The sequence below is a fragment of the Lemur catta genome, chromosome 8 (assembly GCF_020740605.2).
Source record: "Lemur catta isolate mLemCat1 chromosome 8, mLemCat1.pri, whole genome shotgun sequence".
In the NCBI taxonomy this organism is placed as follows: domain Eukaryota; kingdom Metazoa; phylum Chordata; class Mammalia; order Primates; family Lemuridae; genus Lemur; species Lemur catta.
This window is the reverse complement of record NC_059135.1, coordinates 42,059,602-42,181,497: the sequence shown is the minus strand read 5'-3', so window position 1 is coordinate 42,181,497 and position 121,896 is coordinate 42,059,602. Positions and strand designations below refer to the sequence as shown.

At 36.4% G+C, this 121,896-nt stretch overlaps 3 protein-coding genes across 3 annotated transcripts; 1 reads left to right on the top strand and 2 right to left on the bottom strand.

Annotated features, from left to right (window-relative positions):
• The first annotated feature begins 3,960 nt into the window (after positions 1 to 3,960).
• On the top strand, positions 3,961 to 65,563 carry FAM171B (family with sequence similarity 171 member B). The gene is made up of 8 exons (XM_045559990.1): positions 3,961 to 4,199; positions 41,075 to 41,308; positions 44,529 to 44,621; positions 47,917 to 48,075; positions 54,939 to 55,109; positions 57,241 to 57,357; positions 62,900 to 63,023; positions 63,292 to 65,563. The coding sequence occupies exons 1-8, from the start codon at positions 3,983 to 3,985 to the stop codon at positions 64,634 to 64,636; spliced, it is 2,460 nt and encodes an 819-aa protein (XP_045415946.1). The 5' UTR covers positions 3,961 to 3,982; the 3' UTR covers positions 64,637 to 65,563.
• Positions 42,957 to 43,958, bottom strand: LOC123643768 (60S ribosomal protein L15-like). Its single transcript, XM_045559503.1, has 2 exons — positions 43,935 to 43,958; positions 42,957 to 43,597 (listed from the first exon to the last, which is right to left on the bottom strand). Exons 1-2 carry the CDS (start codon positions 43,956 to 43,958, stop codon positions 43,004 to 43,006), a joined length of 618 nt encoding a protein of 205 aa, XP_045415459.1. The 3' UTR covers positions 42,957 to 43,003.
• A 22,477-nt stretch (positions 65,564 to 88,040) lies between the features above and the next one.
• On the bottom strand, positions 88,041 to 107,092 carry ZSWIM2 (zinc finger SWIM-type containing 2). The gene is made up of 9 exons (XM_045559334.1): positions 106,843 to 107,092; positions 105,418 to 105,494; positions 104,020 to 104,060; positions 98,221 to 98,431; positions 96,569 to 96,820; positions 92,973 to 93,057; positions 92,138 to 92,250; positions 89,943 to 90,096; positions 88,041 to 89,014 (listed from the first exon to the last, which is right to left on the bottom strand). The coding sequence occupies exons 1-9, from the start codon at positions 107,005 to 107,007 to the stop codon at positions 88,202 to 88,204; spliced, it is 1,911 nt and encodes a 636-aa protein (XP_045415290.1). The 5' UTR covers positions 107,008 to 107,092; the 3' UTR covers positions 88,041 to 88,201.
• Between the last annotated feature and the right edge of the window lie 14,804 nt (positions 107,093 to 121,896).

Sequence of the window (121,896 nt, the reverse complement as noted above, 5' to 3'; positions counted from 1 at the left end):
GGACATCACATGGCTTGTGAGTGGTAGATACCAGAGCAGTCTCATCCTGGGGCCCTCTACCCCTAACCAACAGCTCTACCTCTTAAAATTGATTTATTGATTTAATGAACCAAGTGATCAATCAATCAGTGTCAGGCATTGTGGTAGGAGCTGTGAACATAATGGTTCTGGCCCTTGTGGGGATACTAGTGAGGATATAGGCAAGTAATGCCCATTTTAAATAATAGGGTTATAGGTGAAATATGGGGTGACTTGAAAGCTCATAGCAGGAGCACCTAATCAAAGATAAGAGTGTCAGGGTATGTATCTAGGGGGAAGTAATATCTAAGACAAACTCTTTAGGTTCTACGGGAGCTTTCCAGCTAAATGGGTGGAAATCGTATGTAAAGGTCTAGGGGCAACTCAAAAAAGTCTATTTGAAAGAACTTAATAGAAGAATCCTTGTTTCTCTCTCTCTCTCTCTCTCTGTGTGTGTATGTGTGTGTGTGTGTGTGTGTGTGTGTGTCTGTATGAGCAGCCTGGGTAGTCGGGACAGACTGTAAAGGGCTTTGTAAATCATGTTAGGAATTTTAGACTTTATGCTAAGAGCAATGGGTAGGTACTGGTCTTAGGCAGAGAAGAATTATATATGTAAAGTATTGTACTTTGCTTTCTGATGGCTCTTACAGTATTTTTGTAAAAATGAAGAATATCTAACATTAATTATTATATTGTATTACATTGGAGATAAACATTATCATGGATTATGAACCTGAAAATAACTTGCTGGACTAATTGATAATTTTTATTATTTTGGAAAACACACATTGAAATTTAAGGGATATGTAATATGCAGGATTCATTTTCCTGAAGGTCCACCTGTGTTTACCCCCACCAGCTGGTTTACACATGTGCCAAAAGTCAGTTATATTTGTTCAGAAATTTAGGTTTTTTGGCCAGTTCTATGTAATATAAGGAATGGATGAAATATGAGTTTGAAAGTATATTTTTCCTATGAAAACTAAGTTTAGTATTAAGTATATGAGAAAATTGTAAAAGTTTGGGGAAAAATTGAACATGGAAAGACCTGGCACTCAAATTACTTGGCAAGAGTCTTTGAGAACTTCCACTTAAACTAAAACTGCAAATCATAGGGGTGTATTATAATTGTGGTTTATGACTTCAAGCCCTAGGATGTGGTTAAATACTGAAAGAAAAATTCTTGGCCCTACACCAAAAGATTGGTGAATGAATACATATTTCAAAAATGTGTAGAAAATAAGTGGCTTAAGATATACTTAAGATATATTGATTTTTATGTCTCTTGACCAACTCTTTTGATGCCCCAACAACTTGCCCCAATTGCATCAGATAATATGGCTTTTGTATATTACAGAAATTAAGCATAAACTATAGGAGTAATGGAGCATTGAAAAACCTTTTAAAAGCTCTTGTTTGATAAAACTTTTTATTTCTTTAAACAGTCCATAGTATTGAAAGATTTGAGGTTCACCCTCTACTGGGGGCCGTGATTCAGTGGCTTTGCCTTCAGAAGATCTGCTTCTAACATATTAAAAATGACTTGGCTACCTCAAAGCAGGATGACAGAAATCCTGGCAGCATTCCTTTCCTTCTGATCAACCAGTCAGGTCTTTGGAGCCATTTCCAGGTCCTCCCTTCTTCTCTCCAGGAGCAGAGGTAACTTGGAAGAGACTGCAACAAAAACAGCTTGAGGAGACTAATGGAAACTTGCTGCGTTCAGCTTGGAGCGCCCTCCCCCCAATGGCTCCTGCTCACACAGGCGAGACAAAGCCCTGACAGAACGTTTAGAGCGCTCACTTTGACATATGTTTTCCAAAAAATTATGCTGTGCACATAGCTTACTTTTGTTTAAAAATCACTATAAAAGCAATAGAAACTCATGGTAGAAGTGTCAGTGCAGAAAGATTAAGTTGCATACTGTTAGTGTAGCCTTGGGCAAGACACAAAGCCTCTGTGATCTTCAGGGTTTCCATTTGCTAAATAGGCTGACAGCTAGTTTGTAGAGCTGCTCTGGGGATAAAATGAGATAACGTATGCAAAATGCCTATTACTATTATTTATGGTTATATAGGCACTATTTTCATATCCTTGATCAAAGAATAATTTTCCACTACTGAGAAGTTTGTTGTTTTCTAGCAAGTTGAAAATATTGGGAGGTGAGAATGGTGAGGGTAGAAAGGGACAGGGTCCAATCAGCCAAATCAGTGGAATGAACTTTAATGGTAAACAGGGTGATGTCACAGTCAGGTGACATTTATATTACACTATGAGATGTCCCACAGGTACTTCAAATACAAAGAGACTACAACTGAATATGCCGAGGCCCATCGCTCCAGACCAGTTAACCTTGTTAAGGTCATAAGCAGCCACCCAAGATCGTGGATCTGGTAACTTGGGTGTTACACTTGACACATCTCCCACCACTGCACCGCCAATTAACTATTAAATACGTCTGTTGATTCTAGTCCTAAATACTGAATCTCCCACTCCTTTCCTCTCTTTTTCAGAAGGCCTTCAGAATGCCTTCATGGGTTTTTGCAAACACCTCTGAACTGGCTTCTTCTCTTCCAGTCTTTCCTGCTCTAATCCATCTTCCAAATTGATAGCAAAGTGGTTCTTCTAATATGCACCACTGGTAGCAAGTCTCTTTCCTGGTTAATTTCTTTCATTGTCATTTACAGTGTAAATTTCAGTTTCCTTATACTGCATCCAAGGTTATTATAGGAGTTAACAAATGCAAAGTGCTTAAACAATGCCCAGCACGCAGTAAGTATAACAGAAATGTTTGCTATTACTATTATTTTTCTAGTGACTTGGTCTCCACTCTTTTTTTCACTCTAAAACAGTCACTCCATTAGAATCATTGCTCACACATTTCCAAGCACACTTTGTTGTTATACACCTCTGGGCTTTACACACCTCTGGGCTTTACACACACACACACACACACACACACACACACACAGAGTTCCACTTTTGTGACTACCTGATTTCTCCTATTTATGTTTGGAACTTACTCTTCTTTACATCCTATCTCCCCCAGTGTTTCATGGCCCCTCCATACACAAGATAGTTAATTTTTTCCAATTCTGTGCAACAACTGGACGTTATAATGATGTTCCAGTTGCAACCACCACACTGGATTATAATGTTTATATGTTCCCCTCCTCCAACAGGTGGTGGGGAACCTTGGAACCCTTGGAATGCAGGGATTATGTTTTACTTTTTCCAAGCACCTGACTAAATGCTGCCACGTGGTAGGCACCTAGTAATTAGTAAGGTATTTTTCGAACAGATGAAAAGTATAGGCTATAATTAGACAAAATGTAATTAAGAATATTTTATGATACAGAAGGAAATTCCCACTTGGGCAGAAAAAGGAAGTTTAGTTAAAATCTAGAAAGCTGCAGTTTTTCCAGCTAAGCAATGAAGGATGTGATGCAGCAAAGACTATTTCGTTAAGAGACCCTGGCTTTTTGATCTGGTGGTGCCACGTTAAGTGTTGTAGGTAATTAATGAGGGTAATTAATATGCCACCTGCTCTCCTACTTAGGGGTCAGGTGGTGGGAATTTTATTCCACTTTCTGCAAATCTGCCCCGTGCCTTGGTAGGGACTGGAGGGTGTGAAGGTCCACCGGCGCCCAGAAAGCCTCCCCTTGCTTGTTTACCCAACGCAGCGACCCCAGCAGCCGCGTCCTTTCGGAGACGCCGGGCCGCGGGTGACAAGCGACAGCGAGGCGCGGGGCGGCGGGCACCCGGCTCGCCCCCCCCCGCGCGTCACGTGTGCGAGGATGCAGACTCCCCCCGCCTCTCCTCCTCCGCCCCCTGCGCCTCCCGGCCCTCCTCCCCCTCCTCCCGGGAGGGTGTGCTCGGCAGACGGCGCGAGGGGGAGCGAGCGAGCGGGCGCGGCCGGGAGCCCGCAGCCCCGCAATATGCCGCCGCGGCCCGCGGGCTCTCGGCCATGGCGAGGCTCTGCCGGCGCGTCCCTTGCACCCTGCTCCTCGGCCTGGCCGCCGTGCTCCTGAGGGCGCGGCTGGTCCCTGCGGCCGCCAGAGCCGAACTGAGCCGCTCCGACCTAAGCCTCATCCAACAGCAGCAGCAGCAGCAGAAGCAGCGGGAGGAGGCTGAGGAGGAAAGGCCGGAGGTGCCCGGGGCATCCTCCACCTCGGCTGCTCCAGGTAGGTCCCGGCTGCCCGGCCCTGCCTCTCGTTCTCGGCGGGCGGTCGCGTATGGCCTCGCCGGCCTCGTCGCCCCTTCCCTAGCCATCTCCATCCTCATCCCTGGCCCTCCCGATCTCCCCAGGCTGCCTGCCCAGCCTTTGGTCCCTTGCTCTGGTGCCGGGAATCTGCCCTTTGGTAATGAGCTTTCTGGGAAGCCTGGAGCGCTGCAGTGGGTTGGAGAGGGGTCGGGGGCGCTGGCGGTGGGTGACTGCCTGGATTGATGATCTTCTTTTTTTTTAGCCTTCCCTTCTTCCTGAATTCTTCCCTCCGCCCTGGGAACGACTGTACACACACACACACACACACACACACTCCTCAAATCCTATCCTTTTCTCTCCTAGAGACCGAGAAATCTTGCCATAGACACCCACACACCCCTTTTCACCATTTCTCCTCGCCTGCTGCATTTAAATTTAGCCATGGAGAAAGAAATCTTGATTTATTATTTCTCGCTCTCCTTACCCCAGGAAGGGTTTAAGGGTTCATCTTAAAGAATGCTTTCATTACAATAAGACCAAGCAAAACAAAATGAAATAGTTTGTAATTGAAGGAAAGGGAAAAAGATAGGGGGACGGCAGATAAGAAAGATAAAGTCTGCGGTGATTTTAGTATAGCAAAAGCCTGTCCCCAGAGAGGGAAATCTTACTTGTTAGTAAGAACTTAAATGAGGCAGATTCTTGACGCCATTCAGTGAGAGTGAAGAAACACGGCTGTAGTGTATGCGGATCTAACAGTTCCCCAGTTCCTCTCTGGTCTCCCCCTTCTCCCCATTATAGCACCATCAGTAAGCAAAGAGCTGGATTATCCATCTAAGTAGCCTCTCCCTACCCCCCAACCCAGATCCCTTCCTGGGTGTAGATGCTGTCTGCTCTTTGGAAAGAAAAAATGCCATTAATTTTCTGGCATGTGGGCTTAGGTTTTGGGAAACCAAAGTGAATTATAACGTTTGTTTTTTAAAAAAAATTCTGCCTGGTAACATTATACAAGATGCTGAAAATGAGATTTAAAGAGTGGAATCATCGTCTTATTTTGTATTGCTTGCTCATCATTGAAGAGCAGTACTCAGGCATGCCAGCTGCGATTCATGACACAGCCAGCATGATTTAATTTATCAGAGTGCTCTGAGCATAGGATGAAATCACCAAAGTGTGCAGGAAAGCATGTTTCTGACACCCTCTTAAACCAATTAATAACACTGAAGTGTGGCTAAAAGTCCTGAAAGGTTTGCAGTGTGTGGTGGTTTTCCTACCTAGCTTTTAATAACAGAAAGTGATCACAACATGGTTTGGGAGAGGTAGCTGTTACACATGCTATTCACTAAACTTAAGGAAATTGAAGATAGGAGACTGAGTGTCTTCATTACAAGAGAGATTTCACAAATTACTAAACAGAAGTTTGGGAGAGTGTTGATGGGTTTTATGGTTTGCAATATATTTTTTATTTTATTTTTCAGGAATTTTAAATGGATTTTAACTACTGTGATATATATGTATGTTGTGATGAGAGTTATGAATAATTACAATAATAATAGAAACCTTTTGTATATGGCATGCAAATTAAAATATTTGTTTTTGGATAATTGTGAGGGAATATTTTAAAAAGGATGATTGTTTGGGAAACTAGCAGTTTTTGTCTTATTTATCTATTAGATTAATTGAGGTTAAGGAACCGCTATGCAGTAGATCAAACTAGAGCCTAAAAAGTAACATATGAGGACTCTTCTTCCTCAAAAACTCTAACCCCCACCCAAGCCAGTGGCAAACAAGAGAGTGATTCAGTTGCCTGCTGGTTGAGTTATTGGAATATCAAGTCTTATAACAAAACAAAGCCTATAAACAAATGAAGTTAAAATACTCCTCTGAATTAATTGTGATCTCTGTATTGAACTGGACTTCCTGTTTCACCTTTCCCCCGCTGTGATCTATTCTTCTCACACAGCTGGTGATCTTCTTAAAAACATTAAATAAGATAATTTCTGCCCCCAGTTCTCCAATGGCTTCCCATCTCTCTCGCTAGATGCCCCAGATCTTGAAAATGGCCTACGGAGGTCTCGATCCTTTTATCCCCTCTCCCATCTCCTGCAGCCTGGCTCTCTGTTGCTTCAGTTTGCAAGGGGGCTCTGCTGCCCGGCCTTCGCACTTGCCATTTTCTCTGTCTGGACTTCTGGAACCTCAGGTTCTTCAGGTTTGCTCAAATGTTACTGTAACTGAGAGGCTTTTCCTTACCAAGTATATTAAATAGTAATTTGCACACCCTTTTGCCCTTACCGTGATTCATTCTCCTCCATGGCACTTATTATCCTCAGCCCTTCTTATAAGCCTGTTTCCCCTTGTTAGAAAGTAAGCTCTTTGAAGGCATGGACTTCATTTTGTTCAGTGCTATATTTCTAGTACTTAGAAGAGCACCTGGTACCCATAAATAGTCAACTGCTTGTTGGATGGATGAATGAATGAATATGCTGGCATCAAGGATCATTTTCACTTTCTGAGTGTTTGCTATTCTCCACTGGAGAAATTCTCCATTGGAATTTAGCAGAAGATGTATAAAAATAAAGGAATGTTATGTAGGAAGATTTGTAAGTAAAGGTTATATATAATGTATGTAAATTTTGGTTCTTAAATTTTTAGCTGATTTCAGTGTTTTTCTTACGCTGACTGTTGAAAACTGATTGATGACAGTATTTGAGCCCACTTATTAGGTTCTGTCTAGAAGATTCTTTACCTAGATGCGTTTATCCTCTTATGACCTAGGAGGGTATTAACATATTATACCTTAAATAGCTGTAATTGAGCCTAGGTTCATTCTTTGTCCATTTTTGGTTCTTCTGATTCTTTGGACAAGTCATAGAACTTTTCTCAGGCAAAATTAAGAAAACTAATACAACACATTCAGTGACTAGTACGTGACTAAGTGTTATCAGTCCGCAGTAGAGAAATTGACCATTGACCTTGGTTGATATTCTCTGGATTTATTATTCTTAAAATTTATGTCTCTTTGTATTGCTGACAAACAAGAAAATGAGGTTAAAAAAATGTAAAATTTTTTAAAAATCGTGATTAAAAGTATATTTCCATTTTCTCAGTAAGTTGCAAAAACATCTTCAGAGAATAGTGAGAATAGAGAAAAGCTAAGGTTGAAATCTATCAAATCAGTTGTTTTCTCCAGTGTATGCAGCACCTCTGATTTCAGCGCCAATGTTTGCTACAAATAAATATTTGAGGGACCAGAGAATTAATTTGGGGGCTGGTGGTGGCTGAGACAACTGTATCATCATATTCACTCTGATGTCCCATTGATGGGAGGTATGCTGGGGGTGGGGGCGAGGGGAGCTGGGAAAAATAATGAGCTCCATTTTAAATTCTCCATGCATAGTAGAGACACAGGGGGTCTCCATGGATCTTTAGAAATGCCTTTTGCATAACAGAAAGCTTCCTGAGAGGTATATTATCATGGTATAAAAATTTTTGATTGTACATTTCAGTGATAAATATTTTTAAACTTTTTATTTTGTGAAATGTCAGATATATAGGAAGTAAACAGGAGAGTGTAATAAAAGCCTATACCAGTCACCCAGTTTTAACAGTGGTCCAAATCCTGCCATTGTTTCACCCATACCTCTACTCATTTCCACTACTTGGCATTTTTTTAATAGTTCTTTTTTTGAGGTAAAATGTACATACTTGGAAATGTACATACCTTAACTGAACTGTACTGTTTTGACAAATGGATGGATATATCCATGTAAACATTGCGCTGTTCAAGATATAGAATATTTATGACACCCTAAAAAGCTCCCTCACACGCCCTTCCCAGGCAGTCCCTGCCCCTTACCTAAAGGCACCTGCTGTTCTGATTGTTTTCATCATAGGTTGATTTCACATTTTCTAGAGCTTCACAAAATGGAATCCTATAGCATGTGTCCAGCTTATTTAGCTTAGGGTAATTTCCATTGATTTCATTCATGTCGTAGCACATTTAGTAGTTTATTCCTTTTTATTGCTGAGTAGTATTCTGTTATGAATTACCACGGATCAATTTATTGCTGCTTCTGTGGATGGGTATTTGTTTTTTTCCCAGTTTTAGGTAGTATGAATGAAGCTGCTATGTTCTTATACAAATCTTTGTGTGGACATGTTTTCATATCTCTTGGCTAAATGGCTATCAGTGGAATAGCTGGGCCAACAGATATACTTTTGAAGTGTAAAAAATATTTTTCTACATATTCTATGTAGGTGGAACCTACCTAATTTAATAAAATGATTAACTAAAAAATAATGAAAGTTTGATATAGAGTATTACTATATACTTGTTCTTAAAATAACTTGATCTAAACTTTGTTAAAAATTTTTATTGTGTTTATTAAATGTTTTGATATACATAGTGAAATAGTTGTTGTAGTCAAATAAATTAGCATATCCATCCTCTTGCATAGTTACTTTTTTTTTGGTGGTAAGAGCACCAAAAAATCTACTCTCTTAGCAAATTTCCAGTATACAATGCAATATTATAACTATAGTCCTTATGTTGTACCTTAAATCTCTAGACTTACTCATTCTACATGTCCACAGTATTGTACCTTTGCCCTACATCTCACCATTTATTTCTCCCACCCCTGTTTTATTCCCTATTTAAATCTCCCATCCATGAAAGCATTTATTTACTCTTTTTCTGTTCAAGGAATTTGAAAATCAGTAGAAAAAATGGGATTAGAAATTGTTCTATCTAAAAGTACTCATGTTTTAAAGGCCATATTCCCAGATGGGGTAATCATGATTTCTTTCCAGGATTTTAATAACCAAAAGAAATTATTTCTTGGTGTTGATTACAGGTTGAAAAACACATGTCATTGTGTTGATTTTGAGTCCAGTTTGTTTTAGTGGTGGTTTTGCAGTATTCTTAATGTGACTGAACAGAAACTGTACCAAATATTTTTTTGAAACAAAACTCTTCCCCCAACTATATAAATATTGAACTTGATCTCTTTCAATGTTCTGTCTGACTAGGTTAGCTGCAGTATTGTTGTCATTCATTTACTTGGCTTAGTGTAATGTTTCTTAATTTCCTTTTGTCCAAATTGCTTTAGCTCGGAAGTAGATACAATATTTTCCATCTGCTATTGGTAAAAATTGTGCTTTGGAGTACTTACCTGGAAAATTCTAAAACCATGAAAGCTATGTGTTATAATGAAATACAGTCATGCATCACTTAACAACAGGGACACATTCTGAGAAATGCATCATTAGGTAATTTTGTTGTTGTGTGAACATTGTAGAGCATACTTAGACAAAACTAGATGGTATAGCCTACTGCATACCTAGGCTACATGGTAGAGCCTATTGCTCCTAGGCTACAAACCTGTACAGCATGTTACTGTTGTGTAGGTAACTGTCACAGAATAGTAAGTGTTTATGTATCTAAACATAGAAAAGGTACAGTAGAAATACAGCATTATAATCTTATGGGACCAGTGTCTTGAGTATGTCTGTCCACTGAAATGTTGTAAGTGGTGCACGATGGTATATGCTTAAGAAAACAGCTTCTGTTTGTTCTGAAGATTCTGTTTGGAGATGTCTCTTTAGCCTTTTGCGTCAGCACAATACACATGTCCAGGACATACCAGATTCTGTGCCTTTTAAATTTTTTTCTTTTATGACTGTTCACGTCCTAATGACTAGGCTGTATTCTTAAATACTTGTTGATAATGTCTGTGAATATAAAGGCCAGTTCATTTGGGCCTAAAATGAGTGAGTGATTCGTAGTGCCATTTCATGTAGGGCAGTGGGTGTCAAAGAAATGGTAATCACATTCCATCATTACTAACGTGTCAAATACGCCTCAGTGACCCAGTGAACCAAGACTGTAAAATGCCTCAGTGACGTATTACAACTCTTGAAACCTTAGTTAATAATGCCAGAGTTCACTGTATTAAGGTTCTATGTCTTGCACAGAAGTTAAGATCTAAAATTAATTTATTTATATATGAATGAGATTTCGATTTCTATTTAGTGTGCTTTTTTTCCTTCGAGCAGATTTCTATATCATAACAAGTTAGGGAATAATGTAAAATTTAAATATTCACTAGTATTATCAGTTAGTGTACTTAGTTCATTTTTGTTCCTGTTCAGTAAAGAAATACTATTTATAAATGGTGTATTTTAAAAAATTTTATTTATTTTGTTTCCTTTTTAACAATCACGAAAACATCTGATGTATTTTTAATTCACATGTTAGCTCTGCTGAAATTTAGAACACCTACTTGGCCAATAGCAATTCTTATCTGTGAACCCAAATGCTAGCTGAGCTTTAGGTGACCTGTTGACCAGTTGGAAGCTGATGGAATGTCCAGCCCCAACTCAAGGCTCATGGTGTCAGGTCCCTGACTTATATCTGGAGGAAGTGTTATAGAGACATTATAGAATTCCATACATATCCTTTGGCTTTCATAAAATAAAATAAAAACAGTGTTCCTGGTTTTATTCCCAACTACGTACTTCTCTGCTTTTTCATAACAGGAATGTGACACAGACAGAAACAGGATGGGTAAATAGATGATTTGTTTTTCCTGATGGATTAACTATAACTAGGAGTTAAGTAGAGATTGCAGATGTCCTGGACTTGTGATTCACTGGATTTTGTGACCATTCCACCCTTGCCTGCTCCCATATATTTTGGGAAAGGATAGAAATGAAGATGTCAAAATATGGCTCAATATAGTTATGTTGCTTCAAAACTTTAAACAAGCTGTTAACGTTTTTTTGAGTTTGCATGGGTAGAGTTTGTTATAAATGTCTGAGTAACTGAGACAAGATTACCAAACAAATACCCATTTACTGTAAGAGTGAAATAGAGGAAGACAAGACAACATTTTTTGTCTAAGGGGAAAATGCTACTAAGAATAATGAGCATAGTAGAATTTATTTAACTGTTTAAATAAGATGAACCATACCTAGGTTGATGATAAGGGTGTGTCAAGACAGGAATTCTGATTAATTCAATGACATCTGAAGTTAAAAAAATCCATTTACTTGTTTATATTTAGATGAACTAGTACCTGTAAAATATTTGCATTTAAAGACAATTTCTCTTCATAAAATAGGTACTTCCTAAGGTATATTTTACAATATATTTGTGCTTTTCTAGAGGTTTTAGCAAAAAAGCTATGATTTAATACCCAAATTTCAGTTTCTTTATATTAATCAGAATTTGACTCTCATTATAATCTTTTGAAAAAATTATTTTTATAGTATTTGTGAAACAACTAATCTGATCTTCTGCTATTTACAATGAAGCAATATCTAATATTGATTAAAATTATAATAACTTTTTAAAAAAAAGTGATCATAGGTTTTACTAGGCTCTATACTTCATAATAAGCCTTCTTGGAATCATAGGCTCTTGGAACAAGAATGAGATAGGAATGACCTTCTCTTAAATGCTTTTGCTCTGGCAATGTGTGAAAAGTATATGACAGGAGCTAGAACATATCCTTAAATTGTGGTACTGCCCGGCAGTTGAAAGTCTGATAAAACTGTTAGTTTAGGATGATTTGATGACTTCCTTCATAGCAAATACGAAGAGTGAACTTGTTCATAATTTAAAACTTTCACTGCCAACTGATTCAAGTTTGTGAATCAGAGGAGTCAAAAGAATGTACATTTTAAAATTGCTTCTGTGCCATAGTATTTCAAATAGGAAAGAAGTCTGTGAACCAATAAAGCTTGGCAAATGTAGGGCATAAAGATGTTCAAAGTGCAGTCTTGGGAGGTTCAAGAGAAGAGAGAGGGAGGAGTCAGGTAAGTCAATAGTCCATGGAGGAGGAAAGTGCTCACAAGTAGTGAATCTTCCTTCCCCCTATATGTGTGACTCACTGTCCCTTACACCTTCTAATGCAGAGTTCTAGGAAGCCCACAGAAAGGTGTAGGGGGCTCATGAGAACCCTGAAATTAATTACACAGTCTGCAATTATCTAGTGTTCAATGTGTTTGAGATTTTCAAAGGCATCCCTGACCCCCAAAAGGTTAAGAAAACCTGCCTGGTTAATTAAGCATTTGTTAGTGGACTCAGTAAGAAAACAAAGGTAACATTCAGACTCAGTTAACATTTAGATTCAAATAACATTTTTGTGTTTTCTTAACATGTGAGGTTTTTTGTTATTGTGGAACTGTGATGGGTAAAATTAGTAAGTGTGACAGCAGTATAACCAATCCTGCCTGAAGGCTTTAACCCTGAAAAGAAGTGATTGCTTAGGATGCACGTACCTTGGTCAATTCTTTCAGCCTTTGGTTTCTCCATTCTGTTGGTAGAATGGCCACAAAAATGTAATAAATATCTTTTGATAATCACATGATTTTGAATTGTTTCATATCCAGGTTTCATTACATAACAAACTGGCAGGATACCTTACACCTGGAAAAACCCTCTGTGCAGAATTCTTTGGCAGTCAACCCAGAAACTCTTTGTGTCTTGGCTCTTGGCTCGTCCACTGAAGGATAGGATCACTGAGATTAAGTTAATAATCTTAATATGGGCTCTGATGACTTTTCTAGTCATCTAATCCCTCAAGGCCTGATTATAAACCTCAATCAATTTTGGCAGATGGAGGCCTACCCTGGTTGTTAGCAATTCCCAAATAAAGCGTTTATAAAAACCTCAGTCTTTTCCCACTGCTGAGATAAGTATTATATTAATGTTTGGTCTTTAAACAGTTTTGGGGTCAAAATAGTAATTTCAGCCTACAGTGATTTAAATCTGTGATTTAACTTGCTATTTTTATCACCAACGCTGTGCCAGGCTTTTGGAATTAATATTAATATCATCTCTAAAATTGACGAAGTCCATATTTTTCTTACTTTTTTGATTCACACCTCTCCTGGTTTCACTAATATCTAACTACATTGGAAAAGCTAGATGCCATGAAGAATGAATAGCAGAGCGAAGGATTTCTTGGAGGACTAGCTCTATTTTGCAGAATTTTTCTTTCACTTGGAAATCCAAACGGAAAAATTTGTATTTCAGCACATTCTGATGTTCCAAAGATAAATAATAGCAAGTGTTGAGACTTGGAAAGCTACAGCTTCAGAGAACAGCATAGGGCACAGACATGAAGGTAAAAAAGATATAGCCAGGTGTAGTGGCTTATGCATGTAATTTCAGCTACTCTGGAGACTGAGGCAAGAGTATCACTTGAGACCAGGAGTTTGAGACCAGCCTGGGCAATATAGCAAGACCCTGTCTCTAAAAAAAAAAAGAAAGAAAAAAGACATAGGCACTCCTGATAAATCCAAGTATTGTTGTGGCCATTGTACTTCCTGTATGTAAAGGCTGGCCCAAAGATCAGGACTGTATGCAGGGACTGTGTGTGGGACTCATCATGGATCCAGTACCTTAGAGGTAAGTTTGACAAGGGCGGGTGAAAATATGTAGACCCAATTTACTCCCTTTTCTTTCCTATCAATATTTTTTTAATCCAAAATGCAGTATAAAGTCTATAACTCTTGAATAATTTTTATCTAATAATTATATTGAAAAATTGTACTTAAATATTAATTTACAACCATAAAATGTTTGACACTGTAATATATGGTCATTGAAATATCTTTATGTTCTAAAACGTGAAAGTTGAAAAAATTAGTTTATTTCTCTGTTTAACATTCTCTGACTCTCTTCTTAGTCTCCCCTCTTATGAGCTGCTCTCATTTATTCTAGTTGCTTTTTTTTTTTTTTTTTTTGAGACAGGGTCTTGCTCTGCTGCCCAGGCTAGAGTGCCGTGGCATCATAGCTCACTGCAACTTCCAACACCTGGGCTTAAGTGATCCTCCTGCCTCAGCCTACAGGTGTGTGCCACCACACCCAGCTAAGTTTTCTACTTTTTTAGAGATAGGGGTCTCACTTTGCTGCTCAGGCTAATCTTGAACTGCTGGCCTCAAGTGATTCTCCCACCTCGGCCTCCCAAAGTGCTGGGATTACTGGCATGAGCCACTGTACCTGGCTGCATTCCAGTTTCTTTAAATACCATCTCTATGCTAAGACTCCCTGAGCTTGCTCCTGAATGTATCCACCTATTATCTTGACATTTTTATGTAGCTATATCACAGGGTATCTCACTTTAATCATCCATATCTAAAACTGGACTGTTGATTTCCTACCACACCATCTAGAATAAATGTTTTATTCCTTATTGTTATTATTATAAAAGCTAATAAAGTGCTCCAATGAGAGTCATGGGTACTGTGCTGGCTGCCTGCCCTGCCTTCATCCAATCAGTCACCAAACCCCATTTAGGAGTCTGCCTCCTGAATATCTCTCATCTGTTAATTTTTCTCCATCTTCACTGCCTCTGCCCTAGCTCAGGTCACTCGTACGCTCTAGTTCATGAGAGCACATTAACTGGCCTCCTTGTGTCCGTTCTCAATGCTCTAAAAATCTATACTCCCCAGAGAAACCACAAGAGTCATCCTGCCACCCTCCCGTAGTGATTATTTTTAAGTACAAATCTGATTAGCCTTCCAATTACATTGAGAACCAAGTCAGAAGTCTTAACATGACCTGAAGGCTTTGTATAAGTTACCACTCCGGCCTCAGCTCCAACTTCCGTCCCACTTCATCAGTGAGCTCCCTTCTCCATATCTCCAGAGTGACAGGTTTTGTGCCGCGGGGCCTTGACACAGGCGGTTTCTCTGCCTGCAACACTGGCCCCATCTAACACACACTCCCTTACACGTACCCCTGCACCCCCCATTCACCTGGTTAATTGCACTGAAACTTCAGATATTAGCTTCAATGCCTCTTTTTTAAAAAAAGGTTTTCTTTGACTTTTTAGGCTGAGCTAGGTTCCTCTGTCGTGCACTCTCAGAAGCTCCTCGTACTTGCAAGGTCTGTAATTAATCTGTGGCTGGGCACCTGTTCTATATTTCTATGTTTTTTTTTTCTCTAGATTGGAAGCCAGATCAGGCCAGGTACAATAATTGCTTTGCTTGGGACTCTCTCCCCATATAAATATTTATGGAATGAACAAATGAATGCCTTAGTATAGATAAATATTTGGGTAATTGAATATCTTCTTTCATCTCCATGCTTGAGCTGGTTTTTCAAGACAGTGTATATATGAAAAAGGTCTTATATATAGGAAAAAGCTGTAGAACTTTAAGAGTGAAGTGGCCAAAGTATACAGGTTTTGGGTCAAAAGCAATGTCTGCTTTGAAAAAAAAAATACACAGGAAGAGAAATTGGTATTTACTCAAGTTCAACACAGCATATGCTAATTTATATATGAGCTGGTGATAACATAGGATTCCTATAGGGACTGATTTCTCTAATTTTTTCCTTTTTAAACAAAAGTCATTGAGTCTCTATTATTTGCCAGGTTCCATGCATGGTCCCAAATATATAGAAATAAAATACATTGTCATTGCTTGCAGAGAATACCCATTAGGGACATAGATAAAGAGACCACAAATAATAATAGAGTGTGATAAGTATATTAGAAGGATGTATAGGATACTGTGGAAAACAGGTTTGAGGGAAAATAATTTGGCCTGAGTTTCCTAGAAGAAAACACACTTAAAGTGAGTTTCAAAATTATTTTGAAAGGCAGGAAAAGGAAGTAATAATTTATTTTTTACTTTTGATTTAGATCTACTTTTTCTACTTCTTTCTGAAATAATAATTTATTAGTTTGACATGATTAATAATAATTCTCCCTTTTATCTTTAGTATTCTCTAGAATTCTTTTTATTTCTTACTTTTATGGCTTGTCATTCCATGTTAGAAAAGAAAAAAAAATGTAGCTTCTTCCAATAGTGTCCACATTTCTTGAAGAAAACAGACTGATAATGCATTCTTCTTTCTTAAATAAGAGAATTGAATTCAGAATTCAAAAGTAAGCCCCATTTCTATTAAGTTATTGAGATCTCGTATGAGCCAGCAATTGGTACTTTTTGTCTTTACATTGATATATGGTTGAAGTACTTTCCCCACCATGAAAACAGTGAGGGTGTTACCACCTTGACCAAATTGTGCTGTTTTCATATCGGTCCTCAACATGAACATAACACAGACCGGTTGTGTCTTAATGTCTCCTGTAACCTCTCTCTTTCCCATCTGTGGCAGCCTGCTGGCCATTTCCCCAGTCTGTCACGGAAGCAGCTTCTCTTCTTTCCCTGTCAATGACCTCCAGTTTCGTTTTTACATCCCACCCCAAGGCAGTGAATGATTTAAAATATATTCTGTTAATTATTATGGTTGTAATATCTGAATGGAGGACTTTTAAAAAATATAATTACACATTATCAGTTGCCTGGTGTTCTGTTAAAATTACAAAGTTCATGAAAACTAATACATGTTAGGAATTTTATGCATTCATGAAGTTTTCTCCTTTCAGGTTAGCCTATAGAGGTACTCAGAGCAGGAGGCCACTTAACTGGAAATTAACAAAGCAGAAGAAAGGGTATCCTGTTTACTTCATACATTGATATATTTTTGAGGATACAATCAAAGTTTGCTCTTACCGTATAAAGCACTCCGTCATGCAGTTTCTGCATTTTTTTAAATCCCTGAAATTCTGTAAATCTTCTAGGCTGGGGGAACTGAGACACTGAAACAGGTGGCTGAACAGGGGAAGCATATGGGCTGACTGTGCTGTTCTCCCTCGGGCACGAGCCCAGTGTTCTCAGTACTGTGTGGTATGTTGTTTTTTGGGGTTTTCAGAGACTGAGGGGGAGATTATACCACATATACCACCATTCAGAGTGTGAATTCAGTGCATTAATATGGAAGAGACAATGTATAAGTCTATTCAATGAAAGACACTGTCTTAACCCAACAGATCTGCCTACCCTTTCGATCTTATCTATTGAATATTTCCATCATTTCTCTAGTCATCCAAACTGGAGGGCCTGAAATCTTGATCGATTGTATCTGATCGTGGTGGTTTTAGTGTCTGTTTCTGTGGGTTTATTTTTATGGCCGCTTTCCCTGTCCAGGCCCCAAGACCGTCGGTTTGGATCATTGCAGTAATCTCCTGCTTTATTCCCTCAAACTCAAACCGTACCCTTGCTGCATGCATCTTCCTGAAACACTGCTTTCTCTCCTAAGCTTTCATTATATTGTCATTAGAATTTGAAATCTCTTTCAGACTTCTGTCTCCTACTGTTTATAATGAATACTTTGTATTAATGATATACTGAAAAATTGAAATTGAGTAATGAATATCTATGTACCTTCACCAAGATAAAACAGTTGCTAAAATTTTGTCATATTTGCTTTCTCTGTTACTATCTTTCTAGACACATCTCACACACACACACACACACACACACACACACAAAATATTGTAAAACTAACTGAAACTTAGTTGTATACATTCTGAATTTTCATCCCTAAAAGCTTCAGCATGGCTCTTTTAAGATCTGGGTAACTTTCAATGGCCAAGTAATACTTTTTTAAAGTGGCAAAACAATTATTAAAAACTTTTAAATGATCTATATAAAATATCAGTAAAGAAGAAGTATAGAACTTCAAGTAATGAATAAATCTTATAGAGTGTGGCAAATTCTTGAGAAGGTTTACTTTGATAGGCTTGTTGCATTTGTACAAATAACATTTATATATCGACTAGTCTTATTTATATAAGATTATGTGTTTTTTTTGGTTTTGGTTTTTTGAGATAGGGTCCCGTTCTTTTGCTTGGGATTGTATGCAGTGGCATCACCATAGCTCACTGCCCCCTCAAACTCCTGGGCTCAAGCGATCTTCTTGCCTCAACCTCCTGAGTAGCTGGGACTACAAGCACATGCCACCATGCCCAGCTAATTTATTTTTTATTTTTTGTAAAAACGGGGTCTCGCTATTGCCCAGGCTGGTCTTGAACTCCTAGCCTCAAGCGATCCTCTCACCTCAGCCTCCCAAAGAGCTAGGATTGCAGGAGTGAGCTACCAAGTCCAGCCAAGACTGTATGTCTAATGAATGTGGCATTTTAGTTACTCTCAGTGAGTCTTTTGATTTATTAATATTTTTGTTCTTTAGTCGTTTCCTACCAATCTAGGATCATTTCCCATTGGCCAACTGTGCCTTTACCTATAACTTTTATGGTGAATGTATACAGAATTGGGTGTCTGGTACCTCTTCTCCCCTTTCTCTGATTATTATACCCTCATCCATCCATACTTGATGGTGGAAATGGTAAAGATATGAAAGCTGGGAGTTGTCATCAGTGTGTCATCTCCATGATCCCCACAATGTGGAGAAAGCCAGCCAGGCTGTGAACAGAAAGGAAGAAGCCAGTACACAGAAATGGAGTTCTTGCTTCCAGTCATTCCTGAGATCCGGTGGGATAATTGCCATCCCCTGGCTGGCTTGTACAACATTTCTTTGTATTCCATGGCTTGATAACCTCTGTTGTTGCCTCAGCAAATTCTGGTTGGATTTCTATAACTTTCCACCAAAAAGTCTTAACCAGCTTTATAGGTTATTTCTTATACTAAGTCCTAACTCCAAGCAAATTTTAAATCTGCTGATACTTTTCCATCTCATTGATCCTACCCTACCTCTTTCATATCCCAAACTCCAGCAGAAACCTACTTAGCTCTTCTTTCTCCACGAAGTTTTTCCAGTCCGTGATTATCTTTCTCTTGCTCGATCACTTATAATCTTTATTTGGTGATTCAGTACTTGATAATATGTTGTTTTAAATTGGTCTAATTGTTTCTGGTGTGTTTATTTCCCTTTTGAACTTCTGAATTCCTTCAGGGCATAGATATATTTATTTACCCATTTTATGTCTCAGAATGCCTAGTACTCAATAAAAACACGTTGATTCATAATATGTTATGATTATATATAAACATGTTATATATAATATGTTTTATATATATGATATATATAAAAGGAAATATCTAAGGAATTAAGTACCTTTTCTTATTTATGTATTTACTTCCAAAATGTTCAGACTAATTTAAACAGCATTTGCTTATTATTATATTCCTTATTTTGCTACTTTTGTTGTAGTTTTAAAGTATAATATAGTATTTAATTATCTAAGTGCATCACTATGTGACATAATCTCTCATCACAACTTTTTCTTTGTACCCATAGCATGTCCCAAAATATGTTTCAGTGGGATTAATTGGTAGTTGCCCGTCTCCTTGGTAGAATAAGACCCATGAACAGTAGCTCTTTGGTCTTCTGCTATATCTTCATGCCAGACACATACTAGGTATATCTCTCCAAAATTCTTTTTAATTAAAAAATGTTTATTCTCAGATTTGTGAGTTTGGAGCAAATGCTGATGGTTTAACATGAATTGGAAGATGAAGAATTGAATAATACTATAAGAGGCTTTGAGATTGAGGACTGTCAGTCAATCATGATATTAATATACCAAAGTACAATTCGTAAACCTGGACTACCTTTTAAGAGTCATTTTCTTTCCTTGTTCTATATTTTTGTTTCTTTCCATTTCTACCTTTATTTTTTGTCTCTTATTAGCACCTAGTTTTGTCACTTTTTGGCCCATGATGATAACCTCATGCCTTCTCACTCCTCTTTCTCACCTTTATTTTTTTCCTCACTTCACAGTACTGATTTAGATGTCCTTGGGATTCTCTTTTCTAAACAGGAATTTTTTTTTTGTCCTTAAAATACTTCCCAAAGGCCTCTGACTTATAAAGACACATTTCTAAATTTACCTTACAAACAAGTACATTTAATTAATCAGTCTGTGGTAATTATTAAATAAAAGTTTTCTTTGCCACAGAAAGCATAACAAATGAGGGCAGTCATTAAACTATTTTCTTGGCGCTTTACAAAGCTGGATGATTAGCTAAATATCAGTTCATGGTTGTGAGGTTGGACAGGAAAGACCTGGGTGAATTTGAGGCTTGTGAGAAGTCCCAGGTGGCTGCCCTGGAGAGGGTGAGGTGCGAGGGTCCTGGGCCGGGGGTGCACAGGGAGGCAGGGCTCAGCGTGGTCAGCGTTCTGTGGTTGATGGAACCAGCAGAGGATTCATGCCAGGGCCTCATGGGTCAGTGGCTAGAGCAGGGGCTTCAGGGTGAGGGCAATTGGAGTTCTAAGTCTGTTTTACCCCTTCCGAGGGATGCTCTTGGGCCAACTAATTAAACTTTCTCTAAGATAGAAAGAATAAAATTTACCTTGCAGAATTATTATAAGTATTAAAGTTGATGTGTGTAAAATACTTAGCATTGATATTTATCAACTATTATTTGAGATGATTTTTAGTAAATTAAATATTTCAGAAGTATGAATATTTTATTCATTTATATTCTATAATATGATGTTAGTAAGGGTTGAATAGGTAGAAAAGGTAACACACGTTTCTAGTATGTGAGGCTGGATTTGTTTTCATTGTTTTACTGTACTTACTGTAAATGCACTCTGAAAGTGCATATGTTTCTATAGTAAGTGCCATTAAAGCCTATTGTGGAATTAAATTACTGTTTTTCTTTTAAGACAACTTAGAAACAACATTGTTTTTGGAACATTACCTAAAACAAGCAAACAAGAAAAATATATTTGAAAGCCAAAAATCAGTGAGGTATTCATCTGTGAGCTTCAAGTTTTCACTACTGTATTGATTCCTTTTGTTTTGCTGGGAAGATAAATTGGTTCTTAAAGGCTGAATTCAAACAGTAGTTTTCATTATTCTTTTTTTCTGTTCAGGAAATCTTAACATGAGCTAGAATATTCTCAGCATACAAATAAGCCAACAAATACTGGCTGTGGTCCTTTGGAAAACTTTTTATTGAAAAGATAGTGTTCCTTTTTATGGGAAAAACAAGAATGTTTTATAGCTCTCTTCTTTTTTCTTTGGCTAGCCTTGGCATTCTGTTGGGTAGTATCATTTGTCCATTAAAATGGTGTATCTTGGAACACTCTCTTTAGAAAAGAATTCTGCTGCAGAGCAGATGAAATCTTTATTATTTTTTTGAATACTTACCTCAAAGGAATAGTAAATCATGTTTCTCTCTAGTATTGCAGTTTCTACTCCACAACAGAAGGGCATTAACATCCTAATGGAGGTAGCTGATTGATTAATCCATTGATTGGATTTAGAAGATTGTGTTCTGTGAAATTTGAGGCTAGTTGAATTCTCAAATTGGTACGGCAGTTGCGTCTAAATAGTTAAAAATTTTCTAATGTTAACAATATTCACAGATAAAACAACATTTTATGGAAGTTTATTTATAACTTCCTAGTTTGATATGAGTTGTGTCCCAATTAAAGTAATAAATCAGATGAAGTTTCAGAAAGTTGGTAGGACAAAAATAAATCAGAGCATTATTTAGGAATTACTTTTAGTGTGCTTTGGATGGAACTGAAAACAAAGGATTCAGCCATATTAAACTGATATTTTTTTGCTCTATGCTTCCAGAGTCTGGCAAATGGCAGGAAGGCAGCATAAATCCTGGACTTGGGTTAGAGTCACAGTAATAGCTTCCTGAATAGTTAGGTCGATGGATGAATGTTTGCTTCTTGATTGGTTAGAACTGACTGACAAGCGTGGCAAAGGCTAGTTAAGGCAGCTGTGTCTAAGTTGATGGCCAACTAGATAAAGGATTTGAACTCTGTTGCTCAGTTCTTAACCTAAAGCAGTTGGTGTTATTCTCTCAGGCTTTGTCATAAGAGAAAGAATTAGAAAAATTTACATTAGAGGTGGAATTTCTTAAAGTCTATAATGTCCAATAATTAAAAATGATATACTGATATACTTAGTAGATGGAAAATTATTCAAACAGAGAAATGGGCATAGATTACAACACTCAAATTCAATACCGCAAGTGCAGATAAACATTTACTATGTACAGAATCTCTCTGGCTTTTTGAAGGGACTTTGAAGAGTGAGTTTTTCGCTCTCAAGGTATTAATACGTAACATTTATAGGCAGAGAGGGCATAGATATATATAAATATAAGGCAAGATGTCATAATATGCTCTATTAGCATTTCAAAGTGCTATGGGAACACGAGGGAAGGAGAGACAAAGTTTCAATTATAAAGGGACTGATTTCCCAACTGTTTTCTGCTTAATTATTGTTCTTTGATCACCACAGTCTTAGAACCTGCATAAAAGGAAGTGGCTGGCAAGGAATAAGGAGAATTTTTTTTTTTTTTTTGCTGTTTGTGTCTAAATGGAAGGCTGGCTGTTAGAACTTAAGGCAGGAAATAGAAACCAAGATTTTGGTTTGTATTTTTATATTTCCTCACATATTTACCATAGTAATGAGTTCTATTTTGTTTTTATTAAATTTTTAAATCTTAATTGTGAAAGATTTCAAACTTACAGAAATATAGTCCATATGTAGTGGACACCCATGTACTCATCACTGACATTATCAAATATTAGCTTTTTATCATATTTGCTTCATATTCCTCTGCCTCTTTTTTAAGAAGTAAAAATTAAAGATAGACTCAAGCCCCACTTTCATCCCTTTTCCTCCTTACCCAGAATTAATCACTGTCTTGAAATTGGTGCTAATCATTTTCTGTTTTAAAAACTGTAAGAAATGTACATACATATTATAGATATCCTTTTGCAGTTTGATATTTTTCACTCAACATCATGTTTGGGGGACTGCCCTTGTTGATACACTGATATCTCATTAATTCATTTTAATTGCTGCATAAGATTCTGTTGTATAAATAAACCACACTGATGGACAATTAGGTTTCATCTTTTGTTCTTCTATTATACAGGGTTCAATGACCGATCTATTAGGTGTCTCATTTTAGATGTGTATAAGAATTTTTGTAGCGTTCATACAAAGAAAGGGAATTGCTCAGTTATATGGTATGTACATTTTCAGCATATCTAGGTCTGTCCAACTCAAAAGTACTTGTATAGTTTGCATTTTCCTGGTTATAGATAAGTGCCTAATATTTAAAAATATTTTTTATTCTTCTATTTTCCTTTTCTGAGAGTTTTTTTTTAATGCATTGCCATTTATTTTTCTAGTAATACTTCAGGGCCAGATGCTATTCTAATCATGTTGATTATACTATTTTATGTAATCCTCTGATAACCCTATGAGGTGTATCTGTTAGTCAGGTGCTGATGTTGCCCTCATTTCGTGGATGCAATTCAGGCAGACAGGCAGTGTAATTTGCCGTGATGACATGGGTAGTGAGAGATGGAGCTGGGGTTAGAACCCTGGCTGTGTGGCTCTTACGGTAGACTGCATAGCCTTTCTGGGAAAATGGCCAATCCTCACCCATGAAGTTGGAACACATTTTTGAAATTAGCAGTGGTAGTTAAAACAGTCATTCTTGTTTTAAAAAATGTGAAACAGGGAACATGATGCAATATTTAGAACCTTAGCTTATGTGAATCTCTGAGCCCAGTGAAATTGCATGTAAAATTTTTGTGTATTTGTGAGTTCATGCATTTTTTTTGTTGGGGTGAGAGTGAGGAGAGATCCATAAATAAATCAGATTCTCAAAGGGATTAAAGATTAAAGAATTACTGTTCTGGTATAAAGAGAGAGCTTTTAAATGGAGTTGTATCACGAAGTCACCAGGATGGGCAGGCTTTGAAAGCTCATACATGTTTCTTTCCAGGAGGACGATAAATGAGTGTACTGTACGGGTGCTTCTGTTCAGATGCTGCTCCTACCTCTCAGTCTCCTTCTCCCTCCCATTCCATGCCCTGGGCAGGCTTTCCTGTCTGCAGTTCCTGCCCACTGCTGTCTTAGGCCTCAGTATCTTTGCTCACTCTGCCTAGAATTCTCTTCTGTCTGGAAAGCTTGTTAAGGTGAGGAGAGACTTTCTGGTGTCAGCTTTCATTTCTGTCAGGAACCACTCTGGACATTCCAGGTCTGGCTTTGTCTTCTGCTATGTGTTTCTAGAGCACTTGACTTCTTGAAGCACGCTCTCGTTGCACTCGGTTGGAACGGCCTTTTGATTTGTCTCCGGCCTCCTACTAGGCTTTCTGGTCCACAGAGTAGGGACTATTCCTGTTTTTGTTCTGTTTGGCTAACCGCCAGGGCCTGTCACCTTGATCCACAGTTATTAGGTGCTCAGTAAATGATTGTTAAAAAAATGAAAATTATTTCTACTCTCGTAGTTGTTGAAACTCAGAAATCTCAGTGTCATTTAAATTTTCATCTAATCTCAATATCGTGTCAATTGCCAGATCCTAAATGTTTTTGCTTCTGAGCCTTCTTTGTCACTGTTTGTGCTCTAATTTTGACTTTTTTTTATTTGATCCTAAACCATTTCAGTAGCCTAGTTTCTCACTATCCAGTCCCATTTTACAAATTGCTCCCCGAGAGGTCTTTCTGTGCCACAACAGTCTTGTCACACACTGCTCAACGTTCGTTACGTTGGCGGTGGAATGAAATCTCGTCACCTCCATTGTTCCCAGATTCGTTTTTTTCTTTCTTGCTACAACTGTCATTCCCTTAATGTGAATTTATTTACCTTTTTTTTTTAAACCTTAATGCCCTTTCTCATGCTATTTTCTCTTCTTGATGTGTCCTTGCTGCAACTCTAGATTTTCAAATTTATCTACTCTTTCAATTTCAGTCTCAATTAATTCCCACTTGAAAATATTCCATGTTCCCTTATTTAGGATTCATATTTTCATTTTCTGTATATTGATAATACTTTGTATCATTTTGTATGCATTTCCCACTAGATTTTGAACTACTTCAGGCTTGAAATTGGGGAATGTTAAATCCAATAACATACATACGAACTTAACATAGTTACTAACACAAGGGAGGTGTGAATAAGTAGAAGCTGTTATGGCATATGCTGCCATTGGACCTGGCACTTTACCTAATGCCTGGTCAGTATTCAGTAAATGTTTACTGAAGCAAATTTAATTGAATTGATATCTTTTTTGAAACTACTAAGATGCTACCTATGGACTTTTCTTTCATACAGAATGTATACTGCACATGCATTGTGTCATATCTGCTTTGTCTTTTAAGCTCTTCCAATATTTTTCATTGAAAAAAATGAATTCATTGCTTAAAATTTCCAGGCCCGGCAATATAGTGGCTATCTGCTAATGCTTAATGCTGTGGTATTCATACTGCGCTAATGCTTTAGGCGTTCAGTGTTCTCATAGCACCTGAATTTCTATTTTCTGGTCAGTATTCCTTTCAGATGTCGAATTACAGGGAAAATGCTACAATTTACTAAGGTGCCAGAGAAACACTGGAGAAAATGCTGGGCCTCATTCTATTTAAATCTAACCACTTTCTCCACACGGTGCATCTCATCTGCTTAAATGAAATGCTAACAGTAGGTTTCAAACCCTTTCGGAGACATGCTGAAGCATGTGTCTGGCAATTTCTAAGTAGGTTCCATTTTTTTCTTTATTGATTTAAACATACTTTGCATGTAGATAAAACAAGGAGAGAAAGCCTTCTGTAAAAGGGTAAATGGATGTTTTATTAAGTCCTTTCCAGTTATATTTGACTGTGAATAGAGTATGTGAGTGTACCAGTGGAATCCCCAAGCAACAAAATAGTATCTGTTGTGTTCTGGTTGCTCTTTGCCAAGCTATTGTTTGTGTATTTAATTTTCTTCGTAAGAGGCTCGTTCTTTCAACCTGTCAAGAGGGTGTTGTGAGGAAAAAAATAAAGTGAAATAACTAACAATGTTCGGAATGAAAGGTAAGTTAAAGGAAAATAAAATGATTACTGAATATTCCCTTTTTGGTAACTCCCTGGGGAGACAGGAGCAGTCACATTGATACATTGACTGTAGTAAAATGAAATAGGAATACTCTCCTGTTTACAGTGTAAATTGGTATTGCATTCTGGGAAACATTTTAGCAGTACATATCAAGAAGCTTTCAACAGTTCATACCTGTGACCTATTAATGTTTCTCCTCCTCAGGAAATAGTTGAAAATTCAGACAAAGATATATGCACAGGAATTTTAATTAAAGCATCATTTGCAGATATGAAAAAATAGAAATGACTAAACATACAGTAATAGGAGAATCATTAAATAACCCATAGAATTTTCTTTAATAATGAAACAAGGTAATTAAAAAATATTTAGTACCATAGATGCATGTTTATAATATAATCTTAACTGAAAAACGTAGCATATAACATTATTTATTGGCTTTTTTTCCTTCCTACCTATAATACATGCTTACTGTAGTAGGTCATATCAGACATTGTAGCAAATCACATGGTATTCCTCCCTGTGAATCTATTGATATGGCCAATATTAATAATTTCGTGAGTTTCTTTCACACCTTACTTCATAAACATAGACACAAGTAATCACAAATATACAATATCTTATTTTTGTAGCTCTATTTTTTTCAGTATGCTTTTAAAAGTACTAGATGGAAACTAAGTTACCTCTGAGAAATGGGATTAGGAAATGTTATTACTTTCCTCTATATTTTTCTGTATTTTCCAAATATTCTATATAGATCATGTAAAAAAGAAAACTAAAAGTATTGAGTCTACTCAAACCCTGAGTTAAACACAAGTATTTTCAATATGAGAAGGACACATAAATAAATTACTAGACATGGCAGATATCAGTGATTTGTTTGAAAAAATAAGTAACAATAGCTATCAGTAGATATAGTGGCTACAAAGGTCAGCTTTCATTTTTGTCGGTATTCCACATCTCTGATTCTCTGGGGTGCTCATGCCTTTAGTGGTTTGCAGCAGAGGGACCACAGGCAAGCCATGGAATATCGACAGTATCAAACACAAGCAGTTTCAATTCTTTTTGTTCTATTAAAAGAAACAGAATAATTAAATATGAACTGAAGAGGATGACTTTGGGTCCCATCTCTACCCCCTCAGGATATATCTGTTTATCATCCTCGGTCAGTGGTTCTCAATGTTGACTGTGCACAATACTCATCTGGGACCTCTTAAAAATACAATTCCTTGGATCCCATCTGCAGTTTTTCTGACTTAATTGGACTGGGGTGGGGCCTGGGAACGTAGCGAAAGTTCCCTAGGTAAGTCCATTGTGTAGCCAGGGTTGAGAACTGCTGTTCTAGGCCAAGACAGTTAAGCATTCTAGAAAAGATTAACAACAATAACAAGTTATGAAAATTTATAATCTAGAGGTTTTGTAAGATTCTCATTCAAGATGTCATTTATTTATTCAAGCAGTCAGCCATACATTCAGAAAACAAGTAGACATGTATTTATAATAGTAAATTTTTTTCAATGAAAAAGTATGTTTTCTAGAATGTTCTTACTAAGGCAATAAAATAAATAGGCACCTTTTAGAAAGATGTACACTAAGAGTTCATATTGCCTGATTTCTTCCTTAACATTGTTAACCAGGATAATTTAGTTTTACCTGTGAATGCCCATTTTATCTGTACTTTCCTTGGTACTGTCACTCTCTCCAACTGGTTCTTTCTTGTACGTATTGAAGACAACTAATTTCTTTGTGCCTCTCTGTGACTAGTATAGATCTTGCATATAGCAGGTACTTAATAAAAGGATGTAGCATAAAAACTACACAGAGGCTCCCCCACTTTCTTATTTCACAGTTCCCTTAGTGTCTTAGTAATTTTTTAATGGCCAAAACAACTTCTAAAAACTTAGTAATTATTTGAAAAAATAATATATATTTGCTAATTAATATGTGTGCCTGTTAGGAACAGTGCAGCTTCACCAAACTTGGAAGAAGATTGAACATTGCCACCCCGATTTCTTGCTCACAGTTCATTTTCATGCGGCATTTACTTTATGTCAGAGCATCCATTGAAAACCCAGCTTCACAAAGATGTGATGTTTTGAATTGAGTGTAGTATAATCTAATGTCGAAATTATAAACTCAAATTTGTGCAGTGTCCAACAGAGGCTAGTATCAGTGTGCTTGCATGGAAAATTTAAAATATCTTCTGGAACCTCTGTTAGTTTGTTGTGTCATCCTTAGTGGCTTCAAGCATAGTTTGGGAACTGTGGTCCCAAATCTCAGGCTCTTGATGTTTTTCTCTTTTAAGTACTACGCAGGATTTATTTACTAAATTTTCGTCAATTATGTTGACTTTAGATAGTCAATTACTGGTCACATTATTTCTTTTTAGCATTAAGATGTAGAACCAGTCAAAATAGTACTCTTTTTTTTTTTTTTAAAGCATTAACCACAATCAAAGCAGTGTGCTAATGTTTATAGTACCATATTCTTTGATTCTGAGATCAACATTTTTTTTTACATTTTAATGTTTTTGAAACGGAATTCATCTTACGGGAATGATAAAGAAAACATCTCTCTGCAGGATAGAGAGGACTGGGTTGTCTCGTTGCATGAGACGTAGAGATGATGGCCTTTGGGCAGTGCTGGACAGTTCCCTTGGCAGGAGGTGGAGACCACTGGCCATCGCAGTTGGAACAGGTGGTTAACCCTACCTTAAAGCCCATTTTGTTCAAATGTGTTGACATGGACTCCAATAATGAGTTTTCTCTTACTCCCGGTCCCCTGGCTCAGAGTTGTAATCACACTTTACAATTATTTGCTGTCTGGGGATATTGCATCCTTTTTAGAAATGTTGGGGGAAATTTTTGGAAGGGATAATTTTGGGGGGACATTTTCAGTTTTAGATGATAAATCCTTTTCAGGATATTAATTATATAAGTAGCAATAGCTTGATTCTCCTTTTAGCATGGAGATGATGTAGTCCTCTCCAGACTTCATCCATCAATTATACTAAATTGGGAATACTTAAAGACACTGAGTCATTAAGTTGCAAAGGAGGCTAGAGTATTCTGTATCCAATTCAAGTAATTCATGTTTAATTCATCCCCAAGGGGGTATTGTAGCCTAGCTAACAAGTCTAACCTGATTTCCATTGTTACATTCATGAGAGGGAACATTCAGAAATTGTTAATTCCCTAGAGGTCTTTTTGTCTCTCCCATGAAGTACTACTGTCAATATATTTGAAACACCTGGAGTACAAACATGTACTAGTCAAAGACTCCTAGTGGATGACTCCTTTTAAATAGTAATTTATTAAGAAACTTAAGTCTGTGAGAAATAGATTTTATAACAACTCTATGTTCAAAAGTTTTTTTGTTTTCCTAAGTGGGGCTTTCCCCCTTATCAGAGCCTTTTGGTTTTCACCTATATTACTTGTTCTCATTTTTATTGCCAACTTCAATTTTGGTTCCAGTATTTTCCCAGTTAATTACTTAAAGTTGGCTTATAGATAATTGATGGAATTTAATCTTCATATGTTAGTTTTTCTAAGGAAAAGCAACAATGCTTGCCCTAATCTTGTGTTTTGAATCCTTTTTCAACAGTACAAGAATTAACAAATCTGTTGCAGAAGTTGCTGAAGAAAGAAGTGGTAGAGAATCAAAGAATTCATACTTTGTTTAAAATACATAACTTAACAAATGTTCAGTGATTGCTTACACATCTCCTTGTCCCACCCTCTGCTTTAAGACTTACCTACCTAGTGTCACAAGAGTGAGGAATTCATTCATTAACTCGATTATTCATACATTCATTCATAAATAAGTACTGATATTTGAGGATACAGCAGTAAATAAAATGAAAAAGCCCATGAGTTCATAGAGTTAACATTCTAGTTGGGGAGACAGAAAATGAACATAATGAGTATATATGTGTTAAGAAGGTAGTATGGAAAAAGATTACGGAAAAAATAGATCCGGGTGTGAGAAGTATATTACCACAGCAGGTCTGGCTGCTCAGTCCTGTGTGTCGTGCAGCCTGAAACCATGGTTGCCCTTGGCCAGCTCCTGGGAATATGGCCCTCAGAATGTTCCCTATGTTACTGATTGATGATGATGTTTCATATGGCTGGAACAATGGAGTATGCTGTTCCAGCCTGTAAAGATTTCTCAGGATTGTTTAGCAAGTTCATTTTATACACCTGATATATATGCTAGGGTCCTGCGTTTCTGGTGCCATGACTGATTATGTAACAGGAATGTATTACATATGACTATTGCTCCTATGACAACCTTGGACCCTAATACTCAGTTGTCCTTCCCTATACAGATACACTTTCCATGAGTCCCCGCAGCTCACAGCTACAGACAGTGCATGGTTTGTGTAATCCCAGAAGGGGAAGGACTCAAGAGTTCTGTGCTAACCTCTATAGACTTGCCATACATATATTTTACCTGTTGTTTTACTCTCTGTCCTTTGCTGTAATAAACCATAACCTGTGAGTCCTTTCGGTGAATCAAGGTGGTCTTGGGGCCCCTGAAACACAGGGTAAGGGGGATTGGGAGGATAGGAGTCATGAGACATGTCATTTTGACAAAGACTTTAAGGAGGTGAGGGAGTAAGCCATTCGGGTATGTGGAAGGAGAGAATTCTAGGAAGAAGGAACAGGCTGTGCCAAGACCTGGAGGTGGGAGCATGCCTGGCATGTTCAAGGAAGTATAAGGAGGTGGTTGTGGATTAAAATGAGTGAGGATAAAGGAGGGGAAATGAGTTTAGAGATGCAGACAAGGACATTCTTGAGCATAGAGGATGATGTCAGCATGTGCTTGCCAAACAAATTCCTAAATTCCCGTATTTCCTCTAAGGAGGAATATCTGCTTTTTATGTTTTCTCCGCTCACCTGTATTTCTGTTTTTGGCAGATTCTTTACATGTTCTTCTTAATCTCATTGTCCTTTCCTCAGTCTTTTAGAATTTTTCCTGAGTTACCCCAGAAAAAAAATTCACTTCTTTCTCTCGGCCTTCTTTTCATCTGTGATGCCAAATCAGTTCAAAGGAAAAGGAAAATCCGTCTCCCCCAGCCCCTCAGCATCCCCTCCTGCCCTGGAGAATGCCTCAGTTCAGAGCAGGCGTCTGGAGGAGCTGTTCACCCCTCCCCCACACTCCATCTTCAAAACTCAATTCTGGTTTTGTCTCCACAAAGGAACCTTCTTCACCTTAGTCTCAGTTAGGTGCCCAGTACTTACTTACATAGCAGCTGTGACCAGTGCTTTTTCAAACACTTAAATTAAAAATGATCTGCAACTATTCTTACTGGGCTATAGGTTCTTTTGTTGCTCCACACCTACCTAGTGCCTTCATGTACAGTATACTTAATAAATGTATGTTGGATGAATTTGTGAACGAATGAGTGAATGAATGGTTGTAGGTGATTCTAAGGCAGGATGAGAAATTAGGAAGAAAAAACAAGTCAGGATGAAAAATGCCTGTGGAGTGAACTTAGACAATATGTTTTAGGAGCTTGAGTCAGGTTGATTTATTTCCATTGAGGAAAAGAGTCCTTTGGGTAGGCAAGAAGGATTTGAGTCCAAATAGCAATGGCTCCGCTCTCTCATTTGTTCCCTGTTGAGTCGTCCGTTATGTGCTAGGCTTAAGTTGTGAAGGCTCTTTTTATGTTATCCATTTCATTAGTTTTGGTGAATCACACTTAAGCTTTCAGTCCTAATGGAGAAAAAGTGTATTTTATTTTGCTCTGTAACATTTTATTATACCTTTGGAGATCATGTCCTTATTCTGTCTCTCTAATTTCTTCTTAGATTTGACATTTTCTCTTATGAATATTAGTTTACTGCAAAGAAATTTGTTTTTGCTTCACATATACACAGTTTTTTTTTTTCTTTTAAGTCCCAAAGCCAATAAGAGTTTTGGATCCAATCTGAGGCTTAAGCAATGAAAAGGAGGCTTTTCTATTTTACTGAGAGTTTTTAAATTTTTTTAGATTCAGGACCCTTTGTTCCTTTAAAAGGAGGCTTGTGTGTCCATATTTGAAATGTCCTAAAGATCAAACTGTTTAAACCCTTTCCACACAGCTGCTTTACAGAGTGCATAATAATACGGTCCTTTCTCTTTGTAAGCTCCTTTGTTGTTCTCAACCCTTTTCTAAACTTTCAACCCTCATTCCAATTAAAGAGGAAAATTGTGCTAGTACCCTGGGAGAACAACTTGCAAAACTACTTTGCTGGTATTGTTTTATAATACTAAAAGTAAGATTTTTAATTTCATTTCTGTTTTGATATGTTTGTCTTATATGTACGCAGGAAGTTTTGCTACTTCCTAGTAGCATCCTGTAGTCAAAATTGTGTTTTCTAGTCAAAATTTCCAGGTTAAACATTCTTATGAAAAAGAAGGAAAAATTGTATTAATTTCCAAAAGGAAAAGAAATCTTAAGATTTATTTATTGTAATTGTTACAGTAATGTAAATTATTTTTCACTGGCAACCATGGGATTAAGTTTAAAATTCTACACCCAATACTGGGGCTAGAGAGGTAGCCATAATTTCTGGCGCCCCCTGTCAAAATTTGGCAATTGCCATTCTTATCCCAAGTGTTTGGACACTTCTGATCTACTTGGTCCTCCTTTCTCTACGTCTCTCCCTCCTATGCATCTTCTCTTCTTCCCTCCCCTCCTCCCCAGCCTTCTTCCATTCTGTGAGTATCCACATGCTAACCCTTACTAGGCTCTGGTAAGACTCAAAGCTGAGTTTGAAACAATATTGGCTGTCAAGAAGCCTACTCTTACAAAGAGAGAGAGACAAATACACAAGAAAGGAAAATACACACCAGAATATATCATGTGCCATTAGACCAGTCAGTACAGAAGAAATTCCATCTGGTTGGGATAAGGGTAAATTTATTTGAAAAGGGAGCATTTGACTTAAATTTTGAAGGGTGGATTACGATTTTGACAGGTAGAGATTTGAAAAAAGGGCATTTTAGAAGGAAGAAAGAAATAAATAATGATGTTGTAGCAGGAAATTGTGTTGATCTTGGATAGTGACCAGTGACCCATTTATGTGACAATATAGAACAGAGTTCAGCAAACTTTTTCTGTTAAGTGCCAGATAGTAACTGTTTTTGTCTTCGCTGGCCATATAGCCTCTGACACCGTATCAGCTTTGTCATTGCAGCAAAAGGACCCATAGGTAATACACAAATGAATCAGGCAGTGGTCGGAGTTGGCCTGCAGGCTATAATTTGCCAGTCCCTGATATGAGAGTCTGATTAGTGGGGAACAAGGCTGGAAAGGGAGGTGGCAGTCAGATCTCAGAGGACTGTTAACACCAACCAAAAGAGTTAGGAATTAATTGATATATTCTTTAGTGAAAGCATGATGGTTAGGTCTCTACTAAAGGTTTTAAATATCTAGACATGTAAATTTGAAAGCATATCTTTTCTCTTTATATCTTAAGATATTTGTTTACCTAGCTCTAAACTAAGATTTCTTTGTGTGAAAATGGTGGTAGAGAGCAAAGTAGGCTGATGAATGCCCTCAGTAAAGCCTGATTTGGGTCATAAGGAGAAGACTGGCAACTTTTGGGTTCTTACCATAAAGGCTCCACAGCAATGGATCAAAAAGTCATAGCATGGGAAATAGGTGAGAATGCATGAGCAGGCCCTTAGGGGATCTGAACTCAGAATGTTGACATTCTCCTTGTTCAAACAATGATAGGGTGAACTGATTCCAAAGTAGATATTAATTCATATGTTTGGATACTTACAGGAATTTTTATACATATTCTAAATTAATTTCTATATAATTTCTAGAAGACTTATATACTATAGAAAGTTTTGTCTGTTTAAATATTGCTTTTTTACCTCCTTTATCATAATATCAGAAATTCTGCAGTACTTTTTTTCACATGTTGTTTCCCCTCAGAAGATATTTCAAGGTAAGACTATGTTCTATTAATGTTTGTATTCCCAAAATATATGTAGTGCAGATCTGACCGAAAGTACGTAATCAACAGTAAGCATTCATGTAAGTACACATTTCTCATTGTTCCCAACCATTTTACTTCACTATATTTTTGGGCTCTTCATTTTTTTCTAGTTCTTATTAGAATATACAAAGCTTGATAAAGTTTTTTGAATTTATTTCATTTAAATATTATATTTAAAAAATTTGATCAGTGATCTGTTTACAAAAGCTTCTATTTTAGCATTGTAGTTCTATAAAGGAAAAAAGCTGTAGGATGGGCGTGGTGGCTCATGCCTGTAATCCTAGCATTTAGGGAGGTCCAGGTGGGAGGATTGCTTGAGGCTAGGAGTTTGAGACCAGCCTGGACAACATAGTGAGACCCTGTCTCTACAAAGAAATAAATAAAAATTAGCCAGGCATGGTGGCATGTATGTGTAGTCCCAGATACTTGAGAGGTTGAGGCAGGCAGATCTGTTGAGCTTAGGAGTTGGAGGTTACAGTGAACTATGATTGATTGTGCCACTGTACTCCAGCCAGGGTGAAAGAGCAAGACCCCATCTCTTAAAAAAAAAAAAGTTGTAACATTAAATGAAATTCCTGTAGACACTTGAAACATAATGGAAAAGAAGTAGGTGAGTTTTTGTGTGGGAGAAATCTGAAAATGAGGTGGCTTCTCCATGTGCACAGTTGTAACCTACATAATGGCAACAGCATAATAGGATGATGTCAGATTGTCTTGAAAAGAAGTGGGATTGTAATTTTATCAGCCCACCCACATCAAGATGTAGATGTCACCCAAATATATAGTTAGCAGTATTTTTTTTAACCCTTTCTGGACTTTGAGTTACCTATCTGTATTCTATAGCAGAACCATAATATAGTGTTGGTTCTAATATGCTTTTTCTAGAACATTGCTTTATACCTATTTATTATTCTTTGAATTTAGATGACTCTCGCTACTTTAACAATGCTTCTAATCATGTGTTAAATAGTTAAATCTTTTCCAGCAACCTCAGGACCTGGCTCATGGGTATGTATTTTATTTTTACTTGTTTCTCTCAACATTTAGATTATATGTTTTCTAAAGGTCTGTAGTTGAAATCATTTGCTGTTGAACCATTTTTAAACCAGTGGTGACATATTGAAAAGAAGATTATGTGGGCAAGACATAATGATTATCATTAAGTGACAGAGAAATAATATGTTCATGGAAAGCTGAAAAATATACCAGAAAAAGAGTAGATAGATTATGGAGACAAAAGCACCTCTGGTGGAAAATCATATATTTAATCATGGAATCTGCCCCGTCTAAATGCCAGAGTATTTTTGTTGGAGGAGAGAACTAGTAAGGAGGATTGTTATGGGTGTGGATGGTGTCTGACTGCCAGTGCTGCTTGTGTGATCAACTGTTGACACCACAGAAGTCAGAAGCGTCCTGTTTAAGTCATGAGCAGGTAATTCTTTATAACTTTTCCTTTTATTTGAAGGAAAAAAGAGTTGTTCATGCTTTTTAAATTGCTTTGACCAGCCTTTTAGCCAAGGTTTTTTATTTGTTTGATTGTTTCTTTTAAAGACTGCTTTTGCTGTAGCTTGTGCTGGGGTGAGAGACAAACCAGGCTTGAGAATGGGGAAAAGAGGCACAGAGAGTCAGCAAGTGAGCATTTCCTTCTCAGCATTGGCTGGGAGAAAATAAATTAGTAAATATGATGAAAACCAAATCCCTAAAGCTTTTCAAGGAGAGATGATGTGGAGTAAAGAGCGTGGCTCTTGGAGTCAGAGGAACTTGTCTGTGAATCCTGGCTATACCCTTATTAGCTGTGCAATTTTAACCTCGATTTCCTTGCCTTAAAATTGGAAAATGTCTTGCAGGTCTGTGTTAGCATGAAATTGGCAAACACGTATAAAGTTTCCAGCAGTGGGCTGGATATGTGTGCGTGTATCACACAAATAAAACATGTATGTATATATAAAACCTGTGATTGATGATGTCAGCTTTCACTTAAAAGGGATTAAGGAAGAGACAATGGCAACATAATTTGTTAGGTTTTTCCAAGTTGAGCTAGACAGGACCCTGAAGGTCATACCTACATTATGCACTAAGTTACTAAGTGATCTAAGGTACAGATACAGGGGATCTCATCAGAAAGGGGAATTGTGATTTTGATAGCCAAGATTTGATCCTTACAAATCTTTTTTTCTAAATAGATTTATTTTCTCGTCAAATCTATATTAACATTATTATTACTTGTGAAAAAATAAAATCATCCATTCTGGATCAGAAAATGTTTTAGAAAACGTTTTATATATCGAACCCAGTTTCAGAATGTCAGGAGGTTTTAGTGTGTCTTATCTTGGCAACTTTACTTTTACAAGGATGAGACAGATGGAATATGCGGAGCTTTTTTGTGAATTTAACTTAAGATCTTACCACACATTGGGATTTGTCTGTAAATCCAAAGGCTCTGAGAATTTCTGAAATTGATCTTTGAAGCAAATGAATTAATAAAAATTCCCCAAGTCTCATGTCTGAATATGCTGTTGAAGGAGCCATTGTAGGTACATTTGGTTTGAATAAAACCCATTATCCAATTTTAATAGGGAATCCTAATTCCCATATCTGTTAGTTATATCCAGTCTCTCTCTCATATGGCTTATCATATTTTTGGTACTTAATATTATACTTCCTTCACTTTCTATAAAAGATGTATATCTATAACAGATAATGTGGCCTATTAAATAAAATAGGCTATATTTACGTTTGTACCCTATATCATCTAACGTGCTTACTTAAGGAGCAAGCAACAGAAACTGACTCTGGCTATAAGAAACAAAGGGAAGTGTTATGATGTAGGTCACAGATCTGCTGGAGGGGCTGCACAGCCCAGCTTCTGGAAGGAGAGGGCCCAGGGAAGTGCTGGAAAGCACAATGGTAGGGTCTCCTAGACTTTCTCTCTAAGATAATTCAGCTCCAGCAAACATTAGCCTCTGTGTACCCTTATTCACATTTTGAGGCCCCAATAGAATCTGTCTGGCCTGTATTAGTAAGTGCTTTATGCCAATGGCTCAATAAATTTTGACTGGGGGATTAGGGGCTGGGTGGCTGGGGGAATTATTTTGAATTGAACAGCATCTACTTATTCTCTACACTTATAATAGTTTTTTGTACTAGATGGACTTATTCAAGTACATTTGGTTTAGAAGCCCATCATGTCATATATAAGGTATTTCAACCTTTTATTTTTTTACCCAAGAGTTATATTTCCCATTTGAGTTTGAGGCCATGGTTTGATATGAACGTATGGGTGTGTGGCCAGGGGACACTTTTATTTTTTCTTTTTAATTGATGTTAAGTGAGAATTTAAGTTCTCAATGATGATTGCTCAATCATATATTACTTGAGTTAATTTTAGAAGTGTGACCCCAAGACCCACTGGTGCATGGTACAGAGATGGTTTTGGAGTCATTCATGGGTGCACTTGAAGGCTGACACGGCCTCTTACCATCTGTGAGACTGAGCAGTTTGCATGACCTGTCTGAATCCTCATTTCTTCATCAGTAAAATGGACTTGATGTTATATATTTTACAAAAGTATATTGAGATTTTTGTGATAATATACATAACAAGGCTTGGCACCAGGCACATATATTTATTCCCAGCCTTTCATCATCTTTCGATTTTAAATTGTTAACAAACATTTTACTTATTTTAAAGTAATAATAATGGGCTGAATTAATGATATGAAGGGAAAAAGAGTTAAATAGTTTAAGGAACAGTTGGAGTTAAGGCCCAAGACTTAATTGACCTTTTACTACCTGATGTTCCTCAATTTGTCTCTTAAGAGTAATGATAGTAATGACTGCTCACAAATAATTTGACCTCCTCCAAGGCTGTCTATTATCATTCAAAATGCTGAAGAAGCAGAGGTGTGGATAAACTTCAGTTATCTCTGTTTCACCTTGGAATCTCTTCTCCATATTTACATTTGAATATTTATGATATTGTTCAGGAAATGAACAGTATTTCAGACTGGCTAATGGAACCGCATCTTAAGGTATGATTGCATATAATCCTCTCTTTTCTTTCCTTTTCCCAATCAGTTCTTGCATCTCCACACTCTAAACTGGGACTATAGTTGCTTTTAAGAGTATGTTCAGGCAGATGTGTTGCAGTGGTTTATGAGCAGAATCTTTGAGGAGAGATGGTCCTGAGTTTATGTCCTGATTTTTGTTTTCCATTTGCTGTGGGTTAGCCATGATGCTTTCAAACCACTGTAATAACTCTCAGTTATCAATATGTGTGAAATGAAGAAAACAATAGTATCTCTCCCATGAAGGTTTTTGAAGAGTAAATGGAGTAATGCATGTAAAAATGGACACAATGCCTGGCTCATTAACCCTCAACACATTTTATTTTATATTATGGTTAAACATTTTTATCATATATAAGAAGAAATATACTGAAAATGTGTGTGTCTGAATCTAGAGAGACAGAAGTGTTTGGTTAACATTTAACCCCATTTTTAGCTTCTTAAAAGGATCAGAGCTATTTTCTTTTCTGGCTTGGTGGATTGTACCTTCCCTAGAATTGGGCAGTTATTACAATGGTTCTATTTGTATTTAAAATGTCTTTGTTATGATCCAAAAGCAACTTAAGGTCCAGTTTATTTGAACAAAGTTAGAACAGACAGGCATAATGACCGTTTGGTAGCAATAATGAGGCTCAATCAACTTTGACTAGGATTTTTTATCTGACGTGCTATTTTGATAAAAATTATCTTGAGTAAAAATGGGTTTGTTTATGCAGATACATAGCAGCATAATCAATCCTTATGAAGTATTTCTAATCAATGTGCTCTAATGTTTGTGGTCTCCAATTGTGGAGTAAAAGTTTTTACTACTAATAATCATTTGATAGCCAAGTACTGTACTGAGCAATTACTTGCATTATTTCATTTTATTACCTAAGAGTAGTTGCCAGTCTCCTGATTTTACAGATGAGCAAATGGCCTTTGAAAGGTAACTCACTGAAGGTCACACATCTAGGGAATGGCAAAGGTAGACCTTGACTGACTAGCCCATTTGCAGGGGAAGAGAAAGCATCTTTTGCAAAGACATGATTCATGCTTGCAATGGCATTTTCCTGGTGGTACAGGTTCTTTTTTAAGTGGACATCATCATGTATAAATCCATGAACACATTGTCAAGATCTATACTTGAGGAGTAAGGCCTTTAGGTACAAACTAGCTTTAATTCTTGTTTTTTCTTGATTTATGTTAGTTTTGTTTTTCTTGTATAATTAATGGATAATGCTCTTCAATATTTTAGAGAAACATTTTTGATATTTGGAACTGAAAAACATCTGCTTTCCAGAAGACGGAATAAAATAGTGAGCCATGCACAAATGGCATTTTACTCTAAGAACTTTGGCTGCATTTGGAATTAGTGTTAGATCTACATAACTTGAAAGCGTATTAGTGAGACACATTTTTTGTTATTCACGGCTCTCTTTTCTTCACCTTAATTGATAGAAAACAATGGAGTAATAATATTGTGCCTTATTAATAATAAATACAGACGTGTCGATTAGTGACGGAGGTACATTCTGAGAAATCCATCATTAGGTGATTTCTTTGTTGTGCAAATGTCACAGAGTGGACTTACACAAACCTAGATACTATAGCCCACTGCACACCTAGGATATATGGCGTAGCCTATTGCTCCTAGGCTACAAACCTGCACAGCATGTTACTGTACTGAAATACTGTAGGCAATTGCCACACAATGGTAAGTATTTGTGTATCTAAATATATCTAAACATAGAAAAGGTACAGCAAAAATATGATATAAAAGATAAAAGTGGTACATGGTGAGTGGTGAGTGAATGTGAAGGCCTAGGACATTACTGTACACTACTGTAGACTTTATAAACACTGTTCAGTACACTTAGGCAACACTAAAATTATAAAAAAAAAATCTTTCTTAATAAATTAACCTTAGCTTACTGTAACTTTTTTCCTTTATAAGCTTTTTATGTTTAAACTTTTTGATTCTTTCGTAATAACAGTTTAAAACACACACTGTACAGTTATACAAAATATTTTCTTTCTTTATATCCTTATTCTATAAGCTTTTTTCTATTTTTAAAATTTTTAATTGTTTTACTTTGTAAAGTTTTTTGTTAAAAACTAAGACACAACCAAATATATTAGCTTAGGTCTACACAGGGTCACAATCATAAATATCACTCTTTTCTACCTCCACATCTTGTCCCACTGGAAGGTCTTCAGGGGCAATGACACATGGATCTATCTCCCGTTGTAACAATGCCTTTTCCTGGAATACCTCCTGAAGGCCCTGCCTGAGGCTGTTTTACAGTTAGGTTTGTTTTTATAAGTAGAAGGACTACACTCTAAAATGATGATAGAAAATATAGTACAGTAAATACATAAACCAGTAACATAATCATTTATTATCATTATCAAGTATTTTGTATTGTACATAATTGTATGTACTGTTTTTATACAATTGGCAGAACAGTAGGTTTGTTTACACCAGCATCACCGTAAACACGTGAGTAATGCATTCCTCTGCTACATTATGATAGCTACGACATCACTAGACCATTGGAATATTTTTTTTAGAGACAGGGTCTTGCTCTTTGCTCAGGTTGAAGTGCAATGGCATTATCATAGCTCACTGTAACCTTGAACTCCTAGGCTCAAGCAATCCTCCTGGGTTAGCCTCTGGAGTAGGTAGGATTACAAGTGCACACCACTATGCCCAGGTATTTTAAAAATTTTTTTGTAGAGACAGGGTTTCACTATATTGCCCAGGCTGGTCTCAAACTCCTGGCCTCAAATGATCCTCCTGCCTTGGCCTCCCAAAGTGCTGGGCTTAGCGGCATGAGGCACTGCACCTGGCCTCCATTATAATGTTATGGAACCACTGTCATATATGTGGTCCATCATTGACCAAAACATCATTATGGAGGGCTTGACTATATGCAAATTTATTTAGTTCTAGGAAGAATATGAATTAGTTAGAATGTTTTTACCTTTCTTTATCCATCCATAAATACGTATTTCCTAAATTTAACAATAGTTTTGTACTGTTATTCAGACACGTTGAATGGCATTTAAAGTATAGTGACATATGCAGTCTAGGATATAACACACTGCACTTTCTGCCTTTTTCTTTTTCAGTGTCTGTATTTATGCTGAAAGTCCAGGTGAATGACATCATCAGTCGTCAGTACCTGAGTCAAGCAGTTGTAGAAGTGTTTGTAAACTACACGAAGACCAATTCCACAGTAACTAAAAACAATGGTGCAGTGTTGATAAAAGTACCCTATAAATTAGGACTCAGCTTAACTATTATTGCTTACAAAGATGGCTACGTGTTGACCCCTCTGCCTTGGAAAACCGGAAGAATGCCAAGTAAGTACTTAATGAGTGTTTTGTATCCACTAAATATAAAGGATGTTTTCCCCCTCTGTTTTGGGAATATCTTGTTCTGGTAAGCTGAAAATGAGAGTGCCTAAGTGAAGTCAATATAGGGAGATTAGAAGGGAGTGCCAGTTTAAAGAAAGCTTAGTCTGTTTGGATTGCTATAGCAAAATAACCATAAACCGGGTGTCTTATAAACAACAGAAATTTATTTCTTACAGTTGTGGAGGCTGTGAAGTCCAGGACCAAGGTGCCAGCAGATTTGGTGTCTGGTGTGGGTCTGCTTTCTGGTTTATAGATGGTGCCTTCTTATTGTGTGCTCACAGGGTAGAACAGACAAAGGAGTCCCCTTGGGCCTATTTTATAAAGGGCACCACATTTACAGGGCCTATGCCCTGTATGTTAAAAACATAAAAAGCAGTTGAGGTTGGAAACATATTTGAAACAATGAGGGGTGATATATTTATTATAATATGCAAAGAATTAATACAAATTAGTGAGGAAATGTCAAGGCCCTACCTAAATAAGATAAATGGACAAAATCACGGCCTAGCAATTTTCACAACAGGACATACAAATGGTTAGTAAACATGACAATGTGCTTTATCTCCCTAATAATCCAAGATCTGTACACCAAAGAAATAGACACTTTTTAGATTTTTCACCTTAGAAAAGTTTTTTTAAAGTTTATAAAAATTTTAAAAAGTATCATTAAAATATTATGAAAAGTTTTTATTGAGAGACAGAAATGCTTATGTTATTAAATGAAAAAAGCAGAGTAAAAATATTCTGTATACAATATCATAGTTGCTATTTAAAAAAAAATCACAGGAAAAATCAACAAAGAGCTGTACTAAAATATCACTAGTGGTTGTCCCTGTGGTGGTATGGCAATGTCCATCATTTTCTTCTTATTCTTTTCAGTATTCCTCAACTTTTTCAAAGTGGGCATTACATGCCTTTTATAATAAGAAAAATTTTTAAGTGAAAAGAAATCTGAATGTTAAGTTTTACTGAGGTTCAGAAAGATTCTCCTTAGGTTTATCAGCTTTAAAAACTGTCAGCGCTGTCCCCTTTTAAGCTACCTATGACTAAGAAAGTATCCAAATATGTGATAATGCTCTACTTATCATCATCTTGAGGTCCAAGCTACGACTCCACCACCTCTTCTCCAATTTAATAAGTCTGTTAATCAGTCTAAATGTTAATGTATTCTGAAATTGAAATTATACTTTCATTTGGTAATTCACTTTTTCCTGTGCAAGAAAAAAAAGTATATTTTATTTTACTTCTCATCATTGTATACTTTTTGTACTTTACCCTTTTTCCATATTTCTTTTAAAGTTCTTTGCAGTATCTCAAAATATTAAAAACATTTCCATGCAAGTGTGTTCTCTTTTTTTCCTCTTTTAAATAATTTATTTTACACCTATTATACCACACAGCATGTTTTAAACACTGACATATAACTCCCTAATAAGATAAAGCAAAGACAAAAAGCTTATCTTATTAGAAACAAAATATCCCATCACTTATAGTCTTCAAACATGATTGCACTTTTAACTTCATAATTTGACAAAGCATTCATGAAACAATCTGCAGACTAGTTTAACAGACAAATAACACCTTTAAGCAGACATGACCGTCCTAAATTGTTTATTAGGTATGAATTTTACAAACATTATATTAGCGGTAACGGTGGAGCCGGACAGTATTGCGCCTTCTCCAAGCTGCACGGCGAGAACCACCAATAGCGTGGTGGAACTTACGGCCCTTTCCAAGGCCACGGCTCTTGCGGCCTGCAGATGTCAGCCCACGCATCTCCCTGTGCTTGTGGACCGGTTTGGTGATCCACTGGGTGTCAGGATTTCTTCTGATAGCTTTATGGAATGGATCAATGAGGATAACCTCAAAAAATTTGTACGTGGAATCTTCACCAACCCAGTAAGAATTCAGGACTCTTAGAGCCCCACAGTGGCGTCCAGCTCGCTCCTCTGCAACAGACTGAAGGCTTCGAGCATGACGGACAGGCTTGCCATAGGTCGCACCCTTAGGAGCTGGGCGTTTGCCGCCACCATGGCGCACACGAATCCTATATATGACATAACCTTGCTTGGCCTTGTATCCCAGTCTGCGCGCTTTATCCGGGTGGGTGGGGCGGGGGGCCCTGTGGAGCGCGGGGAGCTGGCGGTATTGCCAGCAGCGGACCCTCAGAAGGAAGCACGTTACATCAGACTGCTTCTTCCTCCATAGCTCCTGGATATACTTGCATGCGCCCACCTTGGCTTACCTGATGGCTGCCGCCAGACGGAAAGGAAAGAGCCTTTCTCCCACGATCCCTTTTCCAAGTGTGTTTTCTTTTAAGAGGCTTGAGGATACTGTGTTATTTCTATTAATTTTAAATACTTCTATAGCATAGAGGAGAGATACCAAATAAGAGCTTGTGCTTTGAATAACTCCTCAAAACTTACTTTTCTTTTGCAAGATTGGTAAGTTTATCTGATTTGTTCTTGCTTATAGAATGCTCTTTTGTCCCAGCTTGTTGCTCCAGATCTTGAAGTAATCTGTCTTTCAGGTGATCTGCACTTACTCATCCCACCATATCTCAGCTGCCTACTCTTGCAGGCAGGTTCAGCTCCATGCTGCGTTACCACCAAAGCTTGCCTGTGAATCATATTCTGCATTAAATTGTTTCCTTCTTTGCCAACTCAGAGTCCTTTTGGCAAATTGTACCATGTGCAGAAGAGCATTGTGCTCATGTGGGAAGTTAAAAATGAAGAGTGGATGTAGTCTCTATCTAGAGAACCTTGAATCATGGAGCCAAGAAAAAATTTTTTAAAAATCGTTAGAAGTAAATAACAAATAACTTATATAGAGAGAATAGCAGAGGGTTATGCAAGCATTTAACCTGATCATTTACATCTGGAGTTAGTTATAAAACATCATTAGTTACCTTGGTACAGACTACTATAGGAAATAGAAAAGATTAGTGAAATACGATAGTGATATCCAATGTTTTCTTCTCATTTTATTGTGAACCTTTTTCCTCCATCATATTTTATATTCCTTCCTCCTTTGTTTTGAATCATTCTTCCCATCAGTTTTTTTTCTTTTTTCCCCACTTTTTAGTACTTGCTGTCACAGAGCTATATTTGTCCCAGTTTTATTTCCCACATTAAATAAAATATTCTAATTGTGCTATATTTCACAGTATATTCATCAGTTACACTTTCACTGTTCCCACAAAGCCAAGCAAATATATGGCTATTTGAAGACACTGTTTTAATTACTGGAAAATTAGCTGGTAAGTACAATACTTCTTAGTAAGTAAACACTTAAAGTTATTATTAACTGTACTTCTTGACTAATGAATCAATGTTAATTATAACTTGGGAACAATCTAAATTGATCAGCAATTAGCACTGACTGTGAACCAATCTTTATTTTACTATTAAACTAATAGTATGATTTTTTTGTGTAGCGGCAATCAATTTTTCCTTTACTATTTTAGCCTCCCAAATAGGAAGGTTTGACTTTTGGAAGTATTGGAAAAAGCTTCTGTCGTTCTTTCCAAATCACATCTCTTACTGGGGTTTCAGTGGTGGGTGATATTGGGAAAAGAGAGAACACATGTTGCTCAGACCTTCGCAGCTCTCTGACGTGCAGAGTGCCTCTAGTCCTGAGTTAATCTTGCTGCCTGTGTGGGAGAGGCCTAGCACTGGGCAGACATGATTTATCTCACATGCATATCCCAAAGGGAACAGTGCAGAAAGCCTTATTTGGGTACTGATTCAAGCCATGTTCTCCAATTCTGCTTCACCAACCATGGAGATGGTAGTTTCATCCTTACCTCACCCCCCCAAAGCCCTTAGCTGGTGCTTAGGAGAAGCCTCCAAATTCTGTGACTTTTACTGCATATCATATGACACCCCTGTAAATAACAACAATTTGGTTTTTTGTTTTGTATTGGTAAATTAATGTTTAGGTCTAAAGCATAATAGGAATGACTGGTAAAGTGAGAAAATCCTCAAGGTAGAGTCTAATAAGAGAGTCATGATGAAGAGAACTGTTTGTGAAAGTTCTTTTCATTTTTAGATGCTATTTTATTCATACTTATTCCTAACATACTAAACCAGAAAACCTAATACTATTGTTGGAAAAAAAATTAAACTAGGGCTTGATTAACTTTGGAGTCATTTACTGAGTGAGGCTGTGGAATCTTTTGCTCCTGAAATGCCAAGGTGTCTGGCAGAATTTTGAGCCACTGATTTTGCTGGTGTTTGGCAGATATGAGAACGAGCTCTGTTGTCCTTTCCAAATCACATCTCTCACTGGGGCATCAGTGGATGTGGAGTTGTGTGTGAAAGGATGGAAAGTTAATAGAAACTACATCTGCAGAGAGAGGCTGTATTTTATGCTGCTGGGGCCTTAATGCAATTGGGTTCTCCACAGTATCTCTTCAGTCTTTTAACACATTCCTAGTCCATACTGGCCTCTCCAAACCATTACCAATTGCAGTTTCTGCTGGCATACATGACATGGATCAGTGTGAGACCAAGCAATGGTGAGTGCTTGTTTATATGGACAGTGCTGGTCATAGCTTGACAGGTCTCCATGAGAACACCATGAAACCTCTTGAATTCTCAGATCACTTCCTTTTACCACCTCATTTCCCTAAGAGGTCACCCATTTGGCTAAGGCTAAGCAGGAAAGGATGGATGTTTCTGATATTAAATCTTTTTGTAGAAGATACATCTCCTCACTTTTTGGCCGGCCCCAGTGCCTCATGCATGTAATTCTCGCACTTTGGGAGGCAGAGGTGAGAGGATCACTTGAGGCCAGGAGTTTGAGGCCAGCCTGAGCTACATAGCAAGACCTTGTTTCTACAAAAAACAGAAAAATTATCTGGGCATGGTGGCGTAGCCTGTAGTCCCAGCTACTCGGGAGGCTGAGGCAGGCAGATTGAGCCCAGGAGTTTGAGGTTGCAGTGAGCTATGATGATGCCACTCCACTCCAGCCTGGGCAACACAGAGAGATCCTGTCTCAACAACAACAAAAAAATCCTCACTTCTTAACTTCCATAAGATATTTCATCAGGAAGGTGTTCAATTTGTACAATGAAAGTATGCTAGCCCTGTGTGTGAATGTATTTGTTGTAAAAGGAGGAAAAATAGAAAACTTTAGGAATGTATAAAACCTTACATAAGCTCAGCTAGGTATTTCACTTAGTGTACATGTTTTCAGTTGTAAGAAATTTGGATCTTCAACATAATTAAGCCACATATTTTAAAAGAGTGAGTTGTGGATAGTACCTGCAAGCGATCAGAAGGCATCAGATTATGCTCTTAAACAACTTAACCAAATAACAATGTATATTATAATTGTGTTATTTTGTTTAACTATTTTCCAGGTGGTATTTTAGCTTCACACATCAGAAATAAAGTGATTGAGGATTCTCTTATTTTTTCATTTATTGTCCTGCAACTCTTTAAAAACTGATAACTTTTTTCATTCTAATAATTTAACTGATTACATTTGTCTTTATTAGTGATCATGTCAAAGTCTAAAGCAAAAGCTGACGTTCTTGATAATTTTTAGTTGTAATGATTTAAGTTGATCTTTGAATTGTTAAATATAATGTATTGATTACAGAAATATCAATATTGTCACTCAGCTCACTTGATAATTTTAGAAGATAATCAATTTGAAGTTCCTGGGATAATATTTATAAGTTGAATACCTTGTATTTGGAAGACTTTTAATGCATGATTAATTATCTGACAGAGAAAACTAGTCACTTAAATATGTGGCTGAATGTCAGATACTTTCTGTTGTAAGTTGTTGAAAACCAAGTTCTAAACTACCTTATGCCCAAAGGAAGCCTTTATTTATTTATCAAATAATTGATAAGTCTAGAGTAGGACCAACTAGATATGGTTTGATCAGGACTTAGTAGAAATAATTGATAACTGGTTTTACTCTCTCCATTTTTCAACTCTCCACTCTTTGAATATTGCCTGGATTTTCAAATGAGCTTCCATTTTTGGTCACAAGGTGGCTGTTGCAACTCCCAGATATATACCTGCTCATATAAGATCCACTGGGGGAAAAGCTAGCCTGCCCCTGGCCCCCCTCCCGACCTGCAATATCCAAGCAAAACTCACAGTGCATCTCATTACCTGTGCTTGGGACAGGGCCCATCACTGAACAAATCACTGTGGCTAAGACAATAATGAGAAGCTTTAAATTGGTTTAGGCCATTCTGGTATGTACCATCAACTCTATTCCTGTTACAGAAATGAGACCCCAACTGAGCCACATGGGCAAAAAATGGTCACTATGGTGTTTCCTAGAGTGAAACCCCAAAATGGGTGAGGAAATTCTGGGCTGCAGAATCAAGTAATGCAAGGGTACCTTGTGTAATCTAAAGAAAAGGAAATTTCTTATTTAGTTGGTTCTGAATTTAAAATAATTATGAGAAGATGTTAGTGATGTTTAGAAATGATTATAACTGCTTCTTTTAAATTAAAATGTTGTGACCAATGATGCTATGCTTGACATGCATTTTTCTAGTTGTTAATGAGATTTCCTTTTTTCAGATGCCAAATCTCAACCGAGTGTTCAGTTTTCAAAAGCCTTAATTAAACTTCCTGACAACCATCACATTAGCAATGTTACTGGCTATCTTACAGTTTTACAACAATTTTTGAAAGTGGACAATTTCCTGTATACAACTGGAATTACTCTCAATAAACCAGGTATTATCTCACTTTTGCATAATGTAATCATATTTATGAAAATCACATAAATCTTTCGAATATTTGTTTAGATACTTAGATAGCTATTAGATATTTGATATTCATTTAGGCTTCACAGAATACATGAAACTTTTGAAACAAATCTAGTTATTAAAATGTTTATAAGAAATCCCCTTTTATGCAATGAAAGAAAGATTATACCAGTCTTCAGCATACATTATTTCAAATTAATGGAAATTTCCTTTGATATCATTTAAATTCATTAAATTTTATTTGATACCTGCTTTGGATCTTAAGCAAGGTATAGTAAATAATTATTGTGTAACTTTACAAATTAAAAATACTTTTAAAAATCAAAATTTGATTTGAAGTTTATACGTATCTTTGCATATTTTCACCTTACACTCATTAATATGTGAAATGTCAATGATTGATATAAAAAAAATTAAGTTTATAGATTGGTATAAACTTTTTTTTTCTTTTGATATGTATTTGCTATTCTCTGAGTAAAATATAAATATTGAAAATATATGTATTCCAGAGTCAACAGCTTTACTATAAGGCTGTCATAATATAAAAGTTAAGAGAATGACAGAAATATACATTGAAAAATACATTCATGAATAACTGCCTTAAAAATACTGTACATTCTCTGTGTGCATCACTTGTTCCATCATTTCTACCACTTGTTATAACAAATTCCACTGTTTTAAAATCACCTCAGACAATCTATAATTTTGATGGTTTCAGTTGTGTCATATTTTTGATTTATTTCATATTAGGAACAGCCAGAAATGACACTAATAAGGGCAAATAAGTGTTTTGTTTAGATAGGGTTTTGTGTGTGTGTATTTTTTTTTAATCTTCTGCAGCTAATGCTATCAGTGCCTCAGCCAGATGACCTTCACTCTTCCGTAACAAACCTGTGTTTTTTCTACTCACATCTGTGACTGCCTGCGGGCATTCCCTAGTCCAGGAAGCAGGCTTGGCCCTCACTTGGGGCAAGCTCTCAACCAATGACAGACAAGAGCTGGTTTGGCTAGGACAACTCTGAGCCAGCTTCTGGCCCCAATGGGCCTGAGCTGGAGTTGCCACAGTGATACCCTGCTTGTTCACACAGCCTGTGTGTTTTCTTCCTTCCTGCTGTGTTTTGCCTCCACCCCTTCGGGGGAGGTGCTTTCTTGGATTACCTCCCAAATAAACTATTTGCACTCAAATGATCTCTTCCTTCTTGAGGAAGCTAATCTAAGCCACCTGCCAAGATTTTCCAGATGTAAGTTGTAGGATACGCAAAATAAAAGCATTTACAAGAACGGTATCAGGGCATGCTGTCACAGATGAAGCTCGTGTTGTGCTGCAGGGTGTTCATGGACAAGACTCATGAGATTTAGTGGGAAGGAATGATAGTGAGCTCTGCCCTCCAACATTCCTCACTAACTGCTTGAGATTATTTATTAAACGTTTTGATTGTCCTGAGAATGCTGCATCATTAACAAGGTTTGTACAGCAGTGCTGGCAAATGGGAATATTCTTCTGCTCTGTCCAATGTGGTAGCTGCTAGCTACCTGTGGCGATCTAGCTCTTGAAATACGATACTGAGGAACTTAAAATAGCCACATGCAGCTGGTGACTACTGTATTGGACTGCACAGTTGTAGAGTTCTGTGAGTATAAAAAATGTGTCCTTTATAAACGTTTTTTCTCCTTCTCATTGTCTTTCAGTCTCTTTTTCCCCTTGCACCATTCTTTTTCCCTTCTTTGAGTTGGCTGTATCTCAAATGATGTGGTGTCAATCGCAGTGTGGGGTTGAAGTAGGCACTTCAGAAAGCCAACCAACTGGATTTACTAAGCAGTTTGATATATTATAGTTACTTAAAATTATATAACACTTAATTTGTGCTTACAATGGATTACTTACCGTATATTAGTCTATAAAATATGTATGGCATTACTTTGCTCATCTGATATTTAATATTTCAGGCAATTTATTACAGCTAATTATCTAAATGCTGAAATTTTTCAATAAGCCAGTAGTTGCCCTGATAACTGAAGACATGTCAGATGACAGTCGTCGTGATGACAAGGACTCCTTTCCCTGGCCAAAGCCCTCCAGGGTGGCCTCTCCCCGCTACAGCCCTCCAGTCCCACGGCCTTCGTTCTTACACCTGCTAAAATTCACTGCTGATCTGGGGGCTTTGTACTTGCATATTCTTCCTGGAAAGCTATTTTCAGAGGTCTTTGCATGGGTGGCTCCTTACCATTTGGCCGTAGCTCGGATGCCACCTCCTCAGAAAGGAGGCATTTCTTGAGCACCTAATTATGTTGCCTTTGTAGCCTACCATGAGGTTACATTCAGGTGGGGAAAAAACTGACAATGAATAAGTGAAAAAGGATTTTTGATAGCATTGAGGATTGTGAAAAAGTGTTACAGACGGTATAAGAAATGATGTACTCACTGTATCTTTGGAGCCCATTTGAGTGCACGGTGCCAGTAGGGGCTTTATAAATACTTGTTAAATGAATGAACGAAACTCTAGCTTTGAAGCCAAAGATTCAAAAATTTAGACCAAAAGCAAATAATATATAAAAAGTATACTTTCTTCAGCTGTGTCTAATGTGTTAGTAAATTAACTTATAAAATCCAAAATTATCAAATTATTTGTAAAAATACTGTAACTTTAACACTATCCATAATCCTATTTTTAATTATTATAAATATTCTGGAAAAAAAAAAGGCACTTTGTTTTTTCTTCCAGAGTAACAAATCTATAGTTCCCAATATTTAAGAAGGCATAATATAAATTTTATAATCAAATCTTTAAATCCTTTGGCAAAACAATATATGCAATTCTTCTTTTAATCTCCCTTTTTCTTTTTGACCTTTGAAGTCTAATATTAATATTTGAAGTCCAAGTTCATATTCTTTCATTTGTAGTCTTAATCAAGTATAAGATATTTTTATCAAATAACAATATTGCATAATGATTTTGTTTCATGTTTAATTGCCAAACCTACCCATTAAAAATTGCATTTTGGATCTGAATGTTTTTTACATAAGGAGTACAGGTGGGTCTGTTTGGTTTAGCATGCCTTGAAACACATGGTCTTGGAGGAAGGAGGGCCAGATGTTTCAAATCTGTATCTGCATTGATGATGTGGTATGGTAGAGTATTTGGGTATACTAATGAGATATGGTTTTTTGGTTGTTGGTTTTTAAAAACATTGAATTGGATTCCAGTGCCCTTAAATCAGATGGCTCTGAGAGAACTAGATAACTTAGGTTCATATTAATTTGATAATGTTATATTGTGTAGCCTATGTTTATAAAACATTTTAAGACTGCATTTAAAATATCCTTAATGTGGATCCAGTAACTATTTGATTTTTTAAAATCATTTTTAAAATTACTAGATTTAGAGGGTACAAGTTGAATTCTTTTACGTGTATACATCATATAATGGTGGAGTCTGGGCTTTTGGTGTGCCCATCACCCAAGTAGTGTACATTATACCACATAGGTAATTTTTCAGCCTTCACCACCTCCCACCCTCCCTTTTGAGCTTCCAATGTCCATTACACAACTCTGTGTGCCCTTGTGCAGCCATAGTTTAGCTCCCACTTATAAGTGAGAACATGTATAATTTTTCCATTCCTGAGTTATTTCACTCAGGACAGTGGCCTCTGGTTCCATCCAAGTTGCTGCAGAAGCCATTATGCCATTCTTTCTCATTGCTGAGTAGCACTCCATGGTACGTACATACACCACATTTTCTTAACCCACTCATTGGTTGATGGGCACTTAGGTTCCATATCTTTGCAATTGTGAATTGTGCTGCAGTAAACATACAAGTACAGGTATATTTTTGATATAATGATTTCTTTTCCTCTGGAGATACCCAGAAGTGGGATTGCAGGATCAAATGGTAGATCTACTTTTAGTTCATTAAGAAATCTCCATGGAGGTTGTACTAATTTACATTTCCACCAACAGTGTATAAATGTTCCCTTTTCACCACATCCACACCAACAGCTGCTGTTTTTTGACCTTTTAATAATGGCCATTCTGACAGGGGTAAGGTGATATCTCATCGTGGTTTTAATTTGCATTTCCCTGATGATCAGTGATGTTGAACAGTTTTTCATATGTTTATTGGTCATTTATATATCTTCTTTTGAAAAATGTTCATATAATTTGTCCACTTTTTAAGGGTCTTTTTTTTCTTGCCTAATTGTTTGAGTTCCTTGTAGATTCTGGATATTAGTCCTTTGTCAGACACATAGTTTGTGAATATTTTTTCCCATTCTGTAGATTGTCTATTTACTTTTTTGTTTATTTCTTTTGCTGTGTAGAAGCTTTTTAGTTCAATTAAGTTCCATTTATCTATTTTTGTTTTTATTGCATTTGGTTTTAGGGTCTTAGTCATAAATTCTTTGCCTAAGCTAATGTCCAAAAGAGTTACTAGGTTTTCTTCTAGGATTTTTATTGTTTCAGGTCTTATATTTAAGTTTTTAATCCATCTTGAGTTAATTTTTGCATATGGTGAGAGACAGGGATCCAGTTTCATTCTTCTACATATGGCTATCCAATTTTCCTAGCACCATTTATTTAAAAAGGTATCCTTTCCCCAGTGTATGTTCCTGTCAACTTTGTCAAAGGTCAGTTGGCTGGAAGTATGTGGCTTTATTTCTGGGTTCTCTATTCTGTTCCATTAATCTACCTTTGTACCAGTATCATGCTGTTTTGGTTACTACAGTCTTGTATAGTTTGAAGTCAGGCAATGTGATGCCTCTAGCTTTGTTCTTTTTTGCTTAGGATTGCTTTGGATATTTGGGCTCTTTTATTGGTTTCATATGATTTTAGAATTTTTGTTTTGAATTCTGTGAAAACGGTATTTTTTTTTGCAATTTAAAAATTACCTCAATTTGTAAAACTAACCTTTAAAAAGGAAAAGGACAAGATGAAAAAGACAACTTTTAAGCCATTTAAAATTACCTCAATCAATCAAACTTTTAAGATTCAATAGTAAAAGATAATAGAACATTAGATCCAGAAAGGATATTAGAGGGCATTTAGAGAAAACAACATGCATTGCATTTGACTCCAGGTCCAGTGCTCTTTCTACCCTGAGTTGCTGCTTACCAGGAAGTACCATCTTTTTAAAAATCAATGCATGATATCGATGATGGTATTTTTTATAGTAATTGTATTGAATCTGTATATTGCCGTATATAGTGCAGTATGATCATTTTAACAATATTGATTCTTCCCATCCATAAGCATGGGATATTTTCCCATTTGTTTTGTCTACAATTTCTTTCATCAGTAATTTGTAGTCCTTGTAGAGATCTTTTACCTCCATGGTTAAATCTATTCCATAGTGTTTTTTTTTTTTTTTCTGCATCTATTGTAAATGGGATTGAGTTCTAGATTTGGTTCTCAGCTTGGTCATTGTTGGTATACAGAAATGCTGTTAATTTTAATACATTGATTTTATAACCTGAGACTCTGCTGAATTCATTTATCAAATCTAGAAGTCTTTTGGAGGAGTCCTTAGGGTTCTCTAGGTATAAGATCATATAATCAGCAAACAAAAATAATTAGACTTCCTGTTTTTCAGTTTGGATGCCTTTTCTTTCTCTTGACTGAGTGCTCTGACTAGGATTTCCAGTACTATTAATATGTTGAATAGAAGCGGTGACAATGGGCATCCTTGTCTTGTTCCAGTTGTCAGGGGGAATGCTTCCAACTTTTCCCCATTCACTATCTTGTTGGCTGTGGGTTTGTCATTTAGGGCTTTTATTACTCTAAGGTATGTTTCTTCTATGCCAAATTTTTTGAGAGTTTTTATCATGAAGGGGTGCTGGATTTTATCAAATGCTTTTTCTGCATCTACTGAGATGATCATATGGTTTTTGTTTTTAATTCTGTTTATGTGGTGAGTCACCTTTATTGACTTGCATATGCTGAACCATCCTTGCATCCCTGGGATAAAACCCCCTTGATTGTGGTGAATTATCCTTTTGATGTGTTGTTGGATTCCATTTGCTAGTATTTTGTTAAGAATTTTTGCATCTAATGTTCCTCAGAGGTATTGGTCTGTATTTTTGTTGTTGTATCCTGGCTTTGGTATCTGCGCGACACTGGCTTTGTAGAATGAATTAGGGAGGATTCCCTCTCTCTGGATCTTCTGGGACAATTTTGGTAGGATTGGCACCAGTTCTTCTTTGTACATCTGGTAGAATTCAGCTGTGACTCCATCTGGTCCTGAGCTTTTCTTTGTTGTAAGATTTTTTATTATTGATTTAATCTTATTATTCATTATTGGTTTATTCAGAAGTTTTGTTTCTTCTTGGCTCAATCTTGGGAGGTTGTATGTTTTTAGGAATTCATCTATTTCCTTTAGGTTTTCTAGTTTGTGAGCATATGGTTGTTCATGATAGTCTCTGATGATCTTTAGTATTTCTGTGGTATCAGTTTTAATGCCTCCTTTTTCATTTCTGATTGTGTTTATTTGTATCTTCTCTGTTTTCTTGGTTAGGCTAACTAGTAGTTTATCAATTTTTTCATTTCCAAGAACCAATTTTTTTGTTTCATGGATCCTTTGTATTGTTTTCTTGGCCTCCATTTCATTTAGTTCTCTGCTCTGATCTTTGTTATTTTTTTTCTTCTACTAACTCTGAGTTTGGTTTGTTGTTGTTTTTCTAATTCCTTCAGGTGCAAAGTTAGGTTGTATAACTATTTGATATTAAGATGAATAACCCTGGGTGAAATAGAGGAACTAGATATTTTAGATTCATAATAATTTGTTAGGTAACTAACTACAACCTTTGTTTATGTATGATTTTAATAAACTCCTTTTTTAGGTTTTGAAAACATTGAATTGACTCCTCTTGCTGCAATATGTGTGAAAATATATTCAGGAGGAAAAGAATTAAAGGTGGATGGCTCTATTCAAGTTTCTCTTCCCCTTCTACATACAAATGATGTAAGTGCAGGGGATCGAATACCTGCTTGGACATTTGATATGAACACAGGTATGTGAGCTAGGTGAAGATATTCTGAATATTTTGAACATTTTCTTTTAAATATTTGAATCTTTTGTCTTATGAATTTGATACAGCTGTAGTTTTTCAGTAGCATTATTGTTTTATTTACTTTGTTAGTGACCAAAATTGGCCTCACTTTGACTAATACAGTTATGGGGGGAAATTATTTCAAAAAATAACATTATATCATTATATAAAAAATAGCAATATTTATTCACATCCCTTGCCTTTTATTACCTAACATTTAGAGGCAGAAATAAATTTTTAAAAATTATTTTTCCTTGTAGGATTTTTTCTTTTGATAAGCAATATGAGCTTATCTAAAAGCTTGGTTAAGGGAATTGAGAAATGTATGCTAATTTCATAAAAATAAATAACATTGTATTATTAAGAGATAGAGTGATCATTATCCCCCTCCCAGAAAAAAAATCCTTACATACTAGTTTTCTTCCCTGGGTTTTGCCTTCTAAATAGCATCTACAATTATATGCATATATTCCTTCTTGGCTTCCCTTGGTTTTGTTCTTGTGTTCCCATGTAAATAAGCTGGGAGTCTAAGTTACTAAAAAAAAAAGTAAAACAAATGATCAGCCCATAATTGAAAAGTCCAGAAGTAGGACTGCCTTGGGTGAAGTATGTTACAAAGCCTAGGCAGTTTTACAGGGCTTGGTTTCTTTCATCTGTTTTCTCAGAGTTAGCTTCTTTCTAGGATAGGGTTCCCTTCAGAGTGATAAGAAGGCTGTCGGTGCTATAATTTTATACTTAGCCAGGTTGAAGGCCAGTGGAAAAGAGATTCTTTTCCTAGTAGCTCTTAAATTCACCGCAGCACAAGCTCTTGGATTCACTGCAGTTGCAGAGTAGAGTTTGCATGCCCATCTTGGAACCTGTCTTTATGGCCAGCAAGTACAATGCACAGATTTATTTAGGCTTAGGTCACATGTTGGAGCTGGGGATGGAATCCCAAACTAGTCATGTGGTAACTTCTCAAAGGAGAGACTTGGAATGGGATTTCACTGTAACTGAAAGTGTGGGTGGTGAGGCCAAAAAGCCACACAGATTTTCACTATAGAAGATAAGCAGTAATATGTTTTTAAGAAAGAGTGGAAAAACTATACAAGCATGATAATATTCTATTGTAAATCATTGGATTAAGAGCTCTGAAACTTGAAGTCTAGTCCATTTATCAGCAGTACCATTTGGAACAAGTCATTTAACTTATTTAGGCCTCAGTTTCCCAATTTGTTAAATGAGAAAGTTGTTTTAAAGCACTTTAACAAAGAATATCTGTTGTTTGAGTCTTGGTTTCTGATTGTCCCTCTTAGCAAATGCCTTTGTTTTTAAGGTACCTTTCAGTTACAAAATTTTGAATTGATTTATACCTATGCAACACTTTGTGCTATTTAAACACAATAAATAAATCATTCCTATCATTTTAAGTTTTTCTACCTTTAAAAAGGCTATTTTTACAAGTTATAGATAATTCACTACAACAAATCAATAAATCAAAATACAAATATATAGCAAACTTATAAATAGCTTTGTTTTGCCATTTATAAATAAAACTTTATAAAAGGTATAGGTTTTACTGAATTCTTTTTTTATGGATGGCAAAATTTTATTGGCTCAGATAGCATTTTTTGAAAGTTTAAGAAAGTAAGTTCTAAGAACAATGCCAACAGTACTAGAACAAAAAATACTTAATAAGGCCATAAAACATATACTGTAAGTGTTTAATCAAAATCTCAGAACAGGTGACAAATAACTACCTGATGATGAATTGGGATTCTACTATTCACATCCTTAAGAGAGATCTCAATATGCACATTTTAAATATTTGGAGAGTCATGATTTTTCTGAATATGTTTGCATTGTGTCCTTTATTTATAATGATTTGTTTTGGTCATAACAAATCATCCAAATTATTCTATTTTATATGTTATAGTATGTTCTATATTATAATATGATATATATTATCTCAGGATAATATATTGCCACAGTTTTCATAATCTTTGACAAAGTCCTGTGAAGTATTCTACCCAGACTATCAGCAAAATCCTATCAGCTCTAAAGATATATAACTATAACTAACTGGTATTTTTTTACTTACCTTCCTTTTTAGGTGCTTGGGTAAATCATGGCCGGGGAATAATAAAGGAATATAACAGTCATTTAATTTGGACATATGATGCACCACATTTGGGCTACTGGATAGCAGCTCCACTTCCAGGAACTAGAGGTATTGTAAAAATGAAACAAAGTAATATTTAAAAGTAATCCAATTAGTCTTGCTGGAATTGATATCAGCAGACCTCAATTTCATTCTAAGAATTGCCACTTAACCAGCTATATGACACTGGGAAAAGCACTTGATCTCTTGATCTCAGCTTTTTTTCCATGTGTGTAAGAGAAAATTAAGCTCCATGGACTCTAAGGCCCCTTATATGAATATATGGTAGATCAATCTGTGAAGACTGAAGTTGGTTCAGATCAAGTACTTTCTTGGTTTACTTTGTCGTAAGTAAATTCTACCCAGATCAGTTAAAGCTTTTGGTTTCAAGCAACAGAAAAAGATTTTGGATAACTCAAAGAAATTTACTGTATTAGAAGTATGTGGAGAGTTCACAGAATCCTAGGGAAGGCTGAAGAACCAGATGCCAAAAGCTGGGAATCCCTGCAGCACCAGGGGGCCCAGTTAGCAGGCCTGCTTGGCTGTCTTTGCCAGTCTGCTGCTGCGTGATGGCTGGCTCCAAGTTTTTCCAGTCTTTTCCTCATAGTGTCCCTGATCATTATAGGGATGAAGAATGATTATCCCATTGGGTCATGAGTAAACCCCTTGGTGGGGGCATAGGGGGAAGAGCTCTGGAATAATAGTGCCCTCTTGAATAATAGTGGCTGTTTCCAAGAGAAGACAAGTGATGTACTAAATGAAAATTGGACTTACATTTTGAACAGAAATGTTCAAATGGAGGCTGGTGGTAAAAAACAATGAATTGTCCAATGGGGACATTCATATTCCAGGAGAAATGAGCATGTCCTTAGATTTAACATGGTATAAAATGATCTAAATGATTTGTACCTAAGGAAACCCTGCATTCATCTCAAGTTGTGTAGATTTCTCAAAATACGCAAACATTGCCTATTTTATCCATTAAATCTTAAGAAAAGAAAAATCTGCTCACCCATTTTTGTCTAGCCTGGTCGCACTGTCAGCCTGCTACCACTTTCAGGATCCTTGGGTGTTTGCTGCCATAAATTGGGTTGTTTTTTGGCTTTCTCTACCACCAGCTTTGCTAAATCAACTTTCTGGTCTTCAGCATTTTGTTGCTGCCATCTGTTTTCTCATTTTCCTTTATCATTGTAGGTTTGTGTATTTACAGAATCAAAACAAAGCAAAATTTAGTGAAGATCTTGGAGTGAAAGTTGAATGCATATATTTTCATTCTACCATCTTCACTCATGTGTCAGGCCTGATTCTTTGGGTTTGTCAAGTGTTTTTGCTCCCAGCTGAGAGACAGCTACTGCTGACTGGGCAGCTGATTAAGAATAGTCCCAGTACATACCTTGATCTGGGACATGAATGACCTTTTACATACGTTGCTTTGCAGTATTATAACTTTATAACAACTATTATTTTGAAGGCTCTCAGGGTTTTCTAAAAGAGTTTTGGTAAGCCAGTTTGATTTTCATTTTCATTTTATATTTGCAATATTTGAATTTTAAACTGATAACAAGACTTTTCAGTGAAGCCTAAATTTAGTATTCCAATAAAAGAAATACAAATCATTAGCCATAGTTGATCAAGAGGTATGTTCTTTTTGTTTCTATTTGAATTTAGTGCTTACAATATTATTTGAGGAACCAGAAAATGGTTACTTTTGTTCCTCATGATGTAAAATATCATGCAGTCTTGCCAGCTGTCTGGCCTTATCCCATTCTAGATTTGCAACTATAATGAAATATTGATGAAAAAGAACAATTAATATTTAATACTTCAACTCAACTAAATCTAAGTTATTTAATTTTTAATAAAAATAACCCTATGAAGCATTTGAGTTTTATAGAGTATAACTGCACTAAGAATATATCTGAAACAATCAATTTATATAAGATGGCTTTGTGAATTATAAAAGCCAAAATTGTTTTCTAAAACAGGTAGAAGTTCTGTCCCAGCATATCTGTTGGAAAAGATTTTGTGTGGATCAGAGTACTAAAATAAAAGGATGAGATTCTCATTTAGTTTGAATTAGAAGCCTTCTAGTGATTCTTTTGAAAAATCTATTCTGCAAGCATATCATAGACAACGGAACCCCGTAGTAGAAGTATAGATAACTTGATGATAGCTCTGGCTTTGCCTGTACTGAGTGAGCTTGAAATAGGTACTTACCCATCTGAGTGTATTAGTTTTCTTGTTTCCAAAGTAGGGAGTTGGATATTGTCTTAGTCTGCTCAGGCTGCCATAACCAAATACCACAGACTGGATGGCTTAAACAATAGAAATATACTTTGTCACAGTCTGGAGGATAGAAGTCCAAGATCATGGTGCTATAAGGTTTGTAGATGGTTACCTTCTCACAGGGTCCTCAGTGGCCTTTTCACATACCAACCAATTCTCCAATTCTCAATGGATATTGACTGGATGTCCTATATTTCACTTCAATTCTGATACTATCTGCTTGTGGAGTTGGCATCAGATCCCACAGGATAAAGGCTCAATCCCACAAGACTGCCCCAACTTCAGATGCCAGTTGCAAGCAGCATGTCCCCAGGTTACCCACACTGTCCAACATGGCTTCAAATTGGGGGTTTCCACAACCCTTTCCCCTCAGGTTCAATGATTTGCTATGAGGGTTCAGAAAACTCAGGGAAACACATTACCAATTCATTATACAGGATATAATACAGGATACAGATGGGAAGCCAGTTAAAGTAGTACATTGGGCAAGGTCTTCAAGGGTCCCTCATAGAGTTGGGGTGCATACCACCCTTCTGGCCCATGGATGTATTCATCAGTGTTCTGAACCCCATACTTTTGAGATTTTTATGGAGGCTTCATCATATAGGGCATGACTGATTATTAACTCAATCTCCAGCCCCTCTCCCTTCCCCAGAGGCTGGGAGTAGGGCTGAAAGTTTCAAGCTTCTGACCATGGCCTGTTCTTTCAGATGACTAACCCCCATCTAGGAGCCCACCAACAGTTGTCTCCTTAGAACAAAAGACTCTCCTGTCATCCAGGAAATTCCAAGGATTTAGGTGCTCTGTGTCAAAGACCAAATAGAACAAAAGATTTTCTAGCACCCTTATTGCTCAGGAAATTCCAAGGGTTTTAGAAGCTGTGTCAGGAACTAGGAGCACACACACACACACACACATTTTATTATGTCACACCCCCTACCTAATATTCTTAAACATTTTAAGATGTGATTATCACTGTAAAATCAAAAATGGTCCTATGATGGGCTAATTAGTATCTGGTGTGCTGGAGCTACTTTAGTTATAATGTGGTTATTATAATATACTAAATTTTGTTTTTAAATTAAATTTTAAATAGAATTCTAGAATTCCTTGGTAAAAATGCTAAGTGCAAGAGATTAAAATAATTTTTCAGATTGTTGCAGGAAAGTAGTTGGCAGAACATAGAGTTTAATAAACAAGTATTTATTAATGTTTTAAGTACACATTTCCAAATATATTTGAATGAAAATACATTGTGATTTTCTACTTTTCTAACCCCCTAGGCATGCACACACATGCACGCAAGCACACGAGCAGATGCATACTCTTTTGCTACTGTCAGATGTATAGGATTTGGATCAAGCCCAATAGTTATCAACCTATTTCCAAATGTGAGTTCTGCTGGATTCCTGTGGAGTGAAAATTGTTAGCATAACTCCACTGTGGAAACATGTATTAATGTATACCCATTTGTTATCAAACTTTACTGTCCTGCAGCTCTTGATCCTCCTTAGGAATCTGCAGATAGGAGTAAGTTACTCTCATTTCTTTTTTGTCTGAAGAAATTTCATATTGTGCATTGCTCTACTTGTTTGCCTATTAGAAAAGATAAAGGCTTTATTATCAGTCATGACCTGTGAAACTGTGGCCAATATTAGAGTGCCTCTTATATAACCTTGAAGCTTCATTCAACAACAACAAAGGTGTGGTAGAGCTAACACTGAGTGTTCATCATGAACCAAGCACTGTTCTAAGTGTTTCACAAGTACTAACTCATTTAATCCTCAACAACTTGCATGGATTAGATATGACTCTTATTACTGCTCCACAAATGAGGGAACTGAGATATAAAGAAATGAAACTTGCCCAAGACCACATAAAAATAAATGAGGCAGCCAGGATCCCAATTCAGACACTCTGGCTCCCAAGTCTATGTGGATATCCACAATGCTGCTTCTCCAAACTTTTAATATGATTATTACTACTTTGCCTTTATCAAATTAGATGATGAAGAACTTAAAAAATAGACTTAAAAAGCCTAGTGGTCCTTCAGTTTCTTCCAGTTTCCTTGGTGCAGGTGGAATCCTCACTATGGATGTTTCCTCATGGTAGAGATTACTAGAAAACCAGTTGTCCCACCACTCACTCTTCTCACCCCATCACCCTGAACCCATATTAGAATCTAGTTGATACTGACAGGTAGACTTATTATTGAAGCCTTAGTGATACTGAAGCAGATTACTTCAAGATTAATTGTCCAGTAGCATTTTTTACAGATTCTTAAAAGCCTACACTGATCCTCCTAGTGAATTAGCCAGCTTTTACTGCAGTAAAGCTTATCACAACAGCATCTGTGTATGTGCGCTCTGTCAAAACAGGAGGATGGTGCATCAACTGTGCCTCTGCTGGGCTTGGCTTACCTGGGGTGTCGTCTTGTTCTAGAGTCTAGGTGGAAGGACTTAACTCAGAGTCCTTTAAGTCCCAGAATTTTTGGATTCTCTCTATTCCTTACATTTCTGCTTGCTTTGGCAAATTCTTTTTTGAATTTAACTTCAGAATTTTTTAAATCAAATGCAGCTAATAATCAACAGTCACTACCAACATTGTATCTCAAAACCTCTTAGCACAAAGCTTAAATTAGTCAGAAATATTTTTTGCATCCACTAAAGTACAGAGTATAATAAACAGAAAAAACAAAACAAAAAAAAAACAAAGTTAGAAATATTTTCTCCCAGTTTATTTTACCAAATATTTTTCTACTTGGGTTACCACTTTACTGCCTCTTAAAACCATTTCCTCACTGTTCATTGTCTAATCTGGAAGCCAGTGTCACATATTTTAGGTTTTTGTGATAGCAGCATCTAGATACCAATTTCTGCAGGCATTGCAGAAACAAACAACCCTGCTGTCTCAGTGACTAATAATATCAAACATTTATTTGCTACTTATATTTTACAAGCATTTGGGGTTGACTTCTATACTGTTGTTGGGCTTGGCTTGGTTCAGTTCAACAGATGTTCTCATTCTAGACTCCAGTTTGAAGAAATAGTGACTTTCTAAATCTTCACGTATTAGAAGCCCAGAGCAAGAGGGCAGAGGCACACCATGCAGCCTCACTTAAGGTGCTCACATTTCATCAGTCAAATCAAGTCAACTGGTTAAGCTCAAAGGATAGGGAAGGTTTACTTTACCCACAGGGAAGTCTGCCATGGGAGGGAAGCAAACAAAAGTGTGTACACATATTCAATTTGCCTCACCCAGGATGTGACATAGTTGAACATGTGATCTAAAATAACGTTTTCTGTGTTTATATTGAACCCTGTAGGTTCAGGTGTAAATGAAGATTCCAAGGACATAACTGCCTACCACACAGTGTTTCTTACAGCCATATTAGGAGGAACAATCGTCATTGTCATTGGATTTTTTGCTATACTGCTTTGCTATTGCAGGTAAGAACAATATTAATGTGTATCAATATACAATAGTAATGTGTATGATATGAACTATCAAATTATAGTACTTCAGTATGTTCTGTGCATTACAAAGTTTATTTTAGAAATAGTTTAGTCTTTGAAATATGTAGATTAAAAATCAAAAATGGATATATTCTAACAGTAGCATTGTACCTGTGATGTGCATATAGTGGGGTGATTTTGAAAAAAAATGAACCTTTCAGATCATAACTTTTAAATATTTTTGCCTTCTCTTCTATTTTAGGGATAAGTGTGGTACTCCACAGAAAAGGGAAAGAAATATCACAAAGCTTGAGGTTCTCAAGAGAGACCAGATGACTTCAACAACACACATAAATCACATCAGTTCAGTCAAGGTTGCATTAAAAGCTGAGGACAAGTCACAGTTACTCAATGCCAAAAACTCCTCATATAGCCCTCAGAAAAAGGAACCGTCAAAGACAGAAGCAGAAGAAAGAGTTTCCATGGTAAAAACTCGGGACAATTTTAAAATCTACAATGAAGATGTTTCATTTCTGTCAGTCAATCAAAATAATTATTCAAGAAACCCAACACAGTCTTTGGAGCCCAATGTAGGATCCAAACAACCTAAACATACTAACAACAATCTATCTTCATCTTTAGGTGATGCTCAAGAGGAAAAGAGGTATCTCCCAGGTAATGAGGAGGTGTATGGGCGTTCCCATATTCCTGAGCAGCTTATGCATATCTACAGCCAGCCCATTGCCATCCTTCAAACGTCTGACCTCTTCTCCACTCCAGAGCAGTTACATGCTACTAAGTCAGCTACTTTGCCAAGAAAGGGACAGTTAGTCTATGGCCAATTGATGGAACCAGTGAACAGAGAGAACTTTACACAGACATTGCCCAAAATGCCAATGCATTCTCATGCACAGCCCCCAGATGCCAGGGAAGAGGATATCATACTTGAAGGTCAACAGAGTTTGCCATCCCAGACTTCAGATTGGAGCCGATATTCAAACAGCTTACTGGAATCTGTCTCTGTTCCTGGAACACTAAATGAGGCTGTTGTAATGACTCCATTCTCATCGGAGCTTCAAGGAATTTCAGAACAGACCCTGCTGGAGCTGTCCAAAGGAAAGCCTTCCCCCCATCCCAGAGCCTGGTTTGTTTCTCTTGATGGAAAGCCAGTGGCGCAAGTGAGGCACTCCTTTATAGACCTGAAAAAGGGCAAGAGAACCCAGAGCAATGACACGAGTCTGGACTCTGGGGTAGACATGAACGAGCATCACTCTAGTAGAAAGCTTGAGAGGGAGAAAACATTCATCAAAAGCATGCATCAACCCAAGATCCTTTACTTAGAAGATTTAGACCTCAGCAGCAGTGAGAGTGGAACCACTGTCTGCTCCCCTGAGGACCCAGCTTTAAGGCACATCCTAGATGGAGGGAGTGGCGTTATTATGGAGCACCCTGGGGAAGAGTCCCTGGGAAGAAAAAGCACTACTGAAGATTTTGAAGCCAATACATCCCCCACTAAAAAAAGGGGCAGACCACCACTAGCCAAAAGAGATAGCAAGACTAATATCTGGAAGAAGCGAGAGGAACGCCCACTGATCCCCATAAATTAACTGCTAGGGTGGTTGTGTGTCTGCTGCCTCGTGCTGTCTATTCCTGCTTCTTGTTGTAAATTGCAGTATGAACTTAAGAAGCTGAGACTGAGCAATCTCATGGTCCTTGGATGTGTCTCAAGCAGAGTAAATAGTGAACTGGTAATGCCATAATCAGAGAGAAAGATATCAAGAGACCTATTCTTTTCATTTGTTTTTGGGTGATGAATTTGAAGTATCCAAGTTTTCAAAATGTAAAATGGCATCAGGATGTTATTTGACAATGTTGCTCAGTCAACCAATTTGGCCCTGTCTCTGTTAAGAATAACACAGTGAAACATGTACTACTAAAGTTGCCTCTGCCTTGGTGACTACCCTATGGAACATTTAGAAATGAAACTGTCTTCTTCAGGTATCATGTTCTTGTGAAATACTATTATTTCCTCCTCTGCCTGTACTTGAGAATTACTTGATAAATGTTCTGGACTGATATTATTCTGGAGTTTAAAACAAAACATTTTCTGAGATAAACAGCATGTGTTTATATCATCCCAAAAGTAAATCCTACATTCACATAAGATGAGCAAGAGGCTGCTTGGTCATTAGATATGGAGACACCAGCTCTTTGGTTGTTTTTAGATATAATTTCACAGAATAAATAAGATGGTAATTTGTTATTTAGAAATTTGAGAAATGAATGCTCTGATACTGAATTTTTATTTTAAATTTACTTTTTTTGTACCCCTCAACAATCTGAAAAAAAGTCTGTGACTTTAGTTTAAGGCTCACTGATACATGTAGGCTAAAGTCAGTTTTAGTATATTTCCTCTATTCCAAAAAACCCAATTTCAGTCACTTAACAGCTATCAAGTTAAAAATTAATGATCTGAAAATGTTTTATGAACACCAAAAAGTTAACAAAATATGTAGAGATAAACATTGATTATTTTTTTTTCCTGAAATGTTGATGGGCAGAAAAAGAAATGCCATTTTCCTGAGGCTCAAAAATATCTTCAGAATATTAGTTCTACATCAGATGTTGACATTCATAAAAGGTGTATGAGGAAAACAGTTTCAATTTCAGGGGAAACGTAAAAGTTTTTCCTTAAGTCACTGATAACCTTTGCAACATTTTTTTCAGTTTTGAACATAATATATCCACATTCTTTTCATTATAGCAAAGAATTCAGTGTGTATACATTTAACAGCTATTTTTTAATTGTGGCTTCAACTCTGAATTATCATTGGTATATCCTAAGAATGAAAGTTTGTTGTTAAGTAAAATCAACTCATCCCATTTTTCTTAAAATTTTTCATAAAGACAAATATCTGAAGCACTTTTCCCTTTCCCTTGGGGGAAAGAGTGAAACTAAATTGACTTTTCATCCCCTACTATTCAACATGGGAGCAACATAGAGACCCAGACCACATAAACAAGTTGAAAGAACCAAAATAGCCACATTAGCTTTAGTAAAATTGTAGATAAATGTACAATGAAAGACAACAGCTTTCTTCCCTAAGATAGTAGACTTCAGCAATTTTTTCTTGTAACCACTTCTGAAACATGTCCTGTCAGGTAACTCTCCTACCTTTCTATATTAACCCAAAGAACAAAAAGACCTAGGCAAATGTTTGCTATGTATTACCCCAATCCATAGAAGAAATAAACAGTTTGTGTAATACCTAGGCTGCTGCTTTTTATTGTTATTAGAGTAGTGATAAGGCTCATCATTAGAAGAGGCTTCTTACTGGTCTTATACAGAAAGATACATCAAAAGCAGCATGAATGAAAATGATTTGGAAAAGGTTAAAAAGTTAGTACTCTGCTGAAGTGCCTTTGATATAGATCTGCATTATTAGAAGGATATAATATCTTAAGTGTGCATTTTTCTGTTAGCCAGATTATACAGATGTGCAGTTTTATTAAGAAATAGACTTAGTGTTTCATGTTGGAACAATGAATTTTGCATGTAACATTTCTCTTTTGTGTGTTTAATCCTTTTTTGAATCCAGTATAGATAATTGTTTATGTTGGACTGAGTTAGAAACTATATAGCAAAATGTTGTACCTCCTCAATATTTTAAGTGTATATATTTTCCCACCTTTAAATAAAAATGTTTCATCTCAGCTTGGTAATGAAATACACAGATTGGTATAAGGGTATATACCATTTTACCATTCAGGTATGGCATTTATTTTATTCATTCTTGTGTAAGGGAAATGAGACTATGTATCCCAAGGGCTTTTCTAGAACTACTTGTTTGGTTTCAGAATAAAAACTTTTTTCTTTACTCTGCACATGCTGTTCTCAATTGGGAATTATAGGCAGTTTATCTTTTCTAATGATCAAAAGAACATGACTTATCTCTCATTTGTGCGTAGTTCACAGATATCCTGTTAAAAAGTTGAAGCCATCTACTTTTTCTTAACCCAAGTGATAAATCAATACTCACAACTTTCTTAAATTTTTAAATTGAAAACCAATACAATTTTTCTGCAAATGTAAACCTAGATAATTTTAGTCACAAATTGTTAACATTTGTGGATCCTTTGTATATACTTTGGATATACCTTAAAGGCAAAACTGTCTCAACTGATGGATTCATTTACTAAAGCACAGCTATATGTATTTTTGAATACATAATATGATCTTGAGAGTTTGTAAAATCAATTTTTATGACTTTATGCAGTTATATAGGGATTATACCCTTTTATAATACATAGTATACCATGAAGATCACAAATGTTGATGAATAAAAGCACTTCCTTTGCTTTGGCAATCATTTTCAGATCATTTTCTGTGTGTTTGAATCCTCTGGTATCAATATATATTATAGGGTTTTAGAGATCTGTGGGTCAAATTATGTCCCTCAAAACTTCCCAGAAAGGTAAAGCTCAAAGTTACATATTCACTTACAAGGTATGAGTTACTCATTTCCCCATGTACCAGCATTGTAAAGGAATTCAACTGTATTAATTTCTATTTCAGAACTAGAGTTGACATTTTGCCCCTTGTTTCCAAGTGTTTCTATCTTTTGTATTCTTTCAGAGAACTCTCATATTTCAGTGTATTTATTGCTGTTACTACTATATTTACTGCTGAAAACTGTAACAATCTGAAGATTTGTAAAATGTTAAACATAGTTCATTAAAAATAATAAAGTAAATCTAAAATGTACTTGATGCATTGTTTAATTTTGGGTAAACTATAAAACATTCTTCTCTTAAGTTGTCATTTAATCCAGTACATATTCAATTATTACTTTTTATTCATTATATTCCCTGCAGTAAAATAAACCCTTTGTTTATATAATGAACTTGATATATCATTTATGCTTCTTCATGTCTCTGAAGTTCACATTTTCACTGTTAAAGCTGAATGTAGACAAATTGTTTTCCATCCAGTGAGACTTATTAAGGTAATCTGATAGAATGTAAAATAAATTATAATTCCCAAAACATCTTAGGGAGAAAATGATACAATATTCCCTTCACTCCCTTTTAAAATACTCTTTGGACTTTAAACCTAAGTTGAAATGATGACACAGAGGCTATTTGGACTTAAAATGTTAGATTTCCAAGAGCAGAGATGCTAAGTCAATTGAACAATATTTAAATTCAGGCAGTTTGTATTTGGGAGCTTTAGAGTGATTTTTAGAATCATCATAGCTCCGATTTTTTTAGACATTTCCTATAACTTTTATAAATTAATGTACTAGAAATAGCTTTGATCACTTCTGATGAAAATTGGGCTCTGAATCCACTCACAAATACAGTAGAGATTATGACCCCCCAATACTGGCATTGTGATAGATAATTCCACTTGGAACCCTGAAAGTGCCAGCCAGAGCCCTTTGTTCCAGGGCCTCATCTGCATCTAAGAGAGTCTTAGAGTCTTGTCAGAAATGATACAGCCCCCGGAGAAGTTGCAGAAGACCCAAATTCACAAGGAACTGGTTTGTGACAAAATATACCGTAAATCAGAAACATAACTACCAAATGTATGATGTTCATGAGCTGTTCATCACATTCTCATTTCAGAAGGGAAACTAATATGGGAAAACTGAGATGTAAGAAGTATAGGAAAGGTGGTAAGAGATGTTTTAATCAATTTATCAAAAGTGATTCACCTATTGGTACTTAATTGTGTCAAATGATCAGTGACCCTTCCCTTGAACTACAGGTTAGAAAAATGTAAACTGCACCACAGTGTTGTTTTATCTGGACCCCATAAAATCACCTTTTGGTCCTTTTACAGGTGGATTTCTTAATAGCTGGATACAATGAGACCATTTAATTCCATCACTAGACTCTTTCTAAATCAATTGGAGGGCTAATTTCTTCTGAGAAGACTGCCCTATTGTCTTAGATTTGAATTTGTTTATTCAACCAAGATAAATATTCTTTCCTTGACTTAGTTTCTCCCTTTTTATTTTGAGCCTCAGTTTATTTTGAAACTATAGACTTCTGTTTATTGAATTGAGATTTTTTTTTTTAGTAAAAACATCTTTAGAGTTTGACTAGAAAAATTGTCTAGAAATCAATAACAATTTATAATTTTAAATACCCCCAAATTAATAAAATCAAGTACAAATGATGGAAAAACATTTTCAAACATATATGGCAAATTTCTTAAGTAAAAAAATATCAACTATTTTCCTTCCAAAATAACTAGGCATAAAGATGACTTTTTTACTATCTGTGATGTTTGTCAAAACATTGCTATAACATTTTTCTCTACCTTGTTACCTATAGTACATGAATACCTTCCTATTTCTGTTGGGAAAGTTCCCATATTGAGAAGTATATGCTATTTGTTTTGTTTTTAGGTGACAAAGCCTTTTTTAGTTGAACCCTATATTTCCTGGTTTTTAAGCCTATACCTGCTATGATTGTGAATAATATTCCACAGTCCTGTAGGGATACCACAATTTCCCCTATGAGTTGATCTTTTTCTTCTGTTCTTCAGGTTTACTAGAGGTTTCATAATTCATATGTTGACTGGTTCTAATCCTTGTAGACCTTATTAAAACACTAGACTAACTGCAGACAGTCTGATTCAAAACAAACTAGATAATTACATTCCCAGGAGTCTTTGTGCTTATTACACTTGAATAGCTTAGTTAAAAACCTTTCCTAAATACTGAAAAGCATAATTGTTGCTATTAAGCAACATGGAGTAAATACCTTAGAATTATTTTATATATTTCCATATTTCAGTCCAGAGAACATAGATTTTTGTTTTATATAGAAATTACTTCATAAAATAAAAAATTATTCAGCCTAAATTTATCTCTAATATCCAGCATTTTGTATAAATACTATTTTGAAACCCTGATTTCTAATTTAGATAACTTCTGAAGGATGTGTCCATTAAATACAGAAAAGTTTAATTATTAACATGTACTTTTACAGATCTTTTCTCATTGTTACATTTTTAAATTTAGTGTTTATTTCTGATTTTTAAAAATGAGTTGCTTGTCATTATTCCATGAATTATTTAACAAAACATTATTTGAATACTGACCATTTAAGAGGATGTACATGACAAGTAGATGAGGTTTATAATTCAAGAGTTTATCATTCATTTCTAAGGAGTGCTTACATTTATAAAATAAAAAGAATTACTTTCCTGACCAGATACTATTTTTTTCTTAACTTAGATAAAATGGCAAGAAAAGAACATTGAAAGTGAATTTTATGCTAATGATCTTTAAAACATACCTGTTTTCAGAAACCCTGGTTTCTCAAAAAGTAATCCTGCTATTGATCCATCATTTTCTTTTTCCATGATAAGACATAAGAATAAGGTGTAATGAATTAGTTACAAGTACCCTTGTTCTTTTTGATATTGGGACCTATTGCTTCCTGCTTTTTTTAAGTAGTCAAGGTAAGATTTGACACCATTAAAATTAGCCTTAGTAAAGCAATTCTAATTTGAATTAGAGCATTTCTAAAATTCCATCCGCCACAAGATGGGCTCCTCAATGCACTTCTAAAGAAAATGATGTCTGTTAATTATGTATGTTCTGCCTTATGGCATGTACTAAATTGTTATATTGAACTGATACTTACATCTTATGTTTGTCTCCTGAGATCTTAGGATCCTTATAGACAGAAACATGATTTACAATCCCTCTGATTTCCAACAATGCCTTTGTTATAGTGTGTACTCAGTAACTACTATTTAATGGAGTTATGAACTGAGTGAATGATAATGGATTTTGTTCAATGGAAAATATCTGAAATGCTTTGAGAAGTAGGGAGAGTGACACTGGCAAGATGGCAGAATAGGAGCTCCCCTGCTTGTATATCCCCACAGCAACAGTAATTTATCAGCCAGCCACAGACAAAAGTGCCTTTGTGGGAACTTTGGGATTCAGATAGGAGGTTGTGAAGCCCTTGTGAAGCTCAAGACCTAGGAAGTCCATTTAGAGAGGGAAGAACTGCACCCAGGTGCAGGTTTGCAGACTGTAGTCCTGGTTCTAGCCACAGAAGTGCCCATGTTCCCTTGTGGACTCAGCTGCCCATGTTTGGCCTTGATCCTGTTACCAGAACTATCCTCCAATAAACCTAGGAGGAGTCATGTCCACTTGTGTCTTGGATGATAGCCTGCTGTCCTTGTTCCTGGCTTTGGACCCTGAAATGGCCACATGACTCAGCTCTAGTCCATTTCAGCTGTGGACTGAGAGTAGTCTGTTCCCAATGAAAGACCCAGTTGAAGACATGCTTGCTTGAATGCTCAGAAGCAAGCCTGCAGACCTTGGTCTTGGTGGAACCTGAAGCAGCTCTGTGACTCAGTCTCAGCCCCTGTCATACATGGACAGGGGCCAATACTACCTGCCCAGGGATCTACCCCATGACCAACTGGGAGCCCTTCTAGGGACCCAAAGGAAGCCACACTAGTCTGCACACCTGGTGACAACTCTGTTATCTGAGGACCCTCAAGCAGACCCTCATTCTAATGCCAGCCATATTAACCAGACTTGTGGAAGCCTAGTCCATAAGGGACCAGAGAGGATCCATAACCAAGAAGCCCCTGGTAACAGGCCCACCAACTGTAGACCCAGCAGTACCCATGTGACTCAGTTCCAATCCTACTTGACCACAATCCTGGAGGCAATCCCATCATCATTGGAACTCAACAGGAGGACTTTTCCTGCCAAAACCAGTCAGTAAAGCCTGGAGGAGGTGTTTGCTCCTTCAAATGCACAGACACCAATGCAAAGCCACACAGATAATGAAGAATAAAGCAAACATGACATTGCCAAAAGTAACTCATAAAGCTGAATGAAGTAACCAGTCTCAAAGAAAGGGAGATATACAAATTGCTTGAAAAAGGATTAAAATGATTGTCTTAAAGCTCATGAGAAGAAAATAGGGACAAATGAAATTAGGAAAACAATGTATGAACAAAGTGAGAAGTTTAATAAAGAAATAGAAACCTTAAAAAAAACAAACAAATTCTAGAGCTAAAGACAATTACAGAACTGAAAAATTCACAGAGAACTTTGATCAGACTCAATGATGCAAAAGATATAATAAATGCAAAGAAAGGTCATTGGAAATTATCCAATTAGAGGAACAAAAACAAAAGAGAATGAAAAAGAGCAAAGAAAACATAAGGAACTTCTGGAGGAAGTTATGACGGAAATCAAAAGGATTCTTTGAACTAAATGATAAAGGAGACACAAGTTATCAAAATCCATGAGACACAGCTAAAGCAGTCCTGAGAGGAAAATTTATATTCATAAATGCCTACATTCAGAAGACAGAAAGGTCACAAATCAACAGTCTAATGAAGCATCTTAAAGAACTGGAAAAAGATGAGCAAAGTAACCCCAAACCCAGCAGAAGAAAGAAATAACAAAGATTAGAGCAGAACTAAATGAAATTGATAATGAAAAACTATACAGAAGATTAATAAAACAATAAGTTAGTTCTTTGAAAAAAAACAAAATTGACACACCTCTTGCTAGATTAATGAGAAGCAGAAAAGAAAGGACTCCAATAAGCTCCATCAGGAATGAAAAAGGAGAAATTACAACTGATGCCACAGAAATACAAAATATCATCGATGAATACTCTTAAAAACCCCTATGCACATAAACTTGAAAATGTGGAGAAAATGGACAAAATCTTAGAAACACACAGCCTTCCTAGGCTCAATCAGGAAGAAATAGAATTCTGGAACAGACCAATATCAAGTATCGAAACTGAAGCAGCAATAAAAAAATCTTCCTAAAAAGAAAAGTCCTGGACCGGATGGTTTCACACCAGAATTTTACCAGACCTACAAAGAAGAACTGGTGCCTATCCTGCAGAAATTATTCCACAACATTGAGAAGCAAGGAGTACTCCCCAAGTTTTATGAAGCCAACATCACCCTGATAGCAAAACCAGGAAAGGACTCAACAAAAAAAGAAAACTACAGACCAATATCCCTTACGAATATAGATGCAAAAATTCTCAGGAAAATCCTAGCAAATGAAATTCAGGTGCTTATCAAAAAAATAATCCATCATGACCAAGTGGGCTTCATCCCACAGATGCAGGGATGGTTCGACATATACAAATCAATAAATGTAATTCACCACATAAATAGAAGCAAAAACAAAGACCATATAATCCTCTCAATAGACGCACAAAAAGCATTCAACAAAATTCAACACCCTTTTATGATAAGAATGCTTAACAAAATAGGCATAGACAGGACTTTTACCTAAAAATGATACAAGCCATATATAACAAACCAACAGCCAACATCATGCTGAATGGGGAAAAACTGAATGCATTCCCATGTAGAACTGGAACCGGACAAGGTTGCCATCTATCACTGCTTCTATGCAACCTAGTCCTGGAAGTCCTAGCCAGAGCAATCAGACAAGAGAAGGAAATCAACGGCAACCAAATGGTGGCAGAAGAGGTCAAACTATCGCTCTTTGCTGATGATATGATCTCATATCTAGAAAATCCCAAAGATTCTGCCATGAGACTACTGAAATTGAGAAACAAATTCAGCAAAGTTTCAGGTTACAAAATCAATGTGCAGAAATCAGTAGCATTCCTATACGCCAACAGTCAAACTGAGAACCATATCAAAGACTCCGTACCCTTCACAATAGCAACAAAGAAAATAAAATACCTAAAAATATATTTAACTAAGGAGGTGAAAGACCTCTACAGGGAGAACTACTAAACACCAAGGAAGGAAATAGCAGAGGACATAAACAGGTGGAAAACCACAGCATGCTCATGGGTTGGAAGAATCAACATAGTTAAAATGTCTGTACTACCCAAAGTGATCTACAGATTCAATGCAATCCCTATTATAATACCAAAATCATTTTTCACAGATCTAGGAAGAATAATCCTATGCTTCGTATGGAACCAGAGAAGACCCCATATAGCAAAAAAAATCTTAAGCAAAAAGAACAAATTGGAAGGCATCAATTTACCAGATTTCAAGATTATACTACAAGGCTATAGTAACTAAAACAGCGTGGTACTGGCACAAGAACAGAGACATAGACCAATGGAACAGAACTGAGAACCCAGATAGAAAACCATCCTCATATAGCCATCTCATCTTTGACAAAGCAGACAAAAACATACACTGGTGAAAAGAATCCCTATTCAATAAATGGTGCTAGGAAAATTGGATAGCCACATGTAGAATAATGAAACAGGATCCACACCTTTTACCTCTCACAAAAATCAACTCACGGTGGATAATAGACTTAAACCTGAGTAATGAAAGTATAACAATCCTAGAAGAAAATCTTAGAAAAACCCTTATAGACATTGGCCTAGGCAAAGAATTTATGAAGATGACCCCGAAGGCAACCACAGCAACAACAAAAATAAATAAATGGGACCTAATCAAATTAAAAAGCTTCTGCACAGCCAAGGAAACTATGATTAGAGAAAACCTACAGAATAGGAGAAAATATTTGCATGTTACACATCTGATAAAGGGCTGATAACTAGAATCTACGTAGAACTCAGGAAAATCAGCAAGAAAAAAAATCAAATGACCCTATCAATAAATGGGCAAAGGACATGAACAGAAACTTTTCAAAAGAAGATAGACTATTGGCCATAAAACATATGAAAAAATGCTCAACATCTCTAATCATCAGGAAAATTCAAATCAAAATCACAATGAGATATCACTTATCTCCAATGAGAATGGCCTTTATCAAAAAGTCCCAAAACAATAAATGGTGGCATGGATGCAGAGAGATAGGAACACTCGTATACTGCTGGTGGGACTGCAAACCAGTACAACCTCTGTGGAAAGTAATATTGAGATACCTCAAAGAGCTACAACTACCATTTGATCTAGCAGTCCCATTACTGGGCATCTACCCAAAGGAATAAAAGACATTCTATAAAAAAGACCCCTGCACTCGAATGTTTATAGCAGCACAATTCACAGTTGCAAAGAAGTGGAAACCACCCAAGTGCCCATCAATACATGAGTGGATTAATAAAATGTGGTGTATGTATACCATGGAGTTCTACCCAGCCACAAAATCAATGGTGATCTAGCACTTCTTGTATTATCCTGGATAGAGCTGGAACCCATTCTACTAAGTGAAGTATCACAAGAATGGAAAAACAAGCACCACATATACTCACCATCAAATTGGTTTTAACTGCTCAACACTTACTAAATGCACATATAGTAATAACATTCATCAGGTGTCAGGCAGATGGGAGGGGGAGGAAGGAGTATACACACGTAATGGGTGCTGTGGACACCATCTGGGGGATGGACATGCTTGAAGCTCTGACTTGGGTGGGGCAAAGGCAATATACCTATCCTAAACATTTTCACCCCCATAATATGCTGAAATAAAAAAAATAAATTAAAAAAAAAGATCCAACAACATTCTACCTATGAGAGACTCACTTTAGGCTTAAGGACACATGTAGAATGAGAATAAATGGATGGAAAAAAATATTCCATGCAAGTAGTAACCAAAAGAGAGCAGGGGTGCCTATACTTATATCAGACAAAATAGACTTTAAGTCAAAAACTGTAAGATTAGACAAAGAAGGTCATTATATGATGACAAAGGTGTAAATTTATCAAGAAGATATAGCAATTGTAAATATATATGTACTCAAAGAACAGAGCACCTAAATATATGAAGCAAATATTAACAGAACTGAAGGGAGAAATAGATAGCAATATAATAGTAGGGGGACTGCAATACTCCACCTTCAACAATGGATATATCATCCAGAAAGAGAACAACAACAAGAAATCAACAAGGAAATAGCCAACTTGAATAATATTAGAGACCAAATGGACCTAACAGATATTTATATACACAGAGCATTCCATGCAACACAGAATACATATCCTTCTCAAGTGCACATGAAACATTCTCCAGGACTTATCATATGTTGACTCACAAAACAAGTCTTTACAAATTTAAGAGGATTGAAATCATCTCAAATGTCTTTTCTGACCACAATGATATGAAATAATCAATAATAGGAGGAATATTGGAAAATTCAGAAAATATGTTGAAATTACACAACATGCTCCTGAACAAGTAATGGGTCAAGGAAGAAATTTAACAGGAAATTTAAAATATATATTAGTTCAAATGAAAACAAAACATAAAAACTTATGGAATGCAGCAAAATCAGTTCTAAGAATAATGTTTATAGTAATAAATGCCTACATTAAAAAAGAAAAAATATACAAATAAACAAACTAACATTACACCACAAGGAACTAAAAAAGTGGAATAAACCAAGTCCAAAGTTTGTAGAAGGAAGGAAATAAGATCAGATCAGAAAAAATGAAATACAGACTAGAAAAACAATGGAAAAGATAACAAACCTACAAGTTTTGCTTTGACAAGATAAACAAAATTGACAAACCTTTAACTAGACCAAAAAAAAAAAAAAAAGACAAATAAAATTGGAAATGAAGGCGGAGACCGTACAACTAAAGCCACAGAAATTAAAAGGTTAGTAAGAGACTTATGACCAATTATAGGCCAATAAATTGGAAAACCTAGAAGGAATGGATAGACTCTTGGACAGATACAAGCTACCAAAAGTGAATCACAAAGAGAAAATATGAACAGACCAGTAACAAGCAAGGAGATTGAATCCATAGTAAAAAATAAATCTACCATCAAAGAAAACTCCAGGGTCTGATGATTTCACTGCTGAATTCTACCAAGCATTTAAAGCAGAACTAATACCAATCCTTCTGAAACTTTTCCAAAAAATTGAAAAGTAAATACTTCCAAATGCATTTTATGAAGCCAGCATTACCCTGATACCAAAGCCAAAGACTCTACAAGAAAATTATAAGCCAAGATTCCTGATGAACATAGATGTAAAAATCCTCATCAAAACAGCAAACCAAATTCAACAGCACATTAAAAGAATCATTCACTGTAATCAAGTGGGATTTATCCTTGGGATGTAAGGATGGTTCCAAATATGCGAATCAATAAATGTGATATACCACATTAACAGAATGTAGGACAGAAATCACATGATCATCTCAGATGCAGAAAAAGCATTTGACAGAAAACAACATTCTTTCATAACAACTCTCAATAAATTAGGTATAGGAGGAACATATCTCAACACAATAAAGGGCGTCTATGATAAACCCATAGCTAACCTCATACTAAAAGGTAAAAACAAGGCTTTCCCTCTACGATAAAATGCATATTATTAAAATAGTACTACAAAATTTACTGAAATAATCTGGATCAAAGTATCTAATTATGTAATGTTCCTCTCTCTAAACATGTCCTTCTTATATGAGGCACATAAGAATAGATTTATATCATGTAATGAACTCTAGATATGAACTTTCATGTCACAAACTTTAGTGAGTCAGCAGTAGGGTGGCTCACATTACAACTCAACTTCCTTTTACCTGGATCCTAAAAATGCCCTGGGCAATGTCAGTGCCTTCTGACAGGTAAGGTATCATGGAGTAGAAATAAGAGCAGAGATAGAAGTCTCAACTGATTGCACTCAAAATATCTTCTGCAAATTTTACTAAAACCTGTTACTGTGTGAACAGACTGAGCAGTTTGCAGGCTTTCTGCAAGTGAAGGGTCTAAACATCATTAGCTTCAGAGCAAATACCCCTAAGGTCGGAAGTTATCAGGGAGGCAAGTTAAGACCACTTAGGATTCTGTTGAAATAATTTAAGAAGTGATGCTGGGTTTCTAAAGGAATAGCAGTGAATGAGAGAAGGAGATAGATTAAAATTTCCTTGGGAAGCTCTAACCTTCATGACCAATAGATTGTATGAAGTTAGAAGAGAGAGCAGTCCCAGATGACTTCCATTTTGCCTTTGGGGTAACTAGGCGAATGGGGAAGAATCCGGTTGACTGTAGGGGAGATCTTTCATTTTCTTTGGGATATTTAGATTTATAAGGATTCATGGAGATTCTAGGAAATTTCTGTGCACCTTTGAATCACTCTTGGGTTTAGATGTTAGAATAACATCAGATGTTAGGTGTGTTGCAGGCAATAGAGATTTGGGAAATTCCAGGCAGTTGTTGAATGTATAGGGGAAGGTGGGGTGGCCCAGAAAGGGTGAGAAAGAAAAGATTTCCATTGATATCATTAAATTATGTTAATAAATAACTTAGTGTAAGTAAAACAATAATTCAAGAGTATCGAGTTTTACAAGTAAACTGATATGTAAGTTAAAAAAAGACAGTGACTTCAGTGTCTCTTTTTTAAATTTCATAAATATGACTTCATCTCACTTTATATCTCTAGTTTGGTACAGATTCGACCTTTATAAGTAGAGTCTTATTTAAAAATAAGTCATAAGTAATTATATTTATGTTAATTTCTCCTCTCATTACTCACTACTACTATAAAATTTGATTTTTTTGTATATTGCATTTTCACAGCTTTGGCACAGTGTGGCACTTCAAGAAATATTTGACAAGCAGGGAGTGAGGAGATCTGGGTCTAAGGTGTGGTACTTCACCTTTCTAGTAAAGGTCAGTTTCCTCACCTGTTATATGGGTTTGACATTGATCATGATAGTACTACTAGTACTACCTGCCTTATGTGGCAAATGTGATACTTAAATAAGATGGTATAGAGGAAAAACACAAGCTATATAAACATTATTATTCTATAATACTAAACTTAATTAAATTACAAGGGGTCACTCATGTGATTCAACATTATTAACCAATCTTATAATCTCCAATTAAGATCTGATTATTGTGATTGCTACCAAACATCTGTATAACTGCTAGTCAATTATCGAAGTGTAGCTTCCAAATATCAGATCGTTCCTCATAGCCTCTTTTGTTGTGCTTTTTCAGAGAAGAGAATCATTAAAAATATTTAGCGGATTTAACAGGATTGGGGTAGTGCTGCTCAGCTGCTGATGCAATTTGCCTCCCATCATCACATTCAGTGTCATGTAACAATAACTGCACGGTTATCTAAAATAACTTAGCAACTGTGTAAAAGGCATAAAGAGGATTTTTACAGGCTTGTTATCCAGTGATTCATTAATCAAAGGCATCTGGGTTATCTTTAAACATGCCCCACTCTAGCAGTTTTGTACTAAAACTTGTAAGAGAATGGGCCAAAACATTGAATAGGAGCTTTCCCATTATCCTGAAGACTCAAATCCACGGAAGAGAACAGAAGCAGGTGTTTTAAGTGTAGAAAACCTTCAGATACTGGGCAAGCCATCTCAAAGGGTTTGCAGAGAGGTGCCCTTTCAGCAGAATTGGTGCTAACCATCCACAGCCTCCCCTACCGGATCAATTAAGGTAAGAGTGGGCCTGGGAAGCAGACAGATGTGGCTTTCCTGGAGAGGGAATGTTTACCAAGGGAAGCCACGCCTCACTTCACCTCCCATGGTAGTGGTGAAGGAAGCACTTTATTGGTACTTTATTGGCATCACCTGGGAATTTGTTACAATTGCAGACTCTTAACTGCTGCTCCAGACATGTTTAGTTCACATTTGCATTTTAGCAAGATCCCCCAGGTGATTTGTAAGCACAATACAGTTTGAGAAGTACAACTCTAACAGTCTGTCTCCACCAACCAGTATCTGAGATGTTACATTTGCCCCTTCCCTGTCTTGCAATGCTCCTGACTATTTCTGGTCTTTGCTGGGTTCCTGAGACTGTCTCTCACCCCATCTAAATTGGTGTCTGACTCCCCAGTCCCCAGGAACTTCCTAACGTATTATGTGTCCTTATTCTTTCTATTCTCTTTCACTGTCTGAAATTATCTAGGTTGCATACTTGTTACCCTTCCTCAGTAGATGGTAAGGTACAGAGAGGATAAGGACCCTGCAATAGAAGTTTGATAGTATGGTGAATAGCTAACTTGTTTTTGAACAGTTGTATCTTATTTTTCCTGTAGATATTCATTTACTTCTTTAACAGTTTCCTAAAAGCTCAGAAATTTTTAAAATAGCTGTATACACGCACAGTCTCTTGGGTTCTAAGTCAGAAGCATGGAACCCTAGTGTAATATGCTGAATGAAACTTATTTTATAAAAGAAATATTTATTATCTGAGATGCCAATCCAAGAGAAAAAGAAAACATGTCTTCAGTGGAATAACATTCATAGAAATGAACTACTATTTAAACTTTCTGGAAATTTATAATAGAGTTCTAACCACAACAAAAATGTAAAATTAAAACTAAAATAACCTAATACAATCCATTTGGTAATGAAAATAAACCTTTGAAAGATCTCCTTGCATAAAAAGAAAGTTAATTTTTAATATGTTGTGTGGAAAACTGCTTGGAATTGTACAGTTAAATTCCCATACAGTACATTAAAGATGTATTTTTTTCATATTCCTTTGGTCACTTTTTTCTCTATGCAACAAATTTTAAAATTAAGTTATATTCAATTTTCATTGAATTGTAGGATTCTCTGGCTCCTAATCAAGTACTGTCATTTTTATATCATCCTATAAAATAATGATGGCATTTGGATAGCTAAATACATGTAGATATGGATTTCAGATTTAATTTTAAAACATGTTAAACATCAGATGAAACATTAATTACCCAGAGGAAATTTAGATTAGTTTTATAGTCTTTATGATATAAAGTAATGTAATTTAAAACTCCTTATTGTCAAAATTATCAATTGAAGGTTAAAAATACTACAGGTGAGAATTATCACTATCATATTCTTATTTTCTGTTCACAATTCTTTAGCACTCTATAGACCATAATAAAACCAGGAACTGAGATTTTTTTAAATGATATTTTTGAAAGGAATCCTCTTATAAATGAAAGATTACAAATCAGTGCTGGTGCCATATTTTCTTTTCAAAATTGATGCCAGTTATAATTGTTTTACAACATAAATTGAAACTACATAGATACTTTGATCCAGATTATTTCAATAAATTTTGTAACACTATTTTAATATGCATTTTCCTTCAAAATAACTTATTTTATGAAACTGTGCATTTGAAAACCATGACCATTAGATTCTTATTCTATTTCTTCTGTAATGGATCTTTAGAATTTTAGCATCTTCTAAATCATTAATTATCCATAATGAGAAAAAACTTATAAGAATCAAATAGTTATTTTCAAGAATCTGTGAAAGGGGTATGTAAAACTTTGGGAAATTATATTTTAATGACTATAATGTGTAAAAGGAAACTATTTTATTATTTTTAGCTTGTACATGTTTCTACTAAAGTTATAACTCATAACTCAAAGTCATACCTCATTGGAAGGAAGGAATTGTTATCATTGTATCTTGATTATCTTGTTCACATATTGCTGAATTATCACTGAAACCTATCTCTAGTCCATTATTGACAGTTTTTAAATAAAAGCAACTACTTAAAATATTTAAATTTTCTTTGTTCTTTTGCTCCTTTGTACTGTGTACTAGCGTATAGCAACTAATAATTTCATGTGAGGTTCAATTTGATTTTTAGTGTTGTATCGTTCAGTCCTTACTCTCAGTGTTTTAAATGTTTGAACAAGCATACATCTTGGAAATGTGTTTCAGTTATGAAACAGATGGCCATGAAACAGTAAAGTTTATTTACAAACTGAAATTAAACTTTCAAACATCGAGCCTGTCTAGTGATTTATACCTCTGTTATATGCCAAATTGTCTTTTATGTGAATTAATGTTTTCTATTCATGGCTTGAAAAGTGCTCCCTCCACCCCACCTCACTCACCCAATAATAATGACTTTTTATTTTATAGAAATTAGTCATCCTCTTCAAAGAACACGTTAAAAGTAGAACTTGTTTCACAGTAGTCATCACTTAAAAAAAAAGTAGTCCCATCAGTATTAAATCCTCTAATTGCTTTTGGAAATGTTCCTGCAAATGTGTACCTCTGAATATTTCATTATAATGGCTTCTTTGAATAAAATATTTATTACCATACGTACAAGCAACACACATTACATATGTAGTAATTAATCATGATAATAGCCATGAAGATATTTGCTAAGGATAATACTGACTATAAATATAAGTTAACTGCACCCCATGTTAAGATCAATGTTTTGCCTTTAGAAGCTTCATTCTCTAGTAAAATTCTCCACAAAACATTAGTTAAAAATGGGATAGTATAATATTCCCCTGATTTAAAAGCTGAGAGTCAGGCTAGGAGCAAGGAAATGTGAATTTTTCCTGTAGTTTTGGCTCCTCACTTGCTGTGTGGCCGTTGGTGAGACGTTAAAACACTTTAAATGTCATTTTCCTCATAAAGATAACAGAATTATCTCCAAAATTTCTTTCAGCTCTTAAACTCTGACTCTGATGAAGGACTAAGGGAAGTTAAGAGAATGAAAACATCCTACCACTTGTGCTCTAGATCCTTCCCCTCTTAGGAATGTTAGCCTATAAATTACCTCACACATCAGCTGTGTCTTCAATGACATTTAAAAATGTTCAAGTCATGGCCTTAAAAAAAAAAAACCTCTGAAACAAACACCCCTCCTTCCAGCTACTATTTCATCTCTATCATTCATAATCTCCCTTCTTGAGTTATGCATATGTCCTGCTCCCACGTCCTCACCTGCCATTCTCTCTTCAACCCAATCCATCTGGCCTTTGCCCTATTACTCCATTTAAACTGTCCTGCAATGACTAATGCTTTCCTATTGCTAAAGCAAAACCGCATTGTCTAGTCCCAAACTCCCAAGTTTTAAATGTTGGCGTTCTTCAGAGCTCTGAAGCCCTCAGTTTACTCAGTATTCACTCTTTGGCTGATGCCACCTATTTACCTAGCTTTCATCTACACGCCTATGGCCCCTACATTTGCATTTGCACCCTAAACCTCTTTTCTGAGCTCCAAACTTACATTTCACTGCTTACCTCAAGGATGCAGGCTGATGGAGACTCCATTATTTTGTTGATATACCATGTGGAATACGTGGCACCCCAGTTACTGTGGCGGGGGAAGAAAGCCTGGATTGTACAACAGTTTTTCACTGTCTCTGGCTGGAGGTAACATTTTTCACCTTCTCCTGCGTTTCATTGGTCAAAGGTAGTCACAGGTCTCTGTGTAACTCCAATGGTGCTGGGAAGTGTAGCATTTAACTGCCAAAATCTAAGTGGCAGGGTGAAAATATCAGAATCCCGGCATTTGGCACCAAAGATGTCAGAGTTGAAGTCTTCCCTCCGTCTGCCCTCCGTTCTTGGTGTGCTCTTGGCCAAAGAATGACCAAAATGTCAAGCCCATACTATTATCCCGGTCCTCTGACTCCTTTCTTGGAAAAATCACCATCAAGGCCAATACGACGGAGTAAACTCAGGCAGGGAGCAGTTTCACAAGAGCAGCTCTTTATCGTGGAATATAACGAGTCTGTCTCTGTGAGTCGAGAGAGAGAGAAACCAACTCACTCCTCCCTGACATCTCAGATTGTTTCCTTTTATTAGCCCAGTCTGGAGGGGGGCTCTTGGGAGGTGTAGTATGTTATCAAATGATCAACAGGTGTCCTCAAAATTCTATCTGCATATAGGCACTCCCTCTAAGAATGCCCACCTGGTGGAGGTGTGAACTGCAATGCAGATTAAAGCTAATGGCATATTAATTACCCTTAGGTTACTCTAGGTCACTTTCTAAATCTTATTCTGCCTGGATTGGGGAATTCCTAGATTGATAAAGCATTTTCTCTTTCCCAGGTGTAGCAGTTGCCCAGGATAGGATTAAGGGTGGAGCAACACCAAAATGGATTGTCTGCCCCTACCTTTCTTCCCAGGTGGAGCAATTGCTTGAAACAGCACCAAAATTGGGAACCCAAGTCCCGAGAAGAGCTGGAGATCCTAACTGTCTACCTAACAACAAGAGACCTGACCCACAGAGATGGAAATAGTTTATCAAACAGAGTGTCACTAGGGCCAAAATAGATGTGAATACAACAAGGGTACTCTATTTATCTTGCACCATCATAAGAAATCAGGGATAGATAACCAGGAGACCAAGGGCAATTGCTCAAGTTAAAACTCACAATCAACTGCCAAGTTGCTGGACATAAGGTAGTTTTCAGACTCAGAATCCACCACTGACTGAAGAGGCAGCCAATCCTCAGTAGGAAGGAAATTGCAATACCATAGCAAATATACTTAGAAATAATTTTCCCACTGCTTCCCCAAAAGTCATTTACTTAGGTAACCAGCTGTTAGAATAACCAACTATCCTGGTTTGCCCAGAATTGAGGGGCTTCATGGATCATGGGACTTTTGTTTAAATCCTGAGCATACTAGGATGAGTTAGTTAGTCACCCTAGTTCTGTGCATTTGGAAAAGGGGTATAGCCAAACATTTTGAGGACTGTTAGATGGAGTCTGAATTGACAGTCATACCCCAAAACTTGAAGCATCATTATGGCTCCTCTATTAGAGTAGAGGCATATGGAGACCAGGTAATAAATGGAGTCCTGAGAAACATCTGACTTGTCACGGGCCCACTGTTTTTCCAGATCTCTTGAGTGGTTATTTCCCCAGTTCCTGAATGCATAATCAAGAATAACATGCTGAATAATTGGTACAAGCCCCACATTGGGTTCTTGGCCTGTGGGATAAAGGTAATCATAGTGTAGAGGGGGGCAAGTTGAAGTCTCTAGAACTGTTCCCCAAACTCAGCCAAGATAGTAAATCAAAAACAATATTATATCCCTAAGCAGATGGTGGAGATTAGTGCTACCCCCTGAAGAATTTAGCAGATGAGGGGGTCTTGGTCTCCATCAAATATCCATCTAATTCATCAGTATGGCCCTTGCAAAAATTGGAAGGATCTTGGAAGATAAGAGCAGACTACTGCAAATTCAGTGAAGTAGTAACCCCAATTGCAGTCATGCCCAATGTTGTGTTTTTGCTAGAGGAGATCAACATGTCCTCAGGCATATTATAAAATGCCATTAATATGGTCAGATAAGAGTTGTAGTTCACGTGGAATAAGCAATATTATACTGTACAGTTTTGCTCTAGGACTATGTTAACTCTCCTGTTCTCTGGACCATTTGTCCTGCAAATCAACACGTTGATTCACTACATCAATACTGTTATGTCAGTTGAGCCAGACGAGCAAGCAGTTGCTATCAGCCTCCTTGGTAAGAAACATGTGCTCAAGAGAATGGAAGATAAATCCTACAAAGATTCAGAAACCTTCACCTTATTAAAATTTGGGGATTCTTGTGAATGGGGCATGCCAAGATATTCACTCCAAAATAAAAGACAAATTATTACATCTTATGCTTCTCACCACAAAGAAGGAAGGTCAATACCTGGTAGGTATCTTTGAGTTATGGAGGCAGCATATTCCACTATGCTGTAGTTGAGAATACTGCTGTGGTCCATATGCTGGATGATACCAATGGCTGCCACCTTTGGGAGGACCCAGAACAGTAAAAGCTTTGCTATAAGTCCAGAGAGTGATAGAAGCAGCTCTGCTGCTTGGGCCATATAACCTGGTAGACTCTATGGTATTAGAGGTATCGGTGGTGGGGAAAGATGATCTGTGGAGCTTCTGGCAAGCCCAAGTTGGGGATGCACATATGTGTTCCTTGAGGTTTTGGAACAAAGCCATGCAATATGCCTTTGAAAAACAACTCATGCCCTGGTAGAGATGGAGCACCTGACCATGGGATACCAACTGACTGATCATTTACCCGTAAATGCCCATGATGAGCTGGGGTCTGTCAGATCCACTGCATCATAAAGTTGGTGGGGCCCAGCAGCAATCCATCATAATACAGAACAGGTAAATCCAGACTTGACCATGAATACTATCAGAAGTTAAGCTGCTTGGACAGAGAGTCCAGACCACCATGTTATCCACCAATGTTGGGCAGTGCCTCTCCTTTGGCTCCATACCTATGACCAGCTGATTGATAGAGAAGGAAAACACCTGGGCTTGGTTTCTGAATGGGTCATCTGAGTATGTGAGTATAAACTGAAAATGTATGGCAACTGTTTTCCGTGACTAGGAGTGGCCTTACAAGACAGTGGGGAGAAAAAATTTTCCTAAGAAAGCTTTTGGCAGTGCCCTCATCCATATGTCCATCCACATGCCTTCACCTTGAGTAGCCTGTCAGGTCATTTATCATTGACCATGAGTTGGTTTTATGCTAAACTCAGGCTATTTCTTCATCCTTACAAATAAGACGACCTTTAATCTTAGAAATCAGACACCTTTTGTGAAATTTATTTTGCCTAATAACAAACTAAAAAATTAACTTCCCGTCTTTGAGTCACCTAATTCATGTACCCAACTCTGGGCAAAGCTTGCTTATACAGTCAAGGAATTGTTACTGTAATAGCTAATTTCTATTCTCTTTTTGTAATCATGGGTATTTTGTACATAATATATTACTGCAATATTAAAACTATAATAATAATTGCAGAATGATCATTGACAAGTTTGACTAGTATAAGAATAGTGTCAATATTATCTTTCTTATAACTAAAAAATGAATTTTACAGCATCACTGTTTTTCTTGACTAGCACCCCAATTTCTTATTGTTTCTTTATAGCTCTTTTATATATTTTGTTTTCTAAAATATTTTTTATCCTTCTTTTTTGAAGGATTATTTTTAAAAGGAGAGTACAATGTCTATGAGAACATAAATAATTTGATTAATTGGAAAATTATCTTGCAGTTTCCTTAACCCTATCTTTCAAGACAAATAGGCTGATAAAATTCTGGATTATTGACAAATAATTTGGCCATCTATTTATATATCAGAAACATGCCAAACATTCATCCAATTTAAAAATGCAGCTCATGTTTTAATTAACTCCCAGTTATTGTTTCTGAACTACATTTTGGTAATTACTTTCTGTTTGTGATTAACCTCTAATTAATCATTTCTTTAAATTCAAATGTAATTTTCAAAGAACTTTGCTTTATATCTTTAAGATTTCATAGAACTATGTATGCCATTACCACCATGACAAAAAAAAACGTGAAGTTTTTACTTTCTTACAAATAATAAAAATCAGTAATATTATCAATGTTTTAAAAAATAATATTTGAAAGGCTACTGAACCATAGCATTTAAAAATAAACAAAATAATGCTGGAAGTGGTGGCTCACACCTATAAGCCCAGCATTTTGGGGGACCGAGGTGGGAGGAACCCCTGAGGTTAGGAGTTCAAGACCAGCTTGGGCAACATAGTGAGACTTTATCTCTACAATAAATAAATAAGTAAATAAGTAAATGAATAAAAAATAGCCATGCGTGGTGGTGCATGTCTATAGTCCTAGCTACTTCAGAGGCTGAGGCAGGAGGATTGCTTGAGCCCAAGATTTGGAGGTTACAGCAAGCTGTGATCACACCACTGCACTCCAGCCTGGGCAACAGAAAGAGATCTTGTCTCTAAAAAAATACATAAGAGTCTAAGGGTTATATTTTTTCAAATGAATATTTTGGAAACAATGGTTAATTATTTTGAAAATAGATTAGGCTTTAAAAATCAGATCCTTTAATAATGATTGTATCAAGAAATTTTGTAGTACTTATAAAATGTAAGTTTCTTAAAAATAAAATAGTAAAACCATTATAAATGTGGCATAGCTTATAGCATTATATTTTCTTTTCATTTCATGTATAAAAACTTTAGGAGAATAAAGGAAAAGAAAACTACCATCTGGATTTTCTTAAAGATTTGTGACCATTACTAGCGCCAGGAAAATGCAAAAAGTATAAAAGTACCTTGAAATAATTGCTGCATGTTATATGCTATCAAGGAACATATTTGAAAACAATGACTTGAAGCAGGAAAAATCTATTTCATTAATTTAAGTAAAAATATTTTTAAAAATCACTGTAAAATAAGATACAAAGGCTCTAAAAATTATTCATAATTTATAACATCCTGGATATACTCATTAAGACACTTAATACTTTAAATTTTATAAGTAATGGGAACATTTCCTTTAAGTATAGTAAATTAGTCATAGACAAGCAGGCAAAATGACAACAGAGAATTTTATATACATTTGTTAAGAATGTATATATACTTTTTATATTCTACATACAAAACATTTTTCATATTTAATATTCAAATATTTTCTGATAGTATACAAAAATACTTTTTCACAATTGAACTCCTTCCAATATTAAAGATAGCTCAGTACTTTTTGTATTTAAAGATGGGGGCATAGGCTGCCTTGATAGATGGGTACATTTTTGTCTAATTTTCCCCATATAATTATTATGCCTTTTAGACATACTAAGTTTAGTTGTACCCCAATTGGCAATAAGATTTAAATCCTCTGGAAGTAAAGTATTTGATCTCCTGTCGTCCTCTCTTATTTTCATACCAAGAGTCTTCTTTGGATTGTGGTTAATACGTTTATAGCCTTTGGTCATCTTCTGGCTTTGACTAGTGTGATATTTTTCACTGATACATGGGCTTTCCATTCCAGTGTGACATATAATATTCTTCTGATCAATAGAAGGAAGAAATGTTTGAGACGATGCTTTCCCAAATGATTCAGTGGGTAAATCTTGAAAATACCTTGGGAAATGTTGGCTAATTTTATATTCATAGATTAATTTTCTTGAATTTGAATCATCTAATTTGATAGAGCACAGATCATCTGTTGTTATATTCTGATGGGTATCTGTTGGACTTTGAGGTATATTCATTTTATCAGAATTACGTTGAGATATGCTAGGTAAAATTCCAGGTCTATTTTGTTTTAAGATTAATCCAGTACCAGGAATAAAAAGTTCCAATTCTTCCTGCTTTGATGGATGAATGATGTCTACATTTGAGATAGACTGTTGTGTTTGTCCATTCATTGTTGTATTTTTCCAGATTAAAGGGTTATATATAACTTGCCCATCAACAGGGCATGAATTGCACTTGTGGAATAACCAATTGTCAATACATTTCCTATGAAACTTAAAAAAAAAGATTATAAGTTAATCAGAGCTATAATTATCTTGTTTATAATGTATATTATTATATAAATTTCCTCATTTCATAATTGTGTGATTATTAAAGCTAGCAAAAATGGAAAGGAATTATAATTTGTCAAGTTTTATAAAATTATTTGAAGAAGTTTACTTACAAATATAATTGATTGATTTATGGACTGATCTCCATTTTAACATTAAAATGCAAAGCCTTTCATAGTTGTCACTCTTATAATTTTGTAACTCCCTACTTATTCAAGCTATTAATTTCACTGCTGTCTAATTATTTCTGAGTAAAAAATATTAAAAAATAAAAGTTATAACCAACTAGAGTTGAAAATGGATCTGATGACAGTAAGATATAAAATAATAAAATTAATATAAAATTAATAAAACATTCAACCATTTTAAGTAAGGGAGACTCTAAAGCTATAAATGTCTATTTATTGAAACAATTTTATTTCAGAAAACACTTGGTTATAGATCAAGCATTATTAGACTGATTCTAGTGAGTTCATATGACATAATAAACTATTTAATAAATAGTATATCAATTTAGGGATTTCCATTTCATCTAAAGAATCATATAAATACATAGCAAAATGTTAGTATTTTATAAGCTTTTTCTCTTCACAGATAACTAAAGTATGTAAAGGAATCTAACTTAAAGTGCTATTTTATCTTTTGTAGGTAGCATATGCAGAAATGAGTCCTAATCAGTAGGAATACATATTCAGGGGGCAGAAGCTGCCTTCTCAATAGTCTCTGCAGCAATTCTTTTACATATATTGTGCAATTTGAACATCTCTGAATGTAGTACAACTAAAAAGTAAAAAGAGAGACTTAAACTATCATTTCATTTGTGAAAACTGACCCTACAGGGAAAGTCAAACTAAAATGATGTAACTTTTACCTTGTGAGCACATGGCAGCAATCTTGCATGTTGACCAAGACAAAATGCCTTCAAACAAAGTCGACACTGGTAGCCTGGAGCAAGCATCTTGCTATTCTTTGTAATCAGTAGGAGAGGCAGTAACTTTACAATGTGTTTTGGTGTGTATACCTGGCTGAATGAGAATAAGCAGAGAGACATGCATGTTCATATGTTACCAGGTTGTAATAAATAGCATAGGTAAATAAACTTTATATAAATCACGTAACAGTTTTTCTTGAAGCAAAGATAATAAATCTCATACATTATAAAGTTAAAAAATCTATTATATTGATCCTGGACAAGGTGGGTCCAACCTCATAAAGAACAAAGTTTTAGTTAGTCATAGCAAACAAAAATATAAACTTGAAATTTTTGATTTGCACGTTAATGTCAATAAAACCAGAACAAAATTTTGATGAGAACCATATACTCAACTTGTTTCAGTCTAAACCAACACTGAGGCATGTATTTAGAAAAACACCACCCAATTTACTCATCTGGTAGGAAGTGAAGCACAGAGTAAGTCACATTAAATATCCCAGTCTGCTATGGTAAATTGGCAGATCATACTCTAAGAGGAAATTCGTTTTCCCTGGGGCATATGCTTACCACTTCAATATTGTCAGACCATACGAATGGAACTCTAAAAGTACCAGCCCCATTTTTGTACCAGAAGTACTGACTAACATAACTAAGATGATAGAACGTGAATTAACTGCTATTTGATGCTATTAGCAACTGGTAAAACAGATAAAACAAATATTTAAAAACAAAATCTTGATTAAAAGGTCAGATGTATTCCTATAATACAAAAGTCATTTAGAACAAAGTACAAATATATTTTTCAGATGAGTTCATACTCCTTTTTATTTTCCCGATATATCTCCATCATACTACCAAAATTGCCTTTACCAAGGTCATCTAATTTAAATTGAAAATGTGTATCTTTAGGATTCTTTTAAGGTTGTTATCCACTCTTTTTTTTTTAATCTTGAAACTCTCTTCTTTTATTTATTCCATTTTCTTTGCCTAGAATTTCCTTCTTCCCCCAATGTCCTCCTTTCCAACTCCCTGCTCCCCAATATCTCCTAAGTCCAACCCTTAGTTATGCCGCTTATCATCCAATAGGATGAAGTGTAATACCTGGCCAGGGAAAATGGAGTTGCAGAGCCTTTGTATAGGCTCATTTTATGCCCATAAGAGCTCTCACCTGCAATGTGCGCAGAGTACCCAAAGGCACGGGCTAACTATCCAATGGGGTTTGAATAAAAACTTACATATATGTGTGTATGGGGTGTGGATGTGGGTATATTATATGTACACATATGTATTTAGTGAGAATAAGCACACTTTTTGTTTGGTTAATTCATTGAAACTATTTTTTTAAATTTCAATTTTATCTCATCTCCTTTCAAAAATAGCTCTTTTGTATATATTTTATGAAGTTCATATTCTGTTAATAATACACAGTATGTTTAATTTTGCTTAACTGAAAAGGAGCACGGCAAGAGGCCTGGAGGCCTGTCCACTAGTAAGCAGCCCAATCAATGTTCTGAAATATGACCAACCTGCTCAGCACTCTTTCTCTATGGGAGTGGGGAGTAGGGGCAGAGAGAGAGAGGGAAAACAGGGAAAACGAAGCAGAAAAGACTTCCTGCCCCCACAGATAATTATTTCAAAGCAAATTTCAAGTCCCCCCCATATCTTGTCTTTATATAACTTACGGCAGTTTCAATTTCATATTTATTTAGATGATTATTTGACTACTGAGGAAACTACTATATCCCTTATTACCTAGGATAATCTCTGGTAAAATTAATGGTAATAACAGATAACATTATTTGACTCATTCCATACTCAAAAAATTCCTATGAGATTGATTTTACAGTTATCCCCATTTTAACGGTGGAGAAAAAGTGGCAGATGTGGCAGAGAGAAATGAAATAACTAGCTCGAAAGTCACCTAGACAACATGTGGTTGAACTAGGATTGGATTCGGGCAGTCAGACCCTAGAGCCTTGCTCTTCACTTGCATGCTTTCATGTCACCTAGTATACAGGAGGTGCTCCATAAGTATTTATTAAATAAAGGGATAAATAAAACTTATTCAAACTGAAAAATTACTCAAAGATCCCAAGTCATACAAGAAATATAAATTCTACTGAGATTCTCACCTTTGCTTTTCTTGAAAATGTGGCATCTTTTCTTCCATCTCATTTTTAATATCTATATATTTTACAACTTCATCTGATCTTTTTTCTAGTAATCTCCATCTTTGGTTTCTCTTCTGTAATATGTAAAAGGTAGATGTATAAATAACTTTGAAAATCATGGAAATTTTTATTTTATGGATTAAAATTAGTAGGCTGCATAACAAAACATAATATGAATAATACTTATGATTTTAAACATATGTATTATTTTTCACTACATTTAAGTATTTACAAATTATTAGTCTCATATACTGCTGCATACTTACTATAATGGCATTACTACCTTCTAAGGTAAAAACATGAATGATAACTATGTATTTTTTATTTTATCTTGTGTAGTAAGAAGATAGCATTATTATTCAGTATCAGGAGATACTTTTTAAGTGTACATTTCAAATGATCTCAATGAAATTCCATGTTTCATTATTGTTGATTTTAAGAGGAAACCATAAATGTTTTAATATGTTACATTATGTTACAATAAGCTGATTTGTAATGTTGAGAGCTTTTTAAAAACTGATTTTCAAGTTTAATGGCTACAATTCCTGTTCTTAAGATTTATTTATAATGTCATCAGATGTTTGTTACTGCGTTGGATTTTATAAATCATCCATATAAGAACTGGTTGTTTTGTATATCCCTGTGATAAAGAGTTCTCTTAAAATATGGTTTTAGGTTTTTATTAATAACTAATCAGTTCTATTTCAGAGTGTTATCTATTCTTATTCTTAGATTTACTTAGCTTTACAACAGGACAAATACAAACACCATATTAGATTCAAGATGGATACTGTACCTCACGAAATGTAAACGTATGAGAAAGATGGCAGCTGCCATCAAAGCATTGCTGGCATAAGTGATATTCTATACATTCAGTACACCTAAAATGCAAAACACCAAAACATGAAAGAGAAAAATCCAATTATTGTAATGGTTTTGGGTGATAAATTCTGACCAAAATTACCTGAAAACTATCCAAACATGACAAGCCTCATCTCAAGTCACACTGTGTATTAGTTTCCTATTGCTGCTGTAAAAACTACCACACCAAACAATAAACAACAAAAACTTATTATCTTATGGTTCTGTAGGCTAGAAGTTTGCAATGGGTCTCAATGGGCCAAAACCAAGGGATTGGCAGGGCTGTGTTACTTTTTGGAGGCTCTAAGAGAGAATCCATTTCCTTGCCCTTTCCAACTTTGAGAGGTTGGCAGCATTTCTTAACTTGTGACCCTTTCCTTCATCTTTAAAGCAAGGAATGTAGCATCTCTCTGACTTTCTTCCACAGCCACGCACCCACATTTCCCCCTGACTCTCTTGTTCCCCTCTTCCACTTTTAAGAACCCTTATGATTACATTGGACTTATTCAGGCAATCCAAGATAACTTCCATATTTCAAGGTTAGCTGATTAGAAACCTTAATGTCACCTACAACCTTAATTCCCTTATGACATGCAATCCTACACACAGGTTGTGGACCTAAGGATGTGGACATATTTGGCAGGCCATTATTTTGCCCACCACATGCCCTTTCCATAATGCCTTCCCAGACTAACTTAGCTTGTGTTTATCTCTTTCTCTAAATTCCTATATGATCTACATATAGCCTATTAGATATTCTGTCATTTGATTATTCAGTGTTGCTTTCCAAGTGTTTCATGAGTGCTAGAGTTACACTTAGTGGCATACTTCTTTTTTTTTTTTTCTTTGAGACAGAGTCTCACTCTGTTGCCCAGGCTAGAGTGAGTGCCATGGCGTCAGCCCAGCTCACAGCAACCTCAAACTCCTGGGCTCAAGCAATCCTTCTGCCTCAGCCTCCCGAGTAGCTGGGACTACAGGCATGCGCCACCATGCCCAGCTAATTTTTTCTACATATATTTTTAGCTGTCCATATAATTTCTTTCTATTTTTAGTAGAGATAGGGTCTCGCTCTTGCTCAGGCTGGTCTCGAACTCCTGACCTTGAGCGATCCTTCCACCTCCGCCTCCCAGAGTGCTAGGATTACAGGCATGAGCCACTGCGCCTGGCCAGTGGCATACTTCTTAAAAGCAGAAATTATATTCTTTTTCCCCACAGAATGGAAAAAGGTAAATATATAAAAGGTCTCAATAAAAACTATTGATAAATTAAAAAAAACACTTTCTACACAAGCACAATCTCAAGCTTACATCTTCTATACAAATTTTTGTCACAGAGAATTTTAATTTACTTGCAGCATAATTTATTAAACAATATTCTTAGCTGTAGTCACTTATTTTCCTATTCAAGTTATCAAAGATTTAGGAGATTATTTCCATGAGAAATTTTAGAAACTATGTCCTTCAGACATCTTAGAAGAAGCAATTGCTAATTTATTCATTATTACTATTTATACGTACAAAAAAGATTCTTAATAATTAACATCAATGGGTCAGAGAAATGGTGTAATTTATTCAATACATCAAAGTATGGTAGTCTCGAAAAAGTTAAGCATCTCAATATTTTAACATATATCTAATATTTTTGGAATTACCCTCTTAAAAGATGAAGTAGCTAACTTATGAAATTCTAATGAAAAGGAACTGAAGCTGGACATGGTGGCTCACGCCTGTAATCCCAGTGACTTGGGAGGCTGAGGTGGGAGGATCCCTTGAACCTAGGAGTTTGAGGCTGCAGTGAACTGTGATCATACCACCGCACTCCAGCCTGGGTGACAGAGCAAGAGAGCCTGTCTCTAAAAACAAGAAAAGGAACTAAGAAGCTTCCTACTTTATCTTGTCTCCCATTCAATCTATTCCTAAAACTACTGGAAATATTTTTTCAGGCTAATGACTACAATGTCAGTACTTGAGGGAATAGAAGGAAAATGGAGTCACAAATGTTGAAAATGCATTCTTTAATTTGTAAAAGAGGATGGAGATAGAGACGAAAAATTTGTTAGTCGGATCCATAGAGGAGAAGTTATGAGAAGAGATGATATTCTCAAAGGACAATGTTGAGCAATGAGCAGGGAGCAGAACAGTAAAGAATGCATTTATCTAGGGGTAATTGGAAGAATAATCCACCAAGACAGAAAGAGTAGTCAGAAAACTCAGAGTGACAGAGGAGTGTGCTGTCATCAACAAAATATTTAAAAGCTAGATTTGACCTTCTTTAAGATAATCCACTGAAGCCATACATTAACCATTTGAGGAATATATGACTGACTGTAAGGACTGAGAATTTTATGCTGTGGCCCTTATATGTCCTTGTCCCTCACAACTGTTCCTTCTAGCTCCACCTTTAACATGAGACCTTGGCCCCTTACTGTTCCTATCCATCCCTCTTGAGAAAATTTAAATTGCCCAAATGATGGCTGCTAATACCAAAGATCAAGTCCTTCCTTTTCCTAGGACCTTCTTTAACCAACATTCCTGAAACTAGCTGAATCCCTCGTGCTAAACGTGTATAAAAATCCTGCCCTTCTTCCTCAAGTTAGAATGCACATTTGGATACTTCTCAGGCCAGCCACTTTTAAATAAAGACTTTGCTAACAATTAATTTTCTTCTGTGTAACATACAGAAAACAGGACTAAATTAAAAGGAGAAAGGTATAATTTGCTGTTGGGGGTGATAAAAAAGTTTTATGGTTTTATGAGACAGTTTTAAAAATATATGTATGTAAGTTGGGCTCATCATAATATAATGCCAGGGAGACTGAAAAGTAAACTGATGCATGCCAGAGAAAATTTTAACAAAGATTGAAGCAAGATATTTTCTTTTTAATGTATCATTAACTTAAAATTTTACCTAAGAAAACACAATTTCCCAAGTATAGCAATTAATTAATGTTTTGTAGAAATTGTGGTAAAGTTTGGAGGTTACTTACAAAAGTAGTGAAAATTGTTTGCTCTAATAATTATCTTGTTTCTGTTGTCATTGTTAAGGTATTAGATATGAAAGAAAACAAAACCCACACTCATTGCAATTTGGAGTAAGAGGACCTTGATTAATATTCATTTAATCTAGTCAATATTACTCTGGCTCAATCTTAGGAGCTTTTGGCAATGACCTCATTGGTGGTTCAAAGAAAGTTACAGGGGGTGAGAGATCAAGCAGGGCTCTAAACTTGGAAATTCATCTAGGCCAAAGCACAAAGCCTGTGTCCAGAGGTTCTAGGATGGGTGCTACTTCAGACTCAACCTAGACCGAGTGCAAAGCCAATCTCCTTGCACAAGTGAAGAAAATACAATGATGGCAGTTCTTAGATACCGGACTGCTAAAGATCACCAGGCTGGAAGTCCTATTACAGCATCCATCACATGAGTTGAATACGGTATATGTAGGAAAAGGCAGGAAAAAGGACAGGTATTCTAATGCTCCAAGTTTCCTAATGTAAAAAAAAATGCTTTTAATTTTACTGATGACACTTACTTATAACATTTTCCCTCAACTGGAAATTGTTTACAGTTATTACAGGGAATTCCAAGGTGTTTGTCCAGTCGTTCTTTCTCAGCTGCAGTCACAAGTTTGCTTGAGTTTTTGAATTCTTCCAAAATAAGTTTTAATGGTGCAAACTCTTTCCTGCACAGAGGACATTTCAACATGGAAGTGTCTGATGTCATATTCTGATAATTAGCTAAGATCTTCATGCATTTTATATGGATACTATTGCCACAGCCAAACCTATCAGAAATAAAATTCAAGTTTACTATTTGTATACAGCAAAGTTTTATAGACATACAGTGTATATGTTGTATTTATATAAATAAAATTTTCTGTGATATCATCTTTATTCCCCCCAAAATAAACCCTAAATTGATTTTCCAGATATAGTTTAATTACACACACACACACACACATCTATCCAATCTATCATCTTTAACACATAAGAATTCCAAACATTAGTTTTCCCCAATTCCAATGAAATGGTGAAAGATTTTGTATCATTAAAATAGTTTTCATTTGTAAAGAGAATAAATATAATCTTAACACAAAATAAAATTATAATGATAATTATTCATTGTTCTTTAAATTGAATAAAATGCTTCACTTAGAGTAGGGTGCTACCTTATTTTTCTAGATATCACATAAGACATGGTAATACATAAGAAATATCTGCTAAGACAAATAATATTTTAGGAAGTAGTTAATTTTACAATATGCAATATAAACAGACACATGAAAAACTACAGTGTGGATAAAAATTTTGTCAAATAATCAAGAGAAAAAAGAATAAAAAATGCAAATGGTTGCCTAAATTTTCTAAGTTCAATTTTATGGTGCTGTGAAGGATAATATGAATATGAGACTGTCAATAAACATTGTACAAAAGTGAATTTTTGAATTATTTAGGGTTAAAAATAGAATTTTGAAAAACCAAAAATAATTCTTATAATTTCAAAGAAAAATAATCTTTACTTTCAGGAAACTCTTTGTAACTATAATACAATAAGCCATGGCATTCATTCACTTGTATAAAATAAAAACATGAAAATTATCCTACATTCATTACTTAAAGTGGGGGGAGGAATAATTGTGGAGTTCTGGGTTACTTTTATTTTTATTTTTTTGAGACAGGATCTTGCTCTGTTGCCCTGGCTAGAGTACAATGGAATGATCATGGCTCACTGCAACCTCAAACTTCTGGGCTCAAGTGATCCTCCTGCCTCAGCCTCCTGAATAGCTGGGACTACAGGTGTGCATCACCACGCCCAGCTAATTTTTCTATTTTTTGTAGAGACAGGGTCTTGCTCTTGCTCAGACTGGTCCCCAATTCCTGATCTCAAGCAATCCTCCCCTCTCGGCCTCCCAGAGTGCAAGGATTACAGGCGTGAGCTACCATACCCGCTGGAGTTCTGTTTTAATCTTCACTGTTAAAATGTAGCTCAGAAATGTTTAGAGTTAAGAACACGACCTCTCACAACATGTATGTCAGGAAACAAAAGAATGCTGATTAAATATAAATTGGCTATAGGTAAAGCTTTCTTTTTTTCTATCGATATGTCTCATAATGTAATCAATTACAAACATGTTAAATTAGAATTTTTCATAAGTTTTTAGAATCCAAAGGAAAAATGTATCACCTGCAAAAGGTGACAGGAAGCTTGTTCTTTAAAAGCACCTCTTGACAAATAGGGCAGATATCCTCTGAACCAATTTCCTTCTGTTCAATGTACCCATCTTCTTCAATATGTGCATTTTCGTCATTAGTTCCTGGTTGGGGAGTTTGAACTCGATGTATCCCCCGCAGCAAGTCATTTATTTCTCCTTCTACGAGACCCAACTGGAAAGCAGCTAGTGAAAAATCCCAAAGTATCAAAATTTAGTGGCAAAATCGAAGATACAGAGATGGAATAACTTATGCTGAAAGTTAGAATTTTCTTTCAAAAATCAGAGAGACAGTTTTGGTTGAATTATTACCCTGACACTGACCACTTCTTTGTATTCCTTTCAGGGACAAAAAGAGTCATTTTTAAAAAGAATGAAAATTATCTTTTTTTCTCTTGTTACTGAAAAGTATGCAAACAATGCATTGTAAGGGTTTTGGATATGATAGTGTTCATTCTTAGATTGGGATTATAATCATGTCTTGCATTTTGATTCGTTCATTTGTCCATAAACAAATGTTTTATCAAGCTATGATACAAGAGTATTAATAGAAATGCAGCACAAATACATAAAGAAGAAACAGGGGTAATTAGTATTTGTTAGACAAACAAACGAGTGAATGGGTAATGGAAGAGCAAGACTTAATTAATTGTGCCTATTTTCCTGTTTCAGTTTTGGGTCCTTCCAAAAGAGTGTCTCAAGTAGCCATGTCTGTCACAAATTTGGTTAGTGTTCCTCAGGACAATCTATCAGTAACTATATTGCCTGTAGCATTGGGATATGCATTCTGTAAATTCTAAATTTTCTTCATCCTGCTGTCCTTGTAAAAAATTGTGTTCTAAGTGCTTATAGTTTTGATCAAGGCATCCTAGATTCTTTATTTTCTGGCCCGTCTCTATGCTCCTTCCCTTTCCCTCTCCCTCTCCTTAACATGCCATAATTTAAATGCTGGCTGTTATTTGTCCCCTGAGTTCTATTCGTTTTATACATTCTTTAATACATATAGATTAAAAATTACTAGGAGGATAATGAAAAGCTCCATTTTCCTGGAAAGACCCCCACTTAAATACTAAAAATCCTGAAAACGCCATAGTTATATTTAAATACAGAAACCTCTGTTCCTTGTCTGAGGTGGTGTGGCAGGGGGACTGTAGGAGGGTATCATACGTTAATTAACCATTACTTTGGTTAGGGCTATTTGTCACAGAGACATAGCAACATCTGCTCTCTTACAAAAGGAGAGGAAAATTTAAAAAACAGATTGTGCATTTGGGAAAGAAGATTCTCTGGGGCAGCAGAAATACAGAAGAATAAAATTTCATATAAGGAGCTGGCCATAAACTATTCTGTGTGGTATAACATGAATTTGAAAATAAAAGGGCAAAACAAACTCTTCTGAAATTAGTTTGGAAGAATTAATGCATAAGATTGTACAAGAATATTCTGAAAGAAAAAAGCAAGGCAGCTAACCTTATCTGACATCACAATGTATCATACAAACAATAAATATAATATATAAGAATGCTCTTACATAACAAACATTATGAAACAAGGAGAAAAAGAAGGACTCTTCAATACCATTACTAAAATAACAAGGTAGCAGTATGGAGAAAATTAATTCAAAGCAAATACCACCCTCCAACTTATACTAACACAACTATACATGGATGCTATAATGAAGAACAAAAATAATAATAAAAAAAGTAGAAAAAAAAAAACCCCAAAACTATCAATACTATGGAAGAAAGACAATCTTAAAGGACTGAAATAATATAAAATGGTCATATTTAACAACACACAAAATTGTATATGTATAACAAAACTTAATCAAGCTATAGAGAATAAAGATAACAGATTAGAAAAACGTTTGCAAAAAGGAGCAATCCCTATAATATTTAAGAAGAGTTTGCAGTTTTATCCCAATAAATAGCCAAAGTACAATTCACATGAAGAAGTACGAATAGTAAACAAGGCACTGGAAGATGTTTAATTTCATTGGCATCAAAGAAAAGTGAGTTAAAAATAAGAATGAAATACAAACAATGAATAAAACCTACTGAATAAACAACAATAAATAAAATTTTATGTGTTGTTTTTCTTGTGTTATTTCCTTTGTATTTAAAAAAGTTATTTGAAGGCATTTTAGATCTTCTATAAAGAAATGTTAGATGTGCGGGAGAATTTGGAAACTATTTTCTTATTTAATTTACTAGGATGAATAGATTCTATGATCCTTGCATCTGGCACTTTTCCTGCTTTGTGTGACTATCTTTTTTTCTAAAATTATAGGAATATTACTAAAATGGCAGAATATTTCTATATGTCTTTATTTTTATTGGGGTCTTAAATATGCTATTAATGTCTTTCTTTGTATGTTTAAGTATTAATACTATGGCTAAAATGTGCCTAAAACATGAATCCAAAAACCAAAACTTGAAGAAATTAATAAATTGCTGAAATCATTGTAAATCAGCAAAAGTATTTTAAAATCCAATTTGGCAATACATATGGGAGGCAGACATTAAAATATTAACACTTCTACTCCAAAATCCAATTAATGAGACTTTAGGCTAAAGAAATAATTGAAAAGAAGAAAAAGCTTCATACAAAGAATATAACAAGTAGTTAGAAATAAACTGACAATGGAATGCCTAATAATGTGAGAATGTTAAATTACCTGTGATATATCATATTCAGTGGAATATTAGCTTTTGATGACTTTAATTACACAGATTACATAGCATTAAAAATATAAAAGTAACAGTGTGTGATAAAAGCAGAACACAGAATTCCAATAGACTATTAAGCATACATACACATAAAATCATAAAAGAAAGGTAGAAAACAGAAAGTTTATTATATCTTTGTGGTGGGAATTTAGAAAAATTTTCTTTAATGTATTTTTTATTTTATTCATAAATATGTAATTGACAAAAGGAACAGATGGCATTTACTAGTCATTGTATTTAGAAGAAACCATTAGGTGATAAATCTAGGTTTTGCTGGGAAAATATTTGTGGGAAAAAGAATGTTTAGTGTTGAAAAACTATATTTCTTATAATAAAATTCTCATAAAATCATCTTTGTCATTCTTCAAAAAGAAAAGAGAGTCTTAGGTTTCTTTTTTACAACACTAGAATGTAGATAATTGTTTTTTTTATTTCTTTTAGAGGAGAATCTATGCATGATGTTCAAAACACTCCTCCTCCATTACAAGTAACCATTCCCTTCACACTTATTACATACTTTACATAACCCTAATGAATAATCATTTATAGCTTTCTTTAAATTACTTTATTTTTCATGTATGCTTGTTCTAGCTTTCATATAAATGACAAATTTCAAAGTCATTAAGACTTCTATTTTCTTTGACTATTTCTACACTGTCTAGTATTATATTGCGCACACAGGATTTTCTCAGTGTGAACTAAAACTTCTTTTAAATACAAAAGATATGAAAAATCTTTGTTTCAGTAGAAAGTATAAATTTTCAAAATATATAGGATTAATATTAAACGTTAAAAAATTCCCTACTGTAGATTAAATGAATGGTTTCAAGAAGTGCAAAGAATAATACAACATAAAATATTAGATTGATTCATATGAAATTGCTATTTTTGTAAATAAAAAAAATCCAAATAACTAGCAACTTATATGCTTCAATTTATAAAAAGCACCTAGCAGAGCTCCTGGCTAATATGCAGTACAATAAATATTTGCTGAATTAAATAGGGTAGAGCTGCACTCTCTAATATGGTAGATATTACCCACAGATAGCTATTAAGCACTTGGAATTTGGCTAATATGACTGAAAAACTGAATTTTTAATTCTGTTAAATTAAAAACTTTGTTTTTAACTTAAATTTAAATTTAAAGCTAATAATCTAAAGTTCCTGAAAAAGTTATAATTATCTTTGTAATAATTTGGGTATTATATGAATCTATTTTTCACCTGAAAAATTTTCTGAAGGCTACATTCAGATAAAATATTTCCAATATAGTGCTGGAGTTAAGAGGTACTCTAAGTATAACATACACATTAGATTTTGAAGACTTACTATGAACAAAAGTAAAACAGTTCATAACTTTTATATTGGTTACATGTTGACAGGATAATATTTTGATGTATTGGGTTAAGTCAAAATATATTATTAAAATTATTTCCCCCTGTTTCTTTTTACTTCTTATGACTACTAGAAAAGTACTTATGTAGCTGAATATGTCTCTTGGGCAGCCCTACTATAGAAGTTTGTGAAAATGATATAGAAAACCAGGGTAGAGAATAACAGACTTGAGAGGAGGTCAACATTTAATTTCAGGTGGGTAAAATGGAGAAGCAGAAAAGAAAACAATATGTATGAAATCATACAACCTAGTCATCACGCATGAAGGGATGGGGAGAAAGGATTCAGGAGAGGATGACATTTTAGAAAGAACCTTTAGTTTTGTCTAGAGTGTGAATGAGGAAGTACAAAGTGCAGGCACTGGAGACAAGGGTGCTACAGAGAATGGTACTAAGGGCTGAGGAAGGTTGAACAAAGGTGAGAATGAGGATGTTGAAAAGGAAACACTTGAGAGATAGGTAGGATGTAAAATACACAGAATTTACAGGATGAGTAGATGTGTAGGAGAAGAGGATGAGAGAGAAAAAAAATCCAGGATAATCCCAAGGTTTTTAGCTTTGGAGAGGAAATAAAAAGAAAAGCCAATATGTGAGGGAGGGAATACAAGAAAGAAGCACAGATGGGGGAAATTTGGTATTTAAAATGCCTGTGGGACCTCCAAATTGAGCTGCCCAGAAGGCAATGGGAAATACTGGTCTATTGATAAGATGTGGGAATCACTGATAAAGAGTTAACAGAGACATTGGAAATGAGAGACAATTCCAAAAGCATATGTAGAGTGAAAGAAGAGAACAAAAGAAAAATCCCTGTGAAACACTAATACAAATTTCCTATCTGGTACAACTTTTAAATGTGCCTACTGTGATTCTAAGTATAAAATATTTGGGGGGAAATGAAATTGCCTAAACAAAACCAATACTCTTTGAATTGAAAAAAAGTGGAAAACTGATTATCACTTTAATTCTTTATGAATATTACAAACATTTATTAATACATTTAAAAATACAGTTCTTAGATCTAGTAAAATTCAAACAACTTCTCAACTCCAGGTATAATAACACTTTCATAATGACAGTATCTTTATTATAAAATGTACAAATTTAAATGACCAGTATTAAAATTATTTTTCTTTCTCTTTTATTTTTGAGGACTCTTGAATTATTAACTTATACAACTATATGTCTGACTCTAAACTCAATTTAAGTACTGAATTAAAATTATTTTTTACTCTAAAAATATATATTTTTTGCAAATAATTTGTCAGCAAACATTTTTGAATAAAATTATGTGCTATGCCCACTATCTCTGGGATCTAAAAAATGACATTTGCCATTTTTCTCACAGTTAAACATAATTTAGATACAAAAACCACGGTAACATTTTCTTAGAATACATAAAGGAAATTTTTTCTACTTAATAGCTGGCCATTGTTTCAGTCCTGATTTTAAGTGCCTTTGAGCTTGAAAATGACATATAAACTTACATTTTTTATTAAAGAAGAAGAATCTTCCAAGTGTCTTAAGTGTAACAAGCTGGGCTATGGATAGTTACTAGATCTTTAGGAAACCATCTAATTTTAGAATATGCTTAAATAAAACATTTTTATATTTGTTAACCTTAAATTAGTGTAAAGAAAACCTCAAAACTTACATTCATGATTCCTTGGAAGCTTGAACTTTTTCAACAAGACCCTAATATTCACAAGTAGGAAAAAAATTAAAGGATTTATTTTTGACATAACCTTAAAAGACATTATTTTTTAAAACATTTAGAAAAGGAATAGAATTATAAGATTTTCATTGCTGAAAGTGTTATGAATAAACTTAAAACTTACCAATTTTCTGTTACAATATTAGTTAAACTTATATTTTAAAATAAGCATATGTGAAAAAAGGTATCACTAATGAAAACAAAAGACATTTGTGGTAAAGAAAGTCCATGTATTTCTTATGACATACATATAGTCATTTACAGGGAGAAGACAGAGAGGGGATTTAGGTATTCATAGCTCTTCTTTTAAACTTCCCTGGAAATGGAGTGGTTTTCTGGATAGAGTACCAAATGACTGTTTTCCTACATATACCACTTTAATGTATGATAGAAAAAAATATTTTCAAATTTCATCAATTACAAATCGAATGTGACTTCTTTAAAAGTGAGAAATACTTATTAAATTCTTATTTAAATGTACTAAGTATAATTTAGTATATTAAACATTTGATTATATTCCATTTAGTTTATGATTAAAATACTGTACAAAACAAGTTATATCACATAATAATCAGAACAGAATGTCCTTGCCTTGGTATAAAATAGAAATGGGAAGAACCTATTTTAAGTATAATCATAATATCAAATTGCAAGTTTTAAAAGGACCATATTTTTATCTTTATGTCAACTAGAGCAAATAACTTGTTAGTAGATGCTCAATAAACATTGATCAGAACAAAACAGCAAAACACTTAGTAAGTAAAAGCATTAGAAGTAAGTTACATATTGTTTTTTTACCTGTAAAGAAAAGCATTAGAACTATAAGATACACTCTTTTCTTAATTTATTATTTTTCCCCTCAAATATCAATTACAAATTATTTATAATAATATATTAATGATTTGTTGGTATGAGTATAGGTAGGCAAAACAAAATGAGTTGGGTTTAAACTAAATGGAGAGAATTTTTTTTTATTTCTGGGGATTACTCTACAAATAGATTGACACTAGAAGAAAAATTTCAGATTCTATAGACATAATCTTCAATAGAATTCTACTTTCATCTTGAAAGATTCATAGTCAAATGTTCACTGAAAAGGAAAATTTTCTGAAACTTGACCAACATAGGCTACTATGGAAAGGGTGAATACATTCAATTCCTATGTCAAAATAAAATGAAATACTGAAAAATTTATTGGTAAGCTATGACCATCTTAACTTTATATTTCCCCGATACCAAATTTCTTTAACTTTGCTGTACTCAAACCATGAAAAAGGCAAAATATGTTACACAACAAGATGTTCCTTTGTGGAAGATCTTCATTAAAAAGTGACTTACCAACATATATGCTTACAAAGTTCCCCTCCTTTCAGAAATGTGGAACAGTTACAAACATGAGGATTTCCTAGAAAAACCTTTAAAAGAAAAATGCATACTTTAAAAAAAGTCAGTTAATTTTTAGAGTAAAACTAAGTCCATATATAATTGGATTAAAAGAGATTTGAAGAAGTAATTTAATTTAGGTGATTACAAAAGGTTAAATAAAGTCTAATAGGAAATCTTAACTCTTGGTATCAGTCTCTAGGCTGATTTTTCACTTCCTTATTCTTTGCCTTTGTTAACAACTTGCATTGTCTAATTACGATGGTTTTTAAGTGACCTGTACTCAGGCAGGTGAAAACATCTACTTTTAAAATCTAAAACAAACAAAAACTCAAAACTATAAATTTCTTACTGTAAGAAAATTCTACCCTGGTATGGAAGTAAACGCCTTTTGTAAGGTAGCTCATTTTGGATTTTTGTTTTTTTGTGCATTTGAATTGAATTTACCTTATTAAATTTAGTTTTACATAAGAGAACAAATTTTATTCACCAAGACTATACTAGCTAAAACAACTCACTAAATACAGTAAGTGTTGTAAACGACGAAGTAAAAAAAGGGTGTTTTAAATAAGCACAGCCGGCTAATTTGCATTCAGTTCTTAAAATCCATGGCACTAAATTAAAATTTTCTTTTTTTAATTTCATATATATTTTATTTATATAATGTTAATATTTCGATTAATGAGTTTAAAGCTGGAAAAAAACCCCATTATTTTATTAATATTTACCACTAGAGGGCTAAATTAAAATTTTCTAAATCAATTCCTGGGTGGTAGTGCAGTGGCTGATTTTTGAGTGGTGAGTACGGTATATGCAAATAGGAAATATCTGTTGTCTTTCAGCAAAATTAAAAAAATGTTTATTCATTAAGACCTTTCCAAGATACTGCCATTTAAACCATCCTATTAAAGAGTCTCATAATAGCTTCAGCGTCAATAAAGAGTAAAGGGGAAACCAATTTTATTTAGTCAGCAAGTATTTACAGTGTGTAAGTACATTGTATTAATAGTATTTTAATTTCGTTTGATTTACAGGGCTAGTGACCGCTAACAACAGATACAAGAACGCACGTAATGCAAACCAAATGTTTATATCAAGCCTCTAACATTTTCAAGCCTAAAGATCAACAGCCATCCTCTTGTAAGAGTTGGATGTAATTTGAGGTCCTAAGCTCCAAAAAGAAACTTTTCTAATAAATACTATTTCCTTCTGCAATTTGCACGTCTTTAGCGTCTGGAACACTCACGGGGAAACGCCTTTGGGGCCGCGCAGCAAGAACCTGCAGGGACTGTCAGGGTGGCTAAACATACTGGGTGGGCGTGGGGGGACACTACGGGTAGGCCGGGCCGGGGGCGGAGGCGAATGGGGGGCAGTAGTTACGCGGCAATCCCTGTTTTCCGGCTCCTCCTCCCTCAGCAGGAAGCCGGTAGGGCCCATCTCTCGCAGGAGGTAGATGCTGCTGCTCAGCGCCTGGTCTTGTTGCCAGCTGACGCTGTCGCTCAAGTGTCTTCGCCTTTCAGAGGCCTTATGGCCTCGGCGAAGCATCCTCGCTGGGTGCGGGCAGAGGTGGCGGGTCAGCTAGGCTTTCCTAGGCCCCTGCCGGTCTCCATGACAACGGCGTGCCGGCTGGTTGCCTCGGTGACGGTATTTGGGCCCACGGTGTCCCGGCATGCCTCGCGCCGAGCTAGAGCGGGCCACAAAGGCGAGGGAGGGGTGGACTCCGCGGCTCGCACCAGCCTGCGCGCCCCTCTGAGATGACGCTCCGGCGGGGGAGTGTTTGTGGTAGTCAGCCGGTGGATTTGAAAGCTGGCGGCCGAAGGCCGGTAGCTGGCAAATCTCTTGCATTCCTTCTTCTGATTTTTCACAGGCAGGGATGGTGAAATCTGCATATTAGGACAGTGGCACACCTGGTTCATTTGAGCTCTGGAATCTAAAGTTATCCTGTGGTGACTCATCGTCTTTATCAGAACCCCAGAAGGATTGCTGACGTTCAACAGTATTCCACAGATACTTCCCGATTGCTCACCATATGCACAGACTGGGCAGGTTACTGGGGGAGATGTAGAAGACAGAGGTCTAACCCCTAGGAAGCTAGACGTTAAGTCAGGGGGTGTGTTTCTCTCTCTCTCTCTCTCTCTCTCCTCTTTTCTCCGGAGGGGGATGGTCTTAAAGCAAGAGAACATCTCTTAATTGCATGTTTGAATAGGGAGTGAGCATTGGGGGGGGGGGGGTGGCACAGAATCTACTGCCTTTGTGTATATGGGCTCTAAATTTACAAATCTCTGTTCTAAAGGAAATTTTCAAGGTATGAAATGTTCATACCTTCAGTAATTCAAATTATCCGCAAGATTTGTTACCAATTTCTAGGGGAAGAGTTGTAATAAAGTATGAGTCAACATTTTAAACCATAAGTATTGAAAAAGAAGCCACATTACTGGAATCTCTCTAAGAAATTGAAAGCAGGAGATAGCACCACTCAGGGGCCCAGTGGCCTTGGCCTCGGTGGTCAAGGACAGAGGTTATTTGTCCTATTTTATCATGGGAAGAAGCTACAACTAGATATGTCAAAATGACAAAGGCCACAATATGAAAGAAGATGATGATGGTAATGGCAGTTTTCACATGCCAGGTATCTGGATAAACACCATCCAACCCTAGGTCTAAGGTTTTAAGTTCCTAAATTTTATTTCTACTCTCCTATTCTGACTAATAACAACTGACACACATGCTACCATACGTCCAACTTTAGCATCAATTTAATGGTGATAGATACAAACTAAAACATATGTATTAGGAAAAAACCCTTCATATTGAGAACAAAAGAAACTGTAAATTGAATTAATTTATGTATTAATACTTATGATTTTAAAAACTCTAATGACAATCCATATTTCCTATGTAACAACTGGGTTTCAGAATAAAGGTACTTTATGCAACCATTATTTTTTTTCTCTCTCTTTTTCTCCATGTATGTGTGTGTGTGTATGATATATATGGTTACTAATGAATTTTTAAAAACAAACAGCAAATAACTGTTAAAGCTGCTGTGTTTTACTTGTAATTAGATAGTGATACTTGCTTCATGTGTAAGTGATAAATACCATTTTTAAAAACGTTACATGCTTAAGACATCCTAATCATGTCAGTTGAATATAGGTTCATACATTCCATTTTTGGGGGATAGTAAAAGTCCCACTATTCATGTTTTCATGGAAGCTAAAAAGAGAAAGCACAGATTGCTAGACAGAACTTTAGTCTAGCTGTAAGACATTTGTTTTGTATCTGTCAATTAAGACTTTAAAAACATTTTTATAGCCAGGTGACTATCCCATATGTTTGCTTCATCTCTTAAGAGTGTGTGACAGGAGTAATATTTTAAAAGTATTAAACTTTTCCCTTAAAATCAGTGTTCCCCTGCAAGGTACATTTTGTGGCATATTGCCCCAGGTAAGAGGGGATGGTTACTGCTGGAAACAAAGATATCTAAGTTTCATGGATTGATAAACTTTAGTTCCATGGATTATTTTTTAACCTTTTTAGCAACAGAATTGTCATGAAAGACAAGTATTAATAAATTACAATTGCTCCAGTTTAAGATATAAAAAGCTGAACATAAGAGTATTATACCATGGAATTGTATGGGAGAGATTGCTCTAGGTGGTAGGAAGAAGAGTGACAGAAGTCAGTGGAAGAAGTCAGCTGCCAATCTCAGCATGAGAGTGCATGTGTTGGGGTGAGGATGGAAGTATGTGAAGCAATGGACTGAAATGTTGAGATGAGTTTGGGATGACTCAGAATACCTAGGGCAGGTGTGTGTGGGGAATATACTTTTGTAATAGTGTTAGGGAGGTGCAGGGTACTAGGAACCTTCAGCTTTTTGCCATGTCTAACACATGGTGGGTGAGCAATATGCAGAGGTGCCAGTCGAAGACAGGTAAATGACCTGATTTGCAAGGATTAAAAGCATTTTAATCCTTAATTTTAATTTTTTGTTTAAACGGTTCTTGTTATCACCATCTGTCCTTTTATATCATAGCTTCTTCATTCTCTTTATTTAGCTGATTCATTTCTTGGTTGGTTTGAAGGACTTCTTGAATAATTTTTGCTGGGAAAGAATGAGTAGTATATTTTATGTAGTCTTGAACAAGTTAAATTGCCTTAAAATTGCTTTCACAGGTGAATGACACTTTGGCTAGTTATGAAATACTTGGATTAAAATCTTCCTCTCACAACTTTAAAGATAATGCTACATATTCTGCCAGTGACTCATGATATACAAGGTCTGATACTGGCCAAAATTTTCATTCTTTATATATTGGTAGCATGTTTCTTTCTGGAAGCTTTTAAATTCTTTGTGTTTAAGACTTTAACCAGGATGATTTTATTTGTTTTTCATTACTTTTTCCTGGTCAATTCAGTGTCTTAGTCTATGATGTTATTTATTATTGCTTCTGTTCTATTGCCTCAGATTCTTTTTAAGGAACCCAAATTATCTGTATTTTGTACTTGATTTTATTTGCTTATTTTGGTTATTCTTATCTATTATTTTCTATTTCCTTATTTTTTTTCTCAATCTTTTCTTCTGCTTTCTGGAAGTGCCTTTTATATTTTCCCTCTTCACTCTAATGCATTGAAAATTATGTCATTGCGTGTTCATTTCACAACACTTTAAAAATTATTGTTTGGTTGCTATTTCTGCCTATTGCTCAGTTCTTTTTTTTTTTTTTAAATCTCAGCCACTTCTCCTTTTATTGAAGATATTTATTATGTTATACCCTTTTTAATAGAGACCATATTTTAGTGAATTTACTAAGCATATAAAACAGATATGCCATCTAATATTTATAATTTCTTTCTTAAAAGCATGTGTCCTTTACCTCTTGAGGGGTGTACCTTTTTGTTGTTGTTACAGAATCTCTTCTTAGTTGCCTCTTTCTTTTTATTCATCCTTAGTGGTGGTAATTTGTTCTAGGCTTGGTATTTGCTCCTGAAAGGGGGCAAATGGATTCTTCTTTTTTTGCCTCAATTTCTACTTGGGATTGTTAGAATCCTCCTGTAACATTTTAGGCCTGTGAGTTGGTTCACAGTTCAGTGATCCAAGAATAGGAATAAGCGAGGACTATGGTCAGTACCACTGGGGGAACTTTTCTTTTGAGGTTTCTTCTAGTGTTTTGTGAAACAATTTTTTTCAGTGGCTTTACCCACTTTAGTCCGAGTTCCTTTTCTAAATCTGTTGCCCACAGCATCAAAAAGCCTGAATGTTAAAAGGAGAAACTCCTTACTAATGACACTAGTTTTTATTTTGTGTGGCTTTCTTTATCTTTAGGTCTCCTGAAACAGCTGTTCCTGAAGTCATATTGCTGTCCCTACTGCTGCCACAGTGCACATAGTCACAGTTAGAGTTGATTTTTGTAGATAAGTTCTTTGATTACTAGCACAATCTACATGGTGTATTTTCCTGGTTCCTCTGGTACAGATCAGTGTTCCAAATTTTCTCCTATTGTTTTGCAGGTATTTCATCTTTATGTTATAAAGAAGTCAAGTAGAGTCAGATGCCTTTGTTTTAGCTGCCAACTGCTTTGGCAGGGGTTCTTAGAATACTTAAGAAGGAATACTTTTTTAAAAGGCACACATATGAAAGGGTAAAATTTTGATCCATGCCATTCTACAAGGCTTAATGTTTTAGGGAGGCAGACTTGGCTCATTATAAAAAGGAATTTTTGGACAATTTCAGTTGTATGATGATGTTTGGAGATTCCCATCACAGAAAACATTTAAGGGCATACCGAATGGGCATATTTCAGGCATCTTGTGGAAGGTTTTGTTGCCAAGATAGGAGAATGTCCTAAATATCTTCTAAAGGACATTTTAGCCTTAGGAGTCTATGATTATGTAGTTTTTGTTTTACATTAAATGATAATAAGCTTTAAAGTTTGTTTTAAAGCTTATTTAAACGAGTTGCCTCTCATTGTTCACTTGCCATAGAAGCTATGTCTAATTTAAGATTTATTATGCAATTTTCAGTAGCATTCATAAATCTTTCCTATAAATATAATATACAGAAATATTATCTTAGTTACCATACTGAAGGAAAATCAACATGAAAACATTTCGAGAGTTCTCTAAACATATACAAGCTTCCAATATTCTATATGTAAATATAAGTATCTTATTCATTGAAGAATCTTTCTTGTGGACCTCACGGGCCTTAATATCACCAGAGTAAATATTTGACATTAGGGTCTATGTAAATAAAAAAATCAATATTAAATAAAATTGTGTCCTATTTTGTCTTGTTTAGTCATCAGCTTGGGAAATGCATCCAGTTTATCTCTTCTCTTTACCATTCAGATGGTGATTTTTCTGTTGTAATTTTGGCACTATTCTCAACTGTGCAGCAGGAACTAAATTTAGCTGATCTGTAATTTGAATATATTATTGAACATTGCTTTTATAACAAATGGCAACACCTGCAATTCTCAGAGTAAAACTATAAAAATATGATTATAAATGGAAACTATGACATTATCTAAGCAAAAGGAATGAAAATATGTATCTGTGCATGTGTATGTATGTGTGTGTATTTTCAGAGTCAGCAAGAATATATGGTACTTTGACCTAAGTCTTGGGGGAACTGTTAAAGTAAGATGATGCCCTGGAATGAATATACATGTGAATATTATCCCATATTTTGATTTCTAAAAGTTATTTCTTGAACTTCACTGATACGGTTTTACACAGGTTTGGGCAATGCTGGCACAAGTAAGACAAAGAAAAAAAAAAAGAGAGCTCTACTACATCTATGCCTACCTCTCAGTGACTCTTTCTTGCTAAAAATCTCTGGTGAATGGACAGTAGCATACATCATTGTACCTTTAGTTACAACTATTTGGACCAGGAGTGGACGCTGTATTTAATGAGGGTTCATAGACCAGTCTGACTTCAGTAGCTTGGCTGGTGAAGATGATCTAGGCTTCCTTTTTGTAAACTGAACTAAGAGTGGAAGAGAAGGTTTTTTTAGGGAGGCGCGGGGTCATCGGGGAAGAATAGCAATAAGCAGATCCTGAAGTGCTTCATGGTGGCACTAATGTCAGACCACTAGAGCAAAGCTTTGTGTATTCCTGCCGCCAAAGTCCCCAGAGGTATTAATATCACAACTCTATAAAACTCTCTAGCCTTAACCTCACTGAGGTCTATCTTTATTATAGTCCCTCCTGCCAGATTATTGTGTGATTTTCCGATCATTACAATAAACCCTCTTGCTTGAACTAGCTTAAGTGAGTCTCTGTTTTTTTGTGACCAAATGAGTAACTAAAATGAACCTCTGCATTAACTAAATATTTGTGGAGCTATAGAGGAAAGAATGGATTTAAGGTAGTGGTTCCCAACCTTTTTGGCACCAGGGACCAGCTTCATGGAAGCCAATCCTTCCACCCACGGCAGGAAGGGGAGAGGGAGGTTGATCCCGGGATGACCCCAGCACCTCACATTCATTGTGCAGGCAAATCTCTCTGCTAATGACAATCTGCACTTGCAGCCACTCCCCAGCGCCAGCACCACTGTCCCAGTTCCGCCCCAGATCATCAGGGACTGGACTCTCACAAGGAGCTCACAGCCCAGATCCCTCACATGCCCAGTCCTCAGTAGGGTTCCAGCTCCTATGAGAATCCCACGCCTCTGCTGATCTGGCAGGAGGCGAAGCCCACGTGAGCTCTGGGCAGCGGCAAACACAGCTGAAGCCCCTCTGGCCAGCCCACTGCCCACATCCTGCCTCGTGGCCGGGGCCCCCAATGGGCCATGGACCAGCGATATAAGGCATATATTAAAATGCCTTAGAAATCCACAGGCTATGGATGTTAGGAAGAGTTAAAGATGAGTTCTAACCCCCTGGAATAGGTAACACAGACGAAAGAACAGGGCAGGGAAGAAAGATGTTGAGTCCAGGCTAGACGTTAAGATTGTGGGATCTGTGGGACTTCCAATGGAGATGCATATTAAAAAGTTGAATATATCAATTTGGACTCATCTTAATGAAATATGCTTTTTTTTCCAGAAAAGAAAACTTAGTTGACATAAGACTTCTTTTATATTGAATTATTTAAAATTAAGGATTTTGTCAATTAATAGATTGGCAAATTGACATAGAGTACATCAAACTAGCACATTATGCCATTAATTATTAAGGTTTCATTCTTTTAAAATAACCTATTATTAATTTTGGCCTTATGTACTTTGAGCACAGAATTGCAGTTCATGAAACGTGGATATTTTTATTCATTTGATAGTATATTTCTTATTTGAAGTCAATAAACTATAATTCTTTTTTATACCATAGTCCTTTGTGCATTTCTTTGTTACCGTGAGCTAGTTGCCAAAGGAGTGAACAATTCTAAGGCCCCAATAAAAATCATGTTTTTGGAGGCACAAATTTGAGGAATCTTGCATTAAAACACTTATAAGCCAATATATTTAGTATATTTTCACTTTTCTTCTCAGTGACTCCAGTGGCAAAAGAAAAAAAAAATCTATTAGCTGAATAGAGGCAAGATTGCTTTTTGGTAAATTAAATATATGAATCTAAGTAAGCTACCTTCCAAAAACCTCACTGAAGCTGTAGTAAAAGCATGTTATGAAAGGTATGAACCCATAAGTGCAAAAGGAATCAGAGCGGAGACAACAATAACACAATTTTGGAATATTGGAATGATGGATGAGTAGTAGGCAACACAGCAAACTGAGGAAAGCTCTCTACTGAACTTGTGTTGTGAAAGGTAAGAACCAGTCCAGTTTACCTTGAAGAATTCCAAAGGAACCAGGGATTTATGGGAGAAGCTACCTCTGGCAGTTGGAGGGTCCAGTGGGATGATATCCTAAAATAAGGAAAATTGTTTGAAAGCTCCTTAGGAAGGAGTTACAGTGTCAGTTCTCCTTCCTCTGAACATTTAGGTAACTGCCTTCTCCTAGGTAAATCAATAGAGGTTTATCTTCTGGAGTAGTTAGAACAAAAGAGCTCTACATTGAGGGACAGCAAGCAAAACTGGTAGTATTAAACTGAAAAAAGTAGTATTAGGTAAACGTGCATACCGGAGGCTGAATCCTAGCCCCTTACTCTACTCCACAGCTAGATCACTGGATGTCAGGCATTTACCTTTCAAGAAGAAGAAAGTAAGAATCTAATCTAAAGAATCTGACAAAAGACCTAAATATTAATTATAGGGCTCTCTGATGACATGGCCTGGCCAGGTCACCTACAGTGATGTTTATAGTCAGAAAGCCCCACTTACCCACTCCAAGTTTCAAACGGGGTTTTTCATAGCCCTTTCTAAAATATGGGCTGGTAACCAAGGGTTAGAAACCTAAGGGTGGCCTTTAACATAAAAGATAGAGATTAAATAGCTAAAAGCAAAAAACTATGATGAAGAAACAGATTCTGCAGAGAGAAAAATGATTTTTTTTTCATAATCTCAGGGAGATGTCTATTGAAACCATAAAAAAGAATCTAGAATACTATAATAAACAAATGTTGAGATAAAAAAAGAGCTTTTAGCAATTTACTACAGAAGAAAACTGAAGAGCACTGTAAGACCTGGGGATATTTTCCCCCAAATAAAGCAAACAAAACAGCAACAAAAAATAACCATCACTGTTATGGTCTGAGATGTGAGAAATGACCACCTAAAGACCGAATTGAGCCAAATTAGGAGTCTTTATTAGCTGGCCAGCAACTACCCTTGTGCTGCAGAGAGTACAGGCACAGAAAGCAACCTTGAGCCTCTAAAGCAGAAAGCTTTTATCATGGGTGAAAAATGACTGGGGCAGAGCAAGCATGATTATAGGGGCAAAAAGTAGCTTTGCATCACTCTCATGTCCTGGTGTAACAGGATCTGGGCAGTTTAGGGCTTGGTCATGCAGAACATGGGTGTTGTATTCCCACACTTGGGGCACTGTCTTTAGCAAGCAGTTTTACAGAAGCGAGATAGCAGGTTAATGATTTTTTGGTGTGACACTCACACTCTGACTTTCCTCACTGGTTTTTAGGGAAAATCGAATCATTGATTTTTTGTTATAAGTTTTAAGCTCTGGAATGATAGAGTTGAACTATTGTGTATCTTATCAAGATCCTGAAATATTTTTTTAAGCCCATAACTCATAACATTTTAAAAAAAATAGTTAGCCTTTTATTTTTTTGGCTTTAGTGGGCATATTATATTGTAATTTAAAAATATTTGTTTTATATATGTATTTTATATCCCTGTTTTTGTGCTTACAGCACTGCCAAATATATTAATATATATTGTAAAAAATGATTTTATAAACAATCTATTTTAACCTTTTTCTGGTTATCTGTGTCATCCTGCTCCCCACACAAATGTCCCAAGCAAATAAGGTGCTTTGCTTATGCCTAAGGATTTATCTTTTAAGTATGGAGTGGAATTTTGTGTTATGACAGTGTCATTTATTGTCTTTGTAAGCACCTAAGTGTAGTTTATAGGCTGATGGGGGTGTCTTTGGTAAGTTTAAAGCAAGCAATTAGGAGGAAATAGAGGAGTCTTTGGAAAGTGTTATCTTTAGCGGGTCTTCGGTTGGCTGGACAATCTATTTTTCTGGGAGCTGATCTGAAGATGTCTTTAATCTGGGTGTGATGGATCTAGTGGCGTTTTCTGGCAACTTTTAGGGCTGTTGGCGTGGTGAGGATTACTGACAGGGGTCCAGTCCACCTTGCCTCCAAGGTAGCGGGGTGGAGTTTCTTTATCCAGATGAGATCTTTGGGCTGCACCTGAAATGAAGCCTTTTTTTGAGGGGGACGATTACTTGGTCTAGGATGAGCAGCCTTTACAAGGTCTAGGCTCTGCTGGGCATCAGACTGTAAGGCCTGCAATGACTTAAGAAGGGAATGGTTATTTAACTCTGCTACTTTGTCCTCCCCCAGCCTGGGGTTAAGCAGGGATGGTCGGCTGGACATGATTTCATATGGGGTTAAGCCTTTAACATAAGAGTGCATCTAGCCTTTAGCAGAGCAAAGGGGAGGAGGCTTACCCAGTCTGCGCCAGTCCCTAGCTTTAGTTTATTCAATGTTTTTTTAAAGTTCTATTTATCCTTTTTATCTATCTTGAACTCTGAGGCTTATAAGCACAGTGTAATTTCCAATTAATCTTTAATGTCCTAGTTAATAATTGAGTCATTTGGGCGATGAACACTGGGCCATGGTCGGACCCCAGTGTCAATGGGAGGCCAATCAAGGGAACAATCTCAGTAACTAGTTTTTTACAGCTATCTGTGCTGTCTCTGACTTTGTAGGAAATCTTCTGCCCATCCAGAGAAAATATCAATGAATACAAGCAATTGCCGGTACCCGTACTTGCCTGGATTTACTTGAGTGTAGACGTGGCACCTTGCTGAAGCTTGCCGGGCTTGGTGACGTAGCCGAGGAATATCCAACCTCATAAATCAGTTTTAGTCTTTAGGGCTTTTTTATTTTAACTTTTTCTTCGGTGTAGTTTGGAGAGTTTGGCAAGAGCCATTTTGGCAGAGCAGGGAGAGTTAGGAGAGGCCCCACTGGTTTTTGCACGACTTTTCTTGCTATCGTGTGGGTGAAAGCATCGCCTCTCATCACTGGGGAGTCAGTCCTCACTTGGTGAAGCGCTCCATGTATATGTGCCGTTGCAAAGGCTCTCCCCCGTCTTAAGGCCTGGGCCAGGGCTATGAGTTCAGCGCTTTGGCCTGAGGTTTCATGTCTAAGAGGCTGTGTCCAGATAACCCAGCCAGCAGTCACGACAGTCGCCCCTGCATACCTGACTCCCTCTGAGATATGGCAGGATTGAGGGAGGCTGTTTTCAGGAAGTGAATCCCGGGGGTGTCTAGCAACAGTACCTGATATTGGGTTATGTGGGAGTTTGAAAGCCACCTCTCGGGGGGACGTTTTAGCGAGGCTTCTACGGAGCGTGGGGCTATAGTATGCAAGGCCTGCCTCAAGGTTAGTTTAGAGGCTTCTTTGACCAGGATGGCAGTTGCAGCGATGGCTCGCAGGCAGTTTGGCCAACCTGATGTCACAGGGTCCAGTCTTTTAGATAAGTAAGCCACTGGTCTTTCTCAGGGTCCTGGCGTCTGGGTTAATACCCCCTTTACTATGCCCCGGTTCTCAGCAACATATAATTGGAAAGGCTTAGTTAGATTAGGCAAAGTCAATGCAGGAGCATTTGTGAGGGCTTGTTTGAGAGTCTCAGAAGCCTGGGTTTTAGTTTCAGTCCAAACTAGAGTTTCGTCCTTTTAGAAAGGAGGCCCCTTTACCTGGTTGGAGAACAGAGTATGTTGCTCCTGTGTTTACCTAAAACTCTAAAGTTTGCCCCCGACATTTAAAGTTATCTTGGACTCCCGGGGCCTTATTGGGATGGAGCCCCAGCCCCGTCAGTCTGTGCCTTCTATAAGGACCGGCGTGAGCTTGGTTTTCTCATGCTTTTTGTGGGAACATTTATTCTTCTAGTGACCATGTTCTTTGCAACAGGCACACTGGTCATGGCCTAAGCCAGCCTTTTTCCTTTTAGTATCCCGATCTGGTCTTTTAGGCCCCTTGTCTCTCTCAGTTTCTTATTTTTCCTGCTCCATCATAGCAGATATGAGAATTTTGGCCATCCCCTTAGACTGTGAAGTCCCAGGGTCTTCTCTGTTGTTGTAGATCTTCTAGGCAATTTTTACTAACTCAGACTGCATTTTTTCTCAAATCCTTCTAATTTTTGCAGCTTTCTCCTAATATCTGGGGCCGACTGAGTGGCAAAGGCAATATTAATGGCATGTCTATTCTCTGATGCCTCTGGGTCTATGGGAATATACAAGCGGTAAGCTTTAAAGAGGCGTTCTAAGAACGCGGCTAGGGGCTTGTTAGGTCCCTGTATGGTTTTGCTTATCTTTGACAAATTAGTCGGCCTTTTAGCCACAGCTTGGATGTCTCCTAGCAGAGGCTGGTGATACTGATCGAGAGCCTCCTTACCTCATTCCTCATTTGGGTCCCAGTCCGGGCGCGTGGCGGGGAAGACAAACTCTACTCGGAATGGGTCAGTCATGGGTTGCCCATCTGGGCCAGGAATGGTTTTGACCGCCTCCCTCCTCATCTGCTCCTGCTTTTCAGAAGTGAAGAGGGTTTGGAGTAGAGGCTGGCAGTCTTCCCAAGTTGGCTGGTGAGTATAAAAGACAGTCTCCAGGAGAGAAATTAGTCCATGAGGCTTCTCAGAAAAGGAGGGGTTTTGGTTTTTCCAGTTATACAAGTCACTAGTTGAGAAGGGGACATAAACCATGAACGGAGGGTGGTCAGGTCCTGATGGGGAAGGGACCTGTCTCAGAGGAACGATTGGTGCCCCTGAAGAGTCAGACCCTGGCAAGGGGGGATCTGGGGAAGGGTTATAGTGTGAGCCACTCCGGGTGTGCGGAGGGCTGAAGGGCTCACAGTCTCTCCTGGGAACCAGATTGGGGGACAGTGGGATATGGTGGGAGCCCCAGTAGTAGGGGATCCTCTGGCTAGTCAACTAGAATGGGGCTCGGTTTTTCTTTTTTATTTCTAGGGCCAGGCTTTCCCTTTAAAGAGGGCCCAGTCAAGAGAACTGATTTTTCTTTTGCAGCCTTGTTTTTGTGGGGTTTAAGACAAAACTGTAACCACTTAGGGTTGTCTGCCAAGACATCATTCCAGATCCGTATATAAGGGATTTGATCTGGATGTCCTAGATTTCTAAAAATTATGGCTTGTACCCTGTTGGCAAGGGTAACTTGGACACTGCCCTCTGAGGGCCATCTAACACCAAATGTGGGCCACTGTCATTTACAAAATTTCTATAAGTCAAAGGTGTTAACTGAAAAGCCATAGGGCCTGGCCCAATGCTGAAAGTCCTGGAAATTTTTCAAGAAGCATTTAAGAGGAGAGCAAGTAACACAGGACTGAGATTGGCCCATGATGAAAAGCCTAAATATCACAAGATTCAGACAATGGTCAGAATGGGGAGCAACACCACAACCAGAAAAGGAAACCTATTATAGTCCAGTCTACAACCATTAATCACAGCCTTCTCCCTGGCCCCCAGTCCTCTGCGGTCATTGAGTAAAGTCTGATACCCAGCAATAGAGTCAACCCGAACAGGCCAACAGCAATGTAAGAAGCTGACTCAGTCATTCAGTTCAAGGGGACCTGAGTAATCTGTCTCAAAGACAATTTTTGTACACAGTCTACATTTATTAAACACCTATGCCGGCGACGAAACACAGAGACACAGACTTGTTTTACAGGGGAGGGTTTTTCAAGCTCCATGGCCTTTCAGCTGTGGAGCTGTGACACTCTCACTCACTCACACCACACGTGGACATAAAGGACAGAGGACAGGACAATTGCCCAATGATGACAACGCGCATAAATCAGACTCCCTATTGTCGCTGCTGCCTTGGACGGACCCAAGATGGTGGTGGTGGCACAGGCCCTCTACCCTTCTCTTCATTTTGATAATAAGGGCCTCGGACCCGCCGACACCAAGGGCAGTCAGGGAACTGCCAATTTGGCTTGCCCGGTGCAGTTGGATTAATTTGGCGCCTTGTTGATTTCACAGTCAACTCTTTAAATCTTATTCAAAAAGAAAACCAGAAAACCAGAAATTTTAGCTGCCTAAAAAGATCTGAAGACCACACACAGAGAAAGGCGTGGACAGGGAGGGAGAGGGAGAGAGGGAGACGGCAGAGAGAGCAAGCGGCGAGCGGGGGTGGGGCGGAGAGGGAGAGGGAGTGGGGGGACTGGTTGTACCACCCCGGGTGGCCTCAGGAAAAAGACAGATAGGAAACCGACAATCATGAATCCCAATAAACGTGTGCACTGTTCTTTAAAGTTCAAAACTATAACCTAGGACCCAGATGACAGGTGAAACCAAAATGGAATCAAAGCTGATAGAAATGAAAGTAGAAGAAGAGTAATTCAAAAGAAAATACTCAGGAATCTGGCCAGGACTCACAAGTCCTACATGACATTTCACGTCCCAGGACTCGCCCGAGGAAAAGGAGAAACAGAGTCAGATTCTGACAATACCCAATAAGTTCCAGGTGATGTCTCACCTCTTGGAGCGAGTGAAGCTGCATCCAGCCAATCTCCTGAGGCACCAGATAACTCCAGAGCCAGAAACAGACCAGAAAAGAACTCACCGGTGAACAGAACCAGAAGACTCGTCCAGAAGAATTTGAGGTTTTGAAGGTGGGGCGTCACGTCGTCAAGCCTCTGCCTGGGGCTGAGGAACGTCTCTCAGAGGCCTTTCCCTGGGCAAGACACTCGACTCCGCACCCGGTCTCCAGGTGCCCTATATTAGGGCAGAATCTCTCTGGGGCCTCCAAATGTTATGGTCTGAGATGCAAGAAATGACCACCTAAAGACCAAATTGAGCCAAATTAGGAGTCTTTATTAGCTGGCCAGCTGCAGAGAGTACAGACACAGAGAGCAGCCTTGAGCCTTTGAAGCAGAAAGCATTTATCGTGGGTGAAAAATCACTGGGGCAGAGCAAGCATGATTATAGGGGCAAAAAGTAGCATTACATCACTCTCACGTCCTGGTGCAACAGGGTCTGGGCAGTTTAGGGCTTGGTCATGCAGAACATGGGTGTTGTATTCCCACACTTGGGGCACTGTCTTTAGCAAGTAGTTTTATAGAAGCAAGATAGCAGGTTAATGATTTTTCAGTGCAAAACTCACAGTCTGACAATCCCTACCATCATCAACAATAACAATAAAAAAAAGATAGACTTCAAGTGAGAAAATATTGTGAGTACAAGAGGTTCAATGTCTAAGAATTCCAGAAAGAGACCAGAGAAAAGAAAGGGGAAAAAAAACATTAAAGAAATAATTTAAGATTTCCTGAAAATGAAAGACATATGTTAACTGATCAAACGGCTCCTCAAGTATAACAAGCCCGCTGAGTGTGGGTGTGTAGGTTGGGCATTGAATCACTCCAGGAGGCATCCTGTATCCATGACTCGAGTTATGCAGTGTACATGTGTGTGCTGTAGGTGGTGGCTCTGAGTACCCAGTACTAAGTCACAAGAATTTGAAATTTCATAATTCTGGGGACAGACAGAAAATTCTATACTCTCTCTCTCTCTCTCTCTGTGTGTGTGTATGTGTGTGTGTGTGCATGAGAGAGAGAGAAGGAAAGTGAATGAAAGAGGGAGGAAAAGGGGAGGGAGGAAAGAGAGAAAGAGAGATGGAGAGAGGAAAAGAAAGAGGGAAAGAAGGAGGGATGTATATTTAGAGAGAGACTAAAGTATCTGGAATCAGAATTGTGTTTTACTTCTCATCAACAACACTGAAGCTATGAGACAAGGAGTAATGCCTTAAAAATTCTAAAGAAAAGTGATTTCTAACCTAGAATTCTATACCTAGCTGAACTTAGTATTATGCAGATTAGATAAAATACATTTCCAG

Excerpts from the sequence above, each read along its gene's own strand:
- LOC123643768 (XM_045559503.1), bottom strand. The coding sequence starts at position 43,958 with ATGGAGCTGAACCTGCCTGCAAGA. Across the intron at positions 43,598-43,934 it reads AGCTGAACCTGCCTGCAAGA|GTGGGCGCATGCAAGTATAT; the intron begins GTAGGCAGCTGA and ends AGGTAAGCCAAG.
- FAM171B (XM_045559990.1), top strand. The coding sequence starts at position 3,983 with ATGGCGAGGCTCTGCCGGCGCGTCCCTTGCACCCTGCTCCTCGGCCTG. Across the intron at positions 55,110-57,240 it reads GACATTTGATATGAACACAG|GTGCTTGGGTAAATCATGGC; the intron begins GTATGTGAGCTA and ends CTTCCTTTTTAG. Across the intron at positions 63,024-63,291 it reads ATACTGCTTTGCTATTGCAG|GGATAAGTGTGGTACTCCAC; the intron begins GTAAGAACAATA and ends CTTCTATTTTAG.
- ZSWIM2 (XM_045559334.1), bottom strand. The coding sequence starts at position 107,007 with ATGCTTCGCCGAGGCCATAAGGCCTCTGAAAGGCGAAGACACTTGAGC. Across the intron at positions 105,495-106,842 it reads CGGAAAACAGGGATTGCCGC|GTTTTTCTAGGAAATCCTCA; the intron begins GTAACTACTGCC and ends TTTCTTTTAAAG. Across the intron at positions 92,251-92,972 it reads ATACGTTTACATTTCGTGAG|AAGAGAAACCAAAGATGGAG; the intron begins GTACAGTATCCA and ends TACATATTACAG.